At 55.9% G+C, this 136,317-nt stretch overlaps 8 protein-coding genes across 14 annotated transcripts; 5 read left to right on the top strand and 3 right to left on the bottom strand.

Annotated features, from left to right (window-relative positions):
• The first annotated feature begins 1,299 nt into the window (after window positions 1–1,299).
• GLA (galactosidase alpha) lies at window positions 1,300–13,679 on the top strand. Its single transcript, XM_029067992.1, has 7 exons — window positions 1,300–1,475; window positions 6,903–7,077; window positions 7,707–7,884; window positions 9,698–9,789; window positions 11,566–11,727; window positions 11,888–12,085; window positions 12,506–13,679. Exons 1-7 carry the CDS (start codon window positions 1,315–1,317, stop codon window positions 12,818–12,820), a joined length of 1,281 nt encoding a protein of 426 aa, XP_028923825.1. The 5' UTR covers window positions 1,300–1,314; the 3' UTR covers window positions 12,821–13,679.
• A 590-nt stretch (window positions 13,680–14,269) lies between these two features.
• RPL36A (ribosomal protein L36a) lies at window positions 14,270–18,688 on the bottom strand. The gene is made up of 5 exons (XM_029067023.1): window positions 18,634–18,688; window positions 17,413–17,518; window positions 16,310–16,377; window positions 14,595–14,717; window positions 14,270–14,337 (listed from the first exon to the last, which is right to left on the bottom strand). Exons 1-5 carry the CDS (start codon window positions 18,634–18,636, stop codon window positions 14,317–14,319), a joined length of 321 nt encoding a protein of 106 aa, XP_028922856.1. The 5' UTR covers window positions 18,637–18,688; the 3' UTR covers window positions 14,270–14,316.
• Window positions 18,689–24,308: 5,620 nt separating this feature from the next.
• On the top strand, window positions 24,309–62,931 carry BTK (Bruton tyrosine kinase). Of its 2 annotated transcripts, none has more exons than XM_007671546.3 (19): window positions 24,309–24,438; window positions 36,870–37,049; window positions 38,530–38,628; window positions 43,044–43,112; window positions 44,528–44,609; window positions 50,469–50,597; window positions 50,914–50,981; window positions 51,133–51,314; window positions 52,053–52,115; window positions 52,608–52,662; window positions 53,549–53,628; window positions 54,576–54,703; window positions 55,307–55,381; window positions 56,593–56,764; window positions 57,821–58,037; window positions 58,642–58,706; window positions 59,984–60,102; window positions 60,604–60,761; window positions 62,338–62,931. In XM_007671546.3, the coding sequence occupies exons 2-19, from the start codon at window positions 36,909–36,911 to the stop codon at window positions 62,407–62,409; spliced, it is 1,974 nt and encodes a 657-aa protein (XP_007669736.1). In that variant the 5' UTR covers window positions 24,309–24,438; window positions 36,870–36,908; the 3' UTR covers window positions 62,410–62,931. The 2 variants fall into 2 exon arrangements, with proteins under 2 accessions (XP_007669736.1, XP_001511258.2); XM_001511208.4 differs by lacking the exon at window positions 24,309–24,438 and adding an exon at window positions 29,469–30,102.
• Window positions 62,932–65,556: 2,625 nt separating this feature from the next.
• TIMM8A (translocase of inner mitochondrial membrane 8A) lies at window positions 65,557–70,446 on the top strand. The gene is made up of 2 exons (XM_001511150.5): window positions 65,557–65,714; window positions 69,552–70,446. The coding sequence occupies exons 1-2, from the start codon at window positions 65,586–65,588 to the stop codon at window positions 69,711–69,713; spliced, it is 291 nt and encodes a 96-aa protein (XP_001511200.1). The 5' UTR covers window positions 65,557–65,585; the 3' UTR covers window positions 69,714–70,446.
• Window positions 70,447–74,360: 3,914 nt separating this feature from the next.
• Window positions 74,361–81,176, bottom strand: LOC103171083 (magnesium transporter NIPA2-like). Of its 3 annotated transcripts, none has more exons than XM_029067618.1 (6): window positions 81,148–81,176; window positions 78,340–78,488; window positions 77,717–77,773; window positions 76,805–76,895; window positions 75,464–75,624; window positions 74,361–75,371 (listed from the first exon to the last, which is right to left on the bottom strand). In XM_029067618.1, exons 2-6 carry the CDS (start codon window positions 78,476–78,478, stop codon window positions 74,749–74,751), a joined length of 1,071 nt encoding a protein of 356 aa, XP_028923451.1. In that variant the 5' UTR covers window positions 78,479–78,488; window positions 81,148–81,176; the 3' UTR covers window positions 74,361–74,748. The 3 variants fall into 3 exon arrangements, with proteins under 3 accessions (XP_028923451.1, XP_028923452.1, XP_028923453.1); XM_029067619.2 differs by lacking the exon at window positions 81,148–81,176 and adding an exon at window positions 80,855–81,044; XM_029067620.1 differs by lacking the exon at window positions 81,148–81,176 and adding an exon at window positions 80,056–80,084.
• Window positions 81,177–81,214: 38 nt separating this feature from the next.
• On the top strand, window positions 81,215–96,351 carry TAF7L (TATA-box binding protein associated factor 7 like). 2 transcript variants are annotated; one of them, XM_007671543.4, is made up of 13 exons: window positions 81,215–81,247; window positions 86,008–86,073; window positions 87,732–87,805; window positions 88,336–88,414; window positions 89,237–89,370; window positions 90,183–90,309; window positions 90,583–90,641; window positions 91,416–91,488; window positions 92,677–92,787; window positions 93,393–93,584; window positions 93,676–93,788; window positions 95,399–95,458; window positions 95,885–96,351. In XM_007671543.4, exons 2-13 carry the CDS (start codon window positions 86,061–86,063, stop codon window positions 95,927–95,929), a joined length of 1,080 nt encoding a protein of 359 aa, XP_007669733.1. In that variant the 5' UTR covers window positions 81,215–81,247; window positions 86,008–86,060; the 3' UTR covers window positions 95,930–96,351. The 2 variants fall into 2 exon arrangements, with proteins under 2 accessions (XP_007669733.1, XP_028923450.1); XM_029067617.2 differs by lacking the exon at window positions 81,215–81,247 and adding an exon at window positions 83,884–83,908.
• A 96-nt stretch (window positions 96,352–96,447) lies between these two features.
• Window positions 96,448–105,746, top strand: LOC100082750 (aryl-hydrocarbon-interacting protein-like 1). Its single transcript, XM_029067893.1, has 7 exons — window positions 96,448–97,281; window positions 99,150–99,329; window positions 100,254–100,442; window positions 100,689–100,865; window positions 101,590–101,731; window positions 102,355–102,583; window positions 105,644–105,746. The coding sequence occupies exons 1-7, from the start codon at window positions 97,024–97,026 to the stop codon at window positions 105,744–105,746; spliced, it is 1,278 nt and encodes a 425-aa protein (XP_028923726.1). The 5' UTR covers window positions 96,448–97,023.
• A 630-nt stretch (window positions 105,747–106,376) lies between these two features.
• On the bottom strand, window positions 106,377–135,918 carry DRP2 (dystrophin related protein 2). 3 transcript variants are annotated; one of them, XM_029066944.1, is made up of 23 exons: window positions 135,876–135,918; window positions 126,820–126,978; window positions 122,889–123,040; window positions 121,466–121,622; window positions 121,114–121,234; window positions 120,095–120,363; window positions 119,574–119,720; window positions 119,182–119,260; window positions 118,579–118,639; window positions 117,588–117,649; window positions 117,228–117,302; window positions 115,685–115,886; window positions 114,855–114,940; window positions 113,959–114,116; window positions 113,262–113,428; window positions 111,951–112,062; window positions 111,680–111,816; window positions 110,919–110,984; window positions 110,659–110,724; window positions 110,227–110,373; window positions 109,481–109,718; window positions 108,168–108,288; window positions 106,377–107,760 (listed from the first exon to the last, which is right to left on the bottom strand). In XM_029066944.1, exons 2-23 carry the CDS (start codon window positions 126,934–126,936, stop codon window positions 107,636–107,638), a joined length of 2,865 nt encoding a protein of 954 aa, XP_028922777.1. In that variant the 5' UTR covers window positions 126,937–126,978; window positions 135,876–135,918; the 3' UTR covers window positions 106,377–107,635.
• Between the last annotated feature and the right edge of the window lie 399 nt (window positions 135,919–136,317).

The raw sequence follows: 136,317 nt of genomic DNA, 5'->3' as shown, positions 1-136,317 counted from the left end.
TGGGTCAACCTGATCAACTTGTATTCTCCCCATTGCTTAGAATAGCGCTTCGCACATAGTAAGCGCTTAGCAGATACCATCATGATTATTACATGGGACAACCTGATCACCTTCTATCCAACCCAGTGCTTTGCACATAGTAAGTGCTTAAAAAAATACCATCGTTATTATTATATGGGACAACCTGATCACCTTGTATCGTTCCCAGTGCTTAGAACAGCGTTTTGCACATAGTAAGTGCTTAACAAGTGCCATCATCGTCATTATTATTATTATTGTTAGTCAGTGCTGGGCAGGGGATGGTCTCTGTTGCTGAATTGTCCATTCCGAGTGCTTAGAACTGTGCTCTGCACATAGCAAGCACTCAAAAAATACTATTGAATGACTGACTGACTGACTGACTGAATGAATGAATGAATGAATGAGTGAGTGAATGAATGAATAGGAATGAATGAATAGGGTTTGATGAATTAATGACTGAATGACTGACTGAATGAATAGGATTGAATGAATGAATGAATGAATGAATGAATGAATAGGAATGACTGACTGACTGAATGACTGACTGATGGAATGAATGAATGGCTGAATGAAAGAATAGAAATGAATGAATGAATAGGATCGAATGAATGAATTGGATCGAATGAATAGGATTGAATGAATGGGATTGAATGAATGAATTGGATTGAATGAATGAATGAATGAATGAATAGGATTAAATGACTGTATGATTGACTGACTGACGGAATGACTGACTGACTGACTGACGGACTGAATAGGATAGAATGAATGACTGTATGAATGAATGAATGACCGAGTGCCTGACCGATGGAATGACTGACTGACTGAATGAATAGGATTGAATGAATGAATGAATAGGATCGAATGACTGAATGACCGCGTGACCGACCGATGGAATGACTGCCTGAACGAACGAACGGGATCGAATGAACGACTGGATGACCGAGCGACCCAGCGAGCGAACGACTGAATGAAGAGGATCGAATGAATGAATGAATGAATGAGTGAAAAGCATGGCCTGAGGATGGTCGGAGGGGCGGGGCGGGGGAGGGGAGGGGAGGGGAGGGGAGGGGAGAGGGCGGGCCGGCGCAGCGTCCGATTGGCGGGGGCCCGGGGCGGGGCGGGCGCTGATTGGCGGGCGGGCGGGCGGTGGGGCGAGCGCTGATTGGCGGGCGGTGGGGCGGTGGGGCGGTGGGGCGGTGGGGCGGTGGGGCGGTGGGGCGGTGGGGCGGTGGGGCGGTGGGGCGGGCGGCGCGCTGCCCCCTGGCGGCGGGCGGTGTCGGGGGTTCGGGCATGGGGGGTGCGGGGCCGGTCCTGGCGCTGCTGGCCTGGTTCGGTGCGGGGGCCGAGGCGCTGGACAACGGGCTGGCGCTCACCCCCACCATGGGCTGGCTGCACTGGGAGCGCTTCCTCTGCAACACCGACTGCCGGGCCCAGCCGCAAGCCTGCGTCAGGTACGGGCCGCCCCCCCCCCCCCCCCCCCCCCCCCCGCGCCCGCCCGCAGCCCACACGCACACGCGCCCGCACCTACCCCCTCGGGGACCTCCTCTGCCCAAGGGCCCCCCACAACCCTGACCCCCAGGGGGGACCCCCTCGTCCCCCTCTCTCCCCGCAGCGCTCACAACGGCGCTTGGCGCATCGTGAGCGCTCAACAGTTACCACCGCTATCGTTATTCTTACCTTCTATGGCCCCCAGCGCTCAGAACAGCGCTTGGCACATCTTGGGCGCTCAGTAGATACCACCACTATCGTTATTTTTACCTTCTGTCGCCCCCAACGCTCAGAACAGTGCTTGGCGCATCGTGAGCGCTCAAGAGATAGCACCACTATCGTTATTCTTACCTTCTATCGCCTCCAACGCTTAGAACACTGCTTGGCACATCATAAGCACTCAATAGATACCACCACTATCATCATTATTGTCTTCTGTCGCCCCCGACGCTTAGAACAGTGCTTGGCACGTCGTGAGCGCTCAACAGATACCACCCCTATCATTATTCTTACCTTCTATCGCCCCCCACGCTTAGAACAGTGCTTGGCACATCATAAGCACTCAATAGATACCACCACTATCATCATTATTGTCTTCTATCGCCCCCGACGCTTAGAACAGTGCTTGGCACACCATAAGCGCTCAGTAGATACCACCACTGTCATTATTCTTACCTTCTATCACCCCCCACGCTTAGAACAGTGCTTGGCACACCATAAGCGCTCAGTAGATACCACCACTGTCATTATTCTTACCTTCTATCACCCCCCACGCTTAGAACAGTGCTTGGCACACCATAAGCGCTCAATAGATACCACCACTGTCATTATTATTGTCTTCTATCACCCCCAACGCTTAGAACAGTGCTTGGCACATCGTGGGCACTCAACAGATATACCACCATTATCATTATTCTTATATTCTATCGCCCCCAATGCTTAGAACAGTGTTTGGCGCATCGTGAGCGCTCAACAGATACCACCGTTATCGTTATTCTTACCTTCTATCGCTCCCAACGCTCAGAACAGTGCTTGGCACATCGTGAGCGCTCAACACGTACCAGCACTGTCATTATTATTACCTTCTATCGCCCCCAACGCTTAGAACAGTCCTTGGCACATAGTAAGCGCTGGACACATTCCATCATCATCATTATTATTATTATTATTATTATTATTACTAAGCGCTTGGGGAGGGATTGGCTCTGTTAGCAATTTGTGCTTTTCAAGCGCTTAGTGCAGTGCTCTGCACCCAGTAAGTGCGCAATAAGTACGGTTGAATGCATGAATACAGCACAACAAGAAACAGACACAGCGTGGCTCAGTGGAGAGAGCCCGGGTTTGGGGGTCAGAGGTCATGGGTTCGAATCCCGGCTCCTCCACTTGTCAGCTGTGTGGCTTTGGGCGAGTCGCTTGACTTCTCTGGGCCTCAGTACCCTCATCTGGAAAATGGAGATGAAAACTGAACCCAACTGGGACAACCTGATTACCTTGTATCTACCCAGCGCTTAGAACAGTGCTTGGCACATAATAAGCGCTTAACAAATATCAATATTATTATTATTGATTATTATCCTTGCCCACAGCGAGCTCCCAGTCTAGAGGGGGAGGCAGACGCTAATATAAATAAATGAATAAGAACATTGATGCCTGACTACTTCTTTTGCTGTCCGCCTCCCCCTTCTAGACTTTGAGCCCATTGTTGGGTAGGGATGGTCGCTATCTGTGGCCAAATTGTACTTTCCAAGCGTTTAGTACAGTGCTCTGCACCCAGTAAGCGCTCAGGAAATGCGATTGAATGAATGAAGGAGCAAAAGCGGCGCAGAAGGCAGTGGGAGAAGAGAGAATTGTACTTTCCAAGCGCTTAGTACAGTGCTCTGCACCCAGTAAGCGCTCAATAAATACGATTGAATGAATGAATGAAGGGGGCGTAGTCAGGGAAGGCTTCTTGGGGGAGATGGGGCTTCAATAAGGTTTTGAAGTGGGGGAGAGCAGTTGTCTGATAGGAGGAGGGTGGGCATTCCAGGCCAGAGGTAGGATGTGGGCAAGAGGTCAGCGGTGAGACAGACGAAATCGAGGCCTACCTGAAATTTATTGATGATAGTATGTATTGAGCGCCTGCTGTGTGCAGAGCTCTGTACTAGGCGCTTGGGAGAGTACCGTACTACAGAGTTGGTGGAGGCGTTTCCTGTGAGAAGCAGCGTGACTTAGTAGAAAGAGCACGGGCGTGAGAGTCAGAGGACATGGGTTCTACTTCCGGCTCCGCCACTTGTCAGCTGGGTGACTTGGGGTGAGTCACTTGACCTCTGTGGGCCTCAGTTACCTCATCTGTAAAATGGGGATTAAGACTGAGCCCCACGTGGGACAACCTGATTACCTTGTGTCTATTTCAGCGTTTAGAGCAGTGCTTGGCACAAAGTAAGTGCTGAGCAAATACCATCATCATCATTATTATTATTACTACTGCTACTAATAGTATTCGTTAAGGGTTTGCTGTGAACCAAGCGCGGGAGTAAATTCAGTACGGTCAGACCCAATCTCTGACCCACACTCTGAGTGGGAGAAGAGCTATTTAATCCCCATTTTACAGATGGGGAAGCTGGTGCACAGAAGGGGAAGTGGCTTGCCCTAGGTCAAAGCAGGAATTAAAAGCTAGGTCTCCTGACTCCCCAGCCCTGGCCCTTTCCACTAGGCTATGTTTCTTTAGTTTCTTTCTCCCTAACTAGACTATTTTATCTCCTTGAAGTCGGGGAACCATGTCGACTAACTCTACTGTACTCTCTCAAGTACTAAATACTCGGCTCTGTGCTTAGTAGGGTTCAATAAATGCTACTGATTGATCGAGAAGCAGCATGGCCTAGTGGAAAAAACACAGGACTGGAAGTCAGAAGACCTGGGTTTTTTTTTTCCTGACTCTTGTTACTTTCTTACGGCTGTGTGGCCGTAGGCTGGTCACTTCTCTGTGCCTCAGTTTCCTCAATTATAAAATGGGGATTAAATTAAATGCCTGATCCCCCCACCACCCCCAGCCTTTAGACTCTGAGTCCCCTGTGGGACCGATTATCTTGAGTCTACCCCTGTGCTTGGCACATAGTAAGTACCAAACAGATAGCCCAGTGATCATTATCGTTATTATTATTGCTACCCTCTCCTCTTTTACCTTTCTCTCTAGTCTTCCAACCTAATTCCTTCCCCCCACACCCTCCGGCCCTGCCCCGAAACCAAACTGTGGAGTAGGGCCGGACCATTCTGCTTCCTCAATCCCTTTGCGCCAGTCAATCGGTGGTATTTATTGAGAGTCTATGGAGTGTGAAGCCCTTCCCTGAGTGAACGGGGACACGTTCGTTCCCTGCCCTCAGAGGATCTCGCTCTCCAGTGGGCCGAGCTAACTGGGGGCCGGCCCGCCTCACTAGTCAGTGGCCATGGGGGTGACCCCATCAAAACTGGCTCCTTGCCCGTCTTGCAGCAGCCAGATCAGGTCTTGCTGTTGTCCCGTAGGTGGTCAAGTCCCCCAGAGATTTCCCTCCACTGTAGCCCCCCTAAGGGACCTTGAGGTCGGAAGGCAGTTGTTCCCAGCCGCTTTCCCGAGGGAGTCTAATACCAACTAGGATGCTCTGTGTGACCGCTTCCGTAAACCCCGTTGTGTGCTTGACCAGTCACAGCAACCAACATTATTTACTGAGAACTAGCGTGACCTAGTGGATAGAGCACGGGTCTAGGAGGCAGAAGGACCTGGGTTCTAATTCTAGCTCCCAGACGAAGCCCCCTCTTTTCCTCAGATCCCCCTCCCTTCCGTGTCACCTCGACTCGTTCCCTTTGCTCTTCCCCCACGGCCCCACAGCACTTAAGTATCTATGCACAGATCTGTAATTCTGTTGATTTAAGCAGCGTGGCTCAGTGGAAAGAGCCCGGGCTTGGGAGTCAGAGGTCAGGGGTTCGAATCCCGGATCCGCCGCTTGTCAGCTGTGTGACTTTGGGCAAGTCAGTTAACTTCTCTGTGCCTCAGTTTACCTCATCTGTAAAATGGGGATGAAAACTGTGAGCCCCAAGTGGGACAACCTGATCACCTTGTATCCCCCCAGCGCTCTGAGCAGTGCTTTGCACATAGTAGGCGCTTAACAAATACCACCGTAATTATTATCATTATTATTATTATTATATCGATGCCTGTTTACTTGTCTTGATGTGTACAGATCTTTAATTCCATTTATTTATATTGATGCCCGTTTACTTGTTTTGATGTCCGTCTTCCCCCTTCTAGACTGTAGGCCCGGTGTGGGCAGGGATCGTCTGTCTTTATTGCGGACTTGTACTTTCCAAGCGCTCAGCACGGTGCTCCGCACATAGTACGCACTAAAGATGATTGAATGAATGAATGAATGAAGCCCTGCCACTTGTCTGCTGTGTGACTTTGAGCAAGTCACTTAACTGCTCCGTGCCTCAGTCACCTCATCTGTAAAGTGAGGATTAAGACTGTGAGCTCCATGTGGGACAAGGTGTGTGTCCAGTCTGATTAGCATGTATCTACCCCAGGACTTAATTCAGTCCCTGGCACATAATAAGCACGTAACAAATACCATTTTTAAAAAATGAGCAGTATACATAAAGCTATACTAGTGTTCAACAGAGTAGTAGATATGATCCCTTGTCCTCAAGGAGTGTACAGTCTCGCAGGGGAGACAGATGGCAGAATAATGTACAGTTAAGTCCAGTGGATATGTAATAAGGCCACAGATAGGAGTTGAAGGGCGGTTCCCACTTGAATACTCTTTCCCAGAGCCCAGTCCAGTGCTCTGCGCACAGTAAGTGCTTAATAAATACCACTTTTCACGGGAGTAGTCGGTGCAGAAGTGGCAAAGCGGTAATTGGGTTATAACTTGTCAATCAATAATATTTATTGAGGGCTTACTGTGTGTGCAGAGCACTGTATTAAGCACTTGGGAGAGTGCAGTACAACAGCATTGGTAATTAGTGGTATTTTTTGAGCACTTACTGGTGGAGAGCACTGTACTGAATGTTTGGGAGAGCATTTATTCCGTAGTATTTATTGAGCGCTTACTATGTGCAGAGCGCTGTACTAAGCGCTTGGAATGTACAGTTCGGCAAGAGTTAGAGACAGTCCCTGCCCAATGACGGGCTCACAGTCGGATAACAGAGTTGGTAGACTCTGCCCACAACGAGCTGACGGACTGAAGTTACTGTCCTTTCCCCAAATCGGCCCTCTCCATCTTCGCCAGGACCAACGCAGCGGGGGGGACTGTCCAGTGAGCCCGTGGTAGCCCTCACGAGCCAAAGCTTCTCCAATTGCTCGTCCAGCTGTGGGCCCTCGGGTCCGGGGGCTCGGGCCACCCGCCCCTCCCGGGCCGTGATTCGGGGGCATCTTTCCGCAGCGAGCAGCTGTTCATGCAGATGGCTGACATCATGGTGTCGGAGGGCTGGAAGGACGCGGGCTACCAGTACGTCTGCATCGACGACTGCTGGATGGCCCCCGCCCGAGACGAGGACGGGAGGCTTCGGGCGGACCCCGACCGCTTCCCCGGCGGCATCCGCCGCCTGGCCAACTACGTGAGTCAGGGAGGGCGGGGGCGGAGACCGGCCACCGCTCGGCCCGCTATTCGGGCTTCACCGTCCGGACGCGGATTGTGAAAGGGCCCTCGTGACCCTTGTGAAACCCTTGGGTGCCGTGGAGGCCCCAGCCAGGGCCGGAGAGTTTTCATTCCCTAAGTACGCGTGGAGTCACAGCCCTCGAGGGCCGCCGACAGCTTATCGGCCCCTTCTCTGCCCCGCCGGGATGCCATAATTTGCCCCATCTCTGCGGTGAGCAGGGAACGTGGGATTTGCAGTTATTTCCTTATCTGTTCCGGTGAGGTTACTGGAGGTGGACGGGGCCTTCTCTACCGCTCTGGGTTGTGATTACTCAAGACTCCACCGGAGATGTAGATAGCGCTTGCTGATAGCTCTGTATCGTGGTGGTGTTTGGGGGGCCTGAGCTATTTTAGCTGATTCGGCTGGAATGTGCGGTCTTTCTCCCCGGAAAAACCCGTCTTGTCCAGAAGTATCTGGAAAGGGGAGGTCTTTTCGGGATTGGACTGCTGCTGCTAGAATCTGCTTTTCTGCAGCTTCCTATGACCATATTTATATATATTTTTCTCTTTCTCCTCTCTCCTTCTCTCTCTCTCTCTCTCTCTCTCCAGGTTCACTCCAAAGGGCTGAAGCTCGGGATCTATGAGGATGTGGGAAACCACACCTGTGCTGGTTACCCCGGCAGTTTTGGGGCCTATGAACTGGACGCCCAGACCTTTGCTGACTGGGGCGTGGACTTGCTGAAATTTGACGGGTGTTACTGTGACAGTCTGGAACGCCTGGCCGAAGGTATGGCCGGAGCTTCGGGCTGGGTGAGGGGCTGGGGACTCTGGGGTAAGTGGGCTATGCGGGGACCTCCGTTCCAGTGAGTCGTATTTATCGAGCGCTTACTTTGTGCAGAGCACCGTAACACGCTCTTGGGAGAGTACAGTGTAACGATATGACAGACATTCCCTGCCCATAACAAGCTTACAGTCTAGAGGGCCAGCTACACAGCTGTGGGTGAAGACGCCTCATGTTGGGAGACCTGGCTAGGATCAATTAATCACTGGTATTTATTGAGCGCTTATTGTGTACAGAGCACTTTACTACGCATTTGGGACTGTCCAGCGGGGCAGACATTAAGATAAATGCATTACAGATTGCTATATAAGTGCTGTGGGGACTGAGGGCGGGGTGAATATCATACGGTGTAGTGGATAGAGCACGGGCCTGGGAGTCAGAAAGTCATGGGTTCCAATTCCGTCTCCGCCACTTGTGGGCTATGTGACCTTGAGCAAGTCACTTCACTTCTCTGGGCCTCAGTTCCCTTCTCTGTAAAATGGGGATTGAGATTATGAGCCCCACGTGGGACAAAGGACCGTGTCCAATCCGATTTGTTTGTATCCACCCCAATGCTCAGTACAGTGCCTGCCACATAGAAAGTGCTTAACAAATACCGTTATTATATGCTCTGTCGAAACTGGTTGTCCTCTGGGTGAGTTCAGACTGGCTCTAGGACACCCTTCTCTGTGGACTCGGGCCCTGCCTCTAGGACTCCCTTACTTGAGTGTAGGTGCCACCCAGGTTCCTGGATTTGCAATCCACCCAGCAGAAAGAGCTTTGGGGAACCCCCTGCCAATCTCTTCCCCATTCTAGAACCTCCTACCCCCCCCCCCCCCCCCGTCCCTGGCATCTGCTGGGGACCCATTTTAGCCCAGGCCAGTATCCTTGAGCTCCGGCAAAGAGCCCCAGGCCAGGGCTAGTGGCACTAGTTTGTAAGCTCTTCCCACTGGACAGGAAACTCCCTGAGGGCAGGGATCATGTCTGACAAAGCTATTGTACTGTACTCTCCCAAGTGCTCAGTCCAGTGCTCTGCTGACAGTAAGGGCTCCTTCAAAACCGCTGCTTGATTAATGGACTGATTAGAGGACGAGGCTTTTGCCGCTTCCGCCCCTTGTGTTTGAGATCGCCGGGGGGAGCCGTCCGCAGGGAAACAACCAAATAAAAGTGCGGGGCCATTGAGCGGTAACAAGAAGCCGAGGTGAGGCCCCGCTGGCCCTTGTGCTTAAAACACACAGTCCCCTCAACGCCCAGGACCACCATGGTGGACCCTGGCATCCTCTGCGCGCCTGTCACCGGGCTCTCGGCCCCCGCTTCGCCCTCTCCACCACCGAGGGCGCGTCCTCCCTGGAACGGGTTTTCGTGACCGGCCCAGCTGGGCCCTCACCTGCTAAAGAGCAACTCGAAGAAGGCTCCGACTGAGCCGAAGTGGGCCCTCGGTGCAGCCCAACTGGTTGGAGCAGCAGCAGCAGCTCAGCCTCGGTATCAACCAGTCGGTCCATTGATGGAGCCCTTACTGTGTGCAGAACACTGGGCTAAACACCTGGGAGAGGACAGTGCAATAGAACGGGAGACGTGATCCCTGACCTCGAGGAGCTCCAGGTCTCCCGGCCCCAGATTTACCTCTGTCTTTGCTGTCGAGTGTAAGAACGGAATTCGAACCTTCGGGCGGCGTCTGTATGGAATCGGGAAGCCCCCCGCCCTGGCCTGCGAGTCGGAGTCCGGGAGGTCCGAGGGTCTGCAGGCGGGGGCTCCTGTCAGCGGGGGTTTTGTCCCGCAGGTTACCGGCGCATGTCCTTGGCCTTGAACGGGACCGGCAGAAGCATCGTGTACTCCTGCGAGTGGCCCCTCTACCTGAGACCCTTCCAAAAGGTGAGGACCTATCCCCCGCCCCCCGCCTCCCCTCCCCGCTTATGGTCATCGTCCTGGCGCAGCCAGGCTCTGGTCATCTCCCGACCAGACCGATGCGTCCCCCCGTCCCTTCGCTCGTCTCCCGGCCTCCCACCTCTCCCCTTCCTTGGTCCGTGCCTCACTCTGTGGTGGAAAGAGCTCCAGACCGGGTGTCAGGAGACCTGGGTTCTAGTCCCGGCTCCGCCACTTGCCTGCTGTCGTGACCCTGGGCAAGTCACTGAACTTCTCTGGGCCTCGGTTTCCACCTCCATAAAATGGGGATTCAAATTCCTGTTTTTCCTCACTTCATAGCCTAGGAGCTGTGGCCTACAGCACGGGCCTGGGAGTCAGAAGGAGTTAGGTTCTCTTCCCATCTCCGCTGTTTGTCTTCAGTGTGACCACGGGCAAGTCAGTTCACTTCTCTGCGCCTCAGTGATGTCATCTGTAAAATGGGGATCGAGACCGTGGGCTCCACGTGGGATGTGGGCTGTGTCCAACTTGACTAGCTTATTTCTACCCAGTGCTTAGTACAGTGTCTGGCCCATCATAAACGCTTAACGAATGCCATAAAAGAAGGTGGGGAGGGACAGGATAATAGTAATTGTTGTATCTGTTAAGTGCTTACTGTGTACCAAGCACTGTACTAAGCACCGGGGTAGATACAAGATCGTCAGGTCTCCCATGGGGCTCACAAGTCTAAGTAGGGGGGAGGAGGATTCGATCCCCATTTACAGATGAGGTAACTGTGGCCCAGAGAAGTTAAATGACTTTCCCAAGGCCAAGTGGCAGACGAGTGGCCGCGCCAGGATTAGAACCCAGATCCTTCTGACTCCCGGGCCCACGCTCTTTCCACTAGACCATGCTGCTTCCCAGGATCTGATCGTCTTCTGTCTACTTTAGTGTTTAGCAAACGCTTAATAAGTGACATCATTACTCTTCTTGTTGGTGTCTTTCTGAAATGCCATTCAGCACCCATCCCTGGCTACCTATTTCCCTCCTTTCGTTCAATGTCGTATTTTTTTGAGCGCTTACTGTGTGCGGAGCACTGTACTGAGCGCTTGGAAAGTACAGTTCAGCAACAAAGAGAGACCATCCTGGCCCAACAGCGGGCTCACGGTCTAGAAGCCGGGGAGATCGACATGAGAACAAGTAAAGAGGCGGGGCTCTCCCGCAGCACCCTACTTTCATACCTGCTCTGGGCACCCACAGGTGCCCAAACTAATCTCCCGGATTGCTTAGCTGTCAGCTCTCCTCTGACCTCCGACCTGTTGCTCGTGCCCCTCCCTCCTCGCCTGGTCTCCCTCCCCCTTCAACTCCGCCAAGCCTCGGTCCTCGCTCCTGAAAACCCATCCTACTCCAGGTACCATTCCAGTCGACCGATAGCTTTTATCGAGCGCCTGTTACAGAGCACCTTACTAAGTGTTCCTCTGCAGCCGTAGCAGAGGCCGCGGAACCGCCCCGTGACCCCAGTGTCTTCAGTGGACAACGGTGGTCTGTAGGAAGCCCGGGGGAGGTGAGACGCGATCGGGACCCTGAGAGGAGCGGGCCGCCCCGCGGCCTCTGCCCGGAGAAATGTCCAGAAGATCCCAGACACCCTCGGAGCCCGGGGCCAAACCGGGAAGCGGCTGGGACGTCGTTCCGGCAGCCGACGCGCCTCTGTGGCGAACGGCGACTCCGTCCCCGCCCTGCGAGGACGTTCGCCGAAGAGGGTCCGGAGGTCCCCGGATGAGGCCCGGTTCCTCTCTTCCTTCCTCCCAGCCCAATTATACAGAGATCCGCCAGTACTGCAATCACTGGAGGAATTTTGGCGACATCTTCGACTCGTGGGACAGCATCAAGAGCATTCTGGATTGGACGGCCTCCAACCAGGACAGTATCGTCGGCGCAGCCGGCCCCGGGGGCTGGAACGACCCCGACATGGTGAGCGGACCCCCCTCTCCCCGCCCGCCCCGCTCAGGCCGAGGGAGTCCCCCCGCGGGACCCGGCAGCGGGGGGCCCGGGGCGCTCTCCTCCTCCCGGCCGGGCTCCTCCTGGGCTTCCCCTAACTCGCTTCGCTCCGCTCCGCCCCGCCCCGCCGCAGCTGGTGATCGGCAACTTCGGGCTCAGCTGGGATCAGCAGGTGACTCAGATGGCGCTCTGGGCCATTATGGCCGCCCCGCTCTTCATGTCCAACGACCTGCGCCAGATCAGCCCCCAGGCCAAGGCCCTGCTGCAGAACCGAGAGGTGATCGCCATCAACCAGGACCCTCTGGGCAGGCAGGGCTACCGGCTCAGCAAGGTAAGGGCCGGGCCGGGCCGGGAAGGCTTCCTAGGGTGTCCGAGAGACGCACGCTCAGAGAGGAGGGGAGAACGAGGGCTGGAAGCGAGGACAGTTGGCAGTGATTCATGATTCGGTCCTTTAGTGCTCGTTGAGCACTCAAATATCACTGAGTCAACTACCGAACATTTCCTTCCGGCTGTTCGGAGGGTGGGGTGGGATGGTACCGGGTCGGGGGCTCTCGCGTCACCCCCACAGCCACGTCCCGCTCCCCCTTGAGCCCGGGAGCTCCTTAGGCGGCCGCAGCCGGTTGGCGAAGTCTAAATGTGGCCAGCCTGGGGGTTCCTGGAGCTGGGCACGAGACCCTCGCCACCCTCCCTTGAGTCGCGCCGCGCCCCTCACCCGAACCCCTCCCCCGTGTTCCGTGTCCTCCCCGCGCAGGAAGACAACTTCGACCTGTGGGAGCGGCCGCTGTCCAACCTGATGTGGGCCGTGGCGATGGTGAACCGGCAGGAGATCGGGGGGCCTCAGGGGTACAGCCTGCCCCTCTCTGTCCTCGGCAACGGGCTGGCCTGCAACCCCTCCTGCCTCATCACCCGCCTCCTCCCCACGAGGGCGGAGCTGGGGCTGTACAGCTGGGTGGACATCTTGAGCCAGCAGGTGAACCCCACGGGCACCGTGCTGCTGCGGCTGGAGGCCCCCCTGCAGCCGAGGCGGACGCAGAGCGGCGGCCGGCTGCGGCGGCCCATCCTCTGAATACTCCGGGACCACCCTCCGCCCCGGTCGTCCGACCGAGCACCTTAGGTCTTTTCAGCCCCGGTCCGGGCCCCCGCTGGACGGGAGGCCCCCTGGGCGGCGGCGCCGGGGACTGCTTTTGCTCGCTGTTCACCTGGGGCCTCTGAGGCGTTTTAAAAGCCCTGACCTCAATCTGAGGACCTTGTCTGTCTTCCACTGCTTTCCTTCCTGCCTTAACGCAAGGAATGGGGGCCAGGTAGCGCCTACCCACCTAAGCGGATTCCACCTCAGTCAATTTCAAGGGCCCGCCCAGGGACAGACTGGTTCTTAACCTCAGCCAGAGACAATTCCAAGAGAGACTCTCCCCTGAGGTCACCTGTGCTCCGGTCTCTGCTGGTTCTAGGCCCTTCCGGTACTCAACTCTCCCCACTCAGAAATGAAAATGATAAAGTGGCAGTTAGGTGGGTTTGATGCAACTGTCCTATTCCTGCCCTCCAAGTGTTAAGGCAGTCGCTCAGGTCTTTCGTCCCCAGCTCAAGGTTGGGTCCTGTCCGATCCATCCTTACAGGGTGGTAAAGGCATGGGAGAATCGATTAGATTTACTGAGCACTTACTATGTGCGGAACACTGTACTAAGTGCTTGACAGAGTACACTATAATAGGCGGTAGCCTACCCAGTTTACTAAATGACTGCATCCAAAAATCAGAAAGGGGAATTTATGGGTAATGAAGAGAAAGGCCAGTTGAAGTGCCTTTGTAAATGTTTACCTAGAGGGGAGGCCGGAGAGCCTTGATTTGTAATAGCACCGCTATTACCATCAACTATGTGTATAGAAAAAAAAATATGCAAGTCAATCATAAAATGATTCATAATACTGTTGTACCTGGTGTCTTTTGGAAAGCAGGCAAGGAATAGAGGTGTCCCCTTTGACACCCCTCCCCCCCCCCACTCCCTCACACCCAGCAACCTTGAGTGTGGGCTAACCTTGCTCATGGGGAGAACGGAGCATAGAAGCCACTTGGGAAACCTGCAGTTCCTTGGAGGGAGGGGAGGTATCAAGTCCATCCTTGGGACAACTTCGGCCTAGACCAGAGGTAACGTGATGGATTTCACTACGAGAAGCAGCGTGGCTCATTAGAAAGAGCACGGGCTTGGAGGTCGGAGGTCATGGGTTCCAGTCCCAGTTCTGCCACTTGTCAGCTGTGTGACTCCAGGCAAGTCACAACTTCTCTGTGCCTCAGACTGTGAGCTCCGTGTGGGACAACCTGATCACCTTGTACCCTCCCCCAGCGCTTAGAAGAGTGCTTGGACCATAGTAAGCGCTTAACGAATGCATCATTACTATATTACTAGAGGTCACTAGAATGACTCCAAGCAGCCCCGGGTGGCAAGTTGTGAGGTCCCCCGGCTTTCCAGTTTGCACAGAAGAGCAGCTCCCAACACCCAGACAAGAGACCAAACCCCAAACGTACAATGGTTTCAGCATTTTAATTGCTCCATCAAATCATCAAGCTGCTTAGAACTGGATCACTTGACCCTAGAACGAAACACAACAGATGTAGTGAGTAGAGCTGCTTGTTACAGCATTGAAAAAAGGAAACCCAAACAAGAAGGTCTGTCCTTTTCTCAATTCCGTTGTACTGTACTTTCCTATGCATTTAGTACAGTGCTCTGCACACAGTAAGTGTTCGGTAAATACCACTGATGTAGTGATTTACAGCGTGGGGCCATCTGTCACAGCCGCTTTGCACACCCCCTCCCCCAAGCTGCAAGAAGCCACACTCCACAACATACCTTTCTCTTCTTGTCTCCTCCAAGTTCAAAGTGCTTGCATCTCTTAATAGCCAACATCCTCTTAGACCTGCAGTTGGGCTCGACACATTCAAGCCTCAACACAATCTTCTTTGTGGTCTTGGCCTGGGAAGAAAGATGTGTTCTGTCGGTCACATTCATTCATTCAATAGTATTTATTGAGTGCTTGGAATGTTCAATTCGGCAATAGATAGAGACAATCCCTGCCCAATGACGGGCTCACAGTCTAATCGGGGGAGACCGACAAAAACAAGACAACGAAATCACGATAAATAGAATCAAGGGGATGTACACCTCATTAGCAAAATGAATAGGGCAATAAAATATATGCAAATAAGCACAGTGCTGAGGGGAAGGGGAGAAGCAGAGGGAAAGGGGGTTTAGCTGAGGGGAGGTGAAGGGGGATGGCAGAGAGGGAGCAGAGGGAATAGGGGAAGCTCAGTCTGGGAAGGCCTCTCGGAGGAGGTGAGTTCTCAATAGGGCTTTGAAGAGGGGAAGAGGGTTAGTTTGGCAGAGGTGAGGAGGGAGGGCATTCCAGGACAGCGGTAGGACGTGGGCCACACAATAATGAGCATGGAGGAAATTTTAATAAGTGCTGCTCTGTGCCCAGCATTTTGTTAAGCACTGGATAGATGAAAAGATGTCTAGCTTACAGTCCCCGTCTCATACACGGCTCTCCACCCAAGAGAGCAGACAAGTATTTTGTCCCAAGTTAGCATAGAAGGAAACTGAGGCCCGGAACCTACGGGACCTGCCCATGGTCATATTACAGGTAAGTGGCAGAAACTAGAATCCAGATCTCCTGACTCGCGGAGCCGTGCTCGTGGCATTAGGGCAAACCGTCTCCCTAGGGGCTCCCGACAAAAATCACTCTTCCTTACATGTCCATTGCCTCCACTGCCGGCCCTTCTGTCCCCGTCCTTTACTCTTAAGGTTATCAGCTCCCTTGGGGGCCAGGATCTATGTTTACTTCTCAAGCATACACCTTTTTCTAGAATATGTTATAGTCAATAGGCACAGGGTAGTATTCCTATTCCCCATACAAACTGAAGCGGAAGCTCAACAAACGGAGCCATATCTCCATCCCAATCTGCCTGTAAGAGTAACCCGCAGGTCCCAAATGGAGGTGCTCAGAAGCCATGAAGTGTCCACTGTGGGAACTGTTTTAACCTGACCATTCTTCCCCAAAGCTATGCCGAACACCCCACGGTAGTCAGGAACCCCTCCGCCAACTTTCTCAACAAAGTGCACCAGCTTGCCCATGTTTCGAACGTATCCTGCGGCTAAACTATGCCAAGAGTAATGAAGCGCCCTCCCACTTCACCAGCCGGCATGGAAATAGACATTTTCATTTCCCTCACAAGCCTACTTGTTTTGTTTTGTTGTCTGTCTCCCCCTTTTAGACTGTGAGCCCGTTGTTGGGCAGGGATCGTCTCATCTGTTGCCGAACTGTACATCCCAAGCGCTTAGTACAGTGCTCTGCACATTGGAAGCGCTCAAGAAATACAAATGAATGAACCCAGTTGGACACTGTTGCAACTGTCAAATGTTTGGACCCACTGGGAGGCGACATTGCCTTTTTTCCTTCCACAGAAAAAGGCAATTTTCAAGTGACCCAAGCAGGATGCAAAAAAAGCAAGATTCCTCCCATCGAAGACCCTGCAGACTCGCCCCCGATCTGCCCCCAGAGGATTCACCTTCTTCCGGAAGATAGGCTTCGTCTGTCCACCATAGCCACTCTGCTTCCGATCGTATCGCCTCTTTCCTGGGGAGTGAGAAAGACAATGTCATGGCAGGTATCATCATTCAGGAGTGTGTGGTCAGCTGCAAAGGACTCCGGGGTTCCTCTTTCATTCAACCGTACTTACGGAGCGTTTACTGTCTGCAAAGCGCCGTACTAAGCACAGTAAACAACAAACACGTTCCTCTGCGGCCCAGGGCCCGGCCTCAGCCTAGGCCACACCGTGTTGCTGTATCATTGCTCAACTGTTGCTGTACTGTACTTTCCCAAGCACTTAATAGAATGCTTTGCACATAGTAAGTGCGTGGCTCAGCGGAAAGAGCACGGGCTTGGGAGTCAGGTCAAGGGTTCTAATCCCAACCCCACCACTTATCAAGTGTGTGACTTTGGGCAAGTCAATTCACTTCTCTGGGCCTCAGTTACCTCACCTGTAAAATGGAGATTAAGACTGGGAGCCCATGTGGGACAACCTGATGACCTTGTACCCACCCCTGCACTTAGACCAGTGCTTGGCACATAATAAGTGCTTAACAAATGCCAATATCATTAATCATAAATAAGACTGAATGAATGCAGCAGCACCGGGAAATGGGTTCCAGGTGATCACCGCAGGCTGTGCCTCATGCTCGCCTGTCCCACGTCCTACCTCTGGCCTGGAACACCCTCCCTCCTCACATCCCCCCAACCAACTCTCTTCCCCTCTTCAAAGCCCTACTGAGAGCTCACCTCCTCCAGGAAGCCTTCCCAGACTGAACCCTCCCTCTCCTCCTCCTCCCCATCGCCCCCACTCCCTCCCACTGCACTTGGGCATATGTGCACATATTTATTATTCTATTTATTAATGCCATGTATACACCTATAATTCTATTGATTTATTTCGATGCTACTGATGACTACTTGTTTTGCTGTCTGTCCCCATCTAGACCGTGAGCCCGTTGTTGGGCAGGGATGGTCTCTGCGGCCGAACTGTCCTCTCCCAAGCGCTTAGTCCAGCGCTCTGCACACAGTAAGGGCTCGCTAAACACGGCTGAAGGGCTGGATGAACGAATGGCACCTTACCCTGGGCGTAGAGAGAGTCCTTGCCCTTCTTGTACTGGGTGACTTTGTGAGGCTGGTGCTTGCCGCACTTCTTGCAGTAGGTCCTGCGGGTTTTGGGCACGTTCACCTGGGGGGTGGAAGAGTGAATTAATACCAATAATAATAATGTCGGTACTTAAGTCACTTCCCTGGGCCTCATCTGTGAAATGATATGGCATTTGTTCAGTGCTTACTATGTGCCAAGCACTGTTCTAAGCGCTGGGGGAGGAAGATAATAATAATAATGTTGGTATTTGTTAAGCGCTTACTACGTGCAGAACACTGTTCTAAGCGCTGGGGGAGGGAGATAATAATGTTGGTATTTGTTGGGCGCTTACTATGTGCAGAGCACTGTTCTAAGCGCTGGGGGAGATACAGGGCAATCAGGTTGTCCCACATGAGGCTCACAGTCTTCATCTCCATTTTACAGATGAGGGAACTGAGCCAGAGAAGTGACTTGCCCACGGTCACACAGCTGACAAGCGGCGGGGCCGGGATTCGAACCCATGACCTCTGGCTCCCAAGCCCGGGCTCTTTCCACTGAGCCACGCTGCTTCCCAAGGTGATGAGCTGGTCCCACATGGGGCTCCCAGTCTTCACCCCAGCGCGGCTCGGTGGAAAAGAGCCCGGGCTTGGGAGACGGAGGTCGTGGGTTCTAATCCCGGCTCCACCACTGGTCAGCTGTGTGACTTTGGGCAGGTCACGTCCCTTCTCTGAGCCTCAGTGACCTCATCTGTAAAATGGGGATGAAGACTGGGAGCCCCAAGTGGGACCACCTGATCACCCTGGATCCCCCCCAGCGCTCACAACAGCGCTTTGCACATAGTAAGCGCTTAACAAATGCCCTCATCAGACGAGGCCCAGGGAAGTGACTGGCTCAAGGTCACACAGCAGACAAGGGGAGGAGGCGGGATTAGAACCCGGGACCTGACTCCCGAGCCCGGGCTCTTTCCCCAGAGCGACGCTGCTCGTCCCCGTCCGCTCCGACCCATCGCCATCTTGCTCCGGCACCTCCGCCTCTCCTCCCCAGCCTCCGGGGCGCCTTCCCCCTCCCGTCCCGCGCGACATCGAGGACCCCCCGGCCGCGCAAAGGCCCGCGGCGTGCCCCCAGCTGTGTGCGGGGCCGGCTCGGGCCCCCGCAGAGAAGGATGGAGTCGGATTCCCCCAGCCCGCCCAGCTCCCCGCGTCGCCATCGGCCCTCACCATGGCGGCGGCTGCACGGAGAGAGAGGGACCGGAAGCGGGTCGACAAAGGGGACCGCGGCGGCTTATGGGAGAAAAACGACCATAGAGTCCCGGAGGCCGGGGCCTCGGAGGCGGCCGCAGAGCGCCCCCTGGCGGGGCGGCGGGGTCCGCTCTCGGACCCCAAGGAGGAAGAGAATAATAATAACGTTGGTATTTCATCCATTCATTCAATCGTATTTATTGAGCGCTTACTCTGTGCAGAGCACTGTACTAAGCGCTTGGAATGTACAAATCGGCAACAGATAGAGACAGTCCCTGCCCTTTGACGGGCTTACAGTCTAATCGGGGGAGACAGGCAGACAAGAACAAGAGCAATAAATAGAATCAAGGGGATGTCATGTGCAAGGCACTGTTCTAAGCGCTGGGGGAGATACAGGATCATCAGATGGTCCCACGTGAGGCTCACAGTTTTAACCCCCATTTGACAAGATGAGGTCACCCACGGAGAAGTGAAGTGACTTGCCCACAGTCACACAGCTGACAATAATAATAATGTTGGTATTTGTTAAGCGCTTACTATGTTCAGAGAATTGTTCTAAGCGCTGGGGTAGATACAGGGTCATCAGATGGTCCCACTTGAGGCTCACAGACTTAACGCCCATTTGACAAGCTGAGGTCACTGAGGCACAGAGAAGTGAAGTGACTTGCCCACAGTCACACAGCTGACAAGTAATAATAATAATGTTGGTATTTGTTAAGCGCTTACTATGTGCAGAGCACTGTTCTAAGCGCTGGGAGAGATACAGGGTCAACAGGTTGTCCCACGAGAGGCTCACAATCTTAACGCCCATTTGACAAGATGAGGTCACTGAGGCACAGAGAGTGAAGTGACTTGCTCACAGTCACACAACTGACAAGTAGCAGAGCAGGGATTCGAACCCATGACCTCTGACTCCCAAGCCCAGGCTCTTTCCACTGAGCCACCTTGCTTCTCTGAGAATGGTTTATCTGCCTTTGTCGGGGCGGGGGGATTCTTTTTTGGAGAGAAACTCCGTCCTTGCTAAAGCCTCAGTAATAATAATGTTGGTCTTTGTTAAGCACTTACTATGTGCCAAGCACTGTTCTAAGCGCTGGGGTAGATACAGGGTAGTCAGGTTGTCCCACATGAGGCTCACAGTCTGAATCCCCATTTTACAGATGAGATCACTGAGGCACCTAGAAGTTAAGTGACTTGCCCAAAGTCACACAGCTGACAAGTGGCAGAGCCAGGATTAAAACCCATGACCCCTGACTCCTAAGCCCGGACTCTTTCCACCGAGCCACGCTCAGTGCCTATGGGCTCCTCCAACTGAGGTGTTTTGGAGCACGGGAGATTTCCAAATTAAACTAAATTTGCTTATTGCCCTGGCTCGGAGTCAAATGACTGTAAGCCCATCAAACGGCAGGGACTCTCTCTATCTGTTGCCGACTTGTTCATTCCAAGCGCTTAGTACAGTGCTCTGCACATAGTAAGCGCTCAATAAATACTATTGAATGAATGAATGAAATGACCACATGGTGATATTTTGTTATGGCCTTTCCCGTAGAGAAACTGTCCTTCCTAAAGCTTCAGAGAAGCGGCGTGGCTCAGTGGAAAGAGCCCGAGTTTAGGAGTCAGAGGTCATGGGTTCTAATCCCGGCTCCGTTGCTTGCCAGCTGTGTGACTTTGGGCAGGTCACTTAACTTCTCTGTGTCTCAGTTACCTCATCTGTAAAATGGGGATTAAAACTGTGAGCCCCACGTGGGACAACCTGATAACCTTGTATCCCCCAGCACTTAGAACACATATTTTTATTTTTTAATATTGGTATTTGTTAAGTGCTTACTATGTGCCAAGCACTGTTCTAGGCTTTGAGGTAGATACAAGGTAATCAGGGTGTCCCACATAGGGCTCTCAGTCTTCATCCCCCATTTTCCAGATGAGGTAACTGAGGCGCAGAGAAGTGAAGTGATTTGCCCAAGATCACTCAGCTGACAAGCGGCAGAGCTGGGATTAGAACCCATGACCTCTGACTCTCAAGCCCGGGTTCTTTGCACTGAGTCACGCTGGATGGTAGTGATGCCTGTCTGCTTGTTTTGTTGTCTGTTGTCTGTCTCCCCCCATCTAGACTGTGAGCCTGTTTTTGGGTAGGGATTGTCTCTATCTGGTGCCGAATTGTACTTTCCAAGCGCTTAGTACAGTGCTCTGCACACAATAAAAGTGCTCAGTAAATAGGATTTAGTGAATGAATGAATGTAACAGCCTGAGGTAGTCACGCTCTACCATCCTGAGGAATGGCTGGCCAAACATATCCGTGCTTATCAGAAGAAAGGTAGGACCACAAGGGACAGCTCTGCCACTTGTCTGCGATGTGACCCTGGACGAGTCACTTCGCTTCTCTGTGCCTCAGTGACCTCATCTGGAAAATGGGGATGAAGACTGTGAGCCCCACGTGAGACAACCTGATCACCTTGTATCCCCCCCCCAGCGCTTAGAACAATGCCTTGCACATAGTAAATGCTTAACAAATACCATCATTATTATTATTTTAAGCACTTACTATGTGCCCAAAACCATTCTAAACACTGGGGTAGACACAAGGTGATCAGGTTGTCCCACGTGGGGCTCACAGTCTTCATCCCCATTTTACAGATGAGGTCACTGAGGCACAGAGAAGTGAAGTGACTTGCCCAAAGTCACACGGCTGATAAGTGGCGGAACCGCAGTTAGAACCCACAACCTCAGACCCCGAAGCCCGCGCTCTTTCCACTAAGCCACGCTGCTTGGGGAATAAATCGGTGAGCTCTATGTGGTACACAAACTAGGTCCAACCTGATTGTCTTGTATCTCCCCCAGTGCTCGGTACAGAGACTGGGACATAGTAAGCGCTTAAAAATACCATAATTATTTTTAATCACTATTATGATTATTCATCCTTCTTGATCAGCATTTGGAAGCAGTTACGTAGACCTAGGGGACTCAACTCAGAAGCAGACATCTGTGGGACTGAGTTCTAATCCTAGCAGAGTGACCTAATAAAAACAGCGCCAACCTGGGTTCTATATCCTGGGTCCTGCTGCATGAGACTTTAGACAAGTCACTTCATTTCTCTATGCCTCAGTTCCCACATCTGTAAAATGGGGATTAAATACTCGTTCTCCCTCCTACTTAGACTGTGAGCCCCATGTGGGACAGGGACCGTGTCCAACCTGATCATCTCGTATCTACTCCAGCGCTTTGTACAGTGTTTAGGGTATAGTAAATATTTAACAGATAGCACGGTTATTAATCCCTTATATCATTCCACCATTTTGTGCTTTACTTGCTCAATCAATGAGTCAGTGGTACTTATGGAGCGTTTATTGTGCGCAGAGAGCCCTGTACTAAGTGCTTGGGAAAGTACAGTAACGTAAGCGGACAGGATTCCTGTCGTCCACCTAGTAGGAGAGAACGGTGACATTCGTTACCCACCCCAGCAGCCGGACCGAAGGGAAGATTAACTACCCTACTGCTCAAGGAGGAGCAGCATGGCTTAGTGGCAAGAGCCCGGGCTTGGGAGTCAGAAGATGTGGGTTCTAATCCCGGCTCCTATATGCTTGGCATATAGAAAGTGCCTAACAATAAACACAATCATCATTATCATTATTACATGAAAGAGGTTACGCCGGGACACAGCGAGATGTGATGAGATCATGCTGCCGCCGTTTTGCTAAAGTCCATCTGATCCGGCCCAAATCTGGTGTTTCTCCGGGGTGCCCTGACCTCCCCGGGCATGCTACCCTCTCAGCTGTATGTGAAGCCTACCACAGCACCTGAGCCACAGGGGAAACAGCCCCGTCACTGGAAATCAAAGCTATAAAATTATCTGGTGCCATCGAAACTGGAGAGAGGCCAGGCCGGCCAGAGACCGGGCTGTCTGGTGTGACAATCGTCCTAGTCGAAGCCCAGCCAGACCCCGGGGGAGCCTGACCTGTCTTCTGGGAGTAAGCCAGGCATGTGCCTGGTTGCCCGAGACCCAGCAAACACACCCGGACTTCCTCGCACATGTACATCTTTGCCTGTGCTCGGCAGTGGGGCTGGAGCCCGTCCCGGAAGAGCACGGTGATCACTTTGGCTCTGACCCATCTTGAAGTGGTGAGAGCATCTATCCCAAATCCACTGAACCTCTTCTTTCCAGTGTTCGGAGCGACGAGGCCAGGAAAGAGCAGATCCTCTGAGAAGACTCTCCAAACCCTCCAGAACGTGGGGATGGGCAGAAGGTTTCAGTGCTGACATTTTTGTCAGCTGCAAATTTCTTTCTGAGCAAATGAGTGAGCGGAGAGGATGTATGGAAGGGCTTCCTAGCTTGGGGTCTCAGAGAAGGTTAGGGGTTTTGATGGTGAGGACCCCCGCCCCTCACTTCCAAGACTTGTGAGCCCCCCATAAGGAGTATCCTTCAGTCTCTGCCTCACTCACCCTCCCTGCTACCAAGTCCCCCGCCCCCGCAAGAGTCCTACAAGAATGGAGTTTCTAGGCCAATCTTAGCAGGCCCAATACCAGCTTGAGTTAATAATAATTATGGTACTTGTTAAGCACTTACTACGTCCCAAGCAATGTTGTAGATACAAGTTAATGGGCTTGGATACGGTTCCTGTCCTACATGGGGCTCACAGTCTCATTTTACAGATGTGGTAACTGAGGCCCGGAGCGTTAAGCAACTTGCCCAAGATGTGTATTTGCTCGACTCCACCCCAGCACAGAGTACGGAGGCTGGCCCATAGTAAGCACCAAACAAATACCATAATGATTAATTGTCATTACTGTTTTGTTCCGTTTTGTTGTCTGTCTCCCCCCTTCTAGACTGTGAGCCCATTGTTGGGTAGAGATCGTCTCCATCTGTTGCCGAATTGTACTTTCTAAGTGCTTAGTACAGTGCTCTGCACTCAGTAAAGGTTCAATAAATACGACTGAATGAATGAATGCTTACGTGGCAGAGCCGGGATAAGAACCCAGGTCCTTCTGACTCCAGGCCCATGCTCTATCCGCTAAACTATGCTGCTTCTCGATCAGTTAGCGATGGTGTGTATCGGGTGCTTACGGTGCCCCGAGGACTGCGGTAAGGGCCGGAGCAGCGGAGACGTGCAATGACAGATCAGACACGAGGCCTGTCCCCCTGGGGGACTCTCATTCCGGGTGGGGAGAGTCAGATAAAGACCAGCGTAGGACAACGGCAGGGAGCTTTTTCCAGACGAGGAAAAAGACGAGATGTAGAAGGCCCGTGTCTTCAGCTGGATCTTCTCATTGCCCAGAGCTTCTCCCCCGGGCGAGTGGAGGGCAGGAATCTCCGAAAGGTGACTCTTCGGGGGTCCGGTCCCTAGGCTTTTTCCAAGAACCCCTATCCTCCTCCTCAGCCTGGCTCTCCTCACGTGCCGCGGCCCGCCCGACGGCGACCGGGCATCTCGGGGGCACCGGCCCCGGGGGGGAGAGAAGGAGGGCTCTTTCAGCGCCCGACTCGTGGTGGCAGTGTCGGAGGTCCCACGCAGACTGAGGGGGAAGCAAGATATGGGGCTAAGAAGCAAAAAAAAATAAGCAGGAGGGTGGTTGAAGTCAGGAAGCATAAAAAGGGGAACTGAGCGGCTGTGAAAGGGTGGGGTTTGCTCAGTGTCCTTCCTCTCCGGGCTGCAAAAATATGTCTCCGGGCCCAGGACCCGCCGAGATCGAGTCCAGCCGCCCCGGGCCCGGCAACGCGATGCGGCGGGCCGGCCTCGTGTCCTGAGCCACGGCGGAGGCCCGAGCGCGGAGCTGCGGCCGGCGGCGTGGCCCGCGGTGAGTCCCCTCTCCGGGCCACGGGCAGACGGGGTGGGAGCGTGGCTGCCGGCGGCGTGGAGGGGGCCGGGAGGGGAGGGTCGGAGGCACCGGCTGGCCTCGCCCGGAGGTGGCGGGTCGGGCGACGAGGCGGGGCGCGGTCCGGCCGGCAGCCGGATGGTCCCGGCCCGTTTCGAGCACGACCCTGTGTGGGGAGCCTCTGTGAGGCGGAACCCCTGGGGACGGAGCAAGGGAGAGAAGGACGATGCTGCCACCACGGGGCCGGTGGGCCGGGGCACCGTGGGGCGGCCAGAAGGCCCCGAGCATCTAGGAATCTTGAAACCGGCAGGGAGGGTGCAGCAGAGCAGAGCCAGATGCCCAGAGGCACAGGCCTCTCCCCCTGCCCCACCTCCAAACCTAGGGAGCAAAATCCCTGGACTTGAAGGCAGATCAGTGATGGGCTGAGGTTTCCACGCAGGACTGGAGACCATCTAACGGTCACAGGTAATAGGAAACTGCTGAAACCTTCAAATCGAACTAAGAGGAGGAGTTAAGTGCCCTCTGCTGGAACACCCTGCTAAGCTTCCCGGGCTCTCGCCCCTCAGTCACATGCTGAGGTCCCCGGAGATGGCAGGCCCCAGAGATTAGGGCCCCCAGAATTAGTAGCTCCTGGAGACTGTGGCCCCCAGAGATCATCACGGGCCCTGGAGAACGCAGCGGTGACACAGCAGAGTCGGGGGCGAAGGGGGGTAGTCCCGGTGCTCCGGTCCCGGCTCCCCCGAGATCTGCCCCATCTAGAGAGGACGGAGCCCGGAGAGGAGGGCTGCAGCTGCCGGCCTGGGCTCCCCAGGGCCTGGAGGGTGCCGGAGGCGGCCGGAGAGGAGGGATCGCACTGAGCGGTGGCTGGAGGAGGAGGAGGAGGAGGAGGAGCTCAGGGAGGGGTAGAATGAGGCAGGAGGAGATCGCAGCGGGTAAGTGCAAGGCGGGAAGATATGAGGGTAGGGTGGAATAAGAAGAGGAGGAGGAGAAGGACGAGAACCAGGACGAGGGCAAGGAGATGATGTCCCTGGGCTGGTCAGGTAGTAGTTGTGGAGTGGGTGAATTTCTTTAGATCGATATCTGGGGTGTTTGATCATTAGGCATTTCTTCTAGTGTTTGTCTGCATAAGCGTTTGACCTTTCTCCTTTGTTACACTTCCATCTTCTTAAGGGGAGGGACCTTGAGAATCAATTCTCCTCCTCTTCCTCGGAATGCTTGGGGCAGCTTGGAACAGTGCTCTGTCCTCAGGAGGTGCTCGGTCACCGGTGGCGGCTGGCTGACTGACTCTGGGGAAGTCTGGGAACCACGGGCTGCTGGCCACCCCTTCCCGGGCCCGAAGATTCCCCTCTCCCATAATCCAGCCGGGTGAGCCCGGCCTGAGGGGCAGAGTTGCGTTCCGCTCCGGGAGCAGCCGATCTTAAACCCCTCTAACTCTCAGTTCAGCTGAGGCCGTCAGCACCTGGGAATGGCTTGCGGAGCAGGGCAAGAACAGGGATGATGATGGTGTATGTTAAGTGCTTACTCTGTGCCGAGCACTGCTCTAAGGACTGGGGTGGATACAAGGGCAACAGGTGGTCCCACGTGGGGCTCACGGCCTTAATCCCCATTTTACCGATGAGGGAACTGAGGCACAGAGAAGTTAAGTGACTTGCCCAAAGTCACACAGCTGACAGGTAGCGGAGTGGGGATTAGAACTCCCAAGCTCTGCCTCCCAAGCCCGTGCTCTTTCCGCTAAGGCAGGCTGCTTCTCATGGGCAGGCCGACGTGCTTACAGAAGGGGGCAGGATCACGTGTGCAGACGGTGTACAGGATCGGTGTACAGGGTGGGATGGGCAGGGTGGTGTGCATGCAGAGGGGGGCAGGATGGTGTAGGCAGAGTTGGGTGTAGAATACAGTAGGCAAGGTGAGTGTGCAGATGGTGGGCTGGAATGGCATGGGCAGGAGGAGGTCAGGGGCCCCTGCTGGCTCAGCTGCCTCCGATTTTCACACATTCCTCAACGTTTCCGGGGAGCCGATAGCAGGAAGGCAGCTCGTGAACTCCGAATCTGAAAGTGCGTCTCGGGGCCGAAGCCGGTGAGGGAATAGACACAGCTGGCTCCCGCCTGCCCAGCCAGGGTCTAATGATAATAATAATTGTGGTGTTTAAGTGCTTATTATGAACCAGGCACTGTACGAAGCACTGGGGTGAATACAAGCAAATCACACTGGACAGAATCCGTGTCCCGTGCGAGGCACTCGGGCTCAATCCCCATTTTATAGACGAGGTAATTGAGGCCCAGAGAAGTGAAGCGACTTACCCAAGACCACTCAGCAGGCAAGTGGTGGAGCCAAAATTAGAACCCGTGACCTTCTGAGTCCCAGCCCTGGGCTCTATCTAAGAAGCCATGTTGCTTCTTAGGGTCTAGCTTCCCCACCCTGCGGGGGGCGGGGGGCAGCGGTCCGGCTGCCGGGGAAGTTCGGCCGGGGAGAAACCGTGCCGGTGGGGATCGAGCCACCGGGCCCGGGGCCTGGAGCTGATGGGGAGGAAGTGTCCCGGGGTCCCTGAGGGACTGGGGGGGAGCCAGATCCCCCCGAGAGGCCAGCGTGGAGCCAACGAGGTGGAGGGGGGTCACATCTTCCAGTTGGCATCGGAGCCATTCAGACCCACGAATCATCTCAGTCATCCACGGCCGACGCAGATGCCGGGCGGGTGGGTGGGCGGGGGGCCGAGCCTCCTCCAGAGGCTTGACGTAACTGACCAGATGTGGTTTTCGGTTTCGGGGGTTGGGGGGGTGGAGAAGTAGGGAGGGGCATGGGTTTTTCAGAACGAGGGCGGCTGGCACGGGTGCCCAGTACCCAGGCCAGCCGTTGGCCTGTTCCTTGTAGGTTAAGTTTGAGAAGAGGTGGGGTTTAGTGGATAGAGCACGGGCCTGAGAATCAGAAGGACCTGGCTTCTAATCCCAGCTCTGCCACATGTCTGTTGTGTGACCTTAGGCAAATCACTTAACTTCCCTGTGCCTCAATTAATGTGTATATTATATTATATGTATATTATATGTATATCTATATGTAATATGAGTATATGAGTGTGAGCCCCATGTGGGACAGAGACTGTGTCCAATCCGATTAGCTGGTATCTACCCTAGTGCTTAGAGCAATGTTTGGCACACGGTAAGTGCTTAACAAGTATAATAATAATAACAGTAACAGTTATTATAATAACTGTATATAACAAGTATAATAATAATAACAGTAACAACCCCAGTCAAAAGGTCTAACCACCTAGGGAAACCCAGAATACTAATAGTACAATCAGTATTCAACCCACCCTCAGTTCCACAGCACTTATGTCCATACCTGTAATCCAGTTTAATGTCTGTCTCACCTTCTAGACTGTAAGCTCACTGTGGACAGGGAACGTGTCTAACAACTCTATTATATTGTACTCTCTCAAGCATTTAGGATTGTGCTCTGCACACAGTAAGCACTCAGTAAATACCATTGATTGATTAGTGGAATAATAATAATACATCACTCTTTGTACAGCACCTTTATTTCACCAAAGAGCTTTCTCAACTATGTTGATATTTCATCCCTGAGAAGTAGGGTGAGGCAGGTATTTTTATCCCCATTTTCCAGATGAGGAAACTGAGGCTCAGAGAGATTAGGAGACATGTCCGAGGTCACACAGCAGGCCAGAGTCAGGATTCAAACCCACGTGTCCAGACACCCCCATCTCCAGTCCCGTGCCCTTTCTGCTAGACTGAACTGAAATGAAAATAAGCTTTATTGACTGCACTCTCTTACCACTGAAAGACCAAAATTCTGGGCAATCCGGAGAGTTGGGGCAGAAGATGGTGGAAGTCGGGATTAGGAACAGCTGGTTAGTGTTGGAAAAGTGGATCAGATGGCCGGGAGTAGGGACAGAGAAGAGAAGATGAGAAACGGGACTTGGCAAGGTCACTGCAAGAGTAAGGATCGGGTGGGCGGGCGGGCGTCCCGGTGACCACCCTAGAAATGGAGAGAGGAAGGTAAAAGACAGACGTGGATGCCACTGAGTCCCACAGGCGAGATTGCACCTGAAAGCCAGGCCCGCTGCAGAGGGAAAGCTAGCCAAGTGGACCCCTCGGGTCGCTGCGCGGCACGAGAAACCCCTCAAAGATGGCAGCCACCCGGCCCTTCTCCAAGACGCCGGCACCACCGCTCTGCTCCAAGGGAGCTTCAGAGATAGGCTCTTCCACAAAATGGTGTACGTGACTTTCTCATGTTAGGTTGTGCTCACACAGTGGGATGGGATGGTACCTGACTGAATGTATGGGTGGGGAGAGTTGGGAGGGGGTAGGAAGCCTTTTTGGCCCCATCTCAGGGCAGCCGAAAAATGGCTGAAGTCAACCCTACCGAAAACCTTAAGAACCATCGCCAACTCTCGGACGTTGGAGGCAAACCTGCCGAGTCGTCCCTAGACTCCCTCGCCAACTTCCTCCTGTTGTGCACCTCCGCCCCTCCCCGGGCCCTTCCCCGAGTCCAAGCCAAGGAGAGAGAAGCAGTCCACAGGTGGAATCCCAGGATCTGACGTCAGCAGGAGGGACTGGACGATAGCAGTGTCCAGCTCACCCACTGTCCCATGCTCCAACAGCTCTTCTGAGCCCCAGACCACATCATCCACTCCTTCCCCTGCAGCCTATCTGGACTCAGCCACAGTGAAAAGATTGTGGACAACAGCCGGAGCCGAAATGATGGCCCTCGGTCCCACGGAGTTTCTGCAAAACCTGGCTTGCTCTGGGGGCTTTTCCGGGTAGGGGCTTCAGCCCTCTACCCACCCCGGGATGATTGGGAACGTTGGTTGGGCCGGGGGTGGTCCGTGGCCCGGTTCGCCACCTCCCCCCTGCCTACCACCGTCTTCCTATCGCCCGTGCCAGCCCCGCCCCCTCCCCAAAGCCAATCGTCAGGAAGTCAGGGCCACCGGGCACGTGAGCGAGAAGCACAAGTTTGTGTTGGCTCTGACGCCAGAGCAGGGGCTGTGGGGCTTAGCCAGTTGCCTAGCGCCTCAGCTTTCATTTGGGGGCAGGTGACCGAAGCGTCATGTTAGCAGGAAGGAAAGGCACCGGGCAGGAGGGAAACCAACACCCCCAGAACCCCTGCGCTTTCAGTTTGATGACGATGGGGAGCTCGCCGGGAGGTCGTGAGCAGACGGAGTCGGGGAAACTGTGAAGGAAGGCTAGGGGGAAGCTCTTGGAACACCTAGGGTAGAGCTGGGGAGCTGAAGAGCTGTAGCGCTGAGGAACTGTGAAGGTGTGGAACTGTGAAAGTGTGGAGCTGTGGAGCTGAAAAGCTGCAGAGCTGAGGAACTGTGGAGCCGTGGAGCTGAGGAACTGTGAAGCTGGCACGGTGGAGGGAAAGGACGAATTCGATCGCCCCGTTGGAGCAGAGACGGAGCCCTACGGTCCTTGGGTCGCCGAGTATGTAGGCCCCGTTATACCGCCTCGCGTCCACGAGGGTCAGGCGAGTCCGAGGCACTCCCCTGCACCGTATAGGCGGGCGCTGGAGCCTCCATCCTGCCATGGCCTCCCGCCCTATCCTCCCACCGGAATGCTCCTGGAAGACGAGGAGGAGACCTCGCCCAACTGCTCCCTAATGGTAGCCATTGCTCACATGCTCCGGCTGAAGGTAGAGGCTTCTCCCCTCGTGGCCGCGTCGCAGGGGTTGGAGCGTCCGGGGCCGGCGAGGCAGGCACAAGACGAGGGTTGAGGAGGAGGAAGCAGAGCAGCGGCAGGGTTCGATGTAATCGGGTCGGGGGGAGGGGTTGCTGCGGCCACCTCGATACGTCTGCGGCAACCCCTTGTACAGTCAGCTGAACGATAAATGGCTTCAAGCTGATGGTAACGGGTTGGGCGGTGGGAGGAGGTGAGGGGGCAGCGTGGGAACGGAGGCCAGTGCATGGGAAAGGGGGCTATATCAGAAATGATCGGGTGATCTGTGGAGAGGATGCCGCACCGGAGTCAGTTTCTGCCATCACTCCCGCGGCCCTGGAAAATCCCCCGTCTAGATGACCGGCCAGTAAAAACATACTATGTCCTGAGTGTCTACTGGGTGCAGAGAACTAGGTGCTTGAGAGAGTACCGGAGTTAGTGGATGTGACCCCTGCCCTAGGAAGGTTGCAATCCAGCAGGGGACGGAGAGATGCTGAAATACATTACAGAGAGAAGGAAGCGATGGAGTGCGAAGGGGTGTGCAAGTGCCTCCGGGGAGGGAGGGATGCAGCAGAGGCCCAGAGGGTCTTGACCCTGGCCAGAGGGTCCCCAGCTTGGGCAAAAATGCTCTGGGCCTCTCCAGACGGTTTGGCAGCTTCTTGAGGGCGGGGATCTCGCCTGCTGATTTTGCTGTGTTCTCCCAAGGGCTAAGTGTAGCACTCTGTAATCCATGGGGTACTCACTCCGTGCTATTGATTGAGTGACCCAGTCTTTGGGTTTCACAAAAGGGCCCTTGGGTAGGTTATCTGGGATGCCAACAGACTATTGAGAAGCAGCACGGTCCAGTGGATAGAGTGCAGGTCTGGGAGTCTGCTGTGTGACCTTGGATGAGTCACTTCACTTCTCTGTGCCGCAGTTACCTTATTTGTAAAATGAGGATTAAGACTGTGAGCCCGATGTGGGACACATTTGCTTGTTTCTATCCCAGTGCTTAGTATAGTGCCTGGCATATAGTAATCATTATTCTTACTATTTCCCTTAGCTCCCTTCTGTCTCAGTTTCCCCCTGTGCACTCAGCTGCTTGAGATTGTGTCTCCCGAGATGGAGTCCTCTCTTTCCCTGTGTTCCCCCGGGGTCAGTGGAAAGACCTCTGTATCCAAACTCTGATCAGCAGTTTCTACTTTCCCTTTCTACTGCCCCTTTCTACTAGCCCCTCGGGACCTTCACTCTAACAGTGACCTCTGAGGTGCCCATTGAAGAGAAGAAGTTCAGTAGTCCCCTGGCTACTCAATCATCGGTAGCAGCCCGGCTTGAGCCCCTAGAGCACAGGAGCCAGTGACCTCTTACTGAATGTAGCAGACCCTGTTAGCTCTCCAGAAACTTATTGGAGCTTCTGGATTCTTAGATGAGCTATGTTCCAGCCACTTTTGATTGGGCTTGACTCGGTTTCCCTCTTCTCCCTTTCAGGCTCGGGCTCCCAGTGGCCTAGTGAGGCGTTCGCCACGAGTCAGTCAGGCAGTCAACTGTATTTATTGAGCACTGTACTGAGCACTCGGGTCTACGATATAACAATAAACAGACACATTCCCTGCCCACGACGAGCTTACAGTCTAGAGGAGGGGCAGAAGCCCGTTCCGTAGCTGGAGAACCCGGGAATGGGGTAGTCTGGGTCCCTCCTGGGTCTCGGGGTCACCTGGGGGAAGAGACCAGGAAGTGAGCTGGCCTGGTGTCAGGAGGACCTGTCTCCCGTGGAAATATTGAACGTGGGACATTTGCCGGCGTTTGGACGCCTTAAGGGGATCTTAGCCAAAGGAGTCATTCCCCCTGGCTCTCAGCCATAGATCACATAGATCACTTTGAGTCTTGAACCCGGGTTGGGGGAGAGAAGCGGGGGAGGCTACTGAGGAAGGGGATGGGGTGGATGAGGGCTCAGGGTTGAGCCGTTCGAAACAGGAGAATCATCCCGGCGGTTTTCGGTCCATATCCATGTAGGGGTGTGTTCTGCTCGGGCGCTTCCTTGCCCGTCTCTCTGCAGGTACCGTATGTGGCCAGATCACACATGTACGGGCGACCGACTTTCATGAAGCTTCCGCCCCCTCAACACCTCAGGGTCTAAAGCAGGGTCAGGACTGGGCGTGGTTTTTTTGTGGTTGACTTTCTTCTGCAGGCCGCTGCCGCTGTTAGGAAATAAGAGTCTTCCTAGAAAAGCCACCCCCGGGGCTGCTGTCAGCCTCCGGCTCCCAGATGACCTCCCCCCCACACAAACACACAGAAAGCAGGAAACGCCTCTTGGATGGATTAGTGTTTAGGGAGAAGAAACCAGGGTGTGCTCTCCCGAGCCTCAAGGAATCCAGGGGGAGAGGGATGGGGAGGGAGGGAGGGAGCTCTCACCTGCCCCGGTGGGGTGGGATCGGAGAAGTTCCCCACTTTCACCGGGCCCGGCACAGTGCCCGGCTCTTCTCGGTGCCTCGGTGGAGGTGGGCTGCAGCTGCTGTGGAACGATGCTCCTCTCCCAGGCCCTACCCCGGCTCGTTCTCACCGAAATCGAGGCTGCCTCTGTAACGAGACAAAAAACCACAGGCCCGGGAGGACTGGCCCTAGCCGGGCTCGGTATCCCCAAGAGGCTGGCAAGTGAGGGAAATGCCAGGAGGGTGTATACCCCCAAGACCTCTCCAAAGAATAAAGGCCCGGCTCCTTCCGATGTAAGAAGTGCAAGTCCAGGAGGTTTCTTTTCATGCTCCCCGTCCTTTGAGGCAGACGAGCCACCAAAATTATTTGAAGACTCTTTTGTTTTCTTGAATTTTAGTTGTTGGGCTGTGATGTGGGAGAACTGCTTAGACCAGGAAAATAGAGGGGCTGTTTGGGGGTGGGTGAGTTGGCAGTTCCTGTGTTAGACTAATAATGATGTAATAACTATTTATGGGTAGGTGACTATCTTTGGGGTTGCAAGGGGCCGGCGTTGGGCTTAATCAGGACGGAGGAAACACCTCTGATTGGCCATAGCCCTTTCAGTCAGAGAGGCTATTTAAACCAGGCAGTCCATCCGGAGGGAGCAGGGGCCAGAGAAGAACCCTGAGCTGGGCTTTCCCTGCTCAGTCATTTAGAACGAACCAAACTGAGTCACTGCCGGAAAATGGAATAGAGCAAGTAACCGGTTGATTATTCTACGGATCTGCTGGGCGACCTTTGGCAAGTACCTTAACTTGCCTGGGCCTCAGTTTCCTCATCTGTAAAATGGGGACCCCCCCAGCCCCTTAGCCTTTGAGTACCATATGGTCCAGGGATTGGGCCCAACCCGATTCTTTTGTCTCTACTCCAGCACTTAGTACTGTATGTGACCTAACAAGTATGACGATTATTATGTCTCCTTTGGCTCCAATTGCCAGCTCTTGTCAGCTTCCCAAGAGCCAAGAGTGGATCACATTGCGAGGGGCTCAACTTGGGATCAAGACAGGGGCCTACAAACTTTATGATATGAACATGTCTACTAACTCTGTTATATTGTACTCTTCCAAGTGCTTAGTACGGTGCTATGCACACATTAAGCGCTCAATTAATTAATTGAGCAATTAATACCATTGCTTGATGGACTCACCTAGGGGGAGGACCAGCTAGGGCCTGCTGTGTGTTTTTACGAGATGTTCTTCCCCTTGACTCTATTTATTGCCATTGTTCTCGTCTGTCCGTCTCCCCCGATTAGACTGTAAGCCCATCAAACGGCAGGGACTGTCTCTATCTGTTGCCGACTTGTTCATTCCAAGCGCTTAGTACAGTGCTCTGCATATAGTAAGCGCTCAATAAATACTATTGAATTGAATGAATGAATGAATAGGCACCATCCACGGCAGCATGGCCTAGTGGATAGAACAGGGGCCTAGGAGTCAGGCCAGTCGCGGCCTGGCCGAAGTCCAAATTAGAGAAATTAGAGAAGCAGCATGGCCTAGTGGATAGAGCATGGATATGGGAGTTAGAGGACCTGGGTTCAAATGCCGACTCTGCAACTTTTCTGCTGTGTGACATTGGGCAAGTCACTTTACTTCTCTGTGCCTCAGTTACCTCATCTGTAAAATAGAGATGAAAACTGGGAGCCCTATGTAGGACAGGGACTATGTCCAACCCAATTACCTTAAATCAACCCCGGCTTGGCACAGTACCTGCCACGTATTGAGTGCTTAACAAATACCACAATTATTATTATAATTATCACTGCCCCATGGGGAGAGCAGTTTAGGCAAATAAGATGTGGCTGCTAGGGGGTCTTTGTGTTCCTAGTCAGGATTTTAAAAACACTCATGGAGCCTGGATCACATATGTTGGCATTATTCAGAATTTTCAGGGAAACAGACAGTCCTAGCTGTTTTCCTGGCTCTGAACCCAGCGTGCTCTGTGGTCCCGGTTGCCTCTCTGGACCTCGGTTTCCTCGCTGACCAAGGATGGAGAGTAACTTTGGGAGCTGTGAGGCCTGGCAAGGTTGTTGGGAGGAGGAATGAATCAGGTTCATTGTTCGTGGAGGGCCCCATGCAAGATCTGGGTTACAGAGAGTGGGGCCCAGTGGAGAGAACTCCCAGCCCTACTCCAACCCCTGTATCCACCCAATGGAAGAGTCAAGGAACGTTCAAGCTCCCTGCATCGACCCATGGGTTGCGCTGGTAGATTTGACAGAGGAGGAGATGGTCCGGTGCCATCTTGTTCCACTTCCCGGCCCCTTCCTGACGGTTCCAAACGTTGCTTTTGTTTTGGCAGACCTACAGAACTTAATTTGGGAAAAATCAAAGGCGGTTAGGACCGAGAGCCTTCTGCTAGCAGAGGGCAGAACGACGATTTGGGAATTGCTAGCATAGTATGTCAGTCATGGCGGGACCTTGGAACCATCCACTCCCCAATCTAGTCGTTCCTATTGAATCAGGGGTTATTAGAACCCAATTTTCCCCAAACTGAGCTTCTTCTTAGAATAAAATAATGACAATAATAATAATAATGATTATAACAATAAGTAAGGTATTCTAAAGTGCTTGCTCTATGTTAAGCACACTCCCTGCATTCTTCAGTGACATTCTCTCTGGGCCAGGGAGTTTCATTTCTTAGATCCAGAAGAGAGGAGAAAAGGCCACGCTAGTCCTCTTTCCTCCATGACCTGGCTGTTCCTGACCAGCTGCCCCATTGGGCAGGCAGAGGGGAGCCAGGCTGCTCCCCTGGTGACTCCTGGGCTCAGCCCCCGGATCTTCACGAGCCGAGGACCCCGCATCGGTGCCCAAAGCACAGCAGGGAGATGGGTCTTTGCCCTGCGGGGAAGCCAGTCTGGGAAACTCCCTCTCTGCCACTTCTCCACCCAGGGTAGGTGGAAGCCTGGTGGATAGAGCACAGGCCTGGGACTCAGAAGGACCTGGGTTCAAATCCCAGCTCTGCCACATGTCTGCTATGTGACCTTGGGGAAGTCACCCCACTTCTCCTGACCTCAGCTGACCTCATCTGGGGGGTTGTTGGGAGGAGGAATGAGTCAGATTTGCTATGGGGATTAAGACTCTGAGCCCCACGTGGGACAGAAACTGTGTCCAAACTGATTAACTTGTATCTACCCCATTGCTTAGCACAATGCCTGGCCCACAGTAAGCACTTAACAAATACCATTAAAAGAAAAAAAAATCTGGCTCCCTGCCGTTTTTAGCCTGGAGAACCCATCTGGGTCAAATCCTAGTCCATGACCTCAAAGCCTCAAGGCCTCCTCTCCGAGCCCCCTCCCTCCCCGGAGGCCCAAAGGGCAGGGCCACCTGCAGGGTGGTTTAAGTTGCATTGTCATCCTGCACAGGTGCAGCACGCTCTCGCCCCGTGAGACCCTCACAGAGCTCCTGCTGGGGTCGGGCTCGGAAAATGAGCCTTACTCTCCAGGAAACTGATAACTGAAAGTCCAAATTCAGCCTCCTTAAAGTCCTGGCACCTGCAAAATCTCCTCTGGGAGAGGGTTGAGGGTTGGGGCCCGCAAAGTCTATTTCTGCTGACAGACTCCCACTACAGATGCCACAGAAACAGGCTGGTGCAGAATGGGGATGGGTCCCCCCACACCAGAATGTCCCCCGGGGCCCTCAGTCGATCTGGGTCCTGCCAGGCTTCAAGGGAGGCAGTCCCAGCGTCGCCAACGTGAGGGTTAGGGAGAGCCTGCTGGGTTGGAGACGCTGGGTACCATAGCATTCGGGAACCTTCTCTCTGACACGTGCTGGTCCTGAGCCTTATCCAGCTGTGGACGCAATAAAGGCCACTCCTCTCAACCCCCAAGTAGAACAGTGCTTGGCACATAGTAAGCACTTAACAAATGCCATCATCATCGTCATCATTTACAGAGAGCTGCTTCACTGTAAGCTTCTTGAGGGCGGGGATCGAGTCTCCTAGCTCTATCGCGTTTAGTTCTCCCAAACTCTAAATACAGCGCTCTGTAAGTACTCAATCAATTCCACTGATTAGCTGATTGATTTTTTGAATATGACTGCTCTTGTGTCTAAACTCCCCCGGGGCTGTTCTTGTCCCACCTGGCGATGGTCTCTGATGGGATGAGAGGTGGCAGAAAGGGGAAGCAGTGGGCTCTCTGACCAATTCCTGGCTCCACTGGCGGGAAGCAGAGGGCTCTCTAACTCGCTACTGATTCCACTGGTATGGCTACTGAAGGCAGGGGGTTAGGCGGGAATGGGGAGAGGTGTAGGAAGCCCTGGTGATCCCCCAGGCCCTCACAGAGCCCCCTGCCCCGTGTCCCAGCATCCCCAGCACACAGACGAGCCCCCGGAGGAGGAAGCCATGGCCGGTGTGATCCTGGAGAGCATCTTTCTGAAGCGGTCCCAGCAGAAGAAGAAGACTTCCCCTCTGAACTTCAAGAAGCGACTCTTCCTCCTGACCACGAACAAACTGTCCTACTATGAGTACGACTTTGAGCGTGGGGTGAGTCTCCAGCGGGCGGACTGGTGGCGGAGGTGGAGGGGAACCTGTTCTCCACTGTTCTCTTCCTCCATACTCAGCACGGTGCTCAGCACACACAGTAGTGCTCAGCAAATACCACTGAATGAATGATGGGCTCAGTACCTTGAAGAGTCTATAGCCTCTGATGGGTAAAGCAGGCCAATCTTCTCCAGAGAGGCCAGCATGTTGGGGTTGGTAGGGGAGGGCGTGGGGAGGGGGTGATGGGGAGAGGACTGAAGTTGGGCCCGGATCGTTGGAAGAGGGAAGAAGGATTAGAGATGAGACCAGAGCCAGTGATCATACATATTGAATATGTACTGAATGCAGGTGACAAACGCAGGCCTGGAAGTCAGAGGACCTGGGTTTTAATCCTGGCTTTGCCACTTGCCAGCTGTTGTCACCTTGGACAAGTCTCTTACCTGCTCTTTACCTCAATTTCTGCATCTGTCATATGGGGATTCAGTACCTGTTCTCCCTCCTACTTAGACTGTGAGGCCCACCTGTGACAGGGACTGTGTCCAACCGGATTAACTTGCATCTATCCCAGTAGTTACTACAGTGGTGGGAACATAATAAGGGCTTAACAAAATAATAATAAATATAATAACAATGCTAATATTGGGCATAGCAGGTGAGTTAAGCTCATTCCAATTCTGCTGTCAGTGTCATTGGGCTAGTGGACAGAACTCTGCTGGGAGAACACTAGGCCGGGGAGTTGGCAACATGGGCAAAGCCACCCATGCACTTTGCCACGTGAGACTCCCCGCCCACCTACTTGCACATCACCCTTGGGCCCTAGGGGGAACGGACAAACAGGGACTAGAGAGCGTGAGGGGCGCTGCACAAGCCATTAGCATGAGAATCAACTCCTCAGCACAGGTTCTAAACAAATGTCTTTCCAGTCCTGTAGTCATTTCTTTTAAATAGTATTCGTTAAGCGCTTACTATGTGTCAAACATTGTTCTAAGCGCTGGGATGGATACAAGTTAATTAGGTCGGACACAGTCTCTGTCCCCCATGGGGTTCACAGTCTAAGTAAGAGAGAGAACAGGGATCCCCATTTTACAGTTGAGGAAAATGAGGCACAGAGGAGTTAAGTGACTCGCCCATGATCACAGAGCAAGCAAGTGACAGAGCCAGGATTAGAACCCAGGTCCTTCTGACTCTCAGGTCCATGCCCTCTCCACTCTGCCGTGTTGCCCTCTGACCCCCACACACCCCAGAAGAGCTCCAGGGGAAATCTGGTAGCTGGAATTTACTTTGACTATGGTTTGAATATGATGGGAGAAAGGCAGCAGTAGTCCAAGATGATGGGTCCCCACCACCCTTCAGAAGGTCTGACCACTTGTCAGTGGGCTTGGGGAAGCCCCCTGGGTGTGGTGGCTGGCTCTCCCGGCAAGCTTATGACCCTGTCTCTCCATCCCGCATCACCATCCTCTCCTTCCCTCCTGCTGCCTCCCAGCGGCGCGGTAGTAAGAAGGGCTCGGTGGACATCGAGAAGATCACCTGCGTGGAGACGGTGGTTCCCGAAAACAACCCTCCCCCTGAGCGGCAGATTCCGGTGAGCGAGGAAGGGCCGGGGTGGGGAGCGGGAAGCGGGGAGTGAGCTGCTGGGAGTGGGGAGTGCTCAGCCAGGAGCAGAGAGGGCGCAGCAGGGAATGGTTGCCTCTTCTCTCCCACCATCTGCTTCGTGGAATCTGTTTCAATAAGCTGTGGGATGTGGGCCCAACCTTGGGCCATCCAGACCGTGTTGGGCTTGGGGGGTGGGCCAGAGTGGTGGGCGTTTGAGGGAGCCGGGGACCATCCAACTGCATCCCGGGAGGCGGGAAGTTCTGTCCCCCCAGTGGAGTGGGGAGTGGCATCCCTGCTTGGCAGCCTGGGGATGATGAGTCTGCTCTGAGGGAGGCCTAGGAGCTGAGATGGTCTGATAATGAGGGCGGGAAAAGGGTCCTCCTATCTCCAATTAATCATATCTATTGAACCTTTACTCTATGCAGAGCACTGTACTAAGTACTTGGGTGAGTACAGAATAGCAGAGTTGGTAGATACATTCCCTGCCCACAAGTTTACATCCTCCGCTGGCTGGCTGAGGCCAAGACCCACGCAGTGCTTTGGCTACTCTCCTTCCCCCCCAACCCTCCCCTCCCGGTGCTCTTTTCTCTTTGGGATGTGGCTCAGTAGAAACATGGACCCTAAGCCAAAGCAGAAACCCAAGAGTCTGGGGAGGGAACCCCCAGGGCAGGACGAGAGAAAGATTCAGGCTTGGGACACAGGGAGCCGGGGCAGAGGGGAGAGGCTGACAGCAGAGAGGGGCCAGGCTGGGCCTTGATGAAGATGGTCAGCTTTGGGATTGGAGGTCTTATAGTGAAATAGGGTGTCGGTTTTTTAATGTTCCAGTCGAACCACAACCGATCAAAGGGCCTGCATAACAAACTCTCACGTAAACAACTACAGGCAGGCCTTTCCTCTCCTAAAGAGGTCGGGGATGGTCTCTGAGGGAGGCTGGCCCGCCAGCTTGTGGGAAGTCCTGGGCTGAGCCAGCCTCCCGTTGTCTCCTCTTTGGGCTAGCCCGTGTGCCCCTGCTCCCAAGCACCCAGATCGTCTCAGGTCACTGGCTAATGGCTAACGAAGAAGGGCTGCCGGCCAGGTTCCGGACTAAGCTTCACTTAAACTGATGGATGGCACACAGATTGGGTGCTCCTCTGACTTGGTGGAGATTTACCTTGTAGCGCAAGGGAGGCCGAGACCCTAAGCAGTCGCCATCTCGAACCAGACCACTGATCCATTCAGGCCAGAGTTTTGTCTACCACCGAGGAACGCTTCCAGGAACAAGAAGACAATAGTCACGGTTCCCTAACTTTTCCTTCTCGATCTGTCCCGGACCTCCCATTCATGAATAGCAATTTTTAAAAAGCCCAGTGGTAGTAATAATAGTGGTATCTGTGAGGTGCTTACTCTGTGCCAGGCACTGAACTAAGTGCTGGGGTGGTCGCTTGCCTCCAGTGACCTGGCCATCCACTTTATTAAGAAAATTGGCACTATCAGGTATGAGGTCCCTAAAATCAGCTCTGCCCCTCCTCAGTCCTTCCCCATTCCGGACCCCTCTTCAATTCTCTCATCCTTCCCAACAATAGCTCTAGAGGAGGTCTCCTGCCTCTTCTCAAAAGCCACCCTGTCTACCTGTGCATCTGACCCCATTCTTTCACACCTTATCAAAACTCTAGCCCTCTCCTTCCTTCCTTCCCTCCCTAACAGCCATAGTCAACCATTCACTTTCCAAAGGCTTCTTCCCCCCTGCTTTCAAACATGTCCATGTCTCTCCTGTCCTAAAAAACCTTCCCTTGACCCCATGGCTCCCTCCACTTATCACCCCATCTCAGTTATCACCCCATCTCCCTCCTGCTATTCCTCTCCAAACCCTCTGAGCGAGTAATTTACACCCACTGTCTCAAATTCCTCTCCTTAATTCTCTCTTCGACCCCCTCCAATCTGGCTTTCATCCCCTTCACTCCACAGAAACCACCCTCTCATAGGTCACCAGTGATCTCTTTCTTGCCAAATCCAAAGGCCTCTACTCCATCCTAATCCTCCTCGACCTCTCAGTTCATTCATTCAATAGTATTTATTGAGCGCTTACTATGTGCAGAGCACTGTACTAATCGCTTGGGATGAACAAGTCGGCAACAGATAGAGACAGTCCCTGCCGTTTGACGGGCTTACAGTCTAATCGGGGGAGATGGACAGACAAGAACGATGGCAATAAACAGAGTCAAGGGGAAGAACTTCTCGTAAAAAGAATGGCAACTAAATAGAATCAAGGCGATGTACAATTCATTAACAAAATAAATAGGGTAATGAAAATATATACAGTTGAGTGGACGAGTACAGTGCTGTGGGGATGGGAAGGGAGAGGTGGAGGAGCAGAGGGAAAGGGGGAAAAAGAGGGTTTAGCTGCGGAGAGGTAAAGGGGGGATGGCAGAGGGAGTAGAGGGAGAAGAGGAGCTCAGTCTGGGAACGCCTCTTGGAGGAGGTGAGTTTTAAGTAGGGTTTTGAAGAGGGAAAGAGAATCAGTTTGGCGGAGGTGAGGAGGGAGGGCGTTCCAGGACCGCGGGAGGACGTGACCCAGGGGTCGACGGCGGGATAGGCGAGACCGAGGGACGGTGAGGAGGTGGGCGGCAGAGGAGTCAGTTGCCTTTGACACTTTGGACCACCACCTTCCCCGAAACGTTATCCAACCTTGACTTCACTGACTCTGTCCTCTCCTGGTTCTCCTCTAATCTCTCTGGCCGTTCATTCTCAGTCTCCTTCACGGGCTTCTTCTCTGCCTCTCACCTCCTAAATGTCGAGGGGGTCCCTCAAGGTTCAGTTCTGGGTCCCCTTCTATTCTCCATCTACATCCGCTCCCTTGTCAAACCCATTGGTTCCCGTGGCTTCAACTACCACCTCTAGGCGGATGACACCCAAATCTATATCTCTAGCCCTTACGTACATATCTGTAATTTTATTTTATTTATTTGTATTGATGTCTGTCTCCCTGCCTCTAGACTGTAAGCTTGTTGTGGGCAGGGAATGTGACTGTTTATCGTTGTAATGCATTCTCCCAAGCACTTAGTACGGTGCTCTGCACACAGTAAGTTCTCAATAACTATTATTGAATGAAAGAATAAATGGTCAGTCAGGTGCATTTGTGTGTGCAGAGCACCATATTGAATGCTTGGGAGAATACAACAATTAACAGACATATTCCCTGCCCACAATGAGCTTACATTCTAGAACCTGGGGTGGGGAAAGTGCAATCAGATCAGAAACACACAAGGACAGGATGTCTCTCAGGTCCCCCAAAGAAGCTCAACCGGGTAGTCCCCACTCCCACCCCTGTGCCCATCAGAGGTCTCTGAGGGCCTGGTAGTGCCTCCCAGACTCAAGAGTAGAGCACCCTGGTGAGGCCTACGAGCTGGGATCATAACATTACCATCTGGGGCTACCCGTGGCCAGACATCTGTGGAGCAGGCATCAGGTAGGGCAGAAAATTTGGAGGGCCCCTCCTCCCCCTACTTCTGCCCCTCTGTCCTTTGGAAGCAGGCTTGGCCCTCTGCCTCACGTGGCTGCCAGAAAGTCTCATCGGCCCTGCCCAGTCAAACACCAGGGCCCTCGGGGAACACCTCAAGGATGGAGCTTTGTTCCCGTAAACTCCTGCACTAACATCCGGGGCTTCTGACCCATCGGCACCCCCGGCCACTTCGCCAAGGTCGACCGGTAGGGCGGGGAGCGAGCTGGCCGCAGGGAGCCCCGGAAGGAGAGGCAGAGTTGGGCTTTCCCTTTCCAGAGCTTCCCCATTACATTACAGTATTACCTCACCTCACTTCTCTCCATCTACAATCCAGCCAGCACACTTCGCTCCTCTAGTGTTAATCTTCTCACTGTGCCTAGATCTCACCTAGCTTGCAACCAACCCCTAGCCCACGTCCTGCCGCTGGCCTGGAATGCCTTCGGGTCCTCAAATCCGACGGGCAATTACTTTCCCCTACTTCAAAGCCTTATTGAAAGCACATCTCCTCCAAGAGGAATTCCCAGACTAAGCCCCACTTTTCCTCATCTTCCACTCCTTTCTATGCCATCCTAACTTGCTCCCTTTGCTCCTCCCCGCCACCCAGTCCCGGCGTAGGATTCTGATGGGCTCGAGGGTCAAGCCCGACCCATTTAGAGGAGTGTACCCTGGCCCTGGGGGTGGATGTCTTATCTGGGTCGGGGGTGCAACATCTCTGTCACTGGCTCCCCCTGGCCACCCCCATAGTGTTCCAGGCAAGGGGTCCCCAGCCCTTTTGAGTGAGAAAAAATAGGGGTGTGGAAGGACCTGCGGTGGAGTCTCCCTTGAGGCCATCTGGTCACAAGATCTGGGGGGCTGGGGGGGGTGGGGGCTGGACAAGGGCAGTTTCCCCACGCAGCAGCCACACTCTTCCCGTCTTTCCTCTGCAGAGAAAGGGAGAAGAGTACGGGGAGATGGAACAGATCTCCATCATCGAGAGGTTCCCCTACCCCTTCCAGGTGAGTCGGGCTCCCTGCACTGCTCTTCTGACGGGGGTGCCCTGCAGAGAGCAGGCAGAGTGTCGGAAGTGGCAGAGCTGGGATCCGGTGGAGCCTCGAAGAACTCTGGGGGGATGGGGGACTCACGGAACTGCATAGGAGCATCACTGGCCCCCACTGCTTCTGCTCAGTTAGCCTCTCTGCCTAGGGACTGTCATGTGGGCCTGGGGCCTGGGGCGTGGGGGGGTGGGGTGGGGAGGTGGGCCCGGGGCCACTGGCGACGGTAATATTAATGACAAAAATGCAGGTAGGCGTGGAGTTAGAGGAAGGTAGGTTCATGGAGGGAGATTTATTGGAGGAGCACCCGTGCCCAGGTTCCATTTTCAGTGCTCGCCGGGTCCTCTGTCAGCCTTCTAGTACGCCAAGTCTTCCAGAAGAACCATCCATCTATCACGAGCTTGGCTTGCCCGGCCTGGCCCGGCCCCAGCCCGTCACCCATCAGGTCAGATTTAGCGATTCTGCTCGGTGACTTCCCCGGCCCACAAGCTCCAGGCCAGCTGGCCCCCCCGGTCCCACACTGAAAGGTAGAACAGGAAGTGGATAGCGGATTTCTGTGAGCTCACGGCCACAGCTGCAGGAGCCCAGTTATGGTCTTGGGGAGGGCGGCCTCCTCTGAGCCAGATTGTCAAGGCCTAGCCTCACCCCTGCCTCGGTTGAAGAGCTTTCTGTCCTCCTGCTGTCTCTGCAGAAAGAAAGCTGTCTGAGAACGCTCCTCGTGAGTTTGTTGTGAGTGAGTCTCTGGTTTATCTCCTCCTTCTCGGGGTGGGAGGTAACATGGCCTAGCGGGTAGGGCCCAGGGCTGGGAGGCAGGAGATCCAGGTTCTTGTCCTGCCTCCACCTCGTCCTGCCTCCACCTCTAGCTTTCTACACGATCCTGGGCAAGTCACCGAACGGGCCTCACTGGCTTAATAGCAACATTAATCAATGGTATTTATTGAACACTTACTGTGCCAATGGTATTTACTGAACACTTACTGCGTGCAGAGCACTGTATTAAGCACTTGAGGGAGTACACTATTATAGAGTTGGTGGACACGTTCCCCTCCCACGATGAGTTTACAGTCTAGAGGGGAACGTGCTTAGAAAGACGTTATCTTCGACTCGGCGGGACTGCGAGACCCCCACTGCGACCAATTTGTGGACTGGAAAAATGTCAATCCTGGTGACAGGAAGGGGGTTCCGGAGGTCCGAGGAGTCGCTCGCCAGCGAACCTAACCTTCCGGTCCCAGACCGAAAGGCCTCAGCGGGCCGCCCGGGGGGTCCCCGCCCGCCCTCCTGGCAAGGTCCGCCGGCTCCCCCAGCCATGGGGACAGAGCCCAACTAAGGCTGTGGCTCCAGCGCGGGCATCGAAGGTCTTCCTGTGGTTCCTCTGGCAGGTGGTGTACGACGAGGGGCCCCTCTATGTCTTCTCCCCCACGGAAGAACTACGCAAGCGCTGGATCCACCAGCTCAAGAACGGTGAGGCTAATCTGAAAAATGGATGCTTTCTCTTTCCGTTATTTTTTTTAATAGTATTTGTACGGAACACCGCGATAGGTAAAAGCTAATTAGATCGAAAAAGGTCCCTGTCCCGCATGGAGCTCCCAGTCTTAATCCTCATTTTACAGATGAGGGAACTGAGACACAGAGCAAGTCAGCAGACAAGTGGTGATGATGAAGATGATGATGATGACTGGGGATGAAGACTGTGAGCCCTACTTGGGACAACCTGATTACCTTGAATCTATCCCATTGCTTAGAACAGTGCTTGGCACATAGTAAGCGTTTAACAAATACCAACATTATTATTATTATATTTGTTAAGCGCTTACTATGTGCCAAGCACTGTTCTAAGCGCTGAGGTTGATTCAAGGTTATCAGGTTCTCCCATGGGGAGCTCACAGTCTTAATCCCCATTTTACAGATGAGGTAACTGAGGCACAGAGAAAGGAAGTGACCTGTCCAAAGTCACATAGCTGACAAGTGGCGGTGGTGGGATTAGAGCTCACGACCTCTGACTCCCAAGCCCAGACTCTTGCTGCTAAACCATGCTGTTTCAAGGCCAGGTCTTCGAGGCCTGGTGGAGGCCAGGTCCTGTGACTTCCAGGCCTGCGCTCTTTCATTATTCGTTATTTCATTATTGATTTCTTTTCGGTTACAGGATTTCAATCAGAAAAAGCTGAAATTCTCCCCAGCTAAATTTACCATGCTACAGGTGCAGGCCGATTGATGAATAAGGCACGCTCACAGGAGCTGGCAGGGCTGGGAGGGCAGCAGCACCTAGGAGAAAGAGCACAGGACCGGGAGTCAGGAGACCTAGGTTCGAGTCCCGGCTCTGCTACTGGCCTGCGGTGTGACTTCGGGCAAGTCACTCAACCTCTCTGAGCCTCAGTTTCCCTGTCCGTAAAATGGGGATGAGATACCCGCCCACCCTCCCTCGACACTGGGAACCTTGGGTGGAAGGGGGACCGTGCCTGGTTCCGTGATCTCGTGTCTACCCTGAGTTTTCCCAGCACAGTGCTTGGTATGTAGTAAGCACTTAACGAATCCCAGCATTGCCATAAGAGGGTGGCAGCACGGTCTAGGGCCGGAGGTCCTCGGCTGGGCGTCCACAGCTACCGCTCCCACTTCTGCTGCTGCTTCTGCATCGACGAGAGCGGGTTCCGGTCCAGTCCGGGACTCAGCTTCTCCATCTGAAAGGACGACCGTATTCGACGTGACGGGAACCTCTTAGATTTTGCCAGCGCCGTTTTCTTTAGCTGAGCGATCTCGTCGGCCCTCCCGCCACCCCTGAATGGCGGAGGGAGGCAGGTGGTGTTATGCCCAAGTGACTTGCCCGAGGTCACACGGTAGGCCAGTGTAATGCCCATTTTACAGATGAGGAAACCGAGGTCCGGGGAGGTTTGATGACCGGAGACCCGATTGCCGTTCGTAAAGTGTGCGGGGCTCCAACGAAGGCAGGGTCTTGCTAAGTCACAGCCGGCCAAGTGTCCTACGAGAAAGCTTACTTCCACGTTCTCTGCCTTCCGGTGGTGAGAACAGGAGCACTGGCCGTTGCTTCTGAACTCCATTCAGATGTGCAGGGTGGGTTTGTTTGAACTCAAGTGATCAGACGCTCCACAGGATACACACATCACACACACACACACACACACACGCACGCACGCACACACACACATTTAAATGTGGGAGGGTATATATAGCCCCACGTCTGTTGGTGATGGCGAGATTAGCCGGTTGACTTGACATCAGGAAAGGTTGCCAAGAGAAACAGGAAGGATGGCAGCTGATAGCGGCCCGGTCGGGTTATTGCATGACGGCTGCTCGTCTTAGCAAACTTTGAGGCCGCCGGGCAGCGGGCCCCTAGGGCGGCTCTGGCCTCGCTCACCGCCCCAAGTGGGGCGAGGTGTCGCTGGGCGGGGCGGGGGAACCCTGGGAGGTCCGGGCAGGGCACCGGGGTGAGACGCCCCGAGGAGTCACACCGGGGAGGTGCCTCGTGATGCAGTGCAGAGACGTTGTAGCCGGGGCTCGTCCCCGGAGGCCAGCACGGCCGGAGACGCGGAGCAGCCTCTGGGCCTGGCCGGAGGTGGGCCAGAGAAGTGGCCGTCGGGGGGAGGGAGCTGGGCTGGATCACTCGATTGAAACCGGCCGCTGCAGTCCGCAGTGGCCTGAGAACACCGGGCAGGGGTCTTGAGCCAACAGAAGGGCGGCCCCGGGGGGGGGGGGGGGGCTCTTCAGGGTTGCTTGGACACGGTTGGCCCGAGGGTACCCTGGGATGTCCTGAGGACCCCTTAATGGCACAGGGGTCAATACCACAAGCCCTCCACTTGTGGAGCGCCCCTCTCTTCTCCCCACATTCCACCCAGATCTCAGGGGCAGCCAGAGAGATGACCCCCTCCGGACAACGGTCACTGGGTTGAAAGATGACTTCTCAGGGCCGAAGCGACATCTACAAAGAGGGACTCTGAGGTTGGCGCTGCTGACGCCCCCTTCCCCCGGCTGTTAAAGGTCTGCTGATCTGGACTCTGTGGCCAATACAATCCAGGCTTTAAAGACCACGGGAAAAATAGAGCCTCAGCCCCACTGAGCAAGCTTTCTCTTCTCCTTCCCTGAAGACGTGCCTGCTCGATAAACCAGCAAAACCGCAGCACTTTCCTGCCCTCCCTCGTGCCCAGAGTAGCCATAGTAGTAAAAATATGTATTAGGTGCTTATTGAATGCAGAGCACTGTACTAAACACAGGTAAAGAGTATTCAGGTGGGATTTAGGCAAAAACCCTATCCCTTGAAGGACTCACCATCTATGAAAGAGTCTGGGTGCCCCCGGGACGTGGTAACTGGTAATAATAATGATGATAGTATTTGTTAAGCGCTTGCTTTGTGCCAAGCACTGTTCAAAGTGCTGGAGTAGATACGAGTTAATCAGGTAGTCCCACAAGGGGCTTGCAGACTTAATCCCATTTTACAGATGAGGTAACTGAAGCAGAGAGAACTGAAGTGACTTGCACAAGGTCACAAAGCAGACAAGTGGCAGAGCCGGGATTAGAAGTTCTATCCACTATCCCATGTTCTATCCACTAGGCCGACCCTGGGGGGAACGGGAGCCTTTCCAGAGCAATCATTGAGGGGCCTGGAAGATTTTATCACATCTCATTGCACAAATGTGGAAGTTCCCCAGAGAGCCATTTTTACCCCCCTCCGTCCCCACCCAGCCAGCCAGTGCTGGCCGCCATTTGCTGGCGGGTTTCGGCCCTCTGCTCCCACGGGACAGCTTCGTGGTGCAGCTGCCGAGGTGTCTGGTGTTTCAGGGGGGAGCATCCACCCCGCCCCTCCTGCCAGTGCTGCTCTCTTCACTCTCCCAGCTTGGTCTCCTTCCTGCTCCTGCCGGGGCTCCCGCCGGGGCTCCTGCCCCTCCTTCTGCTGCTCTTGGTCCTGTTCCTGATCTGCTTCTCCTACGGCTTCATTCATTCATTCGATCGTATTTATTGAGCGCTTACTGTGTGCAGAGCACTGTACTAAGCGCTTGGAAAGTACAATTCGGCAACAGATAGAGACAATCCCTGCCCAACGAAGGACTCACAGTCTACAAGGAGGAGACAGACAACAAAACTAAACAAGTAGACTGGCATCAGTGCCATCAAAATAGATAAATAGAATTATAGATATACACACATCATTAATAAAATAGAGAAATATGTACAAAAATACACAAGTGTTGTGGGGCAGGGAAGGGAGTAGAGCAGAGGGAGGCAGTTGGGGCGATGGGGAGGGGAGGAGGAGCAGAGGAAAAAGGGGGCTCAGTCTGGGAAGGCCTCCTGGAGGAGGTGAGCTCTCAGTATGGCTTTGAAGAAGGGAAGAGAGCTTCTGCTGGTGCTCCCGCTCAATCAGTCAATCCATGGTATTTATTAGCACTTACTGTGTGCAAAGCAGCGTACTGAGTGCCTGAGGGAATACTATACAACAGCATTGATGGATATTTTCCCTGCCCACCAGAAACTTAAGTCTAGAGGGGGAGAGGGACATTAATATAAATAAATCCATGACAGATACGTACCCAAGTGCTGCGGGGCTGAGGGTGGGGTGAATATAACATGCTTAAAGGGGACAGATCCAAGCGCATAGGTGACGTGGGTGTCCTGTTCCTACTGGCGCTTCTGCTACTGCTCTGCCACTTGTCAGCTGTGTGACTTTGGGCAAGTCACTTCACTTCTCTGTGCCTCAGTTCCCTCATCTGTAAAATGGGGATGAAGACTGCGAGCCCCACGTGGGACAACCTGATTCCCCCATATCCACCCCAGCGTTTAGAACAGTGCATGGCACGTAGTAAGCGCTTAACAGATACCATCATCATCATTATTATTATTACTGTGGCTCTTGGTCCTGTTCTTGCTCCTCTGTGACGGTAGGTAACGATGGTGTCTGTGAAGTGCTTACTATGTGCCAAGCTCCCGCTCCTACTCCTCCAGCTACTCCTGCTCCTGTTCCTGCTTGCTGTTTCCCTTTGGTGCTCCTACGGGTGCTCTTCCAGCTATTCCTGCTTCTGTTCCCACCTCTGCTGCCATACCTACTGATGTCCCCACTGCTTGCCACCATACAGTCCTGGGGTACGTGGTCTTTGACCTCCCGCTCTGTAGGCCTTGGAAAATCAGGCGAGCAAACCTCACCATGCTGGCCCATTCCAGCGATCGATGCCCCACGGGGATCCATGTTTGGGTGGCTCTCCGAGGAGACGGTGAGGCTGAGGGACCTGGATGTCAGTCCCAGGTCTAACCTTCCAAGGTTTCAGGTGCTGGAGACCAAAATCCCTGCTCCCTCTTGTGAGAAAAACCCGCTGAGATATCCTGAGCACTTCGGGCGCTGTAAACGCAGAGAATGGCCCAGGTTCAGTGGGTCCAAGACTACCTTCCTCGGGAAGTAGCCGAGAGCCAGACACCACCAGAGGATCCCCTGAACACTCTCTACTATCCTCTGACAGGGGCCTGGTACTGAGCGGGGCGGTGGCGGAGAAGGGTGGAACGGTCATCAGTCAGTCGGTCTCTCTGGGAAAACTAGGGAATCAATCGATCGATCGATCACTTGTATTTATTGAGCTCTTACTGCATGCAGAGCATTGTACTAAGCGCTTGGAAGAGTACAATGTAACTGAGTTGGTAGACATATTCCCTGCCCACAACATGCTGACAGTCTAAAGTGTGGCCTACTGGAAAAAGCACGATCCAGGGAGTCATAGGACCTAGGTTCTAATCCTGCCTCCTCCACTTGTCTGCTGGGTGAACTTGGGGAGGTCACTTCAGTTCTCTGTGCCTCAGTTCCCTCATATGCAAAATGGGGTTTCAATTCCTGTTGTTCCTCCTGCTTAGAATGTGAGGCCCATGTGGGACTTGATTATCTTGTCTATACCCCAGTGCTTAGTACAATACTTGGCACCGATAAAGCACTTAGCAAATGCCATAATTATTAAGCACATCTTAGTTCTTCTGCTCCCTGGACCCATGTGAGGCTCCCTGGGCTCTAAGGTAGACTCCCTTCACCCTCTCTTCCCTACTAAGGCGGCACAGCCCAGTGCGAAGGATACAGGCCCGGGACCCAGGAGATCTGGGTTCTTATCCTCCCTGCTCCACCCCTGGTATGCCGTGTGACCTTGGGCTAGTCACTTGACTTCTCCGGTCCTCAATTTCCTCATCTGTCAAATCTCTTAGATTGTGAGCCTGGAGAGGGAAGGAGATCGTATTCGATCCGAACTTCTGGTCTACCCCAGCGCCTGGCCCGGGGTTTGGCACGTAGTACAGGCTTAGTAAATCCTCTCCTCATTGTTGTCGCTATTCTGATCATTCCTACAGTGACACGGTACAACAGTGACCTGGTACAGAAATACCACCCCTGCTTCTGGATCGATGGGCAGTACCTCTGCTGTTCGCAGACCGCCAAAAACGCCATGGGCTGCCAGATTCTGGAGAACAGAAACGGGAGTAAGGAACCCGCTCCTTGCTCCTGCCGCTGCAACGTGCTTCTCTCTCCTCCTCCCTGGGGTCTCCCATTCATTCGATAGTATTTATTGAGCGCTTACTATATGCAGAGCACTGTACTAAGCGCTTGGAATGTATAGTTCGGCAACAGATAGAGACAATCCCTGCCCAACAACGGGCTCACAGTCACAGGGCTCCCCACGCCGATGCCCCTGAGCTGTCTTTTCAGAGAGCAGCATCCCCACCCACACCGCTCCCAGCCATCAAGCCGGGCCAGCCAAGGCTCTGGGCCGAGGCTACCCAGTTTCTTCCTTTTCAGGCTTGAAATCTGGGAGCTCTCATCGGAAGACCAAAAAGCCTCTTCCCCCCACTCCCGAGGATGAACAGGTAGGGAACAGAAGGGGCCTCGATGCAGAGAACGTCGGGCTGGCTTTGGGTCCCGGGGGTTGGGGTGGGGGGGATTGTGTGTGTGTGTGTGTGTGTGTGTGCATGTGTACTTCTGTGTGAGGGTTTTGCCCCCGGTTGCCCCCTCACGCAGATACTGAAGAAGCCGCTGCCCCCCGAGCCCTCAGCAGCCCCCGTGGGCGAGCTGAAGAAGGTGGTAGCCCTCTACGACTACACTCCGATGAAGCCTCATGACCTGCAGCTGCAGAAAGGGGAGGAGTATTTCATCCTGGAGGAGAGCAACTTGCCCTGGTGGAGAGCCCGAGACAAGAACGGGTGAGAGCCCCGGCCCATCCTAACCTTGCCTTGCCTGAGCCCTCGACTCCATCATCCCTCAATGGGGGACCCCGAAAGGCACGACCACCTTTCTCCCTGTACCCCAAAATGCGACCCTTCCGACCCAACCGGTTGCCTTTAACCCAATCCCCTCTCACCTTCCCAAAACACTGGTGCGCACTCTCCTTCTCTCCCTGACCACTCACTCTCTGGTGACTCCGCTCTGCCTTCAAACATGCTCCTGTCACCCCTCTGCTAGTAGTAATAGTAATAGTAGTAATAGTTGTCGTCGACATAGTAGTTGTAGCGTTCATTGAGCATCCAGCTGGCGCAGTGCACTGTACTAGATGCTTGGAGAGGACAGAACAAAGAAGGGATCCCCTTCTCTGGATCTTGCTGTAGCCTCCGGCTACTGCCCCGTCTCCCCGCTCCCCACAGCCCAGCCACGGCCCTCTCCTCAGAGCCCAACACATGCATGATTTCCCTCCATAGCTCTCAGCACAAATAAACCCCACCCCCAACGGAGTCCCTACTCTCTTCTTTTTCCCATACATGCCCGGGACCTTCTAAATGCACTCCAAATTCACCACGAGTCCACCCTCTGATTATCTCTGAGGAAGCAGAATTCACCCTTCCCGCTCGGACGTCTCTGAGGCCAGAGACTTGGCTATGTGTACATCCCTCCCTCCCTCCCCGGTGGCTTCCTGCCGGGACTCTATCTCTCTGTCCTCTCCGCAGGCAGGAAGGGTACATCCCCAACAATTATGTCACCGAGGCGGAAGACTCCATAGAGATGTATGAGTGAGTATGTGGGCCCCGGGCCCAGGCTCCCAGGAGGGCAAGAGCACCCGTCTTCCCTTCCACCTGCATCTTTTATTTGAAGGCACTGAAGTCTATTGTGGACCCTAGCCCTGCAGGGCCCCTATCCTGAATCTGTCTCCTTCCCCTCCGCCTTTCTTTCTCTCATGTCTTACCTGGAAAGTTTGGGCCGTGAGAAATCAGTCGATCCACCGGTGGTCTTCACTGAGTGCTCACTGGGTGCGGAGTACTGTATTGAGTGTTTGGGAGAGTTTGGGAGAGTAGGTGGACATGAGCCCCTCCCACACTCTGAGGCCAATTAGTGACCTGCCTGTCTTTCTTGAGTGCCCGCAGGATGCGTGGCATGGATCTGGGAGGTGGAAGCCTGGGTTAAATGGACCCCTGGGGGAGCGTACAGTCTAAAAGGGGAGTCACCCGCACCCCCATGGCCTATAAAGCCGAGACCCGGGCCCTGAAGCTATTTTCCTGTCCCAGGTGGTATTCCAAGCACATGACCCGAAGCCAAGCCGAGCAGTTGCTCAAACAGGAGGTGAGTGTGCGTGGCTGTGGTTGAGAAAACTTTCCGCTTCTTATTATCATTATTGTTATTATTACGATCAGCAGGGAATTTTCTCAGTAATAATAATAATAATGGTATTTGTTAAGGACCCACTATGTGCCCAGCACTGTACTAAACACAAAATGATTAGGTGAAACAAAGCCCCTGTCCCAGGACAGGCATTGAGTCCCCATTTAACAGATGGGGAACCTGAGGACTTCCCCAAGGTCACACGGCAGGCAAGTAGCAGAGCCCGGATCAGAGCCTAGGTCCTCCGACCCCCCAGGCCTGAGCTCTTTCCATTAGGCCTTGCTGGTTCTCTCTTTGCCCCACGGGGCCCTGGGGTCCTTGCCTCATTCTGGGCTGTGTCCCAGATCCCGGCTCCAGGCAGGAGGCATCAGTGGTCCCTCCTGTGAGTCCTGAGTGTCCCCTTCGGGATCCTTGGGAAATAGGGCTGGGTTTGGTGGGTGCGGTCCACAGGGAACTGGAGGGTATGTTGGGGCGTCTCCTTGCATCTGCCCAGATCACCATCTCCCGGGATAGGACCACAGAATCCTAGCGCTTCAAGCGACCTTAAAAAGTCACCTGGTCCAGCCCCCGGGCTCCAAAAAGGTCAAAGCCTGAACCCAGCAGGGATGGAGAATCCATCTCGCCTGTTCCAGGGCCTAGTCACCTTCAGCAGGGCCAACGCTCTCAGGTCAATGGTCCTTTCCGCCCACGGGTTTCCGACTGGGTCGTCAGGTTGCCCGGAGGAGCCGGCTGGTGATGGCTGCCCTAGTTGGCCTCCAAAAGTCTTTCCTCATGCCCGACCCAACTCGCTCCTGCTGCAATTTCAGCCTGGCGCTGTCAGGGCTGAGACGTCTCCTCTTCATTGCAGGGGAAAGAGGGAGGCTTTATCGTCAGAGACTCCAGCAGAGCGGGAAAATACACCGTGTCTGTGTTTGCCAAATCTGCCGGGTGAGTGCCAGCTGTCACCCCACCGAGGGAAGAGGGAGTGCTCTCCCTGCCGATGAGGGTGTCCAGGGTGCCCTTCCTACTTCACCCCTTCCTCGGCTTCTCCTTGGAGCTCCTCTAACTTTTAGAAAAATAGCTATATAAGCACCCACTTGGTGTGTTTCCCTGTACATGGTGCTTTGGAAGTTCAAAATAATAAAGTGGCACATTCCCCACCCACAAGCAGTTTCCACTCTCATGGGGGAGGACAGACCAAAAAGTATTTACGGTTGGACTGGTCAAAAATCAGTCGATTCAATCAACTGATTAATTGTATTTATCAAACCCTTACCGTGTGCAGAGCACTGTACTTTGTGCCGGGGAGAGCACAATAAAGCAGAGTTGGTAAGACTTGTTCCTTACAGTCTAGAGGACCGAAGCGAGCGGCCATATACTCATGAGGGCTAAGAAGGGTGTAAATAAGGTCCTAAGGACTAGAGTTGGCTAAAGGGATGATATGGTTCAGGAGGCTGGGAAATTACTAAGGGAAAGCTGGTTGGAGGAGGTGGGATTCTAGGAGGACTTTCAGCGTGGAAAAACCACGGTCTAACGCGAGACGGGAGGGAGTTCCAAGCCGAAAGCGGAGGCGGGAGGGTCGAGAGTGAGGAATAGCTAGCAGGTTGGCTCGGGGGCAGCGGAGACAGCAGGTTGGGGTCTAATGGAGGAATAGAGCAGAGCCAGCTGGTGGGGAGTCAGGGAGCTGAGAGTGAGGAGTTATTGTTTGTTGCTGAGAGACCAAGGAGCCAGTGGAGGGTTGGAGGAGAGGAGAGATGAGGGCCGAGTGAAGCTGGAGGGAGCCCGTCGGACCGACAGCAGCAGCAGCAGCGTGGGGTATAGCCTGCAGAGGGGAGAGGCCCCAGAACTCTGGGCCCCCCCCCGGGTCCTGACTGGGTTTCCGACTGGTTCCTCAGGGACCCGCAGGGGGTGATCCGCCACTACGTGGTCTGCTCCACGCCCCAGAACCAGTTCTACCTGGCTGAGAAGCACCTCTTCGGCACCATCCCCGAGCTCATCAACTACCACCAGCACAACTCCGCCGGTGAGCCCGGGGGGCCGGGGCCGACGGTACCCCATGAGGAGAGCGGGAGGAGCAGCGGAGAGGGAGACCCTGAACGGCTGGGGTAGCCGGGGAGAAGGAGCGGGTGAGAATCTGGGATGGGGATCTTGGGAAAGAGGGAGACGAAAGCTGGAAAAGCTGAAGGCCAAGGCAGCCCAGCACAGAGAACGGGCCAGGACAGACTCTGTCCTCGGTCTTCTTTCGGCTTCGTCGGGTAGAAGAGGTGGCATTTATTAAACGTCTACTGAATGCAATAGGCTGCACCAAGCCCGTGAGCCCAAGGCACTTTGCCTGTCCATAAGGAGCTTACCCTCTAACGGGAAGGGTGGGATGTCGGTGGGAGTATCGGCCTGTGGGAGAGAACTGGGATCCAACGGGAGCGCTTTGGTTCTCTTGGTCAGTAAGTCAATTATATTTATTGAGCACCTACTGCGTGCAGAGTACGGTATAATATGAGAAGACCTTCAGGAGCCCTGGCCTCCCAGCCCAGCTGCTGGAGGGCCTTCCCTGCAAGTGTAAGTCGTGAGGGAAATGGGAAGCCACCGAGCAGCATTCCCAAGGAAACCCTCCTCCTCTGTGTTCCAGGCCTCATATCCAGGCTCAAGTATCCAGTGTGTCAGCGAAACAAGAACGCACCCTCCACGGCAGGGCTGGGCTACGGTAATGCTCCCTCCTTGGGGGAGGTGGGAGGAGGCGGGCACAGGGGCTCAATCTTCAGCTCCTGCAGCAGCCCCGGGCCAGAGCGAAAGCCTGAAGGCTGAGGCCCAGCCGCAACCCTGGCCGGGGGAGCCCCCAGGTCTTGGTGGTCGAGCATGTGTCGGCCTGGAGGGCTTGCCTGGACTTGGGGATGCAGTGAGGTCTCTGGATTCACAGTTGCCAAAGGCCTAGCCGAGCCCGCCCAGTAAGCCTGGCCGGAAAGTCAATCAATCAGTGGTATTTATCCAGAGCTTACTGTGTACAGATTGTCGTACTTAGCGCTTGGGAGAGTCGTTCCCTGCCCACAGGGAGCTTGCAGTCTGGAGAGGAGCTTTGGAAGGTCAGCCTCTCCCTCAGTGGACCGAATGGAGTAACAACAGTGGGATTTGTGAAGCACTTACTCTGCGGCAAGAACTGTGCTAAGGGGCAGGGGAGATAAAGTACAAGCAGTCCCTATCCCTCGTGGGGCTCCCCATCAAAGGGTTAAGGAGAATGGACATTAAATTGCTATTGAAGAGATGAAGAATCTGAGGGAGAGAGAAGTTAGGTGACTTGCCCAAGGCAGCATCCCTTATATGTCTGCAGCAGTGGTTTGGGGAGCGTTGAGGCTGAGCTGAGTAGGCCTTGTTGACTCCTGGTTTCAACCAGGAGGGATGGGACAGGCTGGAAGGACTGTCTCTAAAGGCTCTTTAGTTGTCTGGGCTTTTGCTTTTTAAAATGGTATTTCTTAAGCACTTACTATGTGCTAGGCCCTGAACTAAGCTCTGCGGTAGATACAAGTTAATCGGGTTAGACACGGTTCCTGTCCCACATAGGACTCTCACAGTCTTATTCCCCATTTTCCCGATGAGGTAACTGAGGCAAAGAGAAGTTAAGTGACTTAATAATAATAATTACGATTTTTGTCAAATGCTTACTATGTGCCAGGCACTGTACTAAGCACTGGGGTGGACACGGCAAATTGCCCAAGGTCACACAGCAGACAAATGGCAGAGCCGGATTAGAACCCAGGTCCTTCTGACTTCCAGGCTCACGCTCTATCCACTAGGCCACGCCGCTTCTCCCACTCCTCGCTTGGGCTTGGGGTTCCTGGAGTCGGGGCCCCTGTCCGGCCTTCCTCCGAGACTCCCCCTCCACTCTGGGGGAGTTTGCCCAGAGGTCTCCGTCCGCTCTAGGGTCCTGGGAGATCGACCCGAAGGACCTGACGTTCTTGAAGGAGCTGGGGACCGGGCAGTTCGGGGTGGTGAAGTATGGCAAGTGGCGGGGCCAGTACGACGTGGCCATCAAGATGATCAGGGAAGGCTCCATGTCCGAGGACGAGTTCATCGAGGAGGCCAAAGTCATGATGTGAGTCAGACCCTGCCTGGTCTTCCGGGCCTGTTTGGGGAAAGGGGAGACACGATGTCCAGGGGTCCCCACTGAGGGGGCGAAGGCGTGGGGCCGGGGGTGGAGGAGGGGCGGGGTGGTGCCTCAGTGGGAACAAGAACATTCCCAGAGGGTGAGGAGCGGGGTCTGGGCCTTCTCTGGGTGGACGGACAAGTTGCCTTAGACCACAATCAATAAATCTATCAATGGCAGTTTTTGAGCGCTTACTGTGTACAGAGCACTGTACTAAGCGCTTGGGCGAGTACAATATAACAGAGTCAGTAGACATGTTCCCTGCCCACAGCGAATTTACGGTCTAGAGGGGGAGACAGACATTAATATTTAATCAATTCAATTTTGGCTATGTATATAAGTGCTATGGGGTTGAGCGGGAGCTGAATAAAGGGTGGAAATCCTAGTGCAAGGGAAATGCAGAAGAGAGTGGGAGAGAAGGAAATGAGGGCTTAGTCAGGGAAGGCCTCTTGGAGGAGATGTGCTTTCAACAAGGCGCTCACTCTTCTGCTTAATAATCGTGGCATTGGTTAAGCGCTTACTATGTGCCAAGCACCCTACTAAGCAGTGGGGTAGACAGAAGATCTTCAGTTCAGATACAGTCCCTGCCTGGCCCAGACCTCGGCTTCCGGGTTGACCCTGGACTTCTCCCAGCTTTTTATCAATCAATCAATCAATCAATCGGTGGTATTTATCTAGCACTCACTATGTGCAGAGCACTGGACTAAGCGCTTGGGAGAGTACGATACAGCAGCTGAAGTTCAAGTTATTGCCGATGCCTCCCTCTCCAGACCCCTCCCCGCCGCTGACCGCAGGCCAGGGCAGCTGCAGGTCAAGGTCAGACCCCGGGGTCCCGGAGAACCTCGGGTCCGCCCAGAGCTCCCCCAAGCCTCCCCTGCCACTGGTCAGCTGCGTACCCAGGCACCGGTTCTCCTTAGGGACTGGGGATTTGCAGAGGAACACGGAGAGCGGCCGGCCGGTTCTGAGGCTCTTCTCGCCCCCGATCCCCGCCCCCGCCCCCCCCAGGAACCTGTCCCACGACAAGCTGGTGCAGCTGTACGGCGTGTGCACCAAACAGCGGCCCATCTTCATCATCACCGAATACATGGCCAACGGCTGCCTGCTGAGCTACCTGCGTGAGACACGCCACCGCTTCCAGTCCCTGCAGCTCCTGGAGATGTGCAAGGACGTCTGCGAGGCCATGGAATACCTGGAATCCAAACAGTTCCTGCACCGGGACCTGGTAGGCTCCCTGGGAGCCGGGCGCGTTCCCTAACGGGGAGAGGACTCGGGGGGAATAGGGGTAAGGCAGGGGGAAGAGTTGTCGGTGAAGGAAGATGCCAGACTCACATTCAGGCTAGACTGAAAATATTTGGCATTCCCAGAGGCTCGGTCTCTCCCGGTCTCCCCGTCCCTCCTTGTCAATCAATCTGTGGTATTTGTTGATACTCACTGTGTGCAGAGCACTGCGTTACACAATTCCCAGAGGAGAATTAGACGTGGTCCTTGGCCCCTAAAGGGCTCACAATCTAAGAATAAACACAGGGGAAAAGGGGTTGGTGACAAACACCACCGATTGATAGATAACAGTCACAAATAGGAGCGATGCAACGACAAAGTGGAAAAACAACGTAAAAGGTGGGACAATGATAATAACATTGATAAGTATTATTATTAACAATAATAATAATATATGAAACAACAGCATGCTGCGCTTGAGCCTGAGATGTTTGTGTTGTCAAAGTAGCTGTTTGACTCAAGGCAGGCCTTGAGGCAAGATTGCCCAGGGCCACCAAGGGACAGTGTTTTGCTATGCCTCAACTCCCGTGTCTCTCTTGCTTCCCCAGGCTGCTCGGAACTGTCTGGTAAATGACCAAGGGGTAGTCAAAGTGTCCGACTTTGGGCTGTCCAGGTCAGTACGCCTCTCGCCTCTCCCTCCCCTTGCACTCTGTACCGACCCCACCCCACTTCGTATTCTCCTCCCGCTACCCTTCGCCATCCCGGTCTGCCTCAAAAGATCTCACGCTCTTTCTGCTCTGGGAATCATCCCTGGGCTCACCCCATCTACCATCTTGTTCCTTCCAACTCCCTGTCTCTGGGTTTTTCTCTAAGTATCGGCATCAGCAGCATTTATTGTGCACCAGGAGCATGCTGAGAATTGTACTAAGTGCTTGGTGGACACACAAAACAAACAGAGGACCTGATCCCTGCCTTCCAGGAGCTACTGCGATCTAATGGGGTGACCGTAGTCATCACTTGGTGTCATCACCAAACAAAATCAATCATAAAACAGTAGAGAAATCCATGAATGCTGAGGTGGCCGAAGGGATGGGTTGGTCAGGGAATCTAAATTAGGGAATGTCTAAAGTTTTTCACTTGTCCATTCCCCTCTTTCTTTGTGTCTCTGTCTCGGTCTCTCTCTCCCTTTCTCTCCCCCTTCCTCTCTCCTCTCTTTCTTTAGCTCTTTTCCCTCCACCTTCTTCTTCCTCTTCCTCAGGCCTCTGACCGGCACTTGGTCTCAATCTTGCCCCGCCTGTGGTCGCCTGTCCATCCCTCCTTCCCAGTCGTTCTCCCAGTCAAATGGCTGGGGCCGTTTGGGGTCCCAAGTGTGCTGGCCATGAGGCATCCCTTTGGTCTCAGGACCATCGAGGTGAGGACCGACAAGCCAACCAGAAAAGCTAGTCAGGTGGGAGAAAGGCCAACGGTGAGGGGACGGGCCCGAGGCGTTTCCAACAGAGGCCCTGGAACCGAAGCCCCTCCTTCCTGAAACAAGCCCTTCCTACTTAGACTGTGAGCCCCATGGGGGACAGGGACAACGTTCAACCTGATTAACTTGCATCTACTCCGGCACTTAGAACTGTATTTGACACATACTTAGCACTTAACAAATACCCCGTTTAGACTATGAGCCCATTGTTGGGCAGGGATTGTCTCTATCTGTTGCCGAATTGTACATTCCAAGTGATTAGTACAGTGTTCTGCACATAGTAAGCGCTCAATCAATATGATTGAATGAATGAATGAAAGCTGGGTCAGCCCGCCAGTGGATTCGTTTGGCTTCAGAGCGCTCGGTTCGGGAAGTCAAGGCGATCCTCCGGCCCGCTGCGTGACCGCCCTACTCTGCGCCGTCACTGGTCCGAGGCCCCCTCTGCTAGAGCAGGACAGTAATGTGACCTTTCACCCGCTCAGGTACGTCCTGGACGACGAATACACCAGCTCTGTCGGGTCCAAGTTTCCCGTCCGGTGGTCGCCCCCGGAAGTCCTCATGTACAGCAAGTTCAGCAGCAAGTCCGACATCTGGGCTTTTGGTGAGTAGAAGGAGTTGCAGAGACGCGACCTTAACAAATACCACTCTTCTTATTCTTTTTATTACTATTATGATTGTCATTATGATTATCACTATTATTGAGCAAAACTGAGGAAAAGGCCAAAGCCGACAATCTCCTACTCACCACCCCTGGGCTTCTGGGGGAGGGGGCTGCCCAAACTGGTTCTCCGGAGTCACGGTGAGAAAGACGACGATGGTGGTCCCGGTCGGCGGAGATTCCGTGAAGCCGAATGGACCAGGGGTGACACTTTGGATTCGAACGGCACTTTTTCACTTTTCCCCGAGTGAAGTAGAGAGAGGTAGGGGGGATTGTCCCCATTTTACAGGTGAGGAAACTGAGGCCCAGCCTGCGGTTCCCCCAGCAGGCGAGTGGCCGGTCCCCCGCCTCCCGGCCCAGGGGCTTCTTCCCAGCCTCCGCGAGCCACCCCCAGCCTCGGCCTCCGTCCCCCTTCGACGGTCTGAAGGTGTCTGTCTCTCGCAGGAGTTTTGATGTGGGAGGTTTACTCGCTGGGGAAGATGCCGTACGAGAGGTTTAGTAACAGTGAGACGGCAGAGCACATCGCCAAGGGCCTGCGTCTCTACCGGCCTCAGCTGGCTTCCGAGAGGGTGTATGCCGTCATGTACAGCTGCTGGCATGAGGTGAGTGCCCCCTTTCCTCCTGCAAACCACCCGGCACGGTGCCCTGCCTCTGACCGGCCCCGGCCCCGGTGAGGGGTCGTTCTGATGCTTCCCCCTATTATTATCATCAAGTGCCGTTGAGTCGTTTCCTATTCGCAGCGACTCCATGACCGCTCCACCTGCTGTAAATTTATTTTAAAGCCTGTCTCTCCCGCTAGATGGGAACCTCCTCGAGAACGGGGATCGTGTCTACCAACTGTAGTGTACTGCCCTCTCCCAAATGCTTAGTGCAGTGCTCTACACAGAGGAAGCTCTCAGTAAACACTATTGATTGATGGTTAGGCAGGTAGGCAGGGTGGCCATTAATGTATATTTATGCCATACGGTCTGGCTTTCAGTCGGTCCATCTCCCGGCTGGTCCCTGTCACTTCAATGTCCAGGATTTTTATTTCTAATCCCCCAGCTTCCCTCGGTCTCGGCTCCCTTGATCGGTTCCGGAGCCTCAGGGGGGCCCGGGATGGGGACGCATCAGAGCCCTGACTCTGGAGCCGGGGATGAGGTCAGGGGTCCACCCGGCAGCGCGCTCAGTAACTATCATGGTTCGGCACGCTTCCGCAAAGAACCTTTCCGTCTCCGTCTCGACAGCACCCTGGCTTCCACAGTAGGCCATCGGTAATACGCAGCATCGCCTAGTGTAATCCGATTCCAGCTTTACTCACTCCAGATCTTCCTCGCCAGATGCATGGAGGGCCTTGCTCTTTCTAAGACTGCCTCAAAGCGACCCTCCCCTAATCCCATCGACCTGTTCAGTGGAGGCTCTGAGGAGTTACAGGCTGTGCCTCTCCAGAGCCATGGTTCCACCCTGGGCGAGGTACCGCACGATCAGATCAGACACAGTCCCCGTCCCATCTGAGGCTCCCGGTCTAAGGAGGAAGTATTAATCTTCCATTTACACATGCGAAAACTGAAGCACGGAGAAGTTAAGCGACACCCCCAAGATATGTGGCCTAGTGGGATTTCGACCCAGGTCGCCTGACTCCCGGTCCTGCACTCTTTCCACTAGGCCATGCTGCTTTTGTACAAGAGGTGGAACGGGGGTGAAGCTCTCAGTCGATCAATCCATCCATCGATTGATGCTATCTATTGAGCGCTTACCTGATCCTCAAGGCTACTCTTCCAGGAAACCAAAGGTTTTGGGGGAGGGAAGCATACTTTGGTGCGGGGAGCACCCAGACTTCAAAAGGTCCCCGAGGGGACCCACGGTGCAGGATCGGCGGGCAGACCATGCCCTGTGGGGGCTGATAGAACCCTCAGTGGGCCTGCTTTTCTCCTCCCTTCATTTCTCCCCTTTCTCACATTCAAATAAACGCTCAATAAATATGATTGAATGACTGAATGAATGAATTCACCGGGTCACCAGGCTCTGGGAGCAGGTTTGTTCCTCTACTGACAGGGCCCCAGAGGCTCCCAGCAGCCCCGTTGCGAGCAACTTCACGTCCCACAGCTCAAGTGTCTCTGGGATTGTGTCTGTCCCCTCCCGCTCCATACTCTGATCTCTGTGTAATTCCAACCCCTCTTCCTCTCTCTCTCGCTCCAGAAAGCAGATGAACGTCCCACCTTCAAGTTGGTTCTCAGCAATATTTTGGACGTCATGGACGAAGAATCCTGAGTTCTCCAAGCAGCCTGCCCCATTTACCTTTCCCCCTCCTTCTGCCCCGATGCACACCTTCTCCACTTTTCTCGGAACGACTTCGCGGACCCCCCCAACCCCGGCCCCCCGGGCCCGGTGGCCGGGGTCGAGATGCACAGAACCGCCCGAGAACACGTTCTCTCCCCTCGAACGGTGGACCTCGTCCCTTCTTCTGACAAATGCCAAGACACTGCAGAAGTCATCCGGCCAGGCCGGGTCCCGCCAGGGAAAGAGAGCCTCTGGAGACCAGAGATGGTCTGAACCCTCGGTGGCCCAAAGAGGCGAGGAAGGCTACGGAAGCCATCCCTGGAGCTCCCGGACCCCCGGCGGGAAAGGCAGCCTCCCGCGAGGGGCACTCGAACGGTGCCGTAGACCAGAAATTGGTAGGGATTGAAGATGGCGGGTTTGCACGATCCTGAACTCAAGTGTTAGAAAGGGGAGGGGAGGAAGGGCGGATTGACAGGGACCTGTTTTTGATAAATAAAACAGTTGGAAAATCCAGCCTCTTGCGTCTCTGTTCAGCACGCGGCCTGCCCTTGGGTAGCTCGGGCAGTCAAAGCGGGGTTTGTGGAGTCCAGCTTTCTCTCCCCCAGAGAGGTCTTTCAGACACGGATGTACTCCAATCCTATCCCTTCTCACCTTCTAAAAACACTTGCACTCATTTTTCTTTCCCTCCCTGACCGCCATCTCCGACCACTCACTCTCTGGCGGCGATTTCCCTTCCGCCTTCACAGGCAGCCCCTCTCTCGCATCTTACTTTCTCTGGATCCCTCGGCAGCCACCATTTATCTATCGCCTCGTCTCCCTCCTCCCATTCATCCGAGCACTTAGTACAGTGCTCTGCACATAGTAAGCGCTCAATAAATGCTATTGAATGAAGGAATGAATTCCTGTCCAAACTCCTCCAACGGATTTCATTCACCTGCTGTCTCCACTTCCTTTCCTAAAATGAAACTTTTAGAACAGCAGGAAAGCTGGAGTTGTTGAGCTGTTGAATTCTTTAGCTTTTTTGTCGTGTACTTCCCCGAGCGCTTAGTACAGTGCTCTGCACACAGAAAGTGCTCAAAGAATAGGGATTTATTTCCAACAATCCGATTTGCACAGCGAGGTGCCCTAAACTCTTCTCCAGTAATCAATCAACCAACCAATCGATCAATAATCATATTTATTGAGGGTTTACCGTGTCCAGAGCATCGTACAAAGTGCTTGGGGGTGTACAATATAACAGAGTTGGCAGACGGGTTCCCTGTCCACAAAGAGAAGCAGTGTGGCTTAGTGGAAAGAGCCCGGTCTTGGGAGTCAGAGGTCATGGGTTCTAATCCCGGCTCCGCCACTTGTCAGATGTGTGACTTTGGGCAAGTCCACTTCTCTATGCCTCAGTTCCCTCATCTATAAAATGGGGATTAAGACTGTGAACCCCACGTGGGACAATCTGATATTGTGTCTACTCCAGTGCTTAGACAAGTGCTTGGCACGTAGTAAGCGCTTAACAAATATCATTAGTATTATTTTTATTATTAAAGAGCTTACAGTCTAGAGGAACTCCACCTGGTATTGTATCCATCATCCTCTACTCTTTATGTTGCTCTACCGCTCAGCTGTAACCTTGTTTTTGGCAGGTAACATGTCCGTTAATTCTGTTGGAGTGTACTCTCCGGAGCAATTAGCACAGTGCCCTGCGCATAGTAAGCACTCAATAAATACCATTGATTAATTAATTGTTTTATCATTCCCTATGTGTCCCCCAAGCGGGGCTCTCAGTCTCGGTTACCTCATCTGGAAAATGGGGATCATTCTTCTGGAAAAGGGGGTTTCCAGATGAGGTAAGTGAGGCACGGAGGAGTTAAGTGCTTTACCCAAGGTCACACAGCCATGGAAGGGAAAGAATTAGAACCCATGACCTGCTGATTCTCAGGCCCGTGGTCTAACCATTGCCCCACGCTGCTTCCCTACGCACCTCTTGATCTTGGGCAGGGATTGTCTCTATCTGTTGCCCAATTGTCCCAAGGTTTTAGTCCAGTGTTCTGCACATAGTAGGTGTTCAATAAATACTATTGAATGAATTGTATGTTCCAAGCGCTTAGTCCCGTGCTCTGCCCATAATAGGTGCCCAATAAATCCTATTGAGTGAATTGTCTGTTCCAAGGGCTTAGTCCAGTGGCCTGCTCATAGTAAGTGCTCAATAAATATGATTGAATGGACCTCAGTGGGCCTAAAAGGTCCGAGGGGCTGGAGTTCCGTTCCAAGCGCTTTGTCCAGTGCTCTGCCCATAGTAAGTGCTCAGTAAATACGATTGAGTGAATGACTGACTGACTGAATGAATGAATGAAGCTCAGTGGGACGAAAGGGTGGAGTTCTGTTCCAAGCCCTTAGTCCAGTGCTCTGCCCATAGTAAATGCTCAATAAATACGATTGAGTGAATGACTGAATGACTGAATGAAGCTCAATGGGCCGAAAGGGTGGAGTTCCGTTCCAAGCGCTTAGTCCAGTGCTCTGCCCATAGTAAACGCTCAATAAATATGAATGAATGAATGAATGAATGACTGAATGAATGAATGACCCTCAGTGGGCTGAAAGGGCCGAGGGGCTGGAGTTCCGATCCAAGTGCTTTGTCCAGCGCTCTGCCCATACTAAGTGCTCAATAAATACGAATGAGTGAATGACTGAATGAATAATGACTGAATGAATAATGACTGACTGAATGACTGACTGGCTGACTGACTGACTGACTGAATGAATGAATGACCCTCAGTGGGCCGCCAGGGCCGAGGGGGTGGAGTTCCGATCCAAGCGCTTTGTCCAGTGCTCTGCCCAAAGGCAGCGCTCGATAAATACGATTGAGTGAATGACTGAATGAATAATGACTGACTGAATGACTGACTGACTGACTGACTGACTGAATGAGTGAGTGAATGAATGAGTGCCCCTCAGTGGGCCGCCAGGGCCGAGGGGGTGGAGTTCCGGGCTGCGCCTCCAGGGGGCGTGTCCGCCGGGGGCGGGGCCCCGCTGGGGGCGGGTCCTGGTGGGGTCCCGCGCCTGCGCAGTGTGGGCGGAGGCGGCGGCGGTTCCGCTTCCGGTCGCGCGGCGGCGGCGGCACGTGAAGGTCGGCGGGTCGGGTCGGGCCGGTCCTGGGGGGGGAGGGGGGAGGGGCCGCCATGGACGCCCCCGCGGCGGTGGCGGGGGCTTCGGGCGCGGTGGACCCGCAGCTGCAGCACTTCATCGAGGTGGAGACGCAGAAGCAGCGGTTCCAGCAGCTGGTCCACCAGATGACCGAGCTGTGCTGGGTGAGCGGCCGCGCCTTACCAAGGGGGGAGAAAAATAAATGGTCGGTGTTCGCTAAGCGCTTCCAATGTGCCGAGCACCGGGCCTAGCGCGGGGGGAGACGCAGGATCATCAGGTGGCCCCACGGGAGGCTCCCGCTCTTCATCCCCGTTTTACAGATGAGGTCACCGAGGCCCAGAGAATAATAATGTTGGTATTTGTTAAGCGCTTACTCTGTGCCGAGCACTGTTCTAAGCGCTGGGGTAGACACAGGGGAATCAGGTTGTCCCACGTGGGGCTCACAGTCTTCATCCCCATTTTACAGATGAGGGAACTGAGGCACCGAGAAGTTAAGTGACTTGCCCAAAGTCACCCAGCTGACAAGTGGTAGAGCCGGGGTTCGAACCCATGACCTCTGACTCCAAAGCCCGTGCTCTTTCCAGTGAGCCACGGTGACTGGCCCCACGTGGGGGCCACCTCATCACCTTGTCCGCCCCCCCCCCAGCGCTTAGAACAGTGCTTCGCACATAGTAAGCGCTTAACAAATGCCACCACTGTTGGCGTTGTTAATCCCGGCCCCACCACCTATCAGCCGTGTGACTTTGGGCCACTCACTTCCCTTCTCTGGGCCTCAGTGACCTCATCTGCAAAATGGGGATGAAGACCGGGAGCCCCACGTGGGACCGCCTCATCACCTGGTCTCCCCCCGGCGCTTAGAACAGCGCCTCGCACCTAGTGAGCGCTTAACAAATACCCCCCTTATTATTATTATTCACGTGTCTGAATAATACACGGTTCCCTCATCTGTAAAATGGGGATTAAGAGTGTGAACCTCATGCGGGACGGGGACCGGATCCCATCTGCTTAGCTTGTATTCATGCACCCAATCGTATTTATTGAACGCTGACTGTGTGCTAGGCGTTTGGAGAGTACGGTTCGGCAACAGAGACAATCCCTGCTTTATCTACCCCAGCGCTTAGCAGAGTGCTTCGCACATTGCAAGCGCTTACCAAGTACCATTAAATAAAAATGAAATTGTGGTATTTGTTAAGCGCTTACTGTGTGCAAAGCACGGTTCTAAGCGCTGGGGGATGCAAGGTGATCCGTTTGTCCTACGTGGGGCTCACAGTTTTAATCCCCATTTGACAGATGAGGGAACTGAGGCACAGAGAAATTAAGTGACTGGCCCAAGGTCACACAGCTGACTAGCGGCAGAGCCTGGATTAGAACCCGTGACCTCTGACTCCCAAGCCCGCGCTCTTTCCACTGAGCCACGCTGCTTCTCGTTATTATCATCATTATTATTATTATTATTACTATTAATGGCCCTTTGTGAGTGCGCATTTCGTGCTGCAGAGCTATGCACTAAATCCTGGGAAATAATCCAGTAGAGGAAGAAGACAGGCTCTCTGTCCTCTCCTTCGCTTAACCATATTTATTGAGCACTTAGGTGCAGGGCACTGTACTAAGCGCTTGGAATGTACAATTCGGCAACAGAATCCCTCCTCTGCCCTCTCCCCCGGCTTCCTCTTGTGACCCTCGTGGCGGTGGAGAGGAGGAGGGACCCTGATTAGCTTGTTCATTCTCTTTTTTTTTGTTTAACAGACTCTGCTAAGTGCTTATTATGCACCAGACACTGTACTAAGCGCTGGGGTGGACACGAGTTAATCGGGTGGGACACTATAGCGAACATGGGGTTCATCGCTATTTTGCAGATGAGGTAACTGAGGCCCCGAGAAGGCAAGTGGCTCGCCCAAGGTCACGCAGCAGACAAGTGGTGGAGTCAGGATTGGAATCCAGGTCCCTCTGACTCCCAGGCCTGTGCTCTATCCATCAGGCCACGCTGCTGCTTTCTTTTCTGTCTTGCCAGTCTGGAGTTGAGGGAGCAAGGAGGGGTTTAGCCTTATATATCACGCTGGGGCCCGACGGCAGGGAGCAGGGGTGTATCCCTACCAGCGCTTAGAACAGTGCTTAGTACATAGTAAGCGCTTAACAAATACCACTATTATTATTCACTTCTCTGGCCCTCGGTTCCCTCATCTGTAAAATGGGTATTAAGAGTGTGAGCCTCATGCGGGACGGGGACTGGGTCCAACCTGATTAGCTTGTATTCAGTCGTATTTATGGAGCACTGACTGTGTGCAGAGCACTGGACTAAGCTCTCCACCCCTGCTCCCTGTCGATTAAGATACCGGGCTTCTCCAACTGCATAACTTCCCCGATGCCTGTTTTTTCATCTGAAAATGGAGGTTCGAAATCTATTTTTCCTCCTGCTTAGTCTGTGGGACAGAGTCCACCCTAGCGCTTGGTTCAGTGTCTGGCACCTGTAAAGGGCTTAACCGTTACCACAGTTATTATTAATCAGCGTTCGGCACACTGTAAGTGCTCAGTAAATACGAGCGATTGATTAATCGACAGGGAAATGCTACCGCCCACTCAGACCCTCCTGGGCTTCCCCTCATTCGGATTAGGACCCAGCGGGCTCTGTAGCTCCAGACACCTTTCATGGTCCCCGGGTACGGCGGCGCAAGCTCTCCCCAATCCTGGGATATTCTCCTGCAATCCCAAGTCCCACAGAGTTGGCGACAGATCCCTCTGCCGTTCTTGGATTTCTCCGGATCATCCCTATTTACTTCGTTTTGTCCCTCTGGAAAAATCAATGAAACGCACTCGGCGGCCCTGAAGGTGGAGATCTCTCTCAGCTCTTGGTCAACAGTGGATCCCTTACGTAATATCGTCCCTCCGGTCTGGGTCCGAAGGAGTTGGGGGAGAGCGTGTTGGCCGCCATTAGGCGGATTCTGGGGTCCGGCCGGCCCGGTAGCAGCGTGGGTTGGGCGGGTTCGCGTCTGCTCGCTGACCCCGGCGACTTACTGGTTGTCCCACCTTCCTTGTCCTCATAGGGATCTTTATTTTGCCTGTGGGTCAGAGAGGGAGCGGAGTCAGTGTGGGAATTGAGGTCCTTGGACTTGGTTTCCCCCCATTTTCCATGCAGGCTGCCACTTTGAGAGGGAGCAGAGCACGTGCCTGGGAGTCACAGTTCCTGGCTTCTAATCCCGGCTCTGTCTCTTCCCTTCTGTGTGACCTTGGGCAGGTCACTTCACTGTGCCCCAGTTTCTTCATCTGCAAAAGAGGGATGAAATCCCTCTTTTACGTAGACTGTCCAACCTGATTAACTTGTATCTGCCCCAGTGCTTAGAACAGCGTTAGACACATAGTAAGCCCTTAAGAAATATTTTTTTTAAAAAAAAAAGAAAATTGGCTTACAAATCTCTTTTGTAAGTGGATCCCAAACCCTCGTCCCCCGACCCGCACTCGTGCAGACTCTCAGGTAACTTTTTACAGCGTTTAGCACCTGCCTTGAAGGTGCTCAGGTTCTTCCAACTCCTTGGGAAGCAGGGCAGCCTCTCTCTTTCCAAGGTGGGAAAAGCCGGGCTCAGAAATATTAGGTCATTCATTCAGGACTGCCCAGCAAACCAGTGGCCAAGTAAGAAAAGGTATTTCATGAGACCAGACTACTTTCAAAGAGCCTGTCTTTGCCTGCTATAGGACTGTGAGCTAGTCTCTTAACCTCTGTGCCTCAGTTTCCTCATCAGCCAAGTGGGAAGCCAAGTGGGAAGAGTAAGACCTCTTCTTCCCTAACAAACACCACAGTCGTTACTGTGTTTATCCTAAGTTCCTTGTGAATATTAAGCACTGCACAGCCTGCAGAGGATGTGTTTTTCTCACCTTAAATTTGAGAAACCTTCCCAAGACACGGGTTTCTCTGGTTAGTGAGTTTCTCTTGGGATTTGGAAGCCTGTCAGGGTCCCGGGGAAGGGGAGGGGTCCCCGGTCGCTCAGCGTGCGTCTCGTTCCGCGCAGGAGAAGTGCATGGACAAACCCGGGCCGAAGCTGGACAGTCGGGCCGAAACCTGCTTCGTGAACTGCGTCGAGCGCTTCATCGACACCAGCCAGTTCATCCTGAACCGACTGGAGCAGACTCAGAAATCCAAGCCGGCCTTCTCGGAGAGCCTGTCCGACTGAGCGGGAACGACCGGAGCGGGAGAGGCGGTCCGGGGTGGGCGGTCCGTCCCCACCCCTTCTCGGCCGGCGGGATGAGCCACCTGCAGCTCTTGGTGGGGCTTGGGATCGGTGGGGGTGGAGGTGTGTATGAATTTGTTTCTAAGGTAATTTGGGGAAAATTCTGGGACAGATGAATGAAAGGCTGCAGTGGGGCCCTTCGACTTTCCACGGGCCCCTCGGGGTCAGAGTCCCTCTGACCGCTTGCTCTAAGTCACCTCACGCTGGGACCCCGCGGAGAGGAATCTGACAGCCGCCGCCGGGCCTGTCAGCGGCGCACTCGCGGATGGGTACCGGGCAGGACCCACACCCGCCTCTCAGCGGGAGGGGCGGCCCGGTGTCGTCAACGCCAGGCCCCCCACCGCCGGCCCGGGCCTCCGGGAAAGCATCTCGGCTCCGAGGATCGTCCGACGCCCTCGCCGACCTGTTCGACTTCCGCCCTACCGGGTCGCTCGTTGGCTCTGCCGATGGAGCGGGAGGCAGAGGGTGCCGGGGTTGGGGCGTTGATGCCCCAGCTCCTACCCCGGGTTTCAGGGTCTGCGGTGACTGGAAGTAAATTTGGCCAGGCACCTAGCAGGCAGCTGTTTTCCGGAAGAGAGAGAGCTGCGCGTCTCAGATGAATCAGGTCCGATTGATCGTTCCATTAACGGCATTCTTCCGATCGATGAAATAAAAGCCCGTATGCCTCTTTGCATAAGGTTGGCGTGTCTGATTGGGAAGGTTTCTTGTTCTGAGGACTGCCTCTCCCCGCCGCGCTAGGACGAGTTATCCCCAGAAACCAAATGGGAGCTGGTTCCCACTCAGTCAAGTTCGTTTGGGGCGAGGAACGGGTCCGCTATTTCCGTGCTATGTTTTCTCCCAAGCACTTAGTAACAATAATAATAGTGATGGTATTCGTTGAGCACTAGCTATGTGCCAGGCACTGTTCTTAGTGCTGGGAGATGATGATGATGGCATTTGTTAAGTGCTTACTATGTGCAAAGCACTGTTCTAAGCGCTGGAGAGGATGCGAGGCGATTAGGTGGTCCCACGTGGGGCTCACAGTCTTAATCCCCATTTTACAGATGAGGTAAAGGAGGCACAGAGAAGTGAAGTGACTTGCCCAAAGTCACACAGCTGACAAGCAGCTGAGCCTGGATTTGAATCCATGTCCTCTGGCTGCTAAGCACGTGCTCTTTCCGCTGAGCCACCGCTGCTTCTCTAAAAATGTTGATATTTGTTAAGCGTTTACTATGTGCAGAGCAGTGTTCTAAGCGCTGGGGTAGATACAAGGTAATCAGGTGGTTCCTCGTGGGGCTCACAGTCTTCATCCCCATTTTACAGATGAGGGAACTGAGGCATGGAGAAGTTAAATGGCTTGCCCAAGGTCACACAGCAGACGAGTGGTGGAGCCAGAATTTGAACCCACGTCCTCTGACTCCCCAGCCTGTGCTCTTTCCACTAAGCTCTTTCCACTAAGCCACGCTGCTTCTCAGTGCTCGGCACATCGTGAGTGCTCAAGAAATACCACTGATCGCTTGATTTATCGAGTGCTTACTCTGGGTAAAGCACTGGACTGAGCGCAAGGGAGAGCTCAAAGCAAGAAATTTGGTAGACGCCATCCCTGTCCTCAAGGAGTTTACGGTCTAGTAAGCCATAATTAAGACCTGTGGCTATTGGACTGGGGTACTGAACGTATGTCTGAACTGCCTCTCGCTAGTCAAACCTACTTTTTGGCCCCCAAAATCGCATCGGGCTACACCGTGCAGTGCAGTGCTTTGCACACAGTAAGCTCTCAGTAAATATGATCGAATGAATGAATCGTTTTACAGTCAAGGCAGGCCCAGAGGATGAGTTGCCCCTGCTGCTGTTGGGTCTTGGGGGGCCTGGGGCAGGTTCAGAGGGGTCGCCCTTTTCTAGAAGGGCACGGCGACAAGACGGGGAGAAGAAGCAGCGACAGAAAAGCCCGGGGATTTTTCAAGGTAAAAACTGGTGCGATTTCTGGTTAAACATTGGCTGTTAACATCTGCTGGCAGCCAGGATGCAAAGGAGATTTAAAAAAACTTGTGAGAAGTTTTGGAGAGGACCAAAGTTCTTTGGTAGACAGGAATCAATGTGTTTCCCTGGGTTCTAATCCCGGCTCCCCCGCTTGTTGCTGGATCATGTCTCCTCCTTCAGGGAGCCTTCCCTGATTAACTGCTCATCTTCCCCACCCTCCTACTGCAACTGCCCCGAGGCATATCATCACTTCTGTATCACTTAAGAATATGGATACTCAGCCTTCATTTATGTACATATCTTTACACTATTCCTTGTAACTGATTCAGGAGATTAGAAACTCCTTGAACAGGATAAAGTGTACTGATTCTCTTCTCTCCCAGATGTACAGTACACTCTACAAAGTAATAATCTATGTGGATGAGTCCCAAATCTACATCTCCAGCCCTGATCTCCTCTGCAAGAAAATCTCCTGTTTTAAGAAAATCTCTACTTGGATGTCCTGCTAACACCTCAGATTTAACATATCCAAAATAGAACTCCTTATCTTCCCACCCAGACTCTGTCCTCCCCCTGATTTCCCCATCACTAGACAGCACCACCATCCTCCCAGTCTCACAAGCCTGAAATCTTGGCATTATCCTCCACTCGTCTCTCCTTCAACCCGCATATTCAATCTCACCAAATCCTGTTGGTTCAACCTTTACAACATTCATCGCTAAAATCTGCCCTGACCTCTCCATCCAAACTGCAACCAAATTAATCCAGGCACTTAACCTGTCCCGTTCAATTACTGAATCAGCCTCCTTGCCGACCTCCCCGCCTCCTGTCTCTTCCCTAATAATAATAATAATGTTGGTATTTGTTAAGCGCTTACTATGTGCCGAGCACTGTTCTGAGCGCTGGGGTAGACAAGGGAATCAGGTTGTCCCACGTGGGGCTCACAGTCTTTATCCCCATTTTACAGATGAGGTAACTGAGGCACCGAGAATTTAAGTGACTTGCCCAAAGTCACGCAGCTGATTCCCTACTCCAGCTCCTACTTCCTTCTGCTGCCCGGATCATTTCTGTACAAAACCTTTCAGTCCACATTTCCCCACTCCTCAAGAACCTCCAGTGGCCGCCCATCCACCTCTGTCTGCATCAAAAAAAAACTCCTTACCACCAGCTTTAAAACATTAATCACCTTGGCCGCTCCTACCTTGCCTCGCTGATTTGTCTTACTACAATCCAGCCCGCACACTTCACTCCTCTAATACCATCCTACTCCCTGTACCTCGATCTCGTCTCAGCCGATCCCTCGCCCGTGCCCTGCCTCTGGCCTGGGACACCCTCCCTCTTCACGTCCACCACATCGCCCCACTTTCAAAGCCTTATTAAAAGCCCATCTCCAAGAGGCTTTTCCCCCCAACTAAGCTTTTATTTCCTCTTTTGCAGCCTTTATTCACCTCTCCCTCAGTCCCACAGCACTTATATACATATTCCTAATTTATTTATATTCATGTCTGCTTTCCCCCTAAGACTTTAAGCTCATTTTAGGCGGGGAACCTGTCTACCAAATCCGTTATAGTAAACTCTCCTAAGCGCTAAGTACAGTGCTCTGCACTCAGTAAACACTCAAGCACTACTGCTTGATTGTGGTATTTAAGCACTTACTCTGCCAACCACTCTACTAAGTGCCGGGGTAGATACAGATTGGACGCAGTCCCCGCCCCACACGGGGCTCACGATAGAAGGGGGAGGAAGAACAGGTACCGAATCCCCATTTTACAGAGGAGGAAACCGAGGGACGGAGTAATCAAATGACTTGCCCGTGGTCGTCCGGCAGGCGAGTGGTGTAGCCGGGATTAGAACCTGGGTCCTCTGACTCCCACGCCCGTGTTTGTTCCAACAGTCCTTCAAATACCATTCGATTTTTTTGAAAGGGTGCATGCGAGGTAGACCATCCGAGAGAAGTAGTCAAAGAAAAGAACTTGGTTTTCCACCCGCAGGCCATAGCCTTCAACTACCCAAGCTGGCTGTGGAAGTATCCAAGGGTTGAACTCCATCATGGAGACTTAGGAGCAGAACAGTGATGCCATAGCTTATCTGTCGATGCTGACGTGAAACAGTCTAGCGATTTTTTCAACTTCTGATCCCTCAAAATCCCCATCGCCCCTCTATCAAAAAAGCACATAGGCTGTCTCCCTCTCGGCATCCCGGCAATTCGTAGTCGCTCTGCTATATATATAAAGGACACGAGCCTAAGCTCTCCGCCTTCAAGGAGCTTGCAGTCCAGCGGTTTAAAGATGGAGGGGGCGGAGGGGTGGGGGCTAGAGTGAACGCAAGGCTACCTAACTCGCCATGTTCACAGAACTGAAGAATCCGCAACTGCTCCGGCCTCCCCGTTTCCCCAGCCAAGTTGGAGAGATTACTGAAGGTTGGGATGAAAAATCTTTCCTGACCTTCTCTCACAAGGGGAGTTTAGTGCTAGTGAATTCACCAAGCTGCTATTGGTTGTGTGGCCACTAAAGGTATTTTTATTTTTTTTTTGATGGAGGGTGATGAGCCACAGCCATCTCTACGGTGGTCGGGAATATGCTCAAGAGGCCAGTGAACCAGGTCAGATGTTCGGGTTTGGAAGTGACAAGTAGCCTCTGTAAAAACTTGAAACTTTATTTAGAAAAAAACTGGGGGGCCCGCAGCCCCCTTAAATACTACTAAAGGTGTAATAACACTTCAAAAGCAACAGCTCCCAGCTCTGGGGGATTTTTCATGGAATACTGCAAAATGATTCAGCCGGATCTCCCGGTGTCTTCCCTCGACAGAGAGAGGAGACTCTCTCCTCTCTGGCAGCGGGGAAACGGCCCCTGAGGGTTATGCTGTTGCTCTCCAGCTGCTTGGTAGCTGAGTACTTATTTGTTCTCCTTCTGGTTGGATCTAATCCAGCCCTAGAGGTGGTCAACCGGTCGGGGGCCGGCTCTGAAGCAGTTCGGCGGCCCCCCCGGGGCCCAAAAGGCCGCCGAACACCACTGCGGGATCTTCAGGCCCCCTCCCCCTCCTCCTGGCCATTTTTGCCGGGGCCATCGGGACCGAGGAGCGGCCGGCGCAGAAACCCCGGGGGCGCGTCCCTCTCCCCCCACGGGGCCGCCCGGGAGCCGCCCGGCCCCGGCCTCAGGAACAGGGGCAGCAGGTCCGGGGTGAAGGGGATGTCCCGGAAGGCGTGGAGCAGAAAGATGCCCAGGACGATGGTGAGGAAGCCGCTGATGGTGCCGACGACGTTGTCGACCCCCATGTGCTGCCATTCCTTGAAGAGGATGGCCGAGCAGGTCAGGACGGCCGTGGTGAAGAGGACGTAGTAGATGGGCGTGACCACCGAGGTGTTGAAGATGTCCAGGGCCTTGTTGAGGTAGTTGATCTGGGTGCTGACGCAAATCACCAGGCAGAGGAAGAGCAGCCAGCCTAGGGGCTCCTTCAGGACCGGCTTCCCGGCAAACAGCTCCTTCAGGGCGATGCCCAAGCCCTTGACGCAGGACACCGAGAGCGAGCCGATGGCCGAGCAGATCAGCACGTACACCAGGACGTTGCTCTGGCCGTAGCGGGGCCCCACCAGGCAGATGAGGACGGCGGAACTCACCAGCACGCAGGCGGCGAAGACGATGAACCCTGAGAGAGACGGGTAGAGAGACGGATGTGCGGGGACGGGGGCTGGCCCAACTGGGTCAGAAGGGGGCGGGGCTGGACCCGTCCTTCCCTACCTGGATCCTTCAGCTTCTCCGCCATCTCTGCCAAGGTGGAGACCTCCTCCTCCTGGGGGGCATGCAGCACCGTCACCGTGGAGCCCAGAATGCTCAGGACGCAGCCGATCTTCCCGTGGACGTTCAGCCGCTCGTCCAGGAAATAGGAAGCCAAGATGGCGCTGCGGGAATGATCGAAAGCTCAGCCGGTCGGTCGATCTTTCGGTCTGTGTTTATGTGTGTGTGTGTGGCTCCTCATCCCTTCCTCTGGGGAGAAGGAAGATGGAGCACGGATCTGGCCGTCTTTCGGTCCGGCCGGACCGACCCGATCGGTCGGTTCTCCAGGTGGGGTGGTTTTGGTCCGGAAATATCCCACCTGGAGCAAATCAGGCAGATGCCTGCTCGATCCTTCACTTCCCCGGGGAAGCCCAGTCCCTCCCACAGGATTGGGCGGTGAGAGGTCCACGGTTCATTCCTCCACTGAGGAATTCTAGGTAGTGAGAGTAATGGAGAATTTACTCTCATTTAATGGTAATGGGGAAGCCCAAACTGGCTCCCAGGAATTTGGCCCCGCGTGATTTTTCGGTCGTTCCGACAGACACGAGGATAACCGCCGCCTTACCTCTGGGTCGCTGGGAACAGAGGTTACAGGAAGAGATTGGATTAAGAGAGAAATGACTGCCGGGGCGGGGAACTGGGATCAGTTAAGGAGGGTGGAGAAAGCGTCCTGGGGGGGGAGTGAAAGAAGCACTCCTAGGGAAAGATCATCAGTAGAAATGGAAGGAAGAAAGGGGGTGGCCAGTGTGAGGTGGGGAATGAGGAAGAGGAGTAAAGAAGGATTGGGTGACTCAAGAGGCTCTTGGGACACAAACCCAAATTTGGTAATAGTGGGCGTTAAGGGCCTTCTTTGGACACTCCACTGTATTAAATGATAAGGATAAAAATTCAGAGGTGAGAATTAGATACGATCCCCAGCTCCCAAGAGGCTCATAATCTACATACAGTAGGGAGATGAAACTGGTGAGAGACGCATCAGGGTGAGCCAATAAAAATCTCCAAAACAACATAAAAGGCCCAAAGGCCACAAGAAATACAACAGGGTACTGTGGCTTGCGGAGCAGAGTTTCAGCCTTCACAGCCCGACAGTCGTAACTGCCGTGGCCACAGCCACGGTCTACTCATTGTTCTGTAGATGGAGGTCTCTGCTGATGAGGATGATGATAATGACTTCTCACCCTTCTAGAGCTGGAACAAAGGCTGATGGGGAGTTCGGGTGGCACGGAGACTGGGCTGGGCAGCCAGTCTCTGGTTGGCCGCTCTCCGGCTGGAGTTGTGGGACAAAAGCACTTAAAAGTGGCTTACCTGACTAACACACTGAGGGCACCTAAGGGGGTGACCAAGGTGGCCGGGGCAAAGGCATAGGCAGCAAAATTGGCAGCTTCTCCAACTCCCACTGAAAAGGAGAGGCAATGCAAGGGTCAGAAACACAATACTGGCAACACTGGGTTTAGCTACCGCCCATCTACCACTGTCTTTCTCCTCCTCCTCTTCCTCCTCCTCCTGCCCAATCTCTCCCTCGGTAACGTCGATGGAAACGCTGCTGTCTGCCGGATTCGGATTCGAAACCCTCCGATCCAGGGCAAAATGTCCCCCACGTGGGACAGGGACTGTGTCCAACCTGATTTGCTTGTATCCACGCCAGCGCTTAGTACAGTGTCTGGCAGGCACATAGTAAGTGCTTAACAAATTCCATAATTATTATTATTATTGGCAACTGAATTGAAGTTTGCGATGGTTTATGGCCTTTTTTTAAAAACGGTACTAAGCGCTTACTCCGTGCCAGGCGCTGTACTAAGAACTGGGTTAGAGACAATTACTTTGGACGCAGTCCAGGTCCCACATGGGGCTCACAATCAATCCCCATTTTACAGTTGAGATAACTGAGGCCCAGAGAAGTTAAGTGACTTGCCCAAGGCCACACAGGAGATAAGTAGCAGAGTCAATATTAGAACCCAGGTCCTTCTGACTCCCAGACCCCTACTCTATCCATTAGGCCACGCTGCTTCTTTTTTTCCGGATTCCCACCTGTGTATTCTCTCCCACACTTAGTAGAATGCTCTGCACACAATGAGCACTTAAATATTATTTCTACTTTTTACCTTCATGGAGGGCCACAAAATCTAGGGGTTAGGGTCATTCTCCAATCGACCAGAAACGAGCATCATGCTCCCGACTCACTGGACGGGCTGCTATTCTGTCTGTCAGGACACTTACTGGATAGAAGTCCGGCCCACCACAGCCATTCCCGCAGATATGCGTGGCCGCCATGACCTAAAGGAAGGCAGAGACGTTATGAACCCACCGGGCGGAAGACAGAGGGAAAAACTGGAGCAAGAGCCCGGCGGCAACATTTTTCTATCAGTTTTGCCTCCTCCCTCAGCAAGTTCCTTTTCCAGACAAGGTGCAGGACAGCCAGCTGAGTTGTTAACTTGTCAGGTGATGGATTCGCGTTTCCTTCCTTTTCCCTCCCCCTTCGACCTCTCCGGTGGAATCGTGACAAGTCGGAGTCGAAGGAAAGGGCCCGGAGAGCGATAGTAAAAAAAGCCTGGTATTTGTTAAGCACTTGGCATGTGCCAGGCACTGTGCTAAGCACCGGGGTAGATACGAGATAACCAGTCCCTGTCCCACACGGGGCTGCCCGTGTAAGTCGGAGAGAGAACAGGAACCGGATCCCCATTTTACAGATGAAGAAAGTGAGGTACAGAAGGGTTCAGTGACTCGCCTAAGGTCACACGACCGTCAAATGGATTAGAACCCGGGTCTTCCGCCTCCCAGGCCCCTGCCCTTTCCACTAGGATACGCCACCGCTCCGCCAGTCGGGGCTGGCTGTCCTCTACCTGCTCTGACGGCGCCCCGGCCGGACAGCTTGAGAAGCCCTTTCTTCTTTAGGATGAAGCTTCCCCCGATGAAGATGCTGGAGCTCAGAGCTAAGCCTAGGCCAATGTAGAAGTCAGAGTGGCCAGGATTTCCCTCCATCCCGGCTTTCCTGCGTTGGGGTAAAAGAGATTTGAACGGGACGTGTCCCTGGAGAAAAACCAATACCGACACTCTACCCGAGGATACAGTGCGCCTGCCATGGACGATTTCTAGCATAAACAAAGAAGGCATGTGGGCGGCCTTGGGGCATCCTGCCAGGGCAGAGTTGGAGGGCATCACCCACTCCCCACTCTCCCACCTGACACATCACATACCAAGTGCTCAATAAATTCCATCAGTGATGGCCTGCTGAAATGGGAGAGTCACCCCCTTCTTCTTCATTCATCCACCTCAGCCCCACCCTCTTCGTCTTCCCCAGCTACGAGGCCCCCCATTCTCTCCTCAGAATAACGATGGTAATAATAATAATGATAAGGAAAAGCAGCGTGGCTCAGGGGAAAGGGCACGGGCTTGGGAGTCAGAGGTCGTGGGTTCTAATCCCCACTCCTCCACGTGTCTCCTGTGTGACCTTGGGCAAGGCACTTCACCTCCCCTGTGCCTCAGTTGCCCCACTTGGGACAACCTGATTACCCTGGCTCTACCCTAGCGCTTGGAACTATGCTTGGGACATAGTAAGTGCTTAACAAATACCATCATTATTTATTATTAATAATCATTGTGGTACTTGTTAAGCGCTTATTACGTGCCATACATTGTACCAAGCGCTGGGATAGATACAAGTTAATCAAACTGGACACAGTCCCATTCCCACGTGGGGCTCACGATCCTAATCCCCATTATACAGATGAGGGAACTGAAGCACAGAGAAACGAAGTGACACAGCCAACAAATGGCGGGTCTGGGATCAGAACCCAGGTGCTCTGACTCCCAGGCCCGGGCTCTATCACTTGGCCAGGCTGGTACTCATAAAAGTGCTTCCAAAGTGCTTAACAAATACCATAACTAATATTATTATTACAGATTCATTCATTCGGTTGTATTTATTGAGCGCTTACTGGGTGCAGAGCACTGGACTAAGCGCTTGGAAAATACAATTAGGCAACAGATAGACACAACCCTTACCCAACAACGGGCTCTAAGTAGAGTGCTCTGTACCCAGTAAGTGCCTGGCGTAGTGGATAGGCATGGGCCTGGGAGTCAGAAGGTCACGGTTTCTAATCGCGGCTCTGCCACTTGTCAGTTGTGTGACCTTGGACAAGTCATTTAATTTCTCTGTACCTCAGCTACCTCATCTGTCAAATGGGGATGAAGACTGTGAGCCCCATGTGGGACAACCTGATTACCTTGTATCTCCCCCAGCACTTAGAACAGTGCTTGGCACATAGTAAGTGCTTAACAAATACTAACATTATTATTATTAATAAATACAATTGAATGAATATCTAGAAATCCATTTATTTATATTGATGGTAGTGATGCCCGTCTACTTGTTTTGTTGTCTGTCTCCCCCTTCTAGACCGTGAGCCCGTTGTTGGGCAGGGACGGTCTCCATTTGTAGCCGAATTGCACTTTCCAAGTGCTTAGTCCAGTGCTCTGCACCCAATAAGCACTTAATAAATACAACTGAATGTATATACATAAATCTATTTACTTGTACCGAGGCTACTGATGCCTACTTGTTTCGTTTTGTTGTCTGTCTCCCCTCTTCTAGACCGTGAGCCCGTTGTTGGGCGGGGGCAGTCTCCATTTGTGGCCGAATTGTATTTTCCAAACGCTTAGTCCGGTGCTCTGCACACAGGAAGCGTGCAATAAACACAATTGAATGAACGAATAGAAATCTATTTATCTATTCTGAGGCTATCGATGCTGTCTACTTGTCTTGTTGTCCGTCTCCCCCTTCTAGACTGTAAGCCTGTTATTGGGTGGGGATGGTCCCTACCTTCTTGCCGAACTGTACTTAACAAATGCTTAGTCCAGTGCTCCGCACACAGGAAGCGCTCAATTAACACAACTGAATGAATATCTATCGATCGATCCATTTATTTCTCTAGAGGCTATGGATGCCGGTCTTCGTTTTGTCTTGTTGTCCGTCTCCACCCCCTTCTAGCCCGTGAGGCCGCTGTAGGGCGGGGGACGGTCCCTCTCTGCTGCCCAATTGGACTCTCCCCAGCGCTCAGCCCAGTGCTCCGCACACGGGAAGCGCTCAATAAACACAACTAAATGAATGAATAGCAATCAACCTATTGATTTCTGTAGAGGCTACGGATGCCTACTTGTTCCGTCTTGTCCGTCTCCCCCCCTTCTAGCCCATGAGGCCGTTGTGGAGCGGGAATAGTCTCCCTCTGCGGCCCAAGTGGACTCTCCCCAGCGCTCAGCCTAGTGTTCCGCACTCGGGAAGCGCTCAATAAACCCAACTGAATGAATGAATATCTATCAATCAATCTATTGACTTCTGTGGAGGCTATGGATGCCTACTTGTTCTGTCTTGTCCATCTCCACCCGCTTCTAGCCCGTGAGGCCGCCGTAGGGCGGGGACGGTCCCTCTCTGCGGCCCCACTGTCCTGTCCCCAGCGCTCAGCCCAGTGCTCCGCCCTCGGGAAGCGGTGGGGAAAGAGGAGCGGCCGAGTGAAGGCGAAGGGGCGGTGAGTGAGGGAATGGCCGCCTGACTGACAGACAGACAGACGAGACCCCGGCCTCGCGCCTCCCCTCCCCCCCCGCCCCCGCAGCGCGCGCCCGCCTCAAGGCGGGAAAAAGGGTCCCCGCGCTACCTGACGGGAAACGCCGCCGCCGCCCACCACCACCACCACCACTTCCGGGATCCCCACTTCCGGGCGGCCCCGTCACGTCACTTCCGGGGCGGCCCGGCCGGTGAGTGGCCCCCCTCGCGGGAGGACCGGCGGCGGCGGTGGGGGGGGGGGCGGCGATCGATCGATCTATTGATCGATGTATTGATCGATCGGGCGATCGACCGGGCGTATTCGCTCGCGGCTTGGAGGGGGCGGAGCGAGGGCGGCAGGGGCGGGTCCGGACCCCCACCCGCCGGGGGGGATTCATTCATTCATTCACCCATTCATTCATTCATTCGTCTTTACCGAGCGCCCACGGTGTGCGGAGCACTGGGCTGAGCGCTGGGGAGAGTCCAGTGGGGCAGCAGAAAGAGACCGTCCCCGCCCCACAGCGGCCTCACGGGCTAGAAGGCGGGGACGGACAAGACGGAACAAGGAGACAGGCTTCCGTAGCCTCTGCAGAAATCAATAAGCTGATTGATAGATATTCATTCATTCAGTTGTGTTTATCGAGCGCTTCCCGGGTGCGGAGCACTGGGCTGAGCGCTGGGGAGAGTCCAGTTGGGCCGCAGAGAGGGACCGTCCCCGCCCTACAGAGGCCTCATGGGCTAGAAGAGGGGGACGGACAAGACGGAACAAGGAGACAGGCTTCCCTAGCCTCTGCAGAAATCAATAGATTGATTGATAGATATTCATTCATTCAGTTGGGTTTACTGAGCGTTTACTGTGTGCGGAGCACTGGGCTGAGCGCTGGGGACAGGACAGTGGGGCCGCAGAGAGGGACCGTCCCCGCCGCACAGCGGCCTCACGGACTAGAAGCGGGTGGAGACGGACAATGGGACAGAACAAGTAGACGGGCCTCCGTAGCCTCTACAGAAATCAATAGATTGATTGATAGATATTCATTCATTCAGTTGGGTTTATTGAGCGCTTCCCGTGTGCGGAGCACTGGGCTGAGCGCTGGGGACAGGACAGTTGGGCCGCAGAGAGGGACCGTCCCCGCCCTACGGCGGCCTCACGGACTAGAAGCGGGTGGAGACGGACAATGGGACAGAACAAGCAGACGGGCCTCCGTAGCCTCTACAGAAATCAATAGATTGATTGAAAGATATTCACCCATTTAATTGTGTTTATTGAGCGCCTACTCTGTGCGGAGCACTGGGCCGAGCCCTTGGAATGCACAGTCCGGCAACAGATAGAGACCATCGCTGCCCAACGACGGGCTCACGTCCTAATAATAATAATGATGGCATTTGTTAAGCGCTTACCGTGTGCCAAGCCCTGTTCTAAGCGCTGGGGGAGATACAAGAAGGGCAGGGACTGTCTCTGTTACCGATTTGTCCGTTCCAAGCGCTTAGTCCAGTGCTCTGCACATAGCAAGCACTCAGTAAAGACTATTGAATGAATGAATGACTACAAGGTGATCAGGGTGTCGCACGTGGTGCTCATAGTCTTCATCCCCATTTTGCAGATGAGGGAACTGAGGCACAGAGAAGTGAAGCGGCTCGCCCGAAGTCACCCGGCGGACAAGTGGCAGAGCCGGGATTAGAACCCACGACCTCTGACTTCCAAGCCCGGGCTCTTTCCACTGAGCCAAGTAGGCAGACATCACTACCATCAAAATAGATAAATAGAATTATAGATACTCATTCAGTCGTATTTATTGAGCGCTTCCTGTGTGCAGAACACTGGACTAAGCGCTTGGAGTGGACAATTCGGCCACAGTTAGAGACCGTCCCTGCTCAATAACGGGCTCACAGTCTATTCGTCTTCATTCATTCAGTTCATTCAATAGTATTTATTGAGCGCTTACTATGTGCAGAGCACTGGACTAAGCGCTTGGGATTACAAATCGGTAACAGATAGTCCCTGCCCTTTGACGGGCTTACAGTCTAATCGGGGGAGACGGACAGACAAGAACAATGGCGATAAATAGGATCAAGGGGAAGGACATCTCATTAAAACAATAGCAAATAAATAGAATCAGGGTGATGGACATCTCATTAACTTTACTGAGCGCTCACTGTGTGCAGAGCTCTGGACTAAGCGCTTGGAATGGACAATTCGGCCACAGTTAGAGACCATCCCTGCTCAATAACGGGCTCACGGTCTATTCATCTTTACTGAGCGCTCACTGTGTGCAGAGCGCTGGACTAAGCGCTAGGAATGTACAATTTGGCACCGGATAGGGACCATCCCTGCCCAACAACGGGCTCACAGTCTAGAAGGGGGAGACACAACAAAACTAAACAAGTAGACAGGCATCCATACCATCAAAATAGAGAAATAGAACCATAGATATATATATACGCATCATTAATAAAATAGAGTGATAAATATGTACAAATATGCCCAAATGCTGTGGGGGCAAGGGGGTAGAGCAGAGGGAGGCGGAGCGGAGGGAAAGGGAGGGCTCAGTGTGGGAAGGCCTTCTGGAGGAGGTGAGCTCTCAGTGGGGCTTTGAAGAGGGGAAGAGAGTTGGTTTGGCGGACGTGAGGAGGGAGGGCATTCCAGGACAGTACACCGTGGCTCAGTGGAAAGAGCCCGGGCTTGGGAGTCAGAGGTCCTGGGTTTGAATCCCGGCTCCGCCGCTTGTCAGCTGTGGGACTGTGTGCAAGTCACTTCACTTCTCTGTGCCTCAATTACCTCATCTGTAAAATGGGGATGAAGACTGTGAGCCTCACGTGGGACAACCTGATGACCCCGTATCTACCCCAGCACTTAGAACAGTGCTCTGCACATAGTAAGCGTTAACAAATACCAACATTATTAAATAAGATGGAATAATGAATGAATGACACAGGCCGGGGTCGACGGCGGGATAGGCGTAAACGGGGGATGGTGAGGAGGTGGGCGGCAGAGGAGCGGAGCGTGCGGGGTGGGCGGCGGAAAGAGAGAAGGGAGGAGAGGTAGGAGGGGGCAAGATGATGGAGAGCGTTTTTGTTTCATGTGGAGGTTGATAGGCAATCACTGGAGGTTTTTAAGGAGGGGAGTGACATGCCCAGAGCCCTCCTCTAGAAACGGATCGATGACATTTGCCAAATGCTTACCACGTGCCAACCACTGTTCTAAACGCTGAACGAGCTACAACCCTGTCAGACTAGACGAAGCCTTACCGAAGGCCCATCTCCTCCAAGAGGCCTTCCCTGACTAAACCCTCCTTTCCTCTTCTCCCACTCCCTTCCGCATCGCTCTGATTTGCTCCCTCTATTCAGTCATCCATCCATTCATTCAGTCGTACTTATTGAGCGTTTACTCTATGCAGAGCACTGTATTAAGTGCTTGGAAAGTACAATTCAACAACAAAGAGCAACAAGCAGTGCTATGCACGTAGTAAGCGCTCAGTAAATGCGATTGAATGAATGAGCGACAGTCCTGCCCACAGTTGGCTCACAGTCTAGAAGGGCGGACACAGATATCAAAACAAGTAAACAGGCATCGATAGCATCAATATAAATAGACTTATCGATATATACACATTAGAACAAATCAACAGGCATTAATGTAAATAAATAGAATTATAGGTATATGCCTGTATACACAAGTGCTTTGGGGCGGGGAGGGGGGATAGAGCAAAGGGGGCGAGTTGGTACGATGGAGGCGGGGAGGGGGAGCTGAGGAAACCCTCTGGCGTGGTGACTAGAGCCCGGGCCTGGTAGTCAGAAGGACCTGGGTTCTAATTCCAGCTCTGCCACTCTCCTGCTGTGTGACCTTGGGCAAGTCGCTTCATTTATCTGAGCCTCAGTTCCCTCATCTCTAAAATGGGGATTAAGACTGTGAGCCCCGTGTGGGACTGCATCCAACCCAATTTGCTTGTACCTGTCCCAGTGCTTAGTAGAGTGCTTGGCACATCGTGTTTAACAAATATGACTATTATCCGTAATTTAGTTATTTATATTTGATGTCTGTCTCTTCCTTCAGACTACAAGCTAATTGTGGGCAGGGAATGATTCTCCCAACTCTCTTATATTGTACTCTCCCAAGTATTTAATACAGTGGTCCACATACAGTAAGCGCTCAATAAGTACAAATAATTGATTGGTTGATTGATCGTCCCTGGCCCCCAGGAGCTTCATAGTCAAGGGGGAAGGGAGGCAGACATTTAATTCCCTTTTTACAGATGAGGAAACTGAAACATAGGGAAGTTAAATGACCTGCCCGAGATCTACAGCAGGTGAACGGCCGAGCTGGGGTGAGACATGGGCAGATAACTCACCAAATTCACTTTTAGCCAACTCTGAAGCATCAACCTTCTTCCCTTCCTGGCCTTTGCTGGAGCTCCCCTCCCTCCCATCCCACCTCCTCTGGTTGGAGAGGCTTTGAAATTGCCAGGGAAGAGGAGAGTCAAGAGGAAATACAAGCCTGGATAAGAGGGCTGATAAGCCTGGGAATAAGGGAATCAATTTATGGTATGTACTGAGCACTCACTGTGTGCCGAGCACTGTACTAAGTGCTTGGGAGAGTACAATCTACAACAGAGCTGGTAGCCGCGATCCTTGCCCACAAAGAGCATACAGTCTAGAGGGAAACAACCGAAATCCTTTCAGAATTGTTCTGCAAGGCAACTTGCTGCTGACGTATCTACTCCAGTGCTTAGCGCCTAAGCACCACAATTATTATTATTATTATTGCAAAGAATAATAATATCAATACTCTTAGCTACTACTCAGTAGGCTGGCGTCTCTGCTCTTTAGGTATGATAGAGCTGCACTTCATGGGAGTTTGACAGTCATCCATCAGGGTTGCTCTGGGTTTCATTTGAGAATGTTCTCCATCCCCCAGTCGTCGCTTCATTTATTATCTCCCAGCTGACTTGTTTTTTCCCTTTACATTTATGTTTAGCTTTGGGGAAATTGAAGCTTTTTTAATCCTTTGGTGAAGCAAGAAAAGGAGACATGACGATCACAAGTAATGTATTTCTTTATTTTCTCCCTGGAATTGGGGTCTTGTTCTCTCTTTTCCTCTGGGAGAAAAAGCTATCACACATTGCCCAAACTCCCTACGTTGTTTGTACTTTCTCACGTTTGCCAAGCCCACTTTGGGGGCTGAAATTATAAGCCAGGAAGATCGAACCCTAATGTATCCATGTTCATTCTCTTTAGCCTCATTTCCTTGTGGGAGAATCAAATTTAGAACAATGATAATAATAGTATTTTTAAACACTGTGTACCAAACACTGTACCAAGGTAGGGACAGAAACAAGTTAATCAGGTTGGACACAGTCCATGTCCCATGTGGGGTTCACAGTCCAAGGGCAAGGGAGAATAGGTGTTTAATTTCCATTTTACAGATGAGGCACAGAGAAGTGAAGTGATTTGCCCAAGGTCACATAGCAGGCAAGCAGCAGAGTAAGGAGCCCGGGAAGACCAAGGCCCTCTGCCTCGGGCACTTGGGCCCTGAAGCCCGTTTGGCCCACAGACGAAGCCGCATCGGAAGCAGCATGACCCAGGGGACAGAGGCCGGGTCTAGGAGTCAGAGGACCTGGGTTCTTATCCCAGCTCTGCCATTTACTTGCTCTATGACCTTGGGCAAGTCACTTCACTTCTCTGGCCTCAGCTTCCTCAACAGTGAAATGGGAATTCAGTACTTGTTCTCCCTCCTACTAGACCGCGAGCCCCGTGCGGGACAGGGACTGTGTCTGACCTAATTAACCTGTACCTACCCCAACACTTAGAACAGTGTTTGACACGTAATAAGCGCTTTACAAATACAGTTGAAAAAAACAGTAACACTGATCAGTTCATTTCATCAGCAGCGCAGAGCACTGTACTGAGCGGTGTGACCGAGTGCAGTCGAGGTAAAAGCCACGGGGTGCCCAGTAAAATGCCATTTCCAAGCTGGCAGGACACTGGCTCACTCAGTTTTCCACTCTGGGCCCATTGTCCGGCCGCCGGCGGGGCCCGTTGTCTTCTCCATCTCTGGGACTTGTCGTTTTGGAAAGCCCAGTGGACCAATCTTGCATTTCTGCCTTCTCCCAAGACATGGACTGACTGCTTTTTGTCAGCTCCCAGCGGGCCACCCGTGTAGAGGGTTGGCCAGAAAGGGTCAGAACTTGTCCTGCGTACTGCTCTGCCCCGCCACGTACCCCACCATGTGTCGTTCCCTTCCCCCCACCCTCCTCGCCAGCTGGGTGAGGTGCTCCTCTCCCACCTGAACTGGGCCGCAAGGTCGTCAGCAGTCAGGGAGGTCTTGTCGACTGGTGTTGATTTTAGGCTTCTGTCGGCGTTCCTCTTTTTGGTTTTTTCCCCCCTTCAATTCTTCCGACGGAGGAGCGCTCTGCGGTCAGGAAAATGTAGAGCGGCGGATCTCCTCGGAGCCCGCTGAAGAAGCGGTGTCACCGTTACAAGCATTCGACACTTTCGGTTCATTTCGAGAGAGATCGACACCTGCCCCTCAGGCCCTTTTTTATCTCGCCGGGGGAGTGACGGAAAGGGGACGGGCGGGATTGTAGGGATGAGGGAGGGTTTGCCCGGCGGTTGGCGTACATCGCCCGCCCCTACCTGACCGTCAGTCCCATGGGTCGAGCAGTGACCGTCCGTCCGTCTGTCTGGTTTTTGGCCCTCAAGAGCAAAAGATGAGCAAGAGCAAGGACGACGCCCCCCATGAGCTGGAGAGCCAATATATACTGCGCCTGCCTCCGGTAAGCAACCCTTCCCGGCAGCGAGAGGCTGCGGTCAGAGGCAGCCGGTTGTGAAGGGAGGGGAGGAGGAGGTGGGTTCATCCTGGGTCTGCACTTCCCGGGCCGGCCTACCTGACTCTCCTCGGGGTGATGGCAGTTGCCCCTTGTCAACTCAGGGGAACAGCGGCCCTCCCTGCCCCCACCTTGATCTCCGCCCCTCCCGGTCTTCACCCTTCTCTCGGCCTGCGCCCTCTCTTTCTCTCATCCTCTCTCTCTCCGCCGTCCCGACACAACCTCTTTCCCTGTCCCCCGACCTCTCCCTGGAGACCGCTAGAGCCTGTCGGTTCACCGTCGGAGCTTGTGGAGGGGATTTCCTGTCTCCCAACTTTCACCCCGATCGATGCCACCCACAGATACCGGTGGTGGGATCGATGGCCCGCTGTGCCCCTCGGGCGAGCGGCGCCCTTCTTGGCTCCCTCTGGCGGGAGCTGATGCGAGAGCTTTGGCCTGCCCCTTGGCTTGATCCACCCACCCCTCCATCCTCCTCGCAGGAGTCGGCCGCCACGGTGCGCAGGGCGGTGCAGTCCGCCAGCGTCAGCCCGAAGGACCGAGTGACCATCGAGCTGCACCGTGAGTAGGCAGACGTTGTCCACCCCCGGGTCCCTCGCGACCCCAGCTGGAGCCGGGGTGGGGCGGGGTGGTGGCGTGATCCCCGGTCTGGCTTCTAGCCCCTGCTCTGTCCCTGGCCTGCTGCTGTGTGACCCTGGGCAAGACACTTAACCTCTCTGGGCCTCAGGTGCCTCGTTGGCAGAGTGAAGAGAGTAATACCTGCCCCTCTTGACTGCTGGGATATAGTGCAGATAAAATGAGGTCACTGCTGGGGAAAACATTTTTGAAAAGGAATAAAAGTGCCGAATTTTTATTCTCTGGGTATAAGAAGATCCGTGCTCTATCCACTAGGCCCCTCTGCTTCTCAGGGACCTCAGGGGTTTTGAGTCTGCACTCCAGCTAGGTGTCTCCAAGGCCCCGCTGGTGGACAGACAACCCCACCTTCTTCTTGGCTGCCTTCCTGAACCGGTACTTTCTGACATTCTTCAAGGGCAGCGTGACTTGGAAAAAAAAAAAAAGTGCCATATTATTACTCTCCGGGTATAAGATGATGGTTATTCCCCAATCAGGTTCAGAAGTAGAAACACACACATGCCCGCACTCCCCTCCATCCCCACCTTCTTGAGCTAACATTAGGTAGGAAGCACTCTGTGATGGGCAGGGTAGCCATAGTTCGAAGGGTTCAGCTTCTCCCCTGTTCCCGCCTGCCCTAGAGGGGTGACCGTCTGAGCTCCTTTTAAAGGGTTATTAGGTTTCCCAGCCGGCCCCCGGTGTGTTGGTCCTGTGGTCCCGGGAGGGCTCCGCGCCTCCGCCGTGATCCGTCCCGTCCTCGTGTGTTCCCAGCGGACGGGCGTCACGGGATCGTCCGGGTGGACCGGGTCCCGTTAGCCGCCAAGCTGGTGGACCTGCCCTGCAGCATCGGCAGCCTGAAAACCATCGATAAGAAGACCTTCTACAAGACGGCCGACATCTGCCAGGTAGGTCCGGGCCCCCGATTCCCCTCCTCCACCACGGTGGGCCTCCCTTCACCCTTGGTGAACGACCCCCCGCCTTGTGATCGCCATCCCGGCCGGAGCTATACGCACTCGCGGGCTCCAGTTGGTGTCGGGGCCAGGATCTCTCCCTCCCGCCTGCATCGGGAGGTAGAGCCTTCAGCCGGCTGCCGCTCCCACAACCTGTCCTCGCTAGGACATATGGGCAGCTGCTCCAGCCACCTGCAGCGACTCTCCTTTGCAGGGCTGAAGACGGACTCTCGTTTGTCCTCCCCATTGCTGCTGCTGCTTTTTTTTTAGGGTATTTAAGCATATGTGCCAGGCAGCGTTCTTAGCGCTGGGGTAGATAACGAGCTAATCAGGTTGGTTGGACACAGTCCCTGTCCCACGTGGGACTCACAGTCTTAATCCCCATTTTTAGGCAAGGGAACCGAGGTATAGAGAAGTTGCCCAAGGTCACACAGCAGACAAGTAGAGGAGCTGAGAATAGAACCCAGGTCCTTCTGAGTCTCAGACCCGGGCTCTACCCACTACACCACACTGCTTCTCTGTTGTTTTTTTATATTCTTTCTGATTCCAGTTGGTAGGAGCCGTTTACCTCATAGGTTCACTCCTCTCCCACAGCGAGTCGAGGTCCTCTGTCTCCGACTAACCGGGGATGCACCTCGGTTTGGGGAACACCCCTAGTACCTCCGGGTCCCAACTTCTCCAAAGGTTTGGAGGGGGCGGGGGGAGTGAGCGTGATCGGCTTCCAGGGTTTTCCCAGCTCCCGCTCCCCTGTCTGTCGGGTTCTCCAGATGCTGGTGTGCACCGTGGACGGCGAGCTTTACCCTCCTCCGGAAGAGCCCGCGGCCACCACAGACCCCAAAGCGAGCAAGAGGAAAGACAAGGACCGAGAGAAGAAGTTCACCTGGAACCATGGCAGTGAGTTAGAGGCCCTGACTGTCTCCTGAGCCCCTTTGGGTCCCCCCAATGAGACTAACGAGCCGGAGAGGGAGGACTCCCCGCTTTGACTGCGGGAGCGGCCTCGGGCCCCCTCCGTACCTTCACCCCCATTCAGAGCGCGCCGCAGCAGAAGCACAGCAGGATGGCTCACGGTTCTAATCCCACGTGGAAGTTTCTTCTCCCGGCCTGACGGGTCCGATCTCCCGGCCTTTGCCCGCAGTCATCCCCTCCCTCTCGGTTTGTTTCTTCCAGTCACGCTGCCCTTGAAGAACGTCAGAAAGCGACGGTTCAGGAAGACAGCCAAGAAGAAGGTGAGTCACCGTGGGGTTGCCTGTCCACCAGCGGGGCCTCGGAGGGGCCAGTTAGACACCTAGCTGGAGGGCAGACTCAAAACCCCTGAGGTCTCTGAGAAGCAGAGTGGCCCAGTGGATAGAACACGGGCCGGGGAGTCAGAAGGATGTGGCTCCTCTTGTCACTCCCCATTCTCCCGGCTAGGTACTCCCTCCCCGCTTCCAAATGTGCCAGGGCCCAGCTCTCTCCCGCCTCTCCCCGACCCCACCTTCACTCCTTTCCAGAAGCGCTCCTCTCCCAGCCAGCCCCCCCGCCCGATCCATTCCCGAACCCTCCTCCCCCCACACCCCGGCCTCCGGCTAGGATCACTTATACACCTTCTCGGCCCTCCTTTAGCGTGACGTCGTGGATAGAGCACGGGCCTGGGAGTCCAAGGTCGTGGGTTTTGTTCTTGGCTCTGCCACTTGTCCGTCGTGTGACCTTGGGCAAATGACTTCACTTCTCTGGGCCTCGGTTTCCTCATCTGTTAAATGGGGATTGAGACTGTGAAGCCCATGTGGAACAGGGACTGTGTCCTACTCGATTTGCTTATATCCACCCCAGCGCTTAGTACAGAGCCTGCACGTAGTAAGTGCTTAACAAATGCCGCAATTTTTATTATTATTCAAACTGGGATGTGCTCTGTGGAGCACGGACACAGCAGAGTGTCTCCCTGCAGCGGTGCGGGTGGCCCTTCCCGGACCTGGGGCCATTTTTCCAGCCTGACTCTTTTCTTCGTCCTGACCCCACCACAGTACATCGAGTCTCCGGACGTGGAGAAGGAAGTGAAACGACTGCTGAGCACCGATGCCGAAGCCGTCAGCGTCCGTATCCTTATCCCTCCAAAGAGGGTTCCCGGGCCGGCTGCCTGCCATCCGTCCGTCCGTCCGTGCTCCCCCCAAAGTGTCTGTTGGGGTCTGCGCATTCCCCCGGGCCTGACCTTTAATGCCAGCTGGGCACCAGGCTCTCTCTGGCTCCATCTTTTTCAGGATTGGGCACATCCCTGGAAGCCAGGGGTTTTGCTCCTAGGCTTGGCCAGCTGCAGGTCCCCATCTGAGGATGCATCTTTTTTTAAAAAGAAAAAATGGTATTTAAGTACTTAGTGCAGCATGACCTAGTGGATAGAGCACTGGTCTGGGATTTAGAAGGTCGTGGGTTCTAATTCTGACTCCACCACCTGTCTGCTTTGTGACCTTGGCCAAGTCACTTCACTTCTCTAGTCACTTCACTTCTCTATGCCTCAGTTACCTCATCGGGAAAATGGGTATTGAGACTGTGAGCTCCACCTGAGACAGAGATTGTGTCTAAAACAATTTGCTTCTGTCCACCCCAGGGTTTAGTACGGTGCCCGGCACATAGTAAGCGTTTAACAGATATCATTATTCATTAGTAGTAGTAGTATTGTATGTCAAGCACTAGTCTAAGTGCTGAGGTAGAGTGCTTAGTACAGTGTCTGGCACATAGTAAGCGCTTAACAAACACCATCATTATTATACGAGGGAATCAGGCCCGGTACAAATGCCTATCCGACATGGGGCTCACAGTCAAGTAGGAGGTAGAACAGGTATTGAATCCCTATTTTGCAGCTGAAACAGGCACAGAGAAGTTAAGTGAATTGCCCAGAGTCACACAGCAGGCACTGGCAGAGCCAGGATTAGGACCCAGGTCCTCAGACTCCCAGGCCAGGGCTGCATCTACTAGGTCACGCCGCTTCTTCTGCCGCCCACGCTGCCGAGCGGATTGGGACACGTACCCAACCTAACGATCCAGGCAGTTGGGGGATGGGGGCCCCCCTGTTCCCCAGCCTAGGACTCTATCCTCCTTTCTTGGTAGTCTTCTGCAGTTCTCTACACTCGGGGCCCCAGTCAGTGCTGGGGACCGTCTGTCTGACTTACCGACTGGCCGACCAGCCCTGAAGCCCAAAAACCTCCTCCCAGACCTTGTTCCCCGGGAGCCTCCAGGCTGCGCCCGCGACCTCATCTCTGGTTTTTCCTCGACTCTGGGCCCCGTTCTCAGGCTGGGAGGTCATTGCCGAAGACGAAATGAAGGAAGCGGAGAACCACGGCTCGCTCACAGACATCTCCTCTCCGGGGCTGTCTGGCCACAAGCAAGGCCACGGCTCTTCGGGTACGGGGGCCACGGTCAGGCCGGAAGCCGCGGGGAGGGAGGGAGGGCGCTGCGGGCAGTGGGGCGGGGAGGCCGCCACGGAGCCCAGCAGGAAGCTCGTTTGCAGGGGGATCCCCGGACCTCTGTGTTAGCCCACCTCCCATTCCCCGTCGCCTCCTGGCGTGCCTCCACCCTGGGATTCTTCACCGGTGGGACTCCTGAAAGTTTTGCCAGGGCCCAGTTGGGGCTCCGGGAGGCACACGCTCGCCCCTCCCCTACCCGGCCCCTCAGGGTTCCCGACCATGGCGGTGAGAGCCTATTCTCCTCTTCTCCCCGACTCTGTGCTCCGCTGGGTCCGGGGCCTCCCCGAGCCCATTCTCTGAGCGTATCCAGGGACTCTGCAGAAACCCTCCGTGTCCCCCCGATTAAAAACCCCGGGAAAGCCCCCAGGTTCTGAACCCGGCCCCATCCCTTTTGAGGCAGACTTCTGGGCCGCCCCGTCCACTGGCGTTCCGGGAGGGCGGACGGGCGGGCGGACAGCGGGCTTGAGGGAGGCCGGGCCGCGGCGGCAGCGGGACCGGGGTCAGAACGGTCGAGAGGCCTCAGCTCCCTGTCGGGCCTCCCAGAGCACGACGAGCTGCGGGAGATATTTAACGACATCAGCAGCAGCAGCGACGATGAAGACGAGAGGGATCACCACGACGACGAAGACATCAACATCATCGACACGGAGGAAGACCTGGAGAGGCAGCTCCAGGACAAGCTGAGCCAGCCGGACGGTCAGCAGCACCCAGAAAACGAGGGAGCCAATCAGATAGGCAAGTCCCCCGCGGGGACGGGGCGGCCCCGGCCTCGGCTTCCGCCCGGGCCGGGCGGGTGCCCGGCTCACGGCCTCGGTGGCGTTCTCAGTCATAGGGATTCAGAAGCAGATCGAGAGCCTGAAGGGTAAGCTGCAGGAGACGCAGGAGAGGGCGAAACGCCAGGAGGACCTCATCATGAAGGTGGAAAACCTGGCCCTTAAGGTGAGTCGAGGCCTCCCTCACAGGCCGTGCCCTCGCACCCTTCCTCCCCACCTGCCGGGTCCTTACTTGCCTGCCCTCCTGGGAAGCGACGGCCAGCACGGTCACAAAACCAAGCTGTCTGCAGCACCCTCAACCAGGCCACTGGGATGTGGTTCGGAGGCTCCCTGCCCTGCTCTTGGGAAGACAGGCCCACCCCGCACAAGGAGATTCGTTATCCGCAGTCGTCGAGAACTTGGGTGACCCTTTCGTTCACGGCTCTCACCTGCACCGTACCCCTTCCCGGGCAAACCCCGGGTCACCGGAAGCTTCTTCTGGTTCACTGCCGTCAGCACCTGTGATAATTCCACACCTTGGAGAGTTCAGATTTTTCTGATTCTCTGGAGTGGGGTCCCACTGGGGGCAAGTACATCGGAATGCAGTGAAGCTGATTACAGGAAGCCACCAGGCCACGTCATTACCAGTTTAGTATCGTGCCGTCTCCCGCTGGGTCGATAGCATCTTTTCTACGTGTAGCCCATTCAGCACAGGGACAGAAGGCACAGTAAGGGAGCGTTTTCCTGGGGAAACCTTCCTTCCAGGAGTCGTTCCGAGTGGCACAGCAGGAACAGACGGAACGTGGCTAGGGTCCAAGGCGGCCGCCTCCCTCCCCGTGCCCGGTCGCTGCGGGGACGTCCCTGAGGACCGGGATCTGGCCCGGCGGATTTTCACCTACCGCGCATCTCCCGCGTGGGGCTTCCGGGCCAGGAACCATGTGGCGTTCAGGGGCCTGAGGGGTAAAGGGAGCTCACAGTCTCAACTACCAACTGCCAAGCGGCCTCCATCAGCCAGTGTTCCCACAAGGTCTCGGTGGTCCAGTCACCCTAACAGCTGCTGGTTGGGAAAAGGTTAAGAGGGGCAGACGCTAGAGTGTCGTCTTTTTTTTTTAATGGTATTTGTTAAGCGCCTACTATGTGCCAGGCACTGTACTAAGCGCCGTGCCTGGCTCATAGTAAGCACTTAACAAATACCACTGTTATTGCAAACTAATCAGGTTGGACACAATCCGTGTCCCACGTGGGGCTTACAGTCTTAATCCCCATTTTAAAGATGAAGGGACTGCAGCCCCGAGAAGTGAAGCGACTTGCTTAAGGTCACCCAGCAGACAAGCGGCGGAGTCAGAATTAGAACCCAGGTTCTTCTCACTTCCAGCCCCAGGTTCTATCCATTAGGCCACACTGCTTCTCTTTCGGCCACGTAGTGCTAATTGGAATATTGGTTAAGTGCTTATATTTCTTAGAGTCAAATCAGATCCAGGTTCTGTCGGTTGTGAAGTTCAGTCTAAGAGGGAACAAGGGGTTTTCGCCCCCATTTTACAGCGAAGGAAATCAGCCCAGAGAAGCAAAGCGTCTCGCCCATGGTGTCTCACCGCAGGCCAAGGGCGGAGCCGGAATCAGAGCCCAGGTCTCCTGCATATCTGTCCTGGGCTCTTTCCATCAGGACACACTGATTCTCACCTGGGAGGGTTCTTTGCTGTTGTTATATTTGCCCAAGGAGCTGTTCCCCTCCTTGGCCTGCCCCCGGCCCCTCCCAGCGGCTCAGCAGGCATTTTCCGTGCTGATGTTTTTTTCCAGACTCGACTTCAGGCTGTGCTGGACGAGCATAAGCAACAGGAAGAGCGAGAGAAGCAGCAGGTGAGGAAAGTGCCTCTTTAGCCTTGAAAATGCAGGGCAGAGCCCCGGGCTCCTGTTCCCAGTTTGTTGCTTGCCTGACCACCCCCTTCCCCTGCTTATTTCCCTGACCCCCAGTCACCTGCCTTCCCTCAGTTGGGGCCAGCCTGGCCGGGCGGTAGCCAAGCCTGGGCACGGCTCAGCTCCCAGCCCCCCGGAGCGTTGGCCGTGCGAACCTGTCAGTAGTCTTACACCCATCCATCCAGTCATGGGGCCGGCTGGCTTCCCGCTAACCCGGGACCACACGGCCCCTCCCTCATCTGGCGTCCCCCAGCAGAGAGGGGCCCCCCGGGTCGCCCTGTGGGAGAGAAGTCATCCCAGCCCTCTCTCCGGCCTGCGACAGGCTTGGTCTGAGTACGTGCTTCATGTCCCTCTGCTTTCTCCCCACAGCTCAGCTCCCTGCAGGAACAGATGGACTCCCTCCTGGAGAAGTGAGACCTGGCTCCTGGGGGTCAGCTACCCCTGCCCCCCAGCTGCCAGCCAGCTATGCCAACACAGAACGCAAACGGGCAGGGGAAGCCCAGGCGAAGCCTCCTTCTGGTACTCTTGCATGCCCCCGCCTCACGGTCGAGAGCGGGAATGGAGTTTGGTGTCCGGGTCGGGGGGGGGGGGGGGCGACAGCTGGCTGAAGATCGGTGGCGGTCAGGAAGATGGCTGTCCCCTGCCCCGGCGTGAAAGTCGTTTTCTTCCAAACTGCTCCGAGGATCCCCCACCCTGGGGACCCCCTGCTCTGGGCCCCTCAACTCTGCTGCATGTGAGCTCGTTGTGGGCAGGGAATGCGTCTGTTCTATCGTACTCTCCTAAGTCCTTAGTACAGTGCTTTGCACATAGTAAGCGCTTAATAAATACAATTGAATGGATGAATCTTCCCAAGGTGAATTTATAGCCCTGAGGCTATATGTCCTATGTGCAGGCATTGTAGCCTCGCCCTCATCTCTCGGCTCGGAGTATCTCCTCCCTCCAGGTGAGCTGTCAGTCCATTCCCAAGACCGGCTGATTCCTGCCGTGGGAAATAAAAGTGACCGATCCCTGTCCTGGGCGGTCTGGGAGCACGGGCGGAGAGGGGGCAGAAGGACCGGGGCTTCCAATGGGGCCTTGGAAACCTCCCCCCAAAACAGTTTGCCTTATGGCCAAAAATTACACCTCCCCACAGCCGGGGAGGAGGTTGGGAGAAACGGATTCCCGTCTAAAGGGCTGGCCCTTCCCTGCTCGTATTTGGTCTGGAAGGTCCCGGTGGACGTGGGGCGTTTCAGATCCAAAGACCGTTTCCCCTCACTGAGAGTGGAGCACCGTCCCTTTTATGCAGATTCCGGCTCCGCCCTCGGCCTTCCCAAACTGGCTGACTCAAAGCCTGGAGCCGCTGAGCCCTCAGAGTCCCGAGACCAGATTTTGGGGTCCTGGGTGGAGGAGGGGGGATTATTAATGCACAGGGTGTCTACCTGTGCAGAGGATGCCAGGAGGAGAGACAGGACTAGGGCAAGAGTGAAGCCCCTGTAATGAGTTGAGCAGAAAATTCCCCGATTAACCAAATGGGATTTGTCGGGGAAGCCGGGTGGGGAGGGATTAAAGGGGCAGTTTCAGACCCCGGCTGCCGCCGCCGTCATAAAGCAGCTGGGAAGGGGCTCCGGCTGATAATTCCGGGGACCACGGAGGCGACCGCTCCCAGCGAGGCGGGAGAGCCCATCCCCAGTATGGATGAAATAGTGCTGCTCGGCATGGAGGGCGTCAGGAAGAAGATCCTGCACGGAGGCCTGGGGGAGCTGCCCGCCTTCCACGATGGGAGCAAGGTAATGGTGCGGAAGGGGCCTGCTGCACGGGAGCTTGGACTGGACCCCTCGGAGGCACCGGGGTGCAGCAGCCTTGACCAGACCCTGCTCCGACCCCAACCCGGCTTCCTCTCGTAGTTGGGGTGGGGCGGGGGTTGCGAGGGATCGTGACCCATCCTCTCGTCACCCGCTCCCTGTCCACCTTCACCCGCCGTCAGAAACGTGGGAAAGGTTTTATAGTTAAGTGCGTGCCCTTTCGGGGTTTAACCATTGGCAAGAGTGAGGGGATGGGGCTGGGCCTTTTGAGCTGGGATTCTGGGCAGTGGCTAGGGAGGGATGTGAGCCCCGGCCAAGTTTGGCAAGCAAGCTACCTGGAGAGAGATCCCCCAATTAGCCCTGGGGCTGGGGGCTGGAACGGGGGTGTCAGCTGGCTGGGCTGGGTTGGGGTGCTGAAATCTCTCCATGCCTGGCATAGAGCAGGCACCAGCACAACCAGTCCCAGCTCCAGCCGACTCCTGCGTTGCTCCCAGGCCCCGGGATCAATCGATCCATGGGATTTTGAGTGCTTACTGTGTGCTGCTCACTGTACTAAGCACTTGGGCAACTACAGTAAGGCAGTTGGCAGACACACCCACTGCCCACAGGGAGCTTTCAATCTACCTGGAGGCAGATGTTAATATAAATGAATTGCAGCTACAATAATAATTGTAGTGTTTGTTAAGCACTTACTGTTTGGAGCCCGGGCTTGGATGTCAGAGGTCGTGGGTTCTAATCCCAGCTCTGCCACTTGTCAGCTCTGTGACTTTGGGCAAGTCACTTAACTTCTCTGAGCCTCAGTGACCTCATCTGTAAAATAGGGATGAAGACTGAGCCCACGTGAGACAACCTGATCACCTTGTATACCCCCCAGTGCTTAGAATAGTGCCTTGCACATAGTAAGCGCTAAACAAATGCCATCAGTATTATTATTATTATTATTATTATTATTATTATTATTAAGCACTGTTATATGCTCTGGGGTAGCTACAAGTTAAGCATGTTGGACACAGCTCCTGTGCTCAATGTAAGTAGGAAGGAGAACAGGGATTGAATTTGATTTTACAGGTGAGGAAACTGAGGCCCAGAGAAGTGACTTGCCCAAGGTCACACAGCATATAAGTGAAGCAGTGTGCCTTAGTGAAAAGAGCACGGGCCTGGGAGTCAGAGGTTGTGGGTTCTAATTCCGGCTCTGCCACTTGTCAGCTGTGTGACTGGGCAAGTCACTTCACTTTTCTGTGCCTCAGTGACCTCATCTGTAAAATGGGGATTAAGACTGTGAGCCCCCCGTGGGACAACCTGATCACCTTGTACCAGCTATTAGAACAGTGCTTGGCACATAGTAAGCGCTTAATAGATACCATCGTTATTATTAATATTAGAACCCAGGTCCTCCAGCTCCCAGGCCTGTGCTCTTTCCAGTAGGCCATGCTGCTCCTAGTATCCATGCTATTAATAAGTGCTGTGAGGCTGAGGGAGGGGTGAATAAAGGCTGCAAATTCAAGTGCAGGGACAGTGCAGAAGGGAGAGGGAGTAGAGGAAATAAGGGCTTAGTCCTTCCCAGAAGAGGATGGGATTTAATGGAGGAGATGGGATTTAACGCGACTTTGAAGGTAGGGAGAGCGATCGTCTTATCGGACACGGAGGGGGCAGAGGGTACCTGGGTCCACCGAGGGGTTGGGGCTCCTTGCCCAGGGAGCAGGCGATCCCAGCATCGGCCATTTTCCCTCCGAGGGGATTTACGCACTCTGGAGGCGGACTCCCTTCCCCACCGTCCCGGGGTGGCCACAGTGCTGTCGGGAGGCCCTCCTCTTGCGGGGGGGCCTGTCGGCAGGGAGCCTCTCATGCCCCAGGTCACCTTCCACTTCATGACGCTCAAGGACGACTCGGAGCGCACGGCGATCGACGACAGCCGCAAGGCGGGGGCCCCCGTGGAGCTGGTCGTGGGGAAGCTCTTCAAGATGGAGGTGTGGGAGACCCTGCTCACCTCCATGAGGCTCGGAGAGGTGGCCGAGTTCTGGTGCGACGCGGTGGTGAGTCGGGGCCCCGGCCGCTGGCCCCCGGGGCTGGGATCGGGCAGCTGCTTGCTGGGGCCACCTGCGGTCCCTCTGAAATGTCACCCGGGCCTTTGGACCCACTGTTCCTCCGGGAGGGGCTCTGACGGCGGGGGAAGGGGAGAAGGGAGAGGACACACCCTGGGCTAGTCGATGTGACCTGTCCCTTTTGGGCCCCCTCCCCATTAGGCCCGCCCAGAGCCAGAAGCTCTGCTTGGTCTCCAAAGGGAAATCCCTGAGTTAGGAGCCTTCTGGTGCTTCAGGGAATGGTCCCCAAAAAGAGCATCGCCATGGCAGTGGTTGGGCCCTGCCCTGCCTTTTTGCATCCTTTGGTCTCCCTTTCTTTGTCCAAGGAGAGCTGGGTGGAAACACCTCCTGGGGCCTGGATTCGAGCTGTGGAAATTCCTGTCCGCTCCCAACGTCACAGCAGCCCAGATCGGGGTTGGGGTGCGGGTGGGGAGTTCAGCAGGGAGTGATGGGCTGCCATTAACCTGGGGCAGGTGTTAGCTTAGCCCCCAAACATTCTTCAGGAAGCTTGATCTCTGGCTCCCACCCCTGTGGAGACAAGGATAAGGACACACCATTTCCCCCGTGCCCCACCCCCGGAGAAAGTGGGACCTCCGTCACTGCAGGGGAAATGGTGAGAACAAGTTTGAAATTTATAATCCCAGACAGGTACCAGTATCTCCCCCACACACAGAGCAGGGTATTCCTTTCCGTGGCTGAGGGAGCCCCGGGGAAAAGTCGCGTTAAATGAGGAAACGGTCTTTTTATGGGGTGGGTCCACAGACCCACACGGACCTCCACCTGGGCTGCCTAGTCGCTGCTGCAGAGACCCCCCCCACAGCGCTGGCGGCTGGCCGCGGGCACTGGCCAGGGCACCACCATCACTCCCGCTTGCAGCACACAGGCTTGTACGCGCTCGTGTCCAGTAGTATGAGGAGGATCGCAGAGGGCAGGGACCCGGCCGAGGGGCAGCGGCACCGCTGCGGCATGGGCAACTTGTTTGACTACCACAGCACGGGCTACGGCGACCTGGACGAGCTGCAGAGAAGCCCGCAGCCCCTCATCTTTGTCATGGAGCTGCTCAAGGTGAGGAGGGACCTCCTGCCCCCACCCCCAGGAGCTCCCGGGCAGAGCCGATTGCTGCCTTCCGGGGCCCCCACGGTCCCACCCACTCTACGGCCGGCTAGGGGAAGCCCATGGGAAGGGAGGGAGAGAGGGCGGACCTGAGTTGACCGGAGCCTGGATCCTCAGGTGCCCGAGGTGGGCGTCTCCCCGTGCCTCCCTTGAGGAGAAGGCCGGGAGGTGCAGGTGGCTGCGGTCTCTCCCGACCAGGTGGAAGCCCCCTGGTCCTACGAGCGTGACACCTGGGCCATGAACCCCGAAGAGAAGCTGCAGGCCGTGCCCCTGCTCCACGCCCAGGGCAACCGGCTGGTCCTGCAGAGGAAGTTCCGCGAGGCGGCCGCCAAGTACCAGGAGGCGGTCGTCTGTCTCCGCACCCTCCAGGCTAAGGTGGGGGCCACGGGGTCTGCGTCGGGGCGGCAGTGGCCTTCCGTGAGGCGGTCGGTGGCCGCGGAGCCCAGGGGAGGCCTGTGGGAACAGAATCTGGGGCCTCTGGCACAGCACTCCCAAAGGCCACATCCCGGGGAGCTCCTTGCCCTGACTGGGGGGTGGTCAAGTCCCTCTGTGGTCTGACCGCCCCCGCTTTGCCACCCAGCTCAGTCGAGAGGGCCCCTTGGGGCACGGTCTTGGAGAGAAAGTCAGAGGTTCTTATCGAGCGCCTATTGTGTGCAGACCACTGTACTAAGCATTATACACCAGCTCGGGGGGTTGAGGGAGGAGTTCTGGGTCTCCTCCCATGTAGGCAGCAGGGTCAGGCTAGCTCCACCAGGTCAGGGGTGGGGCGTCCGGGGCTGGGTGAAGCCTTGGCTCATCCCAAGAGGGAATGGAGGAGCGTTGGAGCGAGGCTTCCAGCCACTCCACTCTCCCCCTCTTTTCCCAAGGGAAAGCCGTGCTCCCGCTGGGCCCGGGGCCCTGCAGAGGAAGCCCGGGCAGGGAGCCAGGATGGGCTACTCCAGGCGGCACCGGAGGCTCAGCCGACCCCGAGGCGGTGGTGTGGAGGGGGGCTCTGCCCCGGCCCCAGGCCCCGCCGCCAGCCCCCTCCTCCAGCCTTCTCCTCCAGTGGTCCGCACGCAGCAAGCGCTCAGTAGATACCGTTGATTGATTGACTGACCAGGAGAAGCCCCTGGAGGACTCCTGGTGCCACCTGGAAGGGCTTCTCACGCCGCTCATCCTCAACTACTGCCAGTGCCAGCTGGAGCTGGGGGAGCACTACGAGGTGCTGCAGCACACCACCGCCCTCCTCCAGAAGGACCCAGGTCGGAAGCCCCCTCCCCTCCTGCTTTCCGCCCGCCACTCCCCCTCCTTCCCGCACACACCCACCCCCGTTCACTTCTATGTTGGCTCCCACACAGTGCTAGCAAGAGCTTCTGGCTGGATTGGGACTCCAGGCCTGGATGTCTGAGGACCCGGGTTCTAATCCCACTTCTGCCACTAGGCTATGTGACCTCGGGCAAGTCACTTAGTTTCTCCGTGTCTCAGTTTCCTCATCTGTAAAGTGGGGCTTCGCTAAGTGGTCTCTGAACCTGTGAGCCCCTTGAAAGACAGGGACTGTGTCTTATCTAATTATCTTGCATCTAACCCAGTGAATAGTACAGTGTTTTGCACATAGTAGTTGCTTAACAAATACCGCAATTATTATTATTCTAGCCCCTTACTGTAGCCCCAACTCTAACCCCCATCCTGGCTGTCCTTACCTCTCGGCCATCATTCCGACAAGTGCGGTCCCATCGCCGCCGCCTTCTGCCTTGGCACCTCTTGGGTGGGAACGGTGGAATTACGGTTCGGGGTCCGCCCGGCCTCATCGCCGGGTTCTCCCGGTTCCCTCCCCGGACACCCCCGGTCAGCAGCCCTCCCGCCAACCCCAGCCCTGCCCCCTCAGGGAACGTCAAAGCCTATTTCAAGCGCGCCAAGGCCCACGCGGCCGTGTGGGACGAGGAGGAGGCCCGGACAGACTTCCTGCGGGCGGCCCGGCTGGACCCGACCCTGGCCGCAGCCGTGAAGAAGGAGCTGAGGCTGCTGGGAGAGAGGATGAGAAGAAAGAGGGTGGAGGAGCGGCACACCTTCCGGGGTCTTTTCCGGGGGTCGGGGCCCAGGGAGCTGGGGGCTGGGCCCCGGGAGGGGGTGAAGGGGGCAGAAGCGATCGAGGAGGGAGCAGGAGAGGAAGGGGAACGGAGGGGGCAGGCAAGGGGTGGGAAGGCAGAGACCAGGGGGCAGGGGGAGAATGGAGAAGCAGGATCAGGGGACGAGGGGGCTGCGGATGAGAATAGAGGAGACGTGGGATTCGGGGCCGAGAGCGGTGAGGCCGACGGAGAAGAGGAACGTTCTGGTGTCGGCGGGGAAGGGGAGCAGGATTCCTGGGAAGATGGGAAAGGGGCAGGAGTGAGAGAAGGAGCGTCTGGGGGAGAAAAGAAAAGAAGTGGGGAGGAGAGGGGAATTCCTGGTCAGAGGCAAAAGGAGATCCTGGGCGAGCAGCCGAGGAAGGTGGGGAAGGCTGCAGAAATGAAATGTGCTGAGGGGAAGCAGGATCAGGGGTGAGGAAGTTAGGAAAAGACAACTTGGGGGAGGGGAGGGCAGAGAGCAGAGTTGAGAGGAGGAGGGGCAGGGTCCGTGGCCTGCAGAGGGGCTGGGTGGGCACGGCTGGGGGAGCACACGGAGTCTGGGGAGCAAGTGGGGCCGACCAGTCCAGAGGAAGGTCTCAAAAAACAGAAAGGAGAAGCCTGGGCTGGTGCTGCAGCCTCGGCCGCCCAGCGTCAGGGCAGGAGGATGAGGCAACCCTGCCCCGCCTGCTGCCCGCTCAGAAGACCCAAGGTCCCCAGACCCATATGGACGATGGCAAGGAGGCTGAGTGAGCTGGGGAAGTAGTGGGGAGGGGAACTGTTGAGAGAGAGGCAGAGTGGTGCAGCAGCGAGAGGGAGGGCAGAGGGGCTGGGCCCGAAGAAAGGTCATCATCCCCACCCCTCCGGTCCCCGCCCCTGGGCTAGGGTCTGACCTCTTCTCTGCCTCATCCCCTCACCCTTCACAGCCCTGGGCCAGATCATAGAGGCCGAGAATAAAGCCGTCCTGACTCTATGCTTTTTGTGGGCGTTCTCTCTCCCTTTCCCAGCCTTGCCCACCCGCTCAGAGAGGTCAGGAGGCCCTAGAACCAGGAGGGCCTGAGAGGGGCTCTATGGGGCCAGCCCCTGACCATCCCAGGAAGCAGCGTGGCTCAGTGGAAAGAGCCCGGGCTTGGGAGTCAGAGGTCATGGGTTCGAATCCCCACTCTGCCACTTGTCAGCTGTGTGAATGTGGGCAAGTCGCTTAACTTCTCTTGCCTCAATTCCCTCATCTGTAAAATGGGGATTAAGACTGTGAGCCTCACATGGGACTTACCCCAGCGCTTAGAAGGGTGCTCGGCCCATAGTAAGCAGTTAACAAATACCAACGTTATTATTATCCCCTGGGGACCTCGGTCTCCATGGGGCCTTTACCAGAAGCCACCGCTTCCTCCATCAGTCCACACTTCCCCCGCCCTCCTCCACAGCCCAGCTTCTGGGCCCCACCCTCCCCAACTCCACCGGGGAAATGGGGCTAGGAGCCTGGGGGCTTCCACTAAAGGTAAAAATAAGGGGAAGACAACCGCCACAGTATCCATAAATACAAATTTATTCTCTTCCAAAGCAGAATTCGGGGAGGGGGTGGGAGGGTGGGGAAGAGGATGGAAAGCACCAGGAAGACCAAGGTGACTGAGGGGGGTAGGGAGGAGGGAGTGGGCAGCACTAGTCAGTCCCGATGTCTCCTCACCCTCCCCTGCCCACCCGAACAGCTCAAAGTGCTTCTACAGGACTAGACCCCAAATCTGGACACCCCCCTCAACCCGCACAACCTCTCCCCACCCACATGCCAGTCCCAGGACAGGTGGGGCAGGCAGCTGGTCCCCACGTGGCCCTATGGACCTGCCAGAGTCTGGGGCTACCAGGGTAGCCGGAGGGCAGAACTGAGCCCTGCTGCTGTGTCTCCCCACCCGTAGTAAGTGGGGGCCGTGGCTGCCCTCCTCCCCCACCCCTGCCCCACTGCCCCCTACCTGCCAGCTTTTATCAGTTAAAGCCCCAGCACGAAGGGAAACCGTGAAGGAGCGCATGAAGGGAAACCGTGAACTCCTGCCCCGGCCTGCTGGGTCGGGGGCAACGGGATCCCAAGGCGACTTCCGCATTTACAGCCCCTGCGGATGGGATGAGGGGTGGGGGTGGCAGCGGGCCCCAAGGTGACTACCGCATTTGCAGTCCCCTCAGCGTGGCCCTCTTTCCCCCACCCCCACCCGCCCCCCGGCCTCAGCTAGGTTTTCAGCCTGGCGGGTGGAAAGACTGACCGTGCCCAGCCGGGCCAGGGGCGGGAGGCAGGGGACGCCTCGTCCTGAAGACTTGGGGACGCAGACTCGGCTCGGCCCGCCCGGGCCTGCGCCCGGGCCCCTCCGTCTGACTTGGTGGTGCTGACCCAGGCGATCCGGGCGGTGAGCCCGGAGGAGCTGGGGCCTTGGCCACTCACCCAGAGCGGGGAAATGGCACCGGGCCCGGCCCTGGGAAGTTGGGGCCCGGGGCAGGACCGGCCCAGGCCTTCTGTCCCGTTCGGATCCCTTCCCCGGCCCCACTCCGGCTAACTCCCCTCCCGGACCTGACCTTCCGCCGCCCACCCCCCCGCAACCTCCAGCCAGCGACTCAGCCTGAGAACGGAGCCTTCTGAGCCTTTCCCAGAATCCTTCCCGGCCAACGTTCTCTGACCTTCTTACACGGTAACACGGACCAAGCGCGCGGACTCCCGCCCCCTCCCGCAGCGATGCAGAGCCCTCCAGCCAGTCTGGCCTCTGCCCATCACCCAACAACACCCCACGGCACTTCCAAACAGCACAAGGAACTTGCAGCACCGCACAGGACGCCTCACCGGGAAACAACGCACAACCGACGCCTACTTAGTGGACACACAGTCTGTGTCCCGAACCCCATCGGACCAGCCACCACACCCCCGACCGAGGACCTTAGCCTCGATGAGCATCCTCAGCGTCAGGACTTCAATACCGCGAGTCCAATAATCCTCCCAGGGTAGGCCGGCCCCTCGGGGCCCAGAGCCTCTCTGCAGACCAACCGGACATTCCCCTCCCCCAGACGCACACCCCCCACGCCTGATCTTCCGGACAGGCGGCACCCTACCCTGCTCAGCTTCTGCTACCTACCGACCGCTGCCAATTTCAGCTCAGCCTCTGAATTCGGGAACCCTCACACCCCAACCCAGAAACCCTGACAACTGCATCCTTACCCAGTCCTCCCAGGGCAACTGTGGGGCACGAGGCCTGAGGCCCTGACCCGCGTGTGCAGTGGTCCTGGCCCAGGGGACTGCGATGGGCACTGCCGGCCTTACACCCGGCTGCCGGCCGGCCTCCACCCAGCGCACCCCTCCCACACCCTGCCATCTACCTTGGCTGAGGGAAGGTGTCGCAACCTCCCACCCTTTCTCTCGGACCCCACGGTGCCAGGGCCTGGGATCGAGCAGAGCCCAAGGGAGATAGGGATGCCCCCAGAGCCCCAGCTCAGACGTAGAAGAGAATCCCCAAGCCTTGGGATGGGTTGGCCCTGCAGTCAGTCCCTCTTCCTTTCCTCCGCTCCCTGCTCCCTTCTTTCGCTCCCCCAAGATGGGGCCATTTGAGAAGGGCGGCGGGCAAACTGGGATTAACTAGGATTAGTCTGGACTGATGCCTGAGCAGGTTGGAAAGAGAGGAGGCAGTGCCCCCCCCGCCCCAAGACACCAGAGTCTTTTTGCCTGGTGAAGAGCTGGACGGGCCCCCCGCTCGGGGCCCCCCCACCCCACAAAGTGGCCTGGCAGGCCCCAAGGTCTGGGCTGGCAGAGAGAGCGAGGAGGAAAGGGGACGCAGGATGAGGAATTAGGATTTAATGTGCAAGGGCGGGAGGTGGCTGCGGGGGAATGGCTGACGTACAGAATGTATATATATACAGAGAGAGAGAGAGAGAGAGAGAGAGAGAGAGAGAGAGAGACCCAAGCAGATGAAATCTGCTCCAGAGCTCTTGGTTAGAAAGGTCGGCTCGGGACAAGGCAGCCTGGACCCCGGCTGGGCCCCGAGCCCTGAACCGCCCCCCTCACCTGGCTTCAGTGACTCGGGGCACCCTGGCCAGGCTGGGGGTGTGGAGGTCACCATGCCCCCAGGAACAGAAAGCTGGCCTGTCCTATCGGTGGTGTGGTCTGGGAAAGGTGACCAGCTCCTTGCACTCCAGTCAGAACAAGCTCACCCACCCTGACCGGCCGTTAGTTTCCTTTCTTCTCTCGGCCCGCAGCTGCTGCCCGGTCAGTGGATGGAGCCCCTCCCTCTGGACTCCCCTGCATCTCGGGGCCGTTCTCCAGAGGTCTCCGGAGGGAGGGTGAGACGGCGGGCCGTCCCGACTGTCCTGAAGAGGGACGGGCGGACCGGGGTCGATGCCCAAGTCCCCAGCTGGGGCCTGGCCGGCTCCCAGGAAGCCGGAAGAAGGGAGCGGGTGGAGCCGGGGGAAGCCGGGGGGTGGGGGGAGCTGGGATAAGCCAAACCTGTTAGCGTTTCTCTGGTTCCTCTGAACATCAGCCAGCGCCGGGAGGAGGCCGCCGGGAGGGTGTCTCGCCGTGGAGGACCCTGGCATCCCCGGGCACGGGGATGGCCCGGCACCAGCACCCAGCTGGCCTAGCGCAGCTTTGGTTAGCGAGGTTACTGCTGGGCACAGCAGCTGGCAGGGGTGCTCACACAGGACTGCCCACACTCTGTGCGCCGCTGGCGGGCCAGGACTCTCGCCCAGCAGGCCGCCCCAGCTCGTGGATCTCCCTACGGCCCCCTGAGGGGCAGAGGGTAGGGGCCCCAGTGCTGGGGGCTTCACTCCCACTCAGGCTGTGTTCCACAGTGACCCTCCCCACTCTGGTGCCCCAGGAGCCCCCCTACCCCTAGAGGAGGCAGCAGCCAGCAGTGAGGGCTGACCCCTGGGCCGGCCCTCAGGCTGCCCGGGCCGGCAAGCCGCTCCCCCCGGCCCAGACCTCGGGCAGTGGGGTCCCAGCAGCCCTGCAGCAGGGATGAGGGGAAGGGCTGGGCTGGAGCAGAGAGGGGGCAGAGCCCTGCCAGGCCAGAAAAGGGAGCGGGGCCCGTGACCTCCGGCAGGTCAAGAAGCCAGCAGGGCGTTAGGGGTCGGCTCGGGGCTGGGAGCGTTGGGGAAGGCATTCCGCAGTTTCTCCATGATGTCCTCCAGGCACAGGCTGACGTCCTGGCTCTTGGCGACTATTTCATCTAGAGGGCAGAGGGGACTTGTGGGAGAGGGCGGACAGGATGGACAGATGGGGTGGGGCCAGGAGCGCAGATCAACAGGGCGGGGAGGAGGGGGAAGACGGGCAGGCGGACGGGAAGGATGGACGGGTCGGGGAGGACAGGCGGAAAGACAGGACGGGGAGGATGGACAGGACGGTGTGGATGGGCAGATGGACAGGGCAGGGAGGACGGATGGGCGGACAGGATGGGGGTGAAGGACGAGGCTGCCCGTTTGCCGGTCTCCACCTTGGCTGGGAGCGGCGCTCGGCCAGCAGGACGGGGGCTCCGCGTTGTGCAGCCCAGGGTCGAAGCCCGGGGAGTTTCCCATCCGACCCCAGTGGTTGTGACCAAGGGGCCCCTCGGGGAGAGGACGTGGGTCGGCGTCTCACCGGCCACCTCGGTGTCTGGGGTGTTGTGCTCCCTCTCCCTGGCGTGGCTTCCCTCCGACGGCTGCGGGGAGGAGGCCAGCGAGGAGCCGGCCGAGCCGGTCCCGTCCAAGTCTGCCGGGGGCTGGAGAGACACGCGGAGCCCTGACCCGGCTGCTCGGGACCATCCGGGCCAACCCCTTGCCTCCAGGGAAGGCCGGGCCTCATCCACCCCGAACAGAGACGTGAGTCCTAAAAACCTTCAGAGAGGCTTTCCCATTCCCCTCGGGAATGGGCAGAGCTCAGAAGGCTTTTTTGACTTGTATCCTACATTCCGCTTGTTGCCATTTTAGGTCATATTTGGAGAAGAGAAACCTGAGCTGCCCACCCCATATCCCACATCACTTCCCATATTTGCAGAAAATTGTGTACTCTCCGCCTCTCTTCTTCAGGCATAAGTGGCTGAAATGTCCCACCAGGATGCTCCAGGTGGGCTCTGGACAGCCCCCAGAAACGGGACCCTCGGGTAGGCCCCGAGCACCAGAGATCAACAAGGTAAGAACCCCCGAGAAGCAGAGTGGCTAAATGGAAAGAGCCCGGACTTGGGAAGCGGAGGTGGTGGGTTCTAATCCCGCCTCTGCCACTTGTCAGCTGTGTGACTTTGGGGAAGTCACTTCACTTCTCTGGGCCTCAGTGACCTCATCTGCAAAATGAGGATGAAGACTGTGAGCCTTTCAAAGGACAACCTGATGACCTTGTATCTCCACCAGTGCGTAGAACACTGCTTGGCAGATAGTAAGGGCCTGACGGATACCATCATTATTCCCCTTCTAGACCGCGAGCCTGTTGTTGGGTAGGGATCTGTTGTCGAATTTTACTTTCCAAGCGCTCGGTACAGTGCTCTGCACAAAGTGCCCAGTGAATACGACTTAATTGAATGAATGCGTAACGAATACCACAGAAAACAAAATAAAAAGTCCAGGTATCCGGCCTCCCGGCTCGGCTGCGTCACCCTGACTTGCTCCCTTCATTCCCCCCTCCCAGCCCCACATCACTTCTGTACTTGTCTGTAATTTTATTTATTTATACTAATGTCTCTTTCCCCTTCTAGACTGTAAACTCACGATGGGCATGGAATGTGTCTGTTGTGTTGTACTCTCCCAAATGCTTAGTACAGTGTCCCGCCTATATTAAGCGTCCAATAAATACGACGGTCTGACTGGCTGACTCTGCTCCCACTGTCGGTCCACCCACCCAGTCCCGGCTCCCCTCCTTCTCCCATCCCACCCACCCCGGTAGCCCCGGAGCCCCCCCACTCCCTGGGTCCCCAGGCCCACCTGCAGGAGCAGCTCTCGCAGGCGCTGCAGCTGAGACTCCAGCTGCTTGTTGTGGTCCTCCAGGATCTGCATGCGGGTCTCCAGGCGGCTCTTGTGCTGCCGTAAGATCCGGGCCTCCGCCAGGAGCTCCTCATTGTGGGGGTCCTGGGCCGCCTCGGGGGTCCCGGCCGCCAGGGGAGGGGCCTCGCCCGCCTCCTCGTGCTGCCACTTGAGCCGCCGCAGCTCCCCTTGGAGGATCCTGCAGGGCCGGGGAGTGTGAAGTGCCCCCCCCCCCCCGAGATGAGCCCTGCGCCCCTGCCACCCCGGACAGCCCAAGTGGCTCCGGCCGGGGGCTCGGCCCCCCATCCCGGGGATCGGTTGCGATTCCCGAGTCCCCTCGGGATAATAATAAAAATGATGATGGTACTTCTTAAGCGCTTACTATGTGCCAAGCACCGTTCTAAACGCCGGGGTAGATACAAGGTAAACAGGTTATCCCACGTGGACCTCACAGTCTTCATCCCCATTTTACAGATGAGGTAACTGAGGCACAGAGAAGTGCCAAAGTCACACAGCTGACAAGTGGAGGAGCCGGGATCAGAACCCACGACCTCTGACTCCCAAGCCCGGGCTCTTTCCACTAAGCCACGCTGCTTCTCAGAAGGCAAGGCCAGGCCCAACGCCCCCCTTTCCGTTCTCCAGGACAAGCTCCTCCTCCCCCCTGAACCTCCACACCCAACCCCCGGGCACCCCTCGTCGCCCCCCACCGATTCTCATCCTCCAGGTGAGCCAGGATCTTCTCCAGCGTCCCCTTGTCCTCCTCGCCGGGCGGGCTGCCCTGGGCCTGCTGCCCACCGGCCGGCTCGCGGTCCGTGATGGGGCTCGAGTGCCGCAGCAGGTACTGGTCCTCGTCTCTACCACGGGAAGAGTGGGGTGGGGGGGTGGGGTCTGAGACCACGTCAGACCACGGTGGGCACGGGGGTGGGGATGAACACACCTGCATACCTGGGCACGGGGGGTTGGGGGACACACATAGCCACCCATCCTCCAACTAGGTTCAAACCAGACCCCGCCGCCCAGGCTCATTACCCCCCTCCCTCCGGGGCCGGGGCCAGCCTCCCCCTTGCTCCCAGCTGTGGGTGAGACGCGGGGTCGGGGGGCGATCCCGGTGGGGGACGGGGCACGCGCCGCGGACTCACATGCTGTCATCCGGAGACTGGCTGTCGTTGAAGAAAGAGCAGTTCTGACTTTCCATCTCAGCGAGCCTGGAGGGGTCGGGGGGAGTGGGAGTGACCCCGCTGGTCGGGGAGGCCCAGGCCGCCCAGCGGCTGACCCGCATCCGGACAAGGGCGGGAAGCCCGGCATCAAGCAGTGCGGGAAGCCCGGGATCATGCAAGGCCTCTGCCCCCTCCCGCAAGGATCCCTGACCGCCGTGCTCTCCCCGCCAGGACCCAGGTACCTGCTGGCAAAGTGCTCGATGCGAGAGTGGGTGTCAGCGTGGGGCAGCACCGGGGAGGAGGCAGGCCTGAAAGAACAGCCGCGGCCCAGAGTTCGGGCGAGCCATCCGCCCGGACTCAGAGACCCACCTACTACACCACAGCTCCGGGGGGTTGCCGGGGAGGGTGCCGCCAGTGGCCTCAGAGCCATCTGACTCACTGCATAGAGAGGAATCCCTCTCCCAGATGCCCAGATTGTGCTCAGAGGGGCCGGGGGCTTGGTGGGGGACTCACTTGGAGATCTCACATCCCGGGGCTTGGGGCAGGGTACTGGCAAGGAGGAGCAGTCCCGCCCTCCTCGAGCCCTCCTCCCCGACCCCCAAATCCGGGTCACCCCTTCCCAGGATCACTGAGCTAGGCAGCGCGATCTAGCGAAGAGAGCCCGGGGGTGGCAGTCCCGAGACCCGGGTTCTAATCCCAGCTCGGCCCCCGGCCTGCCGCGGGACCGTGGGCCTGTCGTAACGTCTCCGGCCCACAGTTTTCAGCTACGTCAAATGGGCAGGAGACACCTACTCTCCCTGCCTTTTGGACAGTGAGTCCTTTGTGGGACAAGTCTGGTGTCTACTGAGATTTTCTTGTCCAGCTCAGGAGGGCATTTGACACACAGTGAGCGCTCAATCCACTGCGTGGTCACCGCCGCTTCCCTGCCCGCTTCCCTCCCTCCCCGGGGTGTGACCGGGAGCTGGCCGTGGGGGACGGGAGCGCGATGGAGTTCGGCCCTCACGTCTCGCTGAAGTCAGCCTCCAGCACCGACTGGACGGGCAGGTAGCCCCTCTGGGGGTGTCTGCTGAAATAGTGCTTCGACCGGAACTTGTTCTTCAGGGTGGTGGCGAAGTCCCGCATGTTCTCGCTGGACGTGGTCTGGGGACAGGAAGGGCTCCCGTCACCGAGCTCCTCCGGCCCGGGGGACGGGAGGTGGACCGTGAGGCCGCGTCCCCTGTTCGGGGGCCCCGGGGATCAGGAGGGCTGAGGGGGAAAAGGGGACGGCTCCTCACCGGGGTGTAGTACTCCATGATGGGGTAGTGGAGCTTGTTCCCCTTGCTGGCGCGGCCCGTCAGGAAACACATCTGGCAGATGTCCACGTTGAACTGCTTCAGGCTCCGGTACCTGGGGAAGGGCGGGACCGGCGAGAGTGGGCCGAGAAGGGCAGGGAGATCCAGAATCTCTCCTCCCCTCCCGATGCGGGAGGCACAGGGACACGCTAGCCCCGGCCCCTCTCCCGTCGGCATTATGGCAAGACCGCCCCACCAAGTGATGACGAGAGCAGTGGTGGCGTTTGTTAAGCGCTTACTATTTTCCACTGAACTAAGCGCTGAGGTCCATACAAGATAATCAGATCGGACACAGTCCCTGTCGCACATGGGCTCACAGTCTAAGGGGGGAGGGAGAACAGGCATTGAATCCCCATTTTACAGATGAGGAAACCGAAGCACAGGGCAGTTAAGTGACTGGGCCAAGGTCACACGGCAGTGCCGGGGCTTAGAACCCACGTTCCCCGTCTCCGGGTCCGTGCTCTCATTCATTCATTCAATAGTATTTATTGAGCGCTTACTATGAGCAGAGCACTGGACTGAGCGCTTGGAATGGACAAATCAGCAACAGATAGAGACAGTCCCTGCCCATTGACGGGCTTACAGTCCGGCTATGCTGCTACTCGCTGGGGTCTCAGTTTTGTTTTGGGCAAAGGTTTTGTGCCACCACAGTTAGGAATTTAAAATGTGGGGCGAAGCACCGTCAAACCAAGCTGGTAAATCAGCCCCATAATCTACCAGCTCCCCTCCTTTCCTCCCCCTACCAGCCCACCCTCAACCATGGAGATACAATGGTCGTACTGGACAACAAATGAGAGGTTCCCCTTGGCCAGGTGATCCCGTTTCAGCCGAAGCGGTAGCTAGAATTCGGAGCCAGTTGGCAGCACGGAGAAGAAAGCCCCTCATGACTACCCCTCACTCCCTGCCCCACCCCCGGTTCCCAGGGGATCTCCCATAATTTCTGTGCCTAGGGTGGGGTCAGAATGGTACCAGCCACGGGACCAGACGATAAAGCCCCGCCTGGCGCTGCCTGGGCCAATCACGCTCACACTCAATGCCCCATCCCCCTGTTGAGGACGCCCGGGGCAACGTCCAGATGCTCCACCACCTACGCGGCTTGTAAACCCGTGTCCCCAAGGGGTAAGTCCCACTTAAACTCTGGGGGTGTGGACAAGGGGGTGCCCTCCACCTCCCCTAACACCCACCAGCCCCAGGTCTCGGTAGCCGATCGGGCATCCCTCCCCCGTGGCCCTCTGGGTCTGGGGCCCGATGTACCTGAAGCCCTTGATGGGACAGTGCCTGCAAACCGAGCACTTGGTCTGGTGTTTGACCGGCTCGGCCAGGGCCACACGGTGCAGCACGGCCAGCCACACCATGGACTGCGGCTCCAGATTGGCCCATTCCAGGAACTGGGCCACCTCGACCACCGGCTTCCCCGTGCTCTGGGGACACAGAGGGAAGGAGTGGGGGGGAGGGAGGACTGAAGCACGGCAGGCTGGGTGGCTCCGGTCCCGGGGGGCGCTAGGCCCAGTGGCTACCAAGGCTCCACCCTGGCCAGGATGGCGGGCTCTCGGGGACGGGGCGGACGACCCGAGAGCCACGGCCCGGGTGCCCGGATCCCGTCTCGCTTGCACGGCCTTCAGCGGCTTTGGGGTTCTGCATCTCCCCTTGCCCTCCTGCCCCACCCTCGGCCACCCCAAACAATCCCCCTGGAGTCGGTGCCCACATCAAAGCTGCCGCTGAGGGGTACCGGCAGGGTGGGCGATGGGGGTGGGGGGGGGGAGAGCAGCCGGTGACCCGGTCCCTCCTCTCCTATCCGCATCTCCCCACTCAGAGCCTCCGCCCGGCCCCCATTCCCAGCGGCAGGAGTGGAGGTGGGGCTGTTGGCCTTCCTCCAGGCCGGGTCATTTCCCCCCCCTCCCGCCTCCCGTCCCGTCCCTCCTGCCCGGGGAGGGCCGGGCTTGGCGCTTACAAAACGGAAGCAGCTGCGGATGCTGGGCTCCACGTTGCTGCCCCCGAAGGCCGCCACCTCCCCCAGCTGGCGTGGGACCTGGATGGCCTCGTGCAGCAGGATGCCCAGGTGCCTCTGGTCACACAGGCCGCCAGGGTGAGCCACCTGGCTGAAAAGGTCTGCCCGGGACCCGCGGCGTGGACAGGGGACAGGCGGGGGAGAAGAGGGGCCGGGCCGAGGAGGTGGGAGGGCGGGGAGGGAACAGGCAGGGGATGGGGAGGAAGCCAAGCGCTTGTCAACCCGGCATCCTTTTAGCCTGCTTGCTGCCCTAACCAACTAGGGTTCAGCTACCGCAGGAGCCTCTGCCCCTGGCTCCCTGTGAGGAGAAGGACGCAGGGGGTCGGGGCCTCTCGGGCCCTTTAGGAATCCCAGCCTCCCGCTTGGCTTCCGCCGCCGGCCGGGTCACCCCTGCCCGACCTTCAGCCCCTCCCCACTCCTCCCAACATAGACCCGGTATCCCCCGGACCTGGAAGGAGGTGGGCGCCCGGGAGCTGACCCCCATCTCTGCCCTTAGCCAGGACTCACAGCTCTTCTGAGGTTGGGTGGGGGCGGAGGGTGTGACTCACTCCAGCTCCACCCAGGACCCCCACAGAATAGGTCCTCAAGACTCAGACCCTCAGGGCCACGGGGGTCTCACTGGGTCCTTTCTTGGGCTTCTTTCCCCTACCCGGGGCCCCCCGAGCCTGCCCTCTACCGCCCCATGATCCCCCAAGCCTACCCTTTGCCACCTCCCCAAGATCCCCCAAACTCGTCCTCTGTCACCCTTTCCGCCCTCCGCTGAGCGGGGCGCTGCACTCGGCCTGCCCCCTCCCCCTCGCTGGCCCCCAGCATCGCCCGGCTTCAACCACGGGACTCACACTGGAATTTCTCTTTCACGTCTGTGCCGCACAGACACGCGATGCCCGTCTTAAACGAGAGGGCCCGCATCTTCCCACTGCGGCCGCTGGTGGAGTGGACAGAGGTAGAGAGCAGTCAAAGGGTCGACCCTCCCTCCTCTGACACACGCCCCATCGCGTGGGCCCCGGGGGTGGAAAACGCCCCTCGCCCCAGGCCAGAGCCAGGCCGGACACTGTAACAATGCCCCTTGCCCCATGCTGGCTTCCTGCTGCCCTTAGAGCCCCAGGCAGTGTCTTGGGGTTGGGGGCGGGGGAGAATGGAGGAGAGGGAGAGACGAGATGGTGACCCAGAAAGAGAACAAGCAGGCTTCTGGGCGCCAGGCATCCAGACGGACTCTGGCTCTGTGCCCCCGCTCAGGAGGCCTGGCGACAGACTGGCTTTCCCCGAACCCCCGGGCTCCCTTTGGCAGACTGAGCCCAACCGGAGCCTCGGGAGAGTTCAGCCGGGCCCGGCCCAGAACTGACCATCAGCAGACTGGGGGCAGCTGGGCCTCAGATGATCTCCAAGGGGGGAGGGGGAAGGGGCTGGACATGGGCACTGCCCACATCCGGGTCCTTGTCCTAGGCATCTCACGTATATCCTAGGTGACAGGGTCCTCCCAGCCCCGGATCACCAGTGAGGGACCTGAGGAAACCCGAGACGAGGGTGGACAGGAGCTGCCCCCGCCCTATCCCGGCCGGGGCAGGGCTTCCGCTCACCACTTGGGGTTCTTGGGAGATGGGCAGAGAGGGCACAATGGGGTCAGGGGGCAGAGAGTGAAGCAGCCGGGGGGGGGGGGGGGAGGGCGCACCTGTCGTAGACATTGAGCAGCCAGTTGAGGGTCATGTCCACGCAGAGCGGCACATTGACCAGAATGCCCCTCTCCTCCTCCAGCCTCTCGTAGAGGGCGGTCAGGCAGTGGATGACCTCCACCACGTCCATCACGTGCTCCCCTGGCTGCAGCTCGTGCTCGTTGAAGATCTCCAGGGCTGTGCTCAGGGGGACCAGGTCCACTGGGAGAAGGGGGAGGGCGGCAGTCAACTCTGGCCCCTGCCCTTGCCCCAGACCACCTGCCCACCCTCGTTGCCTCTGATAACGGCCAGCCTCGGGCCCGAAGGGACCAGCGGGGTGACCTGCCGGGCCCAAGGCTGACAGCCAGCAGCTGAAGTAGCCCTCAGTAGGAGCAGCTGGCCAAAGGGACCCCACATTCCTATGACCAACCTGATTTTTTTAAATCTACCCCAGAGCTTAGTACAACGCTTGACACATAGTAAGCACTTAACAAATACCACAATTATTATTATTATTATTGCCGAGAACTGTAGTAAGTACTGGAGAGAAACATCAAGAGGAACACAAGATTGTTTTGGGGACTTTTTAGCAATGGGGTTTCCAAATACATAAAACGGTGAGCAGGAAGTTTAAACCACTGCAAACTTTTTTTAAACAAGTCCAGAGAGTTTTGAGGGGAGTGTGTGTGTGTGTTTGCTTTTGTTTAACATTCACTTGGGTTGTAAGTGCCACGCAGGAAGAGTGAGTATTTCACTCTGCCGATGACAAGTGAATCGGCCCTAGCTGACTGTGGCCTCTCTAGCCCCATTCCCCTGTGGCTCCACATATAATAAGCGCTTATTATGTGCCAGGCACTGTACTAAATGCCAGAATAATAATTACGGTATTTGTTGAGCGTTTACTATGTGCCAAGCACTGATCTGAGTGCTGGGGTAGATACAAGGTCATCAGGTTGTCCCACGTGGGGCTCACAGTCTTAATCCCCATTTTACAGATAAGGTAACTGGGGCACTGAGAAGTTAAGTGGCCTGCCCAAGGTCACACAGCAGACAAGTGGATGAGCCGGGATTAGAACGCAAGTCCTCCGACTCCAAAGGCCGTGCCCTTTCCACTGAGCCACGTTGCTTGTCCCGCATCCAGAGTTCGACTCTGTTTTGTGCTGCCCAAGGGCACTAGGTAACTGCTCACCAGCTCCAAGATGAGGACCCTTCTCTGGCTTGGTCTGTTCGCTCACTGCCACAGTTACACTGGGGACTTGTAACTCCTTGTGGGGAGGGAACCAACTCTACCAACTCTGTTGTGTCTCCCAGGCGCATAGTACAGTGCTCTGCCCAGAAGGAACTTGATCAATATGACCCACTGCGCTTCTCTGAGAGCCAAGGCCAGAAGCCCGTTAGCTCCCCTGCCGCAGGCTGGCCTGTCCCTCCAGACAGGCAGGACTTGGGGGCCGGTGGGAGAGGGACCAAGAGGAGGGTTTCAGCTTGGCAGGGGGAGGGAAGAGAGGCAGTGTGGAGTGGTGGAAAGAGCACGGGGTGAGGACCGGGAGGGAGAGGCAGACGTACGGCGCAGGGCCTTCTGGACTCGGCGCAGCTTCATGGCCGTCCGGTACGCGGAGAACTTGATGTTGTTCAGCTCGGCTGGAAAGCGGCAGAGAGAAACGCGATTGGGCTGGGTGTGCGTCCCTCCCCCCTTTCCCCACCACCAGAGGGTGCAGGGGGGCAGGGGGGCAGCTAGAGCCGGCGGGTGGACAGAACCTGAATGGCCAGCTCCACCCAGGACCAGCAGCGTGGCCCACACTCCTCCTCCCCTCCGGGGGGGTGGGGTGGGTGAGGGCGCCCGCCACAAGCAGCTCCACCCACTCCAACCCCAGCTCCTCTGCCCCGCCCTACGCCATCCAGCCCTTCCTGTCGTCCCCTTCTCACCCAGGGTTTGGTACAACTCGGTCATCTTGGGGTGGTCCCAGCAGGTAGTCTGAGCCTGGTGGCTGGAAACACAAGGGGCCGGCCCAGTCACGGACAAACAGTGTCCCTTCTGCCCAGCCTGGGTGTGTGTTCTTGTACACGCACCACACACACACACACACACAACACACACACAATATAATACTCCCATGGGCCCACAGAGCCAAAAACACAAGGGTCTTCATTTAATCAATCGTTTCTCCTGGGTGCAGATGTGCAGAGCACTGTACTATGCACTTGAGGGAGTACAATTAATACACATTTTTTTATGGTGTTTGTTAAGTGCCAGGCACTAAATTAAGCACTGGGGTAAATACAAGATAATCAGGTTGGACAGAGTCTATGTGGGACTCACAGCTTTAATCCCTATTTTATAGATGAGGTAACTGAGGCACAGAGAAGTGAAGTGACTTGCCCAAGGTCACCCAGCAGACAAGTGGCAGACAGAGCTGGGATTAGAAAATCAGGTCCTCTTGCCAACCAGGCCCGTTCTCTTTCCTCTGGTCTGCTTCTCAAGAGAAGTGAGAGACACGATTTCGGCCCTCACTGAGATATACTTTAATGGGGAGGCAGAGGGACTCCAAATTATTCAGTTAGGAGGAAACAGAAAACTTTAGCAAGTTCATACACTTGCTCTCGTCCCCAATGAGACAGACAGACACACCCACACACACACTCCCCCGCCACCTCCCCGCAGGCTCTCAGGAAAGTCCCCTCCCCGCCACCACCCTGGCCCACCCGCCATCCCAGGATGGAGTCCAGGGCCCCCCATCCGAGCCCCCGAGACTCTCCGCTGCAGCTGGGGGGCGGGGGCGGAGAGCTCAGGAGAAGCCGCCCATTCAGCGGAGGGTCCAGCAGGCCGAGGGACGGGAGCGGGAGAGCCTGGTAGGAAGGGGCCGCCGGAGCTGGACGGCTCGGTTGCCCACGGCTCCTCCGGGGCCCGCTGACTCACTTGATGTAGTAGGGCACTTTATTGGGGGAAATGGCTCTTTCCCAGGGCACCTGGACAGAGGCTGTGGAGAGAGAGAGAGGAGAGAGAGGGAGAGAGATGGATCTCATCTCACCGCTAAAACACTTAGGAGCTTTCACTGCCCTCCCCAGTGAGACCAAGATTCGGGGCGGGGTGGGGGGTCCAGTAGCTCAGGGAAGATCTCCAGGTCCAAGCTCCTTCCCCCGAGGCCTGGCCCAAGACAGGTGGTGAATCCTGGGGCCAAACTCTCCTCCGGACGGGCGGTCCCAGCATCACCTGAGCCCCAGGGAGCCCCAGAGCCCAGTCCCCGTCCGGCCCCCCGGCCGTCCGGCCCCCACTCTGGGCTGCCAGGACCCGGTCTCCGTCCCCTTGGCATCCCCAGGAGTCCCCAGAGCTGAACGGGGATTGGGGCCGACGGCATCTCGGCGAAGCCCCCCGCCGGGGCCGCCCTCCCTGACACCGGGCACCAGAGTGACCCTCGGGGCTGAGCTGGGACTCCCCTCTCCCCTCCCCAGCCCCACCCCGGGGGGACGCTGCCGTTGCTGCTGCCGCTGCCTCTGCCGCAGGCCAGCTCTGCTCACGCACTGGCCAGGAAGTGCTGGGACCCCGGCCCGAAGTCCCGGTGGGCGTCTTGCAGCTGCTTGAGTCGCTCGCTGACAGACGTCTGGGGGGGAGAGCGAGGGAGGGGAGGGGAGGGGAGGAGAAGGGAAGGGTAGGATCCTGGGGCAGCTGAGGCTTCAGATGCCCCCGGCATCGCCTGCTAACTCGCCCGAGGACCCGGCAGGCCTCGGCCTACCTGCTAGGGCCGCCTCCTCCCCTCGGGCCTCCTCCTCGGCGTCCTCTCTTTCCCCCCGCCCCACCTCCAGTTCCAGAGCCAGCCACCGGCAGGGATTCCCCTGCACCTCGACCTCCCAGCCGCTCACCTACCTGTCCTCTTCTGTCCCCTCTCCCAGCTCCTAGGGCAGCCCCGCCCCTACCTGCAGCTGTTTCCAGCGGGTGTTGATCTGCTCCAGGGCCCGCGAGTTCTCCATGGACAGGTGCACGTCCGAGATGGCCAGCTGGTGGGCCCGGTCGTTCACCAGCTTCACCCCATCTTTCATGGGGGACAGTTCCTCTTTGAACAGCTGCAGCCCCGCCCGCAAGCCCAAGAGGAGAGAAGGAACCAGCGTTCTGAGCCTGGGCAGGGACCCCGTCGCCGCTCCCGCGATGAGGGACCGGTTCCGAGGGGCGGACGGTCACTGTCCCGGCCCCAACCCCGGGACCTCTCCTCTGCTCCTTGGTGAACCGTGGCGGGGAGGAAAGATGTGAAATGGCTGGAGAGAGCCCTGATGCACCGGCAGCTGTGACTCACTATGCAGCAACCCCCCCGGAGCTGGTGGAGAGCAGGAGCAGAGGGCCAGAGGGGAGAGGGACCCGCCCCCACCCCACTAGGGTGCCCCCTTCAGAGCTGGTGAAGAGCAGAGGGGAGGGGACCCCCTCGCTCGCCCGCTCGGCCCACCTTGGTGGTCTGGATGTGGTCGGGCAGGGAGTCGATGAAGAGATCCCCGATGGGCTCCCAGGTGGCGCGGACGCCCTCCGCCTGGCCGAGCGAGGCGTCCAGCTCCTCCATGGCCCGCCGGACGTCCAGCAGCTGCTCCAGGGTGCGCTCGATGTGGCGGTGCTGGTCCACGCAGCGGGCCGTCAGCTTCTCCCACAGCTCGCTGGCCACCGTCGCCTGCTTCCACACCAAGCGGCTGCCGTTCTGGCCGCGGAGCCGCGGGGAGACATCTGCAAGCCGGGCCCCGGCGGCGGGGGCGGGACGTGAGCCGGGGGACGGGGAGGAGCCGAGGCGTCGGCCGGACACCCGGGTGGGAGTCAGCCAGCGGCCCAGGCAGAGGGGTGGGATACACACGTGCACGAGCAAACACACACAAACACACTCTCTCTCTCTGACATAATAATAATTATGATAATTGTTGAGTGCTTACTATGTGCCGAGCACTCAACTAAAAGCTGGGGTGGATACAAACAAATCAAGACAGGCCTAGAGTCCTTAAACTTTTGACCAAAATGATCATGAGCAGTGACCGCATCCGGTCTTGGGCTCTGGCTGCTGCACATAAGGTGAAGCGGCCCTCGCCCTGGAGTCTGGCTTCCTTTTACACGAAAAGCAGAACAGACATACAACAGAGGCCCTGTCTACACATTCAAGCAATTCACTGTCCAGAGCAGTGGCGCCCAGGGAAGACTGACTAGAGAGGAGATCGGGCAGGTGGGTAGGAGGTGGCATGGGGAGTGGAAGGGAGGAGGGAGGAGAGAGCAGCAAGTGTTGGCGGGCAGGTGCGACCCGGTGCAGGACCTAGCCCTTAAGCTGCCCAGAGCTTGGCAGACCACGGCATGCGGGATCGGGGGCCTCTCTACACCCCAGTACACAGCACTAGATGCTCCCACCGATACCAGGTCGGTCCTCGGGGCCAAACGGCAACTACCCGGAAGCCCTTGAAGGAGAGGGGAGGCGGAAGTGGGCGACCACCTCACCTCTGCCCTCCGTCTGGGGCTCCTCCAGCTCTTCGAAGGGGTGCTGGGCCAGGAAGGTCTGAGCCGACTCCAGGACGGAGTAGATGTAAGGGCCCCGGGCCTTGACCTCTTCCATGAAGGCCTGTGGAGAGAGCGGCCGGCCGTGGTCAGAGGAGGAGCTCCCCGGGAGCCCAGGCTGCCCCTCCCCAGGCCCGGGCCGGAGGAGAGAGACACCCTGCCCCGAGGCGGGGGAGTAGACTGAATGACCTCTGAGAGTGGGGGGATGCTCCCAGGGTCCCAGCTCTGGGGCAGCGGGCGGGGGGCTGGACCCGGGCGGGGGAGGCCATGGAAGATGCCAGCGGCGAGAACTCACCGCGTGGGTCTCCTTCTCCTGCTGCACCAATGCCACGTCCCCCCGGAGCGGCAGCTGGGCCGACAACTCCTCATCCTTGTGGCCGAGCCAGTCGACGATCTCCTGCAGGGGGGCCTGCAGCTTCCCGCTCTGGTCGGAGAAGGCCTCCAGGCGAGCCCTGTGGGCAGGCGCGGGGCCGGGGGCCCAGCCGGTGAGTATGGGGCAGTTTGGGAGGAGGGGGAGGCCCCGGGGACTATGGGGACTACTTCAGTCCGGACAACCCCGCCAATACGTGCAGACCCCCCCAGGCGGCACTGGACAGGATCCCGAGCCTGGCCCTCTCCAGAACCGGGCTGGCTCCCAGACCCAGGCCTCCCGAGGACCACGCCGGCCCCGGGCAGGTCCCGAGCTGCAGGCATACGGGGTTGACCTGCTGCAGGGCCAGGGGTCAGTCTATCCTAGAGAAGGCTCCAAGACAAGTCCCCATCCAGACCGGAAGAGACCCCACCCCCACCCCAGTTCAGAGGAGCACCCCAGGCCTATCACATTGTCCTCAGTTGTCCCCAGGGACCCCGGCCTGGCCCCGGGCAGAGGGTGAATTTGACCCCACAATGTGTGGCTGGGAAGAGTAATTGCCTCCCTGAAAGACCACTAGGGGCTCGGAGGCAGGACGCAGGGAGCTGGAGGAGGTTCGCACGCGTGGAGGTTCGCACGCGTGGATACGGGGGGGAAGCACCGTGGGCCGTGACCAACTCAAAACCTGGGGAGGGGGTTGGAGGGAGGGGCCGGGGCAGAGGTTAGCAGCTGGGCAGCTGGTCTGGCGGATAGCTCAGATCGCTCCCCGGCCAGCAGCGGAGAGGAGAGGAACTGGCTGGCATGAGGCAACTGAAGATGGAAACGGAAAGAGAGAAGGCGGGTTGGGGGAAGGAAATTCCACCGAAGATGGAGGAAGAGAAGCTGCAGAGACTTGGGAAGCTAGAATCCCCCTGGCGGGGAACAGTGGGAGATGGGGGAGGAAAAGTTGTGGAGAGAGCTGGGAAGGCTGAGGACAGAGGATGAGAAGCTACGGAGAGAGCTGGGAAGATGGAATCCCCCAGTTGCGGGGTGAGGATGAGGGGGAGGGTCAGAGGAGGAGAAGCTGTGGAAAGAGTTGGGAAGACTGAGGACGGAGGATGAGATACTATGGAGAGAGCTGGGAAGATGGGATCCCCCAGATGAGGGATATATATGGTGGGTGGGCCAGGAGGCAGGGGGGAGGGAAGGAATGGAGGAGGAGAAGGTGTAGAGAGAGCTGGGAAGAAAGAATTCCCTAGGTCGGGAAGTGAGATGGGCTAGGCAAGATGGGAAAGTGGTGAATGTTTTCGGTGAAGCTAAGGTCACGCGTGCAACCCCCGGCCTTCCCTTGACCCCGCCGCCGCCCCCGTCAGGGGCTCCCGGGGCTCACCGAAGGCTGTGGGATTTCTTCTTGATCTCGCTCCAACACAGGTTCATGTCGAGGGGGGCCGGGGGCCGCCCGGGCCCGCTGGGAAGCTGCTGGTTCAGACAGGGCGAGGGCGGGCCGGCACCATCCTGAGTCCCTGCCGCCACCACCGGCCCCTGGACAGGCGCATGCCCGCCAGCAGGCAGGCAGACAGACACATAGATACCCACAGGCAGACACAGCTCCCCATACACGGACAGACCCCCCCGCCCACCCCCCCCACAAAACACAACACACACAGAGACACAACACACCAATATAAGGAGTCGGTCAGCATAGGCAGCAGCCACCAGGGACCGCAAGTCCCCATTGCCCAGCATGAGGGAGTGACACCCCACAGGGGAACCACCTCAATCTCCTCTTTCCTTTGAATGGGCATTCCCACCCTTTAACCTCCTCCTCCTTCTTGCCCCCTTAGATCCAGGGATACCAAGGAGAGCTGAGGCTGAGCTCCCAATGGGACCACCGAGGAATGGGGTGGTAGCTCCCACCGAGACCAAAGACGTTCCTCACTCCTCCACACCCAGCCCCTCCAAAATGGAAAACGGGGCTTCCTACCCCAGCCGGAGATCCTCGGGAAATCACAGTTCTCCCAACGCCTTTACAACCAGGGCAGATCGACAGTCAGACAGTCTTCCCCCACCCTCCCCACTACCTATTGGCTCCCTTTGGGCATCCAAAGATGGGGGTACCATGCCAGGACCCAGACGGGGACCACCCCCCCCAGAGCCGGAGCCGGACGGCCAACGGTGGAAGAGGGGGTGCAAAACTCCCGGATCTCAGGGACGGGAGGAGGGAATGAAGGCTCCCCAATCTGCTCTGGGAGCCTGTGGGAGCATGACCTGCAGCCGGGCTCTCGGGAACTTCCCATCCGCCAAGGTGCCAAGGGGCATCCCTCCTCTGCTCCGAGAAGAAATGCCCCCGGGGTCCGTTTTACAGACGGGGCAACTGAATCCTCCCCACAAGAGGCATCCCTTGGCCGGGGTCACCCAGGGAACGGCAGGCAAAGGCACGATTCACACCAGCAGCAGCTGCCCCAACAGCGGCTCTCGCCCCGGCCTGACCCTGAACCTTCTGACAGGAGCCCCCGCCTCACTGCGAGCCCCTTCCACAGCCTCCATCCCCCAGACCCAGGACGGCTCACCTCAGCCGCTGGCGTTTGGGTCAGCAAGTGGCCCGGGCTCTCCCTGAGAGGGGACAGACCACCTGGCACCTTAACCACCCCAGGTCCCCACCGGAGAAGACAGCCCAGCCCAGAGAACCAGAGCTTCCGCCCCTGGCTACCACCAACCCAACTCCCACTCCCACCCAGAGCCCATCTGGGGCCGGTCACAGCCATTGGCGGGAAGGACCACCCCCCCGCCCTCCCTCCTGGGCAGAGCAGAAGGTATTTCTCCCTCACCCCCTTTCCTCTACCCACCTCCCCACCACCAAACCCACTCGGGACCCTCCTCGCTTCGGGACCGAGGAGCTGGGCGGCAACTGGGTGCTGGCCAGGGTGCCACACCTGGTCCTAATCCAACCGCCCTGGTTCCCCAAGGGAAGAGAAAGCCCCTGCGGGAGGCAGGGAGGTGAGGCCCCTCCTGGCTCCCCAAGTCCTCGCCATCCCCCCTCCGTCCTCCCCGCTGCGAGCCCAGAGTCCCAGAGAAGACCCAGGCGGTAGCTGAGAGCCTCTTGCTACCTGTGCAGGGCCGAGGCTCCACCGTGGAGCCGGTCAGCGGCGGCTCTGCCCTCCTCTGCCCCCCGCCCTCCACCCCTCTCTCTCTTCTGTGACTGAGGCCCGGGCAGAGGCCGAGCTCCAGCTCCGGGCGAGGGGCAGAGGCGCAGTGGGCAGGGCCGGCGGCTGGCTGGAACAGGAGGAGGGAGATGGGCGGCTGGACGGGAAGCGGCGCGTAGCTCTGCCCTGTTTACTGACCCCCCAGGAATCCAGAGGGGGGCGGCTGTGGCAGGCGCTCACAGGTCAATCACAGCTTTGTCCTTGGGAAATTCCTGCTCCCTCGGGCCCCCCCAGCCCCAGGGAGCCGGCAGCTGGCAGAGTCTGGGTTGTGGGGGCGGGGGTGGCGCACAGGAGGAGGGGCACAGTGGGAGCCGGAGGAAGGAGGGAAACTCTGAGCCCCCCAACACACAGGGGTGCCACGGGGTGGGGACACCGTTTGAAGGAAAATCCTCTGGGATTGGGTAAAATGCTGTGGGGAATAGTCCTGGGACTAGAGTCCCAGAACACCTGCACAGAGGAAGGGGAGGAGGCGGGGACCTGAGCGAAGCAGGTCTGAGGCTCCCCGGCAATGAGAAGACTAAACTAGAAGCAGTATAGAGTAGTAGCTTTGAGGAGGAGTGTGACTTAGTGGAAAGAGCCCGGGCTTGGGAGTCAGAGGCTGTGGGTTCCAATTCCGCCTCCGCCACTTGTCAGCTGTGTGACTTTGGGCCAGTCACTTAAGGGCTCTGTGCCTCGGCGACCTCATCTGTAAAATGGGGATTAAGACTGTGAGCCCCACGAGGGACAACCTGATTACCTTGTATCTTCCCCTGCACTTAGAACAGTGTTTGGCACTTACTAAGCACTTCACAAGTACCATTATCGTTATTATTATTATTATAATTAAACTAGGGAAGGGTGGGAGGTCAGGGGGTGGGGAGGCCAGGGGGTCAGGGGCCAGTTCCCTGGCTCTGGGGTCCTAAGGCAGGTGGAGGGCTTGCGGAACCCCGGCCCCGGCATCCCTTGTGACTAATGGGAGTCAGCGACGGAAGGGTCACTCCTGCCCCGCTGGAGCAATGGGAATTGAGCAACCACATCCTCTGCTTTTCCGGTTCCCCTGCTGCGGGACCACCCCCGCAGGTGTGGCCCTCCAACCTTGCCCCACGGTTCCCCTGCCCCCAAGTTCCCCAACTGTGGGACCAGCCCTTAGTGGGCCCCCCGCCCCGACCTCCACCGTCTCCTGCCCTCCCACATTTCCACCTGTGGAGCCACCTTTCGGGTGTGGCCCCCCGCTCCTGCCTCCGCCACTTCCCTGCCCTCCGCTACCCCTCCGCTGAGACCACCCCTCAGGTGCCGCCCCATCCCCACCCGGCCCAGGCCGGGCGCCGCCTGTGGAAAGGCCAACATTCCTGGGCGGGATCCCAGGATCCCACCCTCAGCCCGGGTGAAGGCACTTTGTTTTTGCCAGAAAGGTCCGTCCCCGGCCCGGCCGGCCGTGTCTCCCACAGCGTTCCCGCCCCGTTCCGACCTGCATTGTTTCCATGCTCCCCCTGCCCACGGGAATAGTTTCACTGCTCTCGGGCTCCTTCCCTCTGTGGGACTCGAACGGGACTTGGAATTGGGGGATGGGGGAGGTGGAATGGCTGAGGAAGAGCCCCAGGTCTGGGATGGGCTTGCCCAACGGGTCCCGCTCAGCAGTTGGGCCCGGAGTGGACCCCCGGGGCTCCGAGGGACTCTGCCCGACAGTTGTCCGAGCCATCGTGGCTGTGAGTCCCCCAGACTCCGGGACCCTTGGGCCCGGCGGGGCTGGGGTGAGCCCAGGGCCAGGGCCAACCTTGAGGGGAGCTCTGACCACAGCAGATCTGAGGCTGCTTCTGGGGGCGTGTGGCGGGAAGGGCCGGGAGCGGAGCCCGTCTCCTCTCAGGCTGGGCCCCTCCTCAGCCTCTTCCCCTTCCATCTCTACGCGCCTGCACTGGGGATTGCCTGATTGGGATGTCCTGGGCAGAGAGGGCCTCGGAGCTTCCCAGAAGCCGCCGGGCTGCAGAGAGAGCACAATCCCCCTCCCTCAGAGAGACAGAGAGTCCAGACAGCTCAACCTGGAGCCGGTCGGCCCATAGTGGACTTATTGGGCACCTTATCTCAGCCCGTGGAGGAAGGAGCAGCAGGGAGAGAGAAACAGCTTGATGGGAAAGCTCTTACCTGAGGCTGTGGGCGGGGGTTGCTCAGGCTACTGCTGCGCTGGGATTGATCAGGTGCCCGCCACTCATGACATCGTGGAAGGGTGTAGGGGCATCCGGGCATGACCATGGGCTGCATCAGAACCGAGGCTCATGGGGGGTGGGGCTCTCCTTGAGGCACCTGAAAGGCAAGGAATGACTCTGTGTCAGTCCGAAGCCAGGAGGTTGTTTTTTAAAAATGGTATTTATTAAGCACTTACTAAGGGCCAGGCATTGTACTGAGCGCTGGGGTAGATACAAGCTAATCAGGTTGGACACAGTCCAAGTCCCATACGGGGCTCGCAGTCTCAATCCCCGTTTTGTAGATGTGGTAACTGAGACACAGAGAAGTGAAGAGACGCAGCAAGGTCACACAGCAGACAAGTGGCAGAGCCGAGATTAGAACCCAGGCCCTTCTGACTCCCAGGCCTGTGCTCTATCCACTAGGCCATGCTGTTTCCTTTTTGGAAAGGAGTCCCTGAGGAGGGATCCTGGGAAGCACAGGCATTTCTCTCGCCCCTATCATGTGGCAGCCTTCCAAATAGGCATCAGACACTCCCAACCCACACACTCCGCTCCTTTACCCTGCCCCCACCGGCTCCACTAGTACCACGGCTAGAGGAAACAGCACGGGACTGGGGATCAGGAGACCCCATTTCTCCAGAAATCCTCTACACTGCAGGTTTGTTGTGGGTGGGGAATGTATCTTCCAACTCTGTTGTACTGTATTCTCCCAAGGGCCTAGGACAGTGCTCTGCACGCAATAAGCTCCCAATCGATACCGTTCATGATGATGACCCCTGGGATTGATTCCCTGCTCCACCCTGGCCTGTGTGATCTTGGGCAAGTTACTTAACCTCTCTGGGCCTCCATCACCTCATCTACAAAATGGGGAGAAGATTGATTGTGAGCCCTGTGTGAGACAGAAATTGGGTACAGTCTCTTAATCTTTTATCTCTCCCAGTGCTCTAGACCATAATCTCGCCTCTAGACTGTAAAATCATGGGCAGGGAATGTGTCTGTTGTATTGTACTCTCCCAAGCACTTACTACAATGCTCTGTACACAGAGAGCACTCAATAAATATGATTGACCGATTAGCACATAATATAGATTATCAATAATAACGATGGCATTAAGCCCTATCTATGTGCCAAGCACTGTTCTATGTGCTGGAGTAGATACAAGTTAATTAGGTTGGACATGGTCCCTGGCTCACATGGGCCTAGCAGTTTAAGTGGGAGAGAGAGCAGGGGTTGAATCCCCATACTGTAGATGAGAAAACTGAGGCATGGAGAAGGTCACATAGCAGGCAGGTGGCAGAGCCAGGATTAGAACCAAGGTCCTCTGGCTTCCAGGCCTACACTCTTTCTGCTAGGCCACGCTGCTTCCCTGAATGGTCAGTGCTTAATAAATGACATGATATATTAGTTAGCTAATGTCCCTAAGGGAGGGAGTTAACTTCCCGTGGGAGACAGCCTTAGGCAAAACGACAGTGGAATCTCCGGTCCGGTCCAGACAGTTGACATCCACCCAGATCAGGTAACTCCAGGGGCAGGTCTGAGTGCTTTTTATTCTGATCTGCTCTCCTCCCCTCAACAGCCCCACTGGGCCTGTCTCAGCCCTGCTCCTGAATCCCAGGGCCCACTTTCTGGGCCCTGCTCAGCAAGCGGGGGTCAAAGGGGCAGTGGGACCCCCAGAGCTGAGAGCGGGTGGCCCTGGCCTCGACGGATGCTCCCAGAGCCACTGCTGCCCGCAGGTGGGAAGGTGCGGAGGGCAGTTGGGGAGACTGAGGTGCTAAATCCAACGAGACGTAGCCCGTCCAACTTCCTGGCCCACCTCCTCCAGGGAGCTGTCAAACAATGATATTCATTAGTAATAATAATAATGTTGGTATTTGTTAAGCGCTTACTATGTGCCAAGCACCGTTACAATGTAATCAGGTTGTCCCACGTAGGGCTCACATTCTTTATCCCCATTTTCAGATGAGGTAACTGAGGCACAGAGAAGTCACTGAGTACTCACTTTGTGCAGAGCACTGGACTAAACGCTTGGGAGAGTACAATCCAGCCGAGTCAGTAGACATGTTCCCTGCCCACAGAGAGCTCATGAATAATTGCCCGAATCACATCAATCCAGCAGCCAGCCCCTATAATAATACTACATTATGAGTCCCCTGCAGGTCAGAGATCACATCTAATTCCCAACTGCGGATTCTTTCCTTGAAGTTGGTACTGTGCTCTGCTCACAGTAAGTGCTTAGCAAATACTAGTACTACTCTGTCAACTACTAGGGTAGATATAATACTGTTAGATTTCAGTCTCTGACCCATGTAGGCCCCAAAATCTAAAGGGGAGAGAGAACACGTATTATATCCCCATTCTACTGATGAGAAAACTGAGGCCCAGAGAGCTTAAGTGACTTGCCTAAGGTCACACAGAGACAAGTGGCAGATCCACATTAGAACCCAGGTCTCCTAACTCCTCATCCTGGGCTCTTTCCACTATGCTCTACTGCCCATGAATAGATGAGCCCCCCTTTCCCTCTGCCCTTCCTCCCCTCCCCTCCCCATTGCCCCTAATCCCTCCCCACAGCACTTGTGTATATTTGTAAATATTACTTATTACTCTATTTTATTAATGATGTAGCGTGGCTCAGTGGAAAGAGCCCGGGCTTGGGAGTCAGAGGCCATGGGTTCGAATCTCAGCTCTGCCACTTGTCAGCTGTGTGACCGTGGGCAAGTCACTTCATTTCCTCTGTGCCTCAGTTCCCTCATCTGTAAAATGGGGATTAACTGTGAGCCTCACGTGGGACAACCTGATGACCCTGTATCTATCCCAGCGCTTAGAACAGTGCTCTGCACATAGTGAGCACTTGAATACCAACATTATTATATATCTATGACTATTTCTCTATTTTGATGGTATTGATGCCTGCCTACTTGTTTTGTTTTGCTGTCTGTCTCCCCCTTTTAGACCTTTAGGTCACACAGCAGACAAGTGGCAGAGCTGGGGTTAGAACCCAAGACCTTCTGACTCCCAGGCCTATGCTCTATCCATTACACCATGCTGCTTCTCCTCACTGCCCAGAACAACTGTTGAGCTAATGTCCCTATTTTTATACTCCTATTACTTCCTCCTACCTGTAGTTTATTTTAGCATGGGTCTCCTCCGCTAGATTGGAGAAGCACCGTGGCTTAGTGAAAAGAGCAAGGACTTGGGAGTCAGAGGATGTGGGTTCTAATCCCGACTCCGCCACTTGTCTGCCGTGTGACTTTGGGCAAGCCACTTCACTTCTCTGTGCCTCAGTTACCTCATCTGTAAAATGGGGATTGAGACTGTGAGCCCTATGTGGGAGAGGGACTGTGTCCAATCCGATTTGCTTGTATCTACCCCAGTGCTTAGTACAGTGCCTGGCACATAGTAAACGCTTAAAAAATACCATTATTATTGTTAGATTGTAAACTCCTTGCGGGCAGGGATCATGTCTATTAATTCTATTGTATTCTCCCACATTCTTCTCACAGTAAGCAGCCCACACTGGGTGCTTCCTAAAGACTCTTGCTTGCTTGATTCATCTTGACATATTTGTACTATTCTCTGTTATATCCTAGTTCTCCCTCTGGCTCCCACTCTTTGTATAAATAATTTTTGTCTGATTATCAGTTCCTCGGAAGGAGGGAAGGTGTATTGCTTCTGTTGTAGTGTCCCAAATGCCCAGTACAGCACCGTGCACCCTGTACGACTCAGTCAATACCATTGGTGGATGGGTGACTCAAAGGTGCTCCTCTGTATTGTCAGCTCTTTCGGCGGCGTAGCACGGGGAGGGAGCTACACGCTCGAGCCTGCACCAATTCCATGATTAAAAACCACTTCTGGGAAGGAGGGAATTACCCCCCCCCCCACTCCCACTGGCCCTATAATCCAAGCCACTTCTTGGAGGTACATTGCCTGTTGACTCACCAATAGCAGTAAAGGTATTTATTAGGGTCTTACGCCCCAGGGCCTGAGGCCTGAAATCATTTTCCTCCCCCCAGTCCTGTGAAAACAGCCCTGCAGCCCAGGTGAGAGCCTTAGCCCCTAAACCAAAATGGCCAGGCCATTTCCCCTAAACCGGTGGGCCACAGGGGGCCAGCAAGAAAGACAATCCTGGGGCTATGTGGATCTCCCTCTCTCATGCACCTCCTCCTCTCCCCAAGAGCCCGGCCATGCCCGATGTTACCGATTTGTCCCCTTGCCACCTTCTGTCCTGGAGAACCAACACCCTCCGCCTCCCCCCACTATTCCAAGCCGCTTCCATTTCCCCTGAGCAAACCCATCCCTTGCATTCCTTCCAGACTGTCCATCAGACTGCTCGGAAAAATCCTCCAGTGGCCCGAGGGTCTTCTCTGGCCAACAGAGTTTACCCCAGCCTCACCCAAATTCACTAGTGCCCATTACCGACTCCAGGACGAACGGACTCAGCACTTCCCCCAAGCACAGGCATCCTAGACCCGGACTCTGGCTCTTGGGAGCAAAGGGACCAGTTCTTCTACTCACTTGGGTTCCAGTTGCCCATGGGAACAGCTCAATGGCTCCAAGGCCTTGGGCTTTGAGGCCCACAGATCAAGGGGCCCAGATGTTCCAATTCAGGTGGGACAGGCCCCACAATTTTAGAATGTTCTGCTGTACACTTTAGCTTCTTATAGGGCATTTGTATCCTAAAAAACCTAAAGGAGAAGGGGTGGGCACCTCAGGGGTCACACTGTCTGCTGGGTGATCTTGGGCAAGTCACTTCAGTCAGTCAATTGCATTTATTGAGAGCTTACTGTTCGCGGAACACTGAACTGAGAGCTTGGGAGAGTACAATATAACGGACACGTTCCCTGCCCACAACAAGCTAACAGTCTAGGGGACGGTAAGGACGATCTAGAGGATTCACTTCTCTGTGTCCCTTTCCTTATCTGGAAAATGGGGATAAATACCTGTTCTCCCTCCTACTTCAACTGTGAGGTCTGTGTGGGATAATAATAATAATGATGGCATTTGTTAAACCCTTACTATGTGCCAAGGTACTATAATTAAGGTTGTATAGTCTGAGGAAAAGGAGGATAGGAACTTGTGTCTGACCTGATTATCTTGGACCTACCCCAACACTTAGTAGTGTGCTTAGCACACTGAAAGTGCGTAACAAAGACTACAGTATTGGGGAGGTGGGGTTTGGAAGACATGGGGGACCCTCACAGCCAGGACAGCTCAGTCAGCCGGGAGGAGGGTGGACTCCACCAGTCTCCTGCCTGGAAACCAGGTGGAGTTAGTGGAGCCCGGAGCTCGGGCTGGAGGCCAGATCCGTTCCCTCTTGGGCCTTGGTCCTTGGGCTGACACCGCGACTCGGGGTTCCGAGACGTAGCTCTGCTGTCCCGAGCTCACCCGCTCTCCTTCAGTCTGGCTTCAGTAGTTTCTAACCACCCACCCTAAAAGTACCAGGCAGCAGCAACCTCCACCTCAGAAGGGTTGGGAGGCAGGAGACGGGTTCAAATCCAGATCCACCACTTGCCTGCTGCCTGACGTGGGCTAAGTCGCTTAGCCTCCTTGGGGTTCATTTTCCTCATCTGTAAAATGGGGATAAGTTATTGTGTGCTTGTCAAGCACTTAATACAGAGCACTGCAACCTGTGAGGGTTCAATAAATATAATTACTAATACTGCTGCTCGCCTCAGCCCCAGCCCGGGATGGCACACCTGCTCTTGTGCACTTCTCCAGCCCCCAGTGCTCCAAGCCAGGCCTCTGGACAACCACACACTTGGCAGCTGTTGCTGCTCTGTGGTCTGCTGGTGTGAATGGGCCTCTCCCAACCCCAGAGAATCATGAAACCAGAAGGATCATCTGGTCAAGCCCCTTGACTCCATCATCCAGGATGGATCCAGCCTTTAATCCTCACGGTCAAGGATTCTTCTTGGAGTCTACTTGTGGCCAGCTGCGCTCTGGACATGCTGGGGATAGAAGGGGGTCTTGCTCCCTGACACTGACCCTGGCTCTTCCATCAGTCCGGAGCACCCCCACCCCCCACACCCCCCCCGCCCCTTGCTCAACTTTGCCTGAATGGACTTCAGGCCACCACTCCAGGCTCAGGGATGCTATAAATTCAAAGAAAATCCCTCTCTCCCTGGGCTGTCATTCAGATTCCTGACTCCAACCAAAGGGAGATCATGCCCAGGCCGGAGGCGGCCTGGGACAGCTGTGGTGGCCAGGGACAGCTCTCCAGGGAATTGGGGGGTGGCAGGTGAAGGAAGAGGACCTCACAGCTTTGGCTGCAGCCTCCAGGGGAGCAGGAGTAGGAGTGCTTGGGAAGCAGGACCTGAGCAGGGAAAATGTTTATCAACGTGACCTGGAGAGACTTGCACCCTGGTTAAGGGCCCGTGAGGCTCCCATCCCTGCTTAGCCCCATGGGGAAGGTCCAACTCGGGGGTGCGAGGGTAGGGTTCAATAGGTTGCCCCCAGGCCCCTCCCCGATCACACCCCCGAGGGAAAATATACCTAAGATGCCGCCGTCCTTTTCCATCCTCCGAAACACAAAAGATGGGACGGTCCTTTGGGGCTGGCAGTTGCAGAAAGGGCAGGGGGTGGAATGTGGGGCAGTGTACCGCCCATGAGATTCACGGGCTTTTGTTGACTTGAACAACTTGGAAAAAAAGCCAAAAAACAAAAAAAAAAGATGGGCTCCTTATCCCGGTTTTGCCCCGGGGAGGACAGAGAGGTCGCCATGTGATCACACCCGGTTCTAGGGCAGCAGATGCCCTGCCACGTGGGGCTTCTGCCCGAGCCCCCACCCACTCCCCCGTACCCTGGGGACGGGGTCCAGCTGCTCCGTCCCCTGTCCGGTGCCGAGGGCCGGACGGGGCCCCCGGGGCCCCTCTCCTCCCGGCGGGGAGGGGGACTAAGCGAGGAGGCTGCGGGGAGAGGCGAGAGGGAAGGAAATAGAACTAAATCGGCAAGTCAAAAGACCGACCGCCAACCCAACCGACCCGACCCTTGGCCCCATCCCTCCCGCCGGCCCGTGTGCTCCAGGGAAAGATGGAAGACCCCCCTCCCCTTCCCGCCGCCCCCCCCCCCCCACATAGTCTCCTCTAGAAATTAACCCCATGAGGGGAGGCAGGGTCAAAGAGGAGGAGGATGAGAAAGGCTCCCACAAAAACCAGGGGAGAGCCGGGGTTCCGGGAGGGGGGCGTAGGGGGTTTATTCGGGAGAATGGGTGTCTCTTCCACGCCCGGGATCACTCCCAGGGAATCCAAACGGTGGCTCCCCCCGGGAGATTACCCCTGCATCCGACAAGTTGCCCCCCCAAAAGCAAATGCACGTTGGGGCGAACGTACAGACGTACCAGCATCCATGCACCCATGCATCCACGCACAGACCTCCACCTACACAGTCCGTCCGGGGCAGCCTCGTGCAGAGCAGCCCCGGCCGTGGGCCTCGGGCCCCTCCTCGCCGTCCGGCCCGCTGTCCTACCTTGGTACGTGGGGGTCCCGGGCGGAGGGGGGGGCGGGGGGCGAGGCCGCGGGCGGCGAGCAGGACCGGACGGCCTCTGTGAATCAGCAAAGCAGCCCCCGGGCCGGAGATGCTGAGAGCCGCCGGGTCCCCGCTCCTCTCCCCCGCCTCTGCCTCCGCCCCTTGTTGCTAAGCAACCCCGTTACCGGGAGGGAGGGAGGACGGACGGACGGACGGAAGGAAGGAGGGATGGACGGAGGGACGGACGGACGGAGGGCTGGACGGCAGCCCCGACCTCGGCCCGGGCTCGCCGCGGCTGGAGGCCTGCAGCTCGCCTGTCCCGCCGCCGACCCCTGGCCTGGATCGCCCTCCCTTCTCGAATCCGCCAAACGGTCCCTCTTCCCCCCTCCCCTTCACAGCCTTACTGAAGGCTCCCCTCTTCCGAGAGGCCTTCCCAGACTAAGCCTCCCTGTCCTCGGCTCCTCCTCCCTTCGCTCTTCCCCCTGCTCCACAGCACTTATGGCTATCTCTATAATTCTATTTCTTTATACTGTTGCCTGTTTATCTGTATTGATGTCTGTCTCCACCTCCCAGCTCCTGAACCGTGAGCCCTTTGTGGGCAGGGATTGTCTGTCTTCATTGCCGTATTGTACTTTCCAAGTGCCTAGTACAGTGCTCCTCACACAGTAAGCGCTCAATAAACACGATTGAATGAAAGCCCAGGGGGAACCCGTGGGGGGACACACAGACAGGCGGCCGGGGAGAGGGAAGGAAAGGGAAGGGAGAAGAAGAGGGGGAGAAGAAGAGAGGAGGAGGAGGAGAAGAGAAAGAGGCAGCTAGCCAGCCCGCAGAGATGGAGCCAAGCTCACGGAGCCCCACTCTGCCCGGCCTTGCAGGTGCCCTCTCCCACCCTTCATCCACCCCGGGTCCCCCTCATTAGGGTCCGGGAGCTCATCGGATGGAGGAGATGGCGGGAAGAGAGACAAAAGCCTCATCGCAGGGTGTCCGCTCTCCTGGGGCCCGGATCCGGCCCTGCCCACCCTCCATCACCCTCCCTCGTGGTGGACAACTTGCTGCTTGGGAGCTGCTCAACCACCCACCTCCGGCCCCCGCCCCGGGACCTCCCTACCCAACTCCGCAGCCAGTTCGCCCCATTACCCTGGCTCCAAAGCTGTTTCTCCTCCAGCTCCCGCTGGCATACTCCTCAGTGCCAACCATCCGTATGTGGAAAGTGTTTACAGGTGCTAAGATGCCTGGACATTTTAGTGGACCCTTGGTGGGAGAATCACTGGGGTCAGGTGCTTTTCTCCTTTTAAGTGGCAAAGTCATCAAGTGATGAAAAGGTTCAGGGGAAACACTTTTAGCCAAGCCTGAGCTGCAGGCCAAAAATAAATGAATCAGGACAAAATGCTCCCTTCTCCACTCTTCCTCTGCCCCTCTGGCCAGGTGCAGGGTCATACGCAGCTTCAGGGCAAGCACCTCCGACCACCCCCTTGGACAACCACACTCCGCAGAGCTCTGGCTGGGAGCCCAGGTCCTCTAGTGCTAACCTTCTCACCGGACCTCCCACTCACCTGTCTCACCACCGACGCCTGGCCCACGTCCCGCCTCTGGCCTGGAACACCCTCTCTCCTCAAATCCACCAGATGATCGCTCTCCCCCCTGTTCAAAGCCTTATTGAAGGCACATCTCCTTCAAGGGGCCTTCCCAGACTAAGCCCCACTTTTCAAATTACATTTATGGGCTTCTCACACATCTTCCATCCGTTTTTTTTTTTGGTTCCTGGATCTGTCGATCCAGTCTCTCAGCTTCTGGGAGACTGTTTCCCCATCCCTCCCTTCTTCTCTAACTTCCCGGAGAGCACAGCACTTTGCCACCTCCAGGACTCAGTAAATACCAGATGATTGGCTGACCAGCCCACAGCCTGATTTCTTTTCAGCTGAACCTCATCACATTCAGATCCCGTAGGGGCCTGCCTGCTCCAAAGAATGGTTCAATTGCTGAATTATAGAAATC

Source organism: Ornithorhynchus anatinus, chromosome 6, assembly GCF_004115215.2.
Source record: "Ornithorhynchus anatinus isolate Pmale09 chromosome 6, mOrnAna1.pri.v4, whole genome shotgun sequence".
Lineage (NCBI taxonomy): Eukaryota > Metazoa > Chordata > Mammalia > Monotremata > Ornithorhynchidae > Ornithorhynchus > Ornithorhynchus anatinus.
The sequence above is the reverse complement of the archived record's forward strand: the minus strand, read 5'-3'. Positions and strand labels throughout refer to the sequence as shown.

What these genes read in the sequence shown, in the direction of transcription:
- GLA (XM_029067992.1), top strand. Translation starts at nt 1,315, where the DNA reads ATGGGGGGTGCGGGGCCGGTCCTGGCGCTGCTGGCCTGGTTCGGTGCG. An exon ending in TCTGGAACGCCTGGCCGAAG is followed by an intron (nt 7,885 to 9,697) that starts GTATGGCCGGAG and finishes TTTGTCCCGCAG; the next exon opens with GTTACCGGCGCATGTCCTTG. An exon ending in ACCTGAGACCCTTCCAAAAG is followed by an intron (nt 9,790 to 11,565) that starts GTGAGGACCTAT and finishes CCTTCCTCCCAG; the next exon opens with CCCAATTATACAGAGATCCG.
- RPL36A (XM_029067023.1), bottom strand. An exon ending in GGACTCTCTCTACGCCCAGG is followed by an intron (nt 16,378 to 17,412) that starts GTAAGGTGCCAT and finishes CTCACTCCCCAG; the next exon opens with GAAAGAGGCGATACGATCGG. An exon ending in GAGGAGACAAGAAGAGAAAG is followed by an intron (nt 14,338 to 14,594) that starts GTATGTTGTGGA and finishes GTTTCGTTCTAG; the next exon opens with GGTCAAGTGATCCAGTTCTA.
- BTK (XM_001511208.4), top strand. Translation starts at nt 30,025, where the DNA reads ATGCTCCTGGAAGACGAGGAGGAGACCTCGCCCAACTGCTCCCTAATG. An exon ending in CCACTCCCGAGGATGAACAG is followed by an intron (nt 50,982 to 51,132) that starts GTAGGGAACAGA and finishes CCCCTCACGCAG; the next exon opens with ATACTGAAGAAGCCGCTGCC. An exon ending in GAGGAGGCCAAAGTCATGAT is followed by an intron (nt 56,765 to 57,820) that starts GTGAGTCAGACC and finishes CGCCCCCCCCAG; the next exon opens with GAACCTGTCCCACGACAAGC.
- TIMM8A (XM_001511150.5), top strand. Translation starts at nt 65,586, where the DNA reads ATGGACGCCCCCGCGGCGGTGGCGGGGGCTTCGGGCGCGGTGGACCCG. An exon ending in AGATGACCGAGCTGTGCTGG is followed by an intron (nt 65,715 to 69,551) that starts GTGAGCGGCCGC and finishes CGTTCCGCGCAG; the next exon opens with GAGAAGTGCATGGACAAACC.
- LOC103171083 (XM_029067618.1), bottom strand. Translation starts at nt 78,478, where the DNA reads ATGGAGGGAAATCCTGGCCACTCTGACTTCTACATTGGCCTAGGCTTA. An exon ending in CCGGGGCGCCGTCAGAGCAG is followed by an intron (nt 77,774 to 78,339) that starts GTAGAGGACAGC and finishes GCCTTCCTTTAG; the next exon opens with GTCATGGCGGCCACGCATAT. An exon ending in GGAGAAGCTGAAGGATCCAG is followed by an intron (nt 75,372 to 75,463) that starts GTAGGGAAGGAC and finishes CGTCTCTCTCAG; the next exon opens with GGTTCATCGTCTTCGCCGCC.
- TAF7L (XM_007671543.4), top strand. An exon ending in GGAAGACAGCCAAGAAGAAG is followed by an intron (nt 90,642 to 91,415) that starts GTGAGTCACCGT and finishes ACCCCACCACAG; the next exon opens with TACATCGAGTCTCCGGACGT. An exon ending in TGCCGAAGCCGTCAGCGTCC is followed by an intron (nt 91,489 to 92,676) that starts GTATCCTTATCC and finishes CCCCGTTCTCAG; the next exon opens with GCTGGGAGGTCATTGCCGAA.
- LOC100082750 (XM_029067893.1), top strand. Translation starts at nt 97,024, where the DNA reads ATGGGATTTGTCGGGGAAGCCGGGTGGGGAGGGATTAAAGGGGCAGTT. An exon ending in TCCGCACCCTCCAGGCTAAG is followed by an intron (nt 100,866 to 101,589) that starts GTGGGGGCCACG and finishes TTGACTGACCAG; the next exon opens with GAGAAGCCCCTGGAGGACTC. An exon ending in CCTCCTCCAGAAGGACCCAG is followed by an intron (nt 101,732 to 102,354) that starts GTCGGAAGCCCC and finishes CTGCCCCCTCAG; the next exon opens with GGAACGTCAAAGCCTATTTC.
- DRP2 (XM_029066944.1), bottom strand. Translation starts at nt 126,936, where the DNA reads ATGCAGCCCATGGTCATGCCCGGATGCCCCTACACCCTTCCACGATGT. An exon ending in AGTCCAGAAGGCCCTGCGCC is followed by an intron (nt 115,887 to 117,227) that starts GTACGTCTGCCT and finishes CCCTTCTCCCAG; the next exon opens with TGGACCTGGTCCCCCTGAGC. An exon ending in CACCTGGAGGATGAGAATCG is followed by an intron (nt 109,719 to 110,226) that starts GTGGGGGGCGAC and finishes CCGGCCCTGCAG; the next exon opens with GATCCTCCAAGGGGAGCTGC.